Here is a 140,047-nt window from a genome sequence, read left to right on the forward strand (position 1 = left end):
TGATTTTTGCACCTCAATGCTCACCTAGGCATGAACTATGCTTGGTCCAGCCAAAGGAGTGACTCTCTCAGGAGATAGGCCACCTGCGGTCATGTGTCCACTTCCGACCAATGAGATTGTTAGGTAGAAAGCCCCATGTCAATCACTGGGATCTCATACTCACACTCTGGGGACTCAAACCAGAGAACCTCATGGCCTCACAGTTCTGGGGGTTGGAAGTTCAGGGTGAGGAGGCCAAGATGACTGGTGGGCTGTAGGGAAGAGTCTTGTTTATACACGTCTCCCTCCTGCTGGTCTTTCGTGGGGCTCAGTTGCAGGCATCCCAGTTCAGCATCTGCTCACCGCCCTTCCAGAGCCTGCCCTGTTTCCCTGCTTCAGTGAAAACTCATCTCACTACCTCATCCTGAGGTAAAGTCATGTCCTTGGGGACCTCGGCATGTGAAGTTCAGCCCAACACCTCTCCACCCTGGCCTGTCCTTCCAGGCTCTACACTCCTCTGGTTCTGGCTCTGACTCTGGCTCGGGCTCACCCTCCATCTCCCTTTTCTGCCCTAGAGGTGGGGGTGGAAAGGTCAGATGCTACCACCACACAACTACCCAGACAAAAGTGCAATGCTGTGGAAGAGAAGAGGTCTGGGGATGGAGAGACCCCACAGGGAGTCACTAGGGTTCCCTGGTTCTTTGTGTTTCACTTAGAAAAGTCAGTTCTTTGAGTCTTAGCTCCCCACCCCGACCCTACATCTACTAAATGTAAGAGGACAGAGGGTCGCCAGCAAGGGAAAGGATATGAGTCTGTGGGTTGTGGCCCTCATAGGGGACCTCACCAAGCCATGCCTTTGCAGGGAGGTGTCCCAGTTGTGCCAGACCTCTAATGGGTGTCCCTGCAGGTATGGTCACACACACTACTATAAGGCCAATTTGAGGAGAGGTCTCCCTGTTAAATGTGGGGGGGGGGGAGAAGAATGTGTAGGGCAAGCAGAGGTTCATGGTTCAACCCAGTACCTAAAGCTATTGCCCCCAACCTACCCTCAATTTCCTATTTCTAACAGAAACAAAGAGACCCTATGTGGGTGCTATCTATATATGGTGGGGTCTCAGTGTCAGGATCATTAGTACATTGAGGACCTAGGCTGCCTCAACCCAGGCCAGCAGGAGGAGGGTAGATGGGAATGGCTAACCACAGGTCCGCTGAAGAAAAGGACTTCCCGTGAGTGCTGAGGTCAAGGGGGCACTTCTCTGGACCCAGGCACTGCAGATGGATGTAGATGCGCTACACCCCTCCTCTGGCAGATGACTCTGGAGCCTTACCCTGACCATTGTCACATCCCCAAGCCTCATGCTTAAGCCCTCTCTTCGAAAAACCCTAGGGTGGAGACTGTGCCCACCTCTGTCTCTCTGCTTAGCTGCCAGCCAGGCAGTTGTGTTATGATCTGGGATGCCCAGACCAGCTCCCATCTAGCTGAAGACAGCCCAGTCTCTTGGTGAACTGCAGGCTAGGGCTCAGCCTAGACTGTGGGAGACAATGTGGCTTCCCCAGTGGTGTGGACAGTCTGCTATGACAACCTAGGTCACTGTGTAGGTGAGGATCACACAGCTGTGCCAATGCGGGTGAAAGGAGGCTGACGGACGGTGCACACGTCGGCAACCCATGCAATGCCAAGGCTGAGCAGGTGAGCACACAGAACCAGCCAGGCCCACCTCCAGCCTGCTCCTGTTGGCTCCCAGACCTCTCTTCCTGCCTGTATTGATTTTTCACTGTGCTGTTTATTAAATGCCTAAACTCCCTCCAACAAGAGCTGGCTCGGCATTCCATATTCCTGGGGGCTCACCAAGCCCAGATGTGGGGCCTGAAAGGGCAGCTAGGGAAACTGTTTGTAGAGGCCTTGAAGCCCACAGTCTCAGCTTTAGGAACCAGGGTGAAAGGTTGCCTAGAGTGGGCAAGATGCCAGGCCCAAAAATGATAAGCTGTATGACCGCAGTGGGTGCCTATCTTCAGGCTGTGACAACAGTGAGGACAAGGGATCCTGGACCAATAAATAACCTACATTTGGAGCTCAATAATAGGTGCCCAGATTTAGATATCAAGGTGACTATACACCCAGAGATCTGGGATCAGTACATACTCTGCACCGTCTTAATCAGTAGCGAGAAGTTAGGGATTAGTAGAAGATTGTGGATCAGCATGCATTCCAGAGTCAAGGCTCAGTTAATGAACATGAAGCAGAGTTTGGTCTATGGACAGGGATCGGTAAAGAACCAGAGATAAGTATGCGACCAGTGCCCAGACTCAGACAGTCACAAGGTCAGAACTTACTCTAGGAACCTGGAGACGTGGCTCATTGGTAGAGTACCCGTCCAGCATGCACAAAGCCCTGGGTTCCATCCTTAGCAACACACACACACACACACACACACGAAGCTAATTTCTAGGAAGAGGGTCAATGTTCTGAGCGGCTGCTGCATAGGCTGGGAACAGCTCTCTGAAGTGCCTCCTGCTCTCCCTGGAACATTTCTCCTCCTTCTCATTCTGCCCCAGCAGTCTTGAAGACCTCCTTCAAAGGACAAATACATGACTCAGAGTGCAAGCTCTGGAGTCTCTCCTAGACCCTGACTGTGTGACCTTGGTCAGTCATCATACCCCCTCCCTGGCTGCAGTTCTACCCACGTTGGAAGGGGGCCCTTCCCTGCCACCTCTCCTAGCTGTGTGAGGACAGAAGGAGGTGGTAAACAAGACAGACAGACTACTGAAGTTGCTGAGAAACCCTCCAGAACATATGTCTAGGCCTCACCATTTGCAGGGACCTTTATGGCCCCAGGCACCCCTCCCCGAGCACACTCCAGGAGGCCTAGGCGTTTGCCACCCCCACAGCTTGGCTGGTGCCACCTTGCCTCTCCCTGACCTGCATTCAATGTGCCTGGGCCCTGAGGGGTGTTGGGAAAACCCGCTGATCACACCTGGTTTGCACTCTGAGAGCTGTGACAGGGACTGGCTGGAAATAGCTCGAGTTCTTCGGGGCAGGTGGAGCAGGTCCTGAAGCATGGACAGGGGTCACTCGGGTTATACGCATACTGAGTCCCTCCAGGGAGGGCACAGCGACACCTGGTAGCCCTGACCCCTTGGAGAGGGTCTGTGCTCTGGGGACCCCCTAGTCTGGGTAGGGCCTGTTGCAAAGGCAGTTGGCCTCATAGAGCCTGCCAGTGGCCAAGGGAGAAATGACTCAAAGGTCTGCCCCCATCCCTCCAACAAGTGTCCATGCAATTTTTCCTTTTTTGTCTTCCTCCTTGCCAGAGTCCTGGTCAATAAGAACCCATTGTTGGTCCCACCCAGGACCTTCCCCTCCCTGACTTTTTTTCCAGTGTGCAAAAGTATGTCACCTCTTCAGCTGGACAAGGACAGCGGGCCAGCGAACAGACATGGATTGGGTAGAGCCCTGGTCAGGACTAGCCATGATCCCTAGAAGCCCAAACACAACCTTCTGGGCATTGAGTGCCCCAGCCAAGGCACCCTTGGAAGCACATATCCTGCCTAAATCTTTCCAGGCCCGGTACTCTGTAGAACCCTGAATCCTCTATCCACAAGGTCAAGAAGTTGTCCCAGGACTTGGGGCAGGAGCCCTGGCTTCTCTTGAGTCTTTCATAAAGGAGGTAAGAGCCATGAGGGTGTTATTCATGCAAGGCTAAAGTACGGCATTTGGGCCATGCAGGGTAAGCTCCTGAGGGCCAGGGCCTCCCAACTATAAATAAATAAATAAATGCTGGAGCCCTGGGGAATTCTTTGCCTACTTCCTTTTTTTCCCTGCAATGTTCAGACTCTACCAAGGGGATGGTCTATGGAGCTGGGCATTAACCAAGAGGGGAGTCACAGTTCCAAGGTCTGGAGGTGAGTAGAGGCAGGGAGTCTGGGTTAGGCTGGAAGAGAGAGTAGACTAAGGCCATTTGCTGCAGTTATGTCTGCTGCTCAGAGGACCTTTCTGAGTCGGGCAGACAGGAGGGCTTTGCGCCCTAATCAGAGACCTGCAGCTATCTGGAGCAGCCCCTCTCCTGGACTTACATGCTTGGGCCAGAGAACCCACGTGCTCAGTTGGTCCTGTCAAAGATCACACAGAGATGCATGCATCACTACTATCCTTGTTTGCAGATGGAGCCGATCAAGCGCAGAGAAAGTGAAAAACTTTTCCTGAACTCATAGGACTGGAAAAACAGAGGAGCCAGGACACAGCCCAGCTGGCTGTGAGACTCATTAAGATGTCACATCCTTACCTGGTGGTCCTGATGCAAGAGGGAAAATACCTAGGGGCTGCTCTTGCAGGAAGAAGATAGGGTAGAGATAGGATAAATGCCAGGTCTCTGCCCTGCAGCCCTGTGAGAATGGGGTCCGATAGGGTCAGTCTCAGCCGGAACACTAGTCCAGCAGGCACCAGCGATGTGACACACGTGGCTGTTTAAATTTAAATGAACTGAAAGTCAGGAAAATGAATTTCTATCCTCAGGCCACAGGCAACATTTCCATCTTGTAGCCTCTGTGGCACGTGGAGAATGCCAGACAGAGTGGACACCAGGAGCTGTCACCGTCACAGTGGGACCGTGTCCATCTAGTGGCAGATGCTTCCCTTGATGCTGGGATCCAAAGAACGGGTCTTCTTTGCCCTTTGTCACCCTGGGATCTGAGGTCGGGAACTTGGGAGTGAGGCAGTGGAGCTGGGAGGGAGGATGGGACCACAAAGGCCAGACTCCTGCCTCCGCACTTACTGCCCAGAACCCTGAGATGGTGGTTGCAAGGTGACCACCTCCTAGGAATTGCTCTTACCTGAGTAGGGATGGCCCCAGCAAGCACCCTTGTGGCCACAGTCTGCCTCTGCCCTGGGCTGGTGGTAGCAGAGATGAAGAAAGAATTCTAAGATGTATCATAGAAACAGAGAAGTTGGACAATTGTTCCTGGAGGCCCTTGGTGTGTCTTAGCTGCCATTAGCCCTGGCTGGCCTCAGGGTTCAGAGCCTTTTCTGAAGGGTCTGTCACCACTTTTCTCTGGGCCCAGGCATAATCTGAGGCCTTTGGGCAGAGGGACCAAGAAGGTTGCAGAATCTAAGGTGACTGGTGGCTGGGCAGAGACAAAGGTACCTGTGAAATGCCTGGAGCACACGAGGAAGCCAGGGAGGCTTCGTGGAGGAGAATCTCAGAGTTCAGAACCTTGTTGATGAGGGATCTAGGAAAACCCTGCTCTTAGCTTCGGTCCCTCTGATGTTTTCACATTATGGAGGTTTTAAGGCTGAGCTCAGTGTGTGTGTAGGGGGGACAGGGTATGGGGGGACAGAGCTGGCAGAGGGTAGGGGTTTACACCTGCTGAGTTGTTGAATGACAGCATCTTGTGACCTGACTGGAAAGGCATTATCATTGTTAGGTGCATAATGGCATCAACACTCAGTATGCTGCAGGATCACGACTCCGGCTGACTAGGGTCAGGGTTCAGTCCATGAACAGGGTAAGGGCTCTATGCAGCCTTTGAATCCTGCTCGGGTTTGGTGTGTGACCAGGGTTGGAGTTCAGGCTGTGAGGAGAGTTTCGGGTCAGTGAGTGTAGCGTCATGGTTGAGTCTAACTGTGGTTCAGAGTCTGTTTTCTGCCACAGATGTGGCTTAGAAATACCAAGAGTCTCATTCTCTCTGGCTGTATGAGGAGACTCCTGGTTGGGGTCCAGCTGCGTGGGGATTGCTTGGTAGGCCATCAGTTCTAAGCATTCAGGGCCTTTCAGCAAGGGCCTCACCCTTGGAAGAAAATAGATTTGGGCATGGACCAGCGCCTGGTGGGTCTAGGCTAGTGTAGGTATTGGGGGAAGAGCTACTGGTTGTAAACTGTTGGCAAATCCCCTGGAATAGAGTTGTAGGATCCTGGAGCAGTTTGGCTGGAGGAATTATTTAAAGTCTCTTGTGTTGGGGGACGAGGGTGACAAGGGGATGGGTGACCACTGAGACTGCAGCTGGGTTGGTTCACAGATGCTTCAGGGTGGCATTCCCTGCCTCTGACATTCCTCTCGTCTGCAGAGATGTAGGGCTGCCCAGCTGAGGTCTTACCTTGCACCATCTGTATTCTGGATCGGAAGCTTGGGTGAGGGGGAATTGCTGAAAGCAGCAGGTCAGTGGGGCAAGAATGGGTTCCCAGGGAAGGAAGGTTAGACGCCTTATCCCCCTACCCACCCCACCCAAAAGCCCCAATTTGGGAGGAAAGACCACTTTATCCTGATGGCACAGTTCAAGGGAGTCTCAGCCTTGCCCCAGGAGCCTCTAGGGCAGATGCCAAATCCCTGCCGGGGAGTTCTACTGCCCTCCCCCATCAGCAAGAAACAAGTGTAGAAAGCGCTTAGATCCTTTCTCACAGCCTCTCTGCTGCTTAGCTGCCTCTTGGCCTGATATCAGAGGCCCCCTGGTGACCACGGGCTGCTACTGCAGCGAGAAGACCAAAGCAGGACTAACCTACAGAGACTGGAAAGTAAAGAGACAAGAACAGATGATGGCTGTCAGAGGACACCAGGGACAGCACCTCCTTTTTGTGATTTCAAACGCCTTGGGAAGAAAGCCCTTTCCCAAGGAGGCTACATGGATATGGTCCTGATGAACAGGATGGACCGGAAAGGACCTGCTAGACTTTGATGTGGCCCTGCTATCAGTCCCTCAGGACACCTTACAAGTTGAGGCCTTACAGGAGTAACTGGTGTGTACAGAGTGACACGTGCAGTGTGCTTGGGATCCTAATTGGCCTGAGGTTCCCCGCACACACACACGCACGCAATGGCGTAGCAAGAATGATGACTATGACATTGATGGAGGACACTGATCAGAGGGTTTGGTGGGGGCTACGGGACAGCAGTGTGAGTGCTGACACCCAGGGTTGCGATTTTGTGTTGTTGTTCCCATTGGCCCTGGGGGAGAGGTCCAAACAGCTGGACCAGATGTGTTATTGAGTAGCAATGGTACCAGTGGTCTGCTCAGACGGAGAGTGTGGAAAGTAGTGGCTCCTGCACTCGTGGTTCAGGATGGACCACAAGTTGTGAAATAGGAGCAGGGGGCTCCATGTAGAAGCATCCTGATAGAGGTGGACACAAGGCTCTGGGACTCTTGCTGTCAGTTTAGACTCAGAGGTGTCCAACCTTTTGACAACCTTCTTTCTTTGTTTGTTTTTGTTTTGTTTTTCGAGACAGGGTTTCTCAGTAGCCTTAGAGTCCATCCTGGTACTAGCTCTTGTAGACCAGGCTGGCCTTGAACTCACAGAGATCCACCTGCCTCTGCTTCCGAGTGCTGGGATTAAAGTTGTGCACTGCCACTGCCCAGCTTCAACAGTCTTTTGACTGGAATGTGACATTGTAGTCCATCAATGTGTAGGGTCACACTCATCGTTGTCCTGGGATGCACGGAGCTGGCGGGCTGCAGGTTGAACATGTCTGCTAGAGGGATTCCTTTGGGCACCTAACAGAGGAAGACACGCAGCTGAAGAGGCCCATCTCCACCCATAGATGGAAACTGGCATGCACGATCAATTTAAAACCCACCTCCTTTTGGCTCTCTCCCTGGCTAGCTCCCCTCTCCTCAGCATCACAGGACACGAGGTCCTCTCCTAGGTAAGTCTAGACACATTAGACCCAACTGAAGCAGTTCAGCGCCCCACCCCTGTTCTTGGAAGGGCCCCAGTCCCTGCCTCTGACTCCATTTCTTTGCCCATCACTCATCCAACCCACCCACCCACTCATCCACCTATGCATGCATCATCCTTCCCATCTGCATGACCCACCCATCTATGTAAGCCTCCCCTAGTGCCACCAACCAAATCCACTTTTCCCACTCACCCTCACCCACCTCCACTATTCCACCGACCCTGACCCAGACCATTACCTGTCCATTCATCCACCCTCCCACCAGCCTCTACTTACACTCACCTGCCTCCACCCACACACCTACAGGTCTGTGCACAGCCCCTAACTCCTCTTCTCCATCCATTTGTTTGTTGGACCATCACCTGTCACCCAGATGGATGCAGTCACTCCCCTGCTGGAAGAGAGCACAGTCCCAACTCTTGGCTTTCCTGCTGCGTGGGGCAGGAGCCGGCTGTCCTAGGTGCGCACGCCTGTGCGTCGCACCCCTTCTCCGCGATCTCGTTCCCCTCCCCCAACCCGCCCCCCGCTCGCGCTCCCCCTCTAATGTGTGATCTGGAAGCTCTATAAAGCCTGATGTAATCCGTAATGCAGTCTCTGGCTCCCGATTCGGGATCCAGTTTCAGAGAGCGAGAGATTGGGGAGCGCCGGCAGCCGGGCGGGGGAGCAGCTTGCCTCTCTCCTCCTCCTTCCCCGCGTCCTCGGCCTCCTCCTCCTTCTGCCCGCGCCGCCCCGCCCCCGGCTCCGTTCGGCTCACCCCCCCCCCCCCAGGAAGGGGAAAAAAGGCGAGAAGAGCCCGGCAGGCGAGAGGACCGGAGCGGCGGCGCGGCCGGAGAGGGAGCGGCGGGCGCAGGCGGCGGCGGCGGCAGGCGCGGCGTTGGCGGTGGCTCCGGCAGAGGGAGCGGAGCGGGCGAGCCAACGGCACAGGCGTCCGCGCCGCGTCCTAACCCGGCTCCGGGCCCGCGCTCCCCGCATAGCCTGCAGCCCGGGCATCCAGACCCTCCCGGCGCCCGGGGGGCTCCGCCAGGCAGGGGGTGGGGAGGAGCCTGCGAGCGACCGCGGGGTGCGCTCTTGGGAACGTCTCGGCCGGGCCCGGAGCGGGTCGGGGGCGGCAGCGACAGTAGCCTCGGGTCGGGCGCGCTGCTCGGCCGCTGGCGACGCGGTGCGCTCCGGGAGCTTTACAAGTCGCTGGATCAAGTCCTAGCCCGCGGGGCCTCTACTGCTGGGGAAGGTAAGAAAGGCTTCGGCGGGGTTGGGGACGCGGCGAGAGGGGGCGTCTTGCGCTGGGAGGTGGTCGGGGGAGGGGTGGCCTCTAGGACTTCCCAACTTCGCCGTTTGGGGCTTCTCAGCACCCTGGTTTGGGCTTGGAGCTTGGGAGTTTGAACAAGCCCCCCCCCCCAGCCCCCTTCCTCCTCCAGCGGCGGCAACGGAATCTGGCAGGTCTCTGCGCGCCCGCATTGGGCTGGCTGAGGAGGGGGCGCCCTGGACGTGGGAGAGGCTTCTTGGTGCTCCTCACCTCCCCCTCATCCTCACCAGGCAGAGCCGGGCCAATCTGGCAGGCTGGGCCGAGAAAGGGAAAGGACCCCTGCTCTAACACCAGCATAGACCCGGGGCGCGCTGGGGAAGGCGTTCCCGCGGCGCCCCGACACACAGATGCTGACATGGGTATAAGGGAGCCCCGCCTGGCTCCCTATGATGGCCCAAGGAGGCTCGCGAGAGAAAACCCGATGTGTCCCCCATTCCCTGGTCTTGCCCAGAGCCCGTTACATTATTATAGGGCCCCGCTGCATCTCCCCCACGCCACGCACAGAGCTGGAGGCAGGCAGAGAAGCCCCCAGACTCTCCCTCACAGTTCTCATAGCCCCGACAATGGCTGAGAGAGGAGACCCCCGGAGGCCTATTTCCAAATTAGGAAAAAGGGCTATCCTCGTGCCCCCACCATCACAACTGACACACGCAAACGCCCCAGCTCGTCCCCTCCCGGTGTTCTGTCCTGTTCGGTTGGATAGGCGAAGCAGATAGGCTGCCTTGAACTTTAGGTCGGCCCGCTGCCCTCACCAACCGAAGCAGCGGGGCTGGGCTCCTAGCACTCCCGGTTGCGTTTCTCCAGTGGGCAGAGGCCACCAGCCTCCGCTGCCGCTGCGCTCTTTCGGAGCTGCGTGCCGCTGCCTCGAGGAATGAGCACGGCCCCCGCCCCCTCCTGAGAGGCCGAGGGCTGTGGATCCTACCGGGAGCCCTTTCCCCGGTCCTCTGTACAGCTTAAGCTGGGTAGAAAGCATCCCAGACATAGGGAGAGGGGCGACCTAGCGGATAATCGCTGCGAAGCGAGGTGGCTCGAGGGCTGGTCCGAGGCTGCGGCTCTGCTCCGGTCCCTCCGCCTGGCCGCGGTGGCTCCTGCTTGGTCACTCCCAGGCAACCCAGAGAGCTGCACCAGCCTAGCACCCTCTCGGGCCTGTTGGGCACCCTTACCCTTTCCACTTTTATTTTGGGTTTCCAAGTTTCTCTGAGCGCGCGGACCGGGCTAGGACTAGACCAACCTTAATACACTCCTTCAGCGCCCCTTCCCTCCCCGCAGTCCCCATCATGTTCCTCTCCCTTGGGTCTGGGGTGCAGATTCCTTAGCGGCAACTCCGAGGGAGTTGAAAGGCATGAAGGCGCGTGGGTGGGCACGGGGCGCGCACTCCCGCCCCAGAGGAGCCACTTGGAATACGTGTTGGGGAGGGGGTTGGGAGGTCTGCGTGTCTCCTGCACTCTGGGGACCCGAGGAGACCCTCTGCGCCCTGCTCTGTAGCCACAAACACACGACCCTCCTCGTGAGAGCTACTGCAGGGGCACAAACAGCAGGCGGAGGGGTGGGGAGAAAGGCTGGGGTCGTTTTCATTATCTGAGAGGCGGTATCCCGCATTTGGGATCCGAGAAAGCAAATGTAACATCTCCCGGAACCTTCAAGCCTTCCATTTCTCTGAGACCCTTCCAGCAGCCGCAGCAGCAAGGGAGGTCGAGAAGGTAGCTGTTCCCTTCCAGATCGCGGGTGGCCTCAAAACTCTGCGCTTGAATGCCACCGGGGTGCTGTAGGGTCTGGCTTTGAGTACCCAAGCAAGGTCAAGCAGTCAAAGGAGGGGGCAGAAGCTCCTGGGCGCGTCCCCGAGCGCGCAGATTTGGGGCCTTGGAAGGGGGAGTGGGCAGCTGCCGAGTCAGTCCCGTGAGCCTGCCGCCACCTCCCGGTCCCGAGAGGTGGACATAGCGCGAGTTCGGGGATCCCGGAGCGCCGAGTGCCCGGCGCGGGGCCCTGCACCCTCCCTCTCCCCTTGCTCGTAGCTGTTCAGCACTGCCTTCAGACTTGTTGCGCCTCGATCTGGGGACTGGAGACCTGCGGGGTAGCTCCAGAGCCCGGGAGGCCGGGGCAGAGCCCCAAGGCCAAGGGATGCGCCAGGGAGACGCGCGGACGCGCGACGCGCTGGGAGAACGAGCAGGGAGTTTGCTGCCTCGGAACCGAGAGAAGGACGCTTGTCCCCGCCTCGATCCCGAGCGGGGGCGGAGAGGAGGCGATTTCGTCGCCTTCGGCTTCATACCGCACTCCTATGAACCTTGAGCCGCGGAGGGGCTGCCGCCAAGTTGCAGAGCCCTCCAAGACCCTTCTTTTGCTCAGAGGCTCTTGGGCCTCGGTAGCTGAGACCGCGAAATGGGAACGCGCATTCTTTTCTTGGAACGCCCCGACCCCTCGCACCCATCCAGATATTCGACGTTCCGGGTCCGCAGTGTGCTGGGTCTGCAGCGTCCAGACCAGCCGGATTCCGAGGCGGCTCTGCGCCTGCGGACACAGCGATTAGGCCAGGGAGCAGCGGGCCCCAAGCAGGGCCCGGCGAGCGGCAGGGGCCTGGGCAGCCTCCTATGGAGTCCTGGTCGCCTGGCTGCCCGCCTGGCCCAGTTCTGCCTCCTCAGAGCGGGTCTGGGGACGCGAAGTCAGTCCCCAGGGGATGCCGCGGGCTCCAGGCCCAGGCGACCGGCGCCGGGCTGCGGTGGTGGAGGGCGGGAGGACCCGGCGCGCTGTCGCGAACGACCAAGAGAGGGCGCCCGCGCTGCGCTGCGCCGCGCCGCGCCGGCCCTGCCCGCCCCTTCCGTCTCCTCCGCCGCGGACCCAAGCTCCAGGCCCCATCTTGGGCAACCCCCAGCCGCCCTCTCTTGTCCCTTGGCTCCCGCAGCCAGAGCCATTGACGCATCTGGTGTTTCAGACTGAGCCTGCATCACCATCTCCCAAACTCGCCTGGCATGTGTGTGCAGTGCACAGGCGTGACTATGTTTGTGGGCACGTGTACATATGTGCCAACGGATGCACGTGCGTGTGGGACAGTCTGCAGGTTGCATGCTATGTATGCTTGCATGCAGCTTTCCACGTGTGTGCATGTACTCCCTCTACATGAAAGGGGCTCTAGCACCCTCCCTCCCCAAGCAAGTCTGGACCAGAAGGGTTCTGTGGACTCCACTATGCCTGAATGTCCACCCTTATGGCCCTTGTGCCACTTGGGGTACAGCTGCATCAAGGCTTAAACTGTGAATTCTGGGTAAACACTGGGCCTCTGGGGCCTTGTGCACAGCTCACAAACACACAGAGGTGCCTGCCCATCATACAAAGATGCTGGAAGTATAGGTGAGAGCAAAACCAGCTCCCCCTCAACACACACAACACAAGTGCTTGGCTTAGTGGAAATATAGGATAGGGGCCTGACAAAGTCCTAGGGCCTAAGATAACCCAGAGGTGTAGCTCCCCTAGGGGAGTCCTAGGAGTGCCCAAACTCAAAAGCCTCAGAACAGGAGAAAAGCAAAGATAAGATCAGAAAGATTTGAGAGGACCCTGGGAGTATGAGTGCAGGTGTGAGGGCTAGACAGAAACTGAGGGGGAAAGCAAAGAACAGAACCCAAGAACCCTAAGGGCTTTGCCCTGTATGCTGAAGCTAGGAGGCATCTGAGGGCCAAACATAGACACTTGGTCACTTGGGTTGATAGACATGTCAAAGAAATGGTGGCTATGCCTTTGGACATTGGGTCTCAGGGACACCAATCAAGAGAATGCATGCTCTATTGTATGGGGCTGCCACACTCCTGGTTGCCATGACACAGGAGGTATAGGTAAGTTTGTCACACAGGAGAGTGCCTAGGCTGATGTGACCTAAAGTAGTCCAAGTGCCAGTGTGCAACAGACACAAATATTCCACAAAGAGACGTGTGGCGGGGGTGGGAGAGGGGCTCACACATCACTGCCCAAACCACGTGCCCACTGTGGGATCACTGGGACTCATGTTGGCATAAGCAACACAGCAAGTGGAACTTACTTCACATGTGCCTGTGTGTAAGGGGGATTGCTACGAGGTTCCAGAGATACACTGATGGTTGGGAAGATCCATGTTACTTTTTCCCAGAATATCCAGGCTGGGGACGAGCATGCCTCTGGCTTCCTGCACCCTCTGTCAGACAGACTAACTGTTAGCATTATGCAACCCATACACACACTCACCCCTTGTCCCCTCCCCTCCCTCCTCACCTCTGGTCATCATCAGATGGCATCATATCGGTCTCTGGAGTTCTTCATCTCACCTCACGCAGCGCCCCTACCATCTCATGCCTTCACACAAGTGCCCACCACTGTCCCACACCATCGCCCCTCAATCCCTCAGTTCCCAACTTGCCTACCACCTAACTTCTCACTCCCAGGAGGTCTATGGGTCCGTGTTAGGTCAAGAGTGATGGAGAACCCCTCAGCCTGGCTACTATAGGGCCTGAAGCTGCTGTCAACCTGCAGGTGCTGATCTTCCGAGCCCATTGGTCCTTTCCAGGGACAAGTGACATTCTGACTTAGCCAGGACAGGTCTAGGAAGCTTAGAGGCAAGGTTAGACCTTAAGAAGAGCCCAGGCAAAGGATGGCAAAGCCCTCGTGCATGATTTTCAGCTGAGACATTGGATTGAAAGGCATGGGAGTGACAGAAAGTTAGAGGAAGGGTTCCAAGGTATGGCCCTTGGGATTCCTCAGGCCATGTGAGGGCAGCCTGGACCCTCATGGCTGACCTTGACAAGCTTGAATGTGAGGATACTGATGGAAGAGCCCCAAATCCCAGGCTTACCCACTGACATCCATGCACTGACTTTTCCATGCTCCTGTACCCATAGTAGGCCAAAAGTCACATAATGGGAACCTCACCAGGCTTGTTGGCACTGTGACTTTAGACCAGCCACTCTCCTGTCATGGTGGGTTGGCGAGGGGTAGGTCAGAGTGAGATTGGCAGAACATGGGCTTACAAGGTGCCCAAAGTGAAGGTGGAAGACCAGGCTTGGTGGCCTGGGCCTCTGGGAGCTCATTTAAGTGTTTCAGAATCCGAGTGGGAAAGAATATGGCTTCAGTACTGGGGAGACAGCTCCCTGGGTCTGTGCCCTGCCTGTCTCTTCCACATGCTCCTGCTACCCAGCCTGAGACCCCAACCGTCATGCAGCCCAGGTCACCATGCTGATGGCTTGGCAGCATCCTTCTATGACCATAGCACACTGACACCCATGATTACAACCTTGCCCCTACATGCCACGGACTTGTGCACACCTGTGCTTCTTGCTCCCACACACTTGGCCACTCATATGTACTGTTCGGTGTGCCCACTTGGACTTACACACAATGCCGTGTGCGTACCACACTAAACACTCACAAAGCCACATGCACACCGCATACGCAATACTCTCACATGAGCAGGCTCACAGATTTATCACTCAGGGAGCAAATCCTCACTGTCCACACATACATACAGACACACATTCTCGTATACGTAGGTGCACCCATACGCTGTGTGACTCATGCCCTACCTGCACACGTGTACTAATGTACACACGCCAAGCACACACATCTTGGTTCCTCGGTGCTTAGCTGCCCATCTGGAGAACACTTTTTCTCTTCCTCTGCCTTGTCCTCCCAAGAAAGCTGCTGCTAGTTGCCCTTGGAGGTGGCTGGGGTGGGTGGGGCCTTGCTCTCCAGGACATAGCCTAGTCTTACATTCCCCTTGAGCACTAGCTTAAGAAGGTGATGGGTCCCCTTGAGCACTAGCTTAAGAAACAGGGCATAGGGTACAGGGCATAGGGTCTTCTGCTCAATAAAATTTTTTGAAAAAGTATCAAAAATACAGCTGGCTTTCAAAAGAAATGATGGGGAAAAAGGGACAGCGTAGACAACAACAACAACAAAAAAAGGTGACTCCTGTTGCAGCTGGAGAGGAGTGGCCACTTAGGAAATTTGCCAAAGGTCCTGGCTCAAGACCTTCGTCCCCTCTTTCCCCTACCTAGCACCTGAGCTCTGCCAGTAGGAGCCCTGCTTGTGGGCCATAGCCTCAGACCTGCCCTGGGTTTCTTGGGCCTGAGCAGCAGGACCAAGGCATGGTATCGGCACAGGCCAAGGGAGTTTGGCATATGGAGTGCTTTCGGTGCCAGGTGGGTTGGGGTGATGGGTACTGGACAAGAAGGGGTGCAGTAAGGCAGGAGTCAAGCTGCAGTGAACAATGGGAACAGAGTCTCTTCCTTCCCAGGAAACCTAGGACTATTCATCTTCCCTGTGATGGAGGTGACTGTTGTATTGCTCTCTTTAGATAATCCAAGTCAAGGTGGATTGTACACTGGCCTGGAGAAGGGCTGGGCCCTGGCAGAGTCCCTCCAGACACTGTCAGAGAGGCCCCATGTTCTGTCTGATCTTTCCTCCTGGCAGTTCAGCCTGGTTTCCAGCCACATCCCCTGAATTACTCTGTGTCATGGAGAGGAGTGGCTTACTGGGGCTGATGAATTGGGTGACTCCTGCCTCTGTTTCAGGGTCTTCTGTCCATGTATCCCTTGTGGGACTGATGCATGGGCCACCCCACTTCTCTGCTGAGGGTAGAGCTTCAAGAGGCCTTGCTGGCCCGGGCTGCACCAGGCAAATGGGCCTGAGGCCATGGCTGGAGAGCAAGCCATACAGATACCCCCTCTTTATGTTTGTACCTCCGGGAAGGGGGAGGGTTTCCCAGATGTTTGGCCCTCTCTGGCCCTGAGTCCTGAGGACTTCACACAGGTTGCCTTGACCCCACATTAGAGGCCCTGTCAGGGCCAGGTGGCAAGGTCACCTCTGCAACTGGTGACTGAAGTCCAGGAGACCCATGGGAGTGGGGATATAGGGAACACCATGAGCAAGAAGGACTCCCACCCCCCGTCTCCTAGACAGTCCTCAGTGCCCAGGGCGCCTGCCCCTCCCCCATTGCAGCCTCGTCCAGTACACAGGAGGGCACTGTTTAGAGGCCCCAGGACTACAGAGTGGCTTTTGTAGCTGGTGTCTAGGATGCCATTGGCAGCCTGAGTGGGGAGGGGACACAAGGCGCAGGCCCCTGGTTGATCTGTTGATCTGGGACTAGGGCAGGGCCTTGAGAAAAGATGGACACACGGAGGCTGGAGAAGGGTCTTTGACAGCATCCTATCTATACTCCTGAAGCATGATGTGGAGACCAAGTTACTGGGCCTGATTGTTGTGAGTGTGTGTGTGTGTGTGTGTGTGTGTGTGTGTGTGTGTGTACGCGTGCGTGTGTTTTGATTGAGTTTAAACTGGAGTGGTAAACTCCAGTGGCGTTTACACTGGAATTTACACTAGGCTGGACTGGATCTAGGTGGGAATCTCTGGTCTTCCGGTATGGCTTGGATCAGTTAACTCCGCCCCCAGTGCTCCAAAGACTTGAATGGTCATGAGGGGCCATGCTTATTCTTGCCTGCAGGTGGCACTCAAGAAGCCAAGTTATGGATTCCTCTTTCTCTTCTGATTGCTGCTCTTCGCCCCACTTGCTAAGGCATCATTAATTCCACCAATGGGACCTCCCCACTGACACCTTGCTACTACTTCCTCCCCTCTGAGACTTCTCTGGGGGTCCTAGAAGATGCTTTGTCATTTCGAGGCGAGCCAACTTTCTCAGCAGAATCTAGTATCTAGACACTAGGAAGTAAACAACCGGGCCTTGAGAAGGGTGTTGGGAGAAAAGAGCCTGTGGAGGATTTGGTACAAATTTGACACTGTCTTTGAGAACCAGAGTGGATAGAAGGGTATATATACTTCCCAGTGTTACTCAGATCTGGAGATGGGACTCTACCAGAGAGGGGGCTAGTGGTTTGGCAGGGGCAGATGCAAGATAGTCACTCCCTTTTCTGGAGAGAGAGCCAGTGACAGCCTTATAATTAGTAGGGAACATTTAGCCTGAGGATCCCTCAACACTTGGGATGGGAAGCATGAACCATCTCTAGCTGATCTTGAAGCTTGTAGGCTCTAAAATTCTGTGGGCTGCCCATGACAGGCCAGGCTGCCTTCCTGGGTCCTGATGGATGCTTGGACCATCTCTGGGGGATGAGGCTGGCAGGCACCTGCAAGGTGTGCCGGGCATTCACTAGGGGAGGACAGAGCATGGCCTTGGAAAGTATGGAACTCAGAGTGCCTGCTCCAGTCCTGAGGAGACCAGGAACCCTCTCAAGGAGCAGTGTATGGACCGTGGCAGAAGGGAGGGACCCAGGCTAGGTAGAGCAGAGGACCTCTGTACACACTCCAGTGGCTTCAGGGCCACTTCCTGTGGGAGAGCATCTGACTCAACTGTCCTCCTCCCCTAGCTCCTGGCCATCATGGTTTTCTGAAACTTGCTACCTAGATGAGCCCATCTTTCCCAGCCTGACTGGTTCATCTTCCTCTGGACAGCCGAGTGGGTGTACCTCTGAGGCTGGGCTGTCCGGCACATTATATAAATACACCTTTCCTGTGCTCGTATAAATGAACGTATGTGTGTAGACAGGGGTTACACAGACACGTGTGAACGCCGTCACACAAGGGACACATGACCTCTCCACTTTCCCATCTCAGTGATGGCCACCAGATGCCCCTGCTTGCACATCAGTCCAGTCATTGTCCCCACTGATAAGGGTCTCCTTCCTCTCTCCGTGTTATTGTGTCCCCTGACATCACAGATGCCTCTCATGAAAATTAGATGAGGCCTGAACCACAACTCCCAGCAATCCACTTGGACTTGTTGGGGCTGAGAAGGAGGAGAGGGACCTTATGGGAGGAGCCGGGCAGGTGGCTGCAGGCTCCTGCTGAAGGGCCACTGGAGGCAGGCTCCAGTGTAGGCAGGGGACCAGTGCGTTGGCACCCAGACGCTCCTGTGACAGAGGACAGCCAGGCCCTGCTATGGCTCTCTCTTATGTTGGTTGTGATGCCTCTGGGACAGGTGTGCTTTTTCCCAAGCAGAGATGAGGCAAAGGTCAAGTCCAAGGTTCTCAACCTGTGGGTTGCAACCCCCATGGAGGGGGGGTGGGCTCTGCATATACTATATTTACATTACGATTCATAACAGGAGCAAAATTACAGTTATGAAGTAGTCACAAAATAATTTTATGGTTGTAGGAGTCACAACGTGAGCTGTGTTAAAGGGTCGCATCATTAGGAAGGTTGAGAACTGTGGTGTAAAGAATGCCAGACTACCTGGAAGAGACCTGAGCCTTACCGCCTCCCTCCCTTGGTGTCCCTCTACAGGCGTTTTAACAACCTGTTTGAGGAGTCCATAGGCGGTGTTTGTTGAAGACCTTGGGGGTTTCCAGGAGTATGGTTGCCTGACAAGACACTGGACAGTGCTCTCATCTGCCCGTTCTTCTGCCTCTCAATGAAACCTCCTACGTTCTTAATAACCAGTCCAGAAATGTTCCCTCTCGGTCTTCTATTAGTTGGCTCTGGCTCTATGCCCTTCTTCCTGCTTCTTCCTTGGTTTCTTTTGCCCCCGACCCCCAGTCCGCAAGTGAACATCTGCCTGTCTGGTGGGCTTCTTTAAGGGACAGCTCTGTGGCTATACTGCCACTGGCTTCCCTGGCTACCTTCTGCCTCTGGGATAGACATTTGGAACCTATGTCCACGTCCAATACTCAAGGAATAGTTGGCCACCCTGCAGGAGTTGACCAGTGACAAGAGTCTGGCCAGCAGGGACACTGGGCAGGCCCACACCCAACTAATGCCCTGGGTTCCCGGGATGGTGGCAAGCGAGGGCAAGGAAGGGATCCTCTGTGGACCTTGGCCATTTGTGAAGTGGATCCCAAAACAAGAGTCCTTAGGCTACTCACTGCAATGACAGTGTGGGTACAGGGCCGTGTGTACCATGTATGGTCCTTCCAAGAACTGGGATGAGCTTGCCTGTGTTTGTCACCAAACTGCCCCTTGGAAGCCAGTGCCACAGTCCATATGTCTTTAGGGACATACCACTGATACTGCCACACTGCCTGGCTAGGTTTCCAAAGGGATGCTAGAGGCCTGAGGGTGCTTGTATTTGTCCTCAGATCCGGAAGTGGGGCTTCAGAACCAGTGTTGTGGGGAGAGGGCCCAAGGAGCCAGTGGTCCTTACAAGCTATGCAGGCCCCTTGGTAAAAGGCGGTGATTTAGGGGATGGTCACAGCTGTGAGTTGTAGCTCCCGAGATGACCTAGGTTTCCCAAGTGCCACTCGGGCTGGCCCGGGTTTGTGTAGTGACAGCCTGGGTGACTGACCCAGGCTTGGGTGAGTGTTTCCTCAAGACCTTACCAACATTATCCTGGGCCTGGTGCTGATCCCTGCTTTTCATGGGGAGAGAGTATGCACCAGGGGTGGGCTCTGCTGAGGGACTGGTATCAGGAACAACAGAATGAGGGGCCGGCTGAGACCCTGTCCATAGCTTCTCTGGTTCTGTAATGGGGAGGATGGTCAGGGAGGCAGTGGGAGGCCATAGCAAAGGTCATCCCTAAGGATGTTTACCTTGAGCTGGTAGAGGTAGGAGACCTGGAAAGTGCTTTCCAGGGTGCCTGGAGGCACCAGGGTTAGAAGTTAGCAGAGCAGGTTTGGACTTTTTAAAGACCATGATGGGGCTGGAATGTGTGTGCTTTGACCCTCTTTCTGGGAGTAGTTGGGGTCCTGCCCATTCTACAGATGCATAAACAGAGACTGTGAGGAGTGTCCATCTTCAGCCATCCCGGCTTCCATCAGCTCAGAACCTCCACCCAGGCTGGGGCTGGGCCTGGAGGCTGCTGTCCAGGAGGCAGTCCAGGAAGGACGCCAGGATGAGATGCAGAGCTGTGACTGACCTTGAATCGCTGGTCAGTTTGGGCCCAGGCTGCATAGAGAGTCCCTGGGGTGGGGCCAGGCTGCTACACATGCAGGGTCAGCAGAGCCAATGAGTCTGCTCCCAGAGGCTGAGAGGACAAGGAAGGAGGGGCTTGGCTGTAACCTCCCTTCTTCCCTCAGCTGTGGAGGGACAATGGGGAAACTGATATCTCCAGCAGAGCAGATCTGGGCTGGCTGGCACAGTAAGCATGCTGAGCCCAGACTAGCTTTCCAGTCCTTGCCCTCAGGAGTGCACAGGGAAATACCCAGTGGTGCTGCTCCTGCGGATGGAAGTGTTCCCCAAGGCACTCGCTCATCATCAGTCCAGGGTTTGGGTTGTAGTCTATTACCCACTCCCTGTGACCTTGAAGAAGCCCCATATTCTCTATGCCTCAGCTTCCTCATTCTGAATTGTGGGGGTGACTGTGTGGCCATTCAGAGCTGTGGTTAAGAGGAGAGCCAATGAGGCAGGTAGTAGAGGGAGGAAGGGCATTCCCAGCATGGCATTCCCAGCCTGGCGTGCATGGTGCAGGGTCTGCCATGGATGGGAAGCAGGCTGTGGGTACTGTTGTAGCAGCACCATGTCTGAAGTTCTTCATCTCCAGGACTGCCTCGTACCCCCTGTTACGGTGGTCCATACCCATTCCAGGTCTATGGAAAAGTATGGAGTCTTTGGGGAGCCCTGGAGATGCCATGGTGACCTCTCTTCTCTTCCGTCCTGCCTGTCTGATTGTCAGATTCTCAGGAAGGAGGAAGACTGCTGAGAAGGGAGTGGAGGTCAAGAGAAGGTCTGAGGGAGCCAGGCCTCTTCTCCCGGGGCCATGATAAAGCAGGCATGGCAGAGAGGCCCGAGGAGCACGGCATGTCTTTACTTTGGAAGGGAGAGGACAAGGTACAGCGTGCCCTGAGTTGGACCACTGGTGGAGACCCAGAAGCAGGTGGACAGAGCAAGTGTCTGGGAGGACACCAGGGCCATATACTGCCCAAAGCCTCATGCCTCACTAGACTTACTAAGCTCCTGTGTCTTCAAGTCCTGAGCCCACGCCCCCAGAGGCTTACACTATCCCTTCTGCATTTTCTTCCAGCTACCATTGGAGGCCACAGGCAAACACCAGGAGCCTGGACTTTAGGAGTCATTGCTGCTCTCACTGTCTCCTGAGACCCTGCCCTGTCTCCACCTTGCCTTCACCCAGACCCTGCCTCCGGCCCACTGCTCTGGACGGCCCTGTTTGCTGCCGGACCCTGGCATGTCAAGGCCTGGCCTGCACTTGCCTGCCCAGCCCGCGGAACCCCAGCGGCCCCGCGAGCTAGGATGAGGGGCCAGGCTGCCGCCCCGGGCCCCATCTGGATCCTTGCTCCACTCCTGCTGCTACTACTGCTGCTGGGGCGCCGGGCGCGTGCTGCCTCTGGGGCAGACATAGGGCCTGGGGCGGAGCAGTGCACCACGCTGGTGCAGGGCAAGTTCTTTGGCTACTTCTCGGCAGCTGCTGTGTTCCCGGCCAACGCTTCACGCTGCTCTTGGACCCTTCGCAACCCGGACCCTCGTCGCTACACGCTCTACATGAAGGTTTCCAAGGCACCTGCACCCTGCAGCGGTCCTGGCCGCGTCCGTACCTACCAGTTCGACTCCTTCCTGGAGTCCACGCGGACCTACCTGGGTGTGGAGAGCTTTGACGAAGTTCTGCGGCTCTGCGATCCTTCTGCACCCCTTGCCTTCCTGCAGGCCAGCAAGCAGTTTCTACAAATGCAACGCCAACAGCCACCCCAAGATGGTGACCTTGGTCCCCGGGGAGGGTTTCCAAACTCTGGTGACGACTTCTCTGTGGAGTACCTGGTCGTGGGCAATCGCAACCCCAGCCATGCTGCCTGTCAGATGCTGTGCCGCTGGCTGGATGCCTGTCTAGCTGGCAGCCGCAGCTCGCACCCCTGTGGCATCATGCAGACTCCCTGTGCCTGCCTGGGTGGAGATGCTGGAGACCCTGCTTCCAGCCCTTTGGTCCCACGTGGGGATGTCTGCTTGAGGGACGGCGTAGCAGGTGGCCCTGAGAACTGCCTCACCAGCCTGACCCAGGATCGGGGTGGGCACGGCTCAGCAGGTGAGTGGTGGAAAGGGGACTCTGTACAGTGTGGCAGCAGAGGGAATGAGGGCATGGGGGAAAGTGCGGTCCCCAAGGCCAGAGTCTAGCCAGCATTACCTTTGTCATCTGGGTTGAGAGACCACGCATAGAGTTCAAGTTCACGGATGACTCCCTGTTCCCAGGGTAGGAAGCCTAGCTAGCCCACATAGGGTCGCAGGTGAATGAAGGAAGGAAGAAATGATCAGTAACCAGTTACTTCCTCAGTTTAAACCCTCCCACTGCAGGAGGACACTACTTAGCCTCAACGACATTTCCAACCATCCCAAGGCTCTGGGAGCTGGTGCCTGGGGACTGAAGTGGAGGTTGTTGCTCCCCCAGGGTAGAACATGGGAGCACTATAGGCAGTATTCATAGGGCTGTTTCCACTAGGTAAGGTTTTGGGGTTCAGTGTAGCATGTCCACAGCAGCTGCCGCTGAGGTGTGGTAATGAAGCAGGGGCAAAAGTGCTATCTTGGTCTTGTGACTACAGGAAAGAGGATGACATCCCACCCAACAGTATATAACCATCTTAGGCAGAGCCAGGGTGTCAAGGACACCCAGAAGCCATTGTTGAAGGAGCCACTATCCTAATTCAAAGCTAGAGAGGTCCCAAGGGCTGGAGACCCGAGGGCAGTGGTCCTTGGGGAAGATGACAGGACCTAGCCTGATGGGGATGGGTGGGGTTGACAAGTAGTCTTGGAGCTATCGTGTCTTTGTGAGTGTCCTGTCCACTACTGAGGTAGGGTGGGTCCTGTCTGCTGTGACCTGGGAGAAAGAGAGGTAGGGGCCTCCAAGATTTGAGCTGGAGACCGGCAAGGGGACTTTGAGGTGTGAGAAGCCAAGACTGTTTCCCACCTGGTGTGCAGGGTCAAGGCAAGGCCTAGCTGAGAGGACTTGATGCCAGGAGGGCCAGAGTGGGATGGTGATGCCCTTGGAGTATTTCTGAGACCATGAGGTCATGCAAGCTGCAAAGGAATTTTCCAACCCTGAGCACATTCTGGTCAAAGCCCTGTGGCAAGCCTCGGGTCAGGACCTCTGTGAAACTAAGACTGAGCTGACCTCTTCAGGGTCCGCAGAGGGCATTCTGCACGCCTCATGTATCGTGGGAAGGGGGTGGAGGACCAGCCTTCCTGCTGGGTAAGCTGGAGGTCATTGTGACCTTGACAAGGGCAGGTTTCATTGTGTGGCCGGAATGGGAGTGGGCCCAAAGGGAACCCTGGAAGAATGGAGTGCTCACTGGAGGACTAGAGAAACTGGGTGGGAGGATAGGGCCAGCTGTCACAAATGGAGCTGGCCACGTACCCTGCTTTACCATGCCCCATCATTTAACTGCCCTGGGCCTTGGTTCCTTCAGCTGCAAAATGCTTCTCGGGGTTGCACCATCTCTTTTGGTTCTATCTGTCTCTGGCTGGGGCCACAATCATACCCCTTGGGCAGGAGCCTGTCCTCTGTGGCATATTAGGGCAGCTACTATGCCAGGGAGCTTCTGAATGCTGCTCCAAGCACCTTGGCACAGCTGCCAGGAGCCAAGATCTTTGGGACTGGTGTGATAGATGTTGGAGGCACCAAAGGAGGTGCTTGTGTGCTGTGATGCTGAAGGAAGTGTTGACCTGCATTTATTTCCATTTCCTGAGGACCTACTATGTGAGGGCCTTGTTGTGGAGTGGCCGGGCCTCTCTGTGGAGTGTTTATATGACCTTGAGAACAGGAGGACTTTGGGACTTAGTGCAAAGGATTGATGTATCTGGGCTTCTCACGGGAGCTGGGATAGGAAGGTGGCTGATGTCGGCCTGGTCAGGGTGCAATGGGAAGGGGGGGAGAGGAGGGCCTTTGGTGCTGCAGATGGACTGTGGATGAAAGGGTGTGGGTGTGGAGGAAGGAAGAGCAAGTGTGGCTTCCAGGATCTTGTCAGGAATGAGGACATCTATATAGGACAAAGGGAGCAAGACTGCAAGACGCAGCTTGAGGGCGATTCTGGGGTCAGGGTAGGACTGGACGCTGAGATGCTTGTGACATAGGTCATGGAGTATATGAGCACAGCCTGGTGAAAGAGGACAGACCCAGACTGGAGCAGTGGCCTTGGAACCCCACTTTGGAGCCTTGGGCCTGACCCTGGACCACCTGTGTTGCTAGGCCAGCCCCTCAGCTCTCCTCCCTGGAGGACTGAGAATGCATCTTCTGTCTCTGTGAGAAGTGGGATGAAGCCGCCAATGATGAAGAATCGGTGTCCTTGTTTATAGCTCAGCAAACTCCTGGGGCCTAGGCATAGAGGCAGGCAGACAGGGGTGTATGCAAGTTGAGCTTGTGCAGTTTGGGCTATGAGTCCGGATTCCAACAATGTCGGCAAGTAGTACTCAGAGGCAGGCAAGAGGTGTATGTGCATGAGTGTACATGTTTGTATTATACACGTGTGTGTTCAGGTACAGTACACTGTGTACACACATGCACATGTATGCATATGTGATGGTGGCTGCACCCACGTATGTATAACATATGTGGTTCGTGTTGCACACATGAGCTCATGTGTGGACATGCATGACACGTGGAAACCTATTGGTATACTGATTGTGTTTGCAATTTTTTGCATATGTGTGTGCACTCTCTCACATGTATGTGTCGTCACTGTGTGAGCCCACACATGCCCTTCTTTATTGCAAGGCAGACCTCTGTGTATGAATGAGTGCATGTAAACATGTAACACATTGTATTCATGCTTCAACCCATGCAAAAAAAATTGTATGTGTACACTTATGAACACGAGTGTTCTTGCGGCACATTGTGGCTGTGGGTGTATGTATGTGTCCGCAGTATATATGGATTGTGCATTGAGCATGTATGTTTGTGTGTGTGTGTGGTGAATGTGTGCTTGTGTATCCAGGGTAACCTCCATCTGTTTGATTTGCAAAGCCTGCTGGTCTGTTGGAAGATGGTTTGGAGAGCACAGAGACCCGGCTCCAGCATATGAGGCAGGGAGCGTTCCTGTGTAGGGTAGACCATGGCCACCCATGATCAGATCCTGGCTGTGGGAGGGGAAGGAGGCCGGTAGTGACAGCAGCGGCTGCTTGGTCACTGAGTGCTGGGTATTCTGGAAGGGTCACATATGGATGCGTCCCCCATTCACATGGCCATGAGTCAGGCCCCAGCCGAGGCTGTCCCTGCCTTGCTCACACCTTCACAGCGTCTGTGCTTCCCTGGGATGCTCTCCCTAGACCCTCCTAAACAATGATCTTTCCTGGAGCCCTGCTTATGTGTGTCCAGTGAGGCACTTAACCCTTTCTTCCCTCTCAGACAAGTATCACTTCCAAACATGCCGTGTAACTCCCCCAGTGGGCCTCTTGCTCACTATCTGTTTGTGTTAAGATGTGAGCCCAACAGATGATGGGCATGTGCCACATTCGCTAACACTTCCTTCGTGTGGAGGACAGAACCAGGCTCCAAACAGGCACTCAGTACATGCTTGTGAAATCAGGCCCAGTGATATCAGGGTGGGTCAGGTCACACAGCAGACAAGTGGGTGGTGTCATGTGCACTGAGCTCTGCTTTGGGTGGTGGCAGTGGCTAAGGACGCACAAGAGATGGATAACTCTTTAGCAGAGAGGAAGCTGTGCCAGGATGTGCAGTGGATGTCCTGTTCTTACCTACTATGTGCACCAGGCCTTCACCCTCCTTGTCTTTGGGAGCAGGCAAGCCTGGACACCCATCCCCTCCTAAGACAGGCAGCGTGTAGCTGAACCGGGGAGCCAGCAGGCAGCCCACTGAGCGTGTGGCCCATTTTCAGTCCTGTCCTTCCACCAGGCCTGTCCAAATGCCACATGGCCGTGTCACGCGTTGGATTCTGTAAGCACTCCTCGGGCTAGGGCAACTGTCCCTGCTGCCCAGTCTCTCTGAGGCTGCCAGACTCTGGCACCCACCCTGATCTCGCACAATCTTCAGCTCCCTGTCTCTCTGTTTCCTCCCTCATCTCTCTCCCATCTCTGCCTCTGGTGAGATGGACCGTTTCTCTCAAGGGTTGCTTTAAATATTCATGTTTTAATTAAAGAATATTACAGAAGTGACGTGTAAGATAATGAAAAAAGCAACATTCTGGGTGTGGGAGCCTGTGCGTTCCTGTGAGAATGTGTACCTATGTGTCTCTTTGTGTCTCTCTGTGTCGTTGTGTGTGGTTCCCATATCCTGTGAACACCTAAGTATGACTCATAAACCCCTGTATGTCCCTGTGAGTGTCTTGTGTCTGAGTCCCTGTGGGTGTGTCTCCATGAGTCCCTTGTGCCCTGTGAGCCCTTGTGAGAGCGTCCCTATGAATGTGTCCATGTGAGCATGAGGCCCTGTCTCTGTGTGTGCCTGTGTGAGGCCCTATGAGTCTCTGTGAAGGTGTTCTCATGAGTCCCTGTGAATGTTTCCTGTGTGTCCCTGTGTGTCCCTGTGTGTCTTCAATCATCTTTGTATGTTCCTGTGTGAATATACCTATGAGTTCCCATGTGTTTTCATAAGTGTGTCCCTGCGTTTCCCTGTGAGTATCCTTGAGCATATGTCTCTATGAGTGTGTACCTGTGAGTGTATCTCTGTGTCCATGTGTGTATTGCTGTGTGTATTTGGGCATACATGTGTGGGGTAGAAGGCTGGATTGAATCTGCATATCAGGATGTGTACACATGCTAACTTGTCTGGGGGGCCTGGAGTGCTTGGGGGCTCATGTCTTTCCCATAGACTAGGGCTGGTCTCCTCATTGTGTGTGCAGCCCTGATCCTACTTGGCCAGTGATCCCCCAATCTCTGTGAGGCTCAATCCCCACAAGACACCCAAGAAGAGGGGAGGCAGCCGGGCGATGGTGGCGCACGCCTTTAATCCCAGCACTCGGGAGGCAGAGGCAGGTGGATCTCTGTGAGTTCGAGACCAGCCTGGTCTATAGAGCTAGTTCCAGGACAGGCTCCAAAGCCACAGAGAAACCCTGTCTTGAAAAAAAAAAAGAAGAAGAAGAAGAAGAAGAAGAGGGGAGGCATCATATGGAAGTAGGGGCTGGGCTTGGGGAGAACCCCTAGTTGTGGTTTGGGATGCAGTGGAGTTGTGGGGTGCTAGAGAGGCACCAGGGTCCACCATGGAGATTCTGGTGCCATCTTGGCAGTGTAAGTGGCTCTATTTGTGTGTGTGTGTGTGTGTGTGTGTGTGTGTTTATGTATAAATTTTAGAGAAATCCAGAAAACTGGCTTCAATGTGCATCACAGACAATACTTCTAGAAGTAAAGAACAAGACAAGGCCCTGTGGAAATGCTGGGTGTGTCACCATCACCCACGGGGAAATTCCCATGTGCCTTAGCTCTTACTGTGTCACCTGCCTCAGCTCAGTGCCAGATCTGCAAGAAGTCCTTGTGACCTAAATTGGGTCATGCTTCCCACACTGAAGGGAGGGTCAGCAGCCTCTCTGATAACTGAGGACAGAGGCCACTTGTCTAAAGTCTCCAGCATGGACTAAACATTTTGGGCCTTTATATAAGATACCTTCTCAGGACAGGAAACATCAAGAATTCCAGCAGCAAGAATTCCCTACAGATGTGGCTTGCTTGATCTTCAAGTGCCTTGGTTTCCCCGCTGAGAACTGGGGTTAGAACAGTACTCATTGGTAGAGCCTGCCTGAGGCCTAAAGGAGGCTGTGCAGCGATGGGATCAGGGAGGTCAGTGCTTCACAGAGGACAGTGAACTTGGCGACTCGGTCTGTCTTGGGATCCGACTGCCCTTTTGTGGCCTGATGGTTGCTGGCAGCCTGCAGATGGTGGCTGAGTCAGGACCTGCCGGGTGAAGGAAGGGCTGTGGAGGAACTATGTGGACAGGTTCCTCAGCATTCCCTGTTCTGTCCTTGGTGTCTCCCTTGTTCCTGGTCCAGGAGGTCTAGACCTAGCTGTTGGTACCAGTGCCTAAGCACTTCATGATAGTCTTGCTCCAGCTGGGTCCCTGGAGAGGCAGGGGTCTTGCTAGCTGCCTGGGCAGGGACTGTCCCTGGACCTGCCACGAGAATCTGGAAAGCTGAGTGGCATTGTAGATGAACCAATCTGCTGCTCAGCCTGCTGGAGTAGGGGTCCATCTGCTGGAAGAAGATGGAAGTGCATGCTTCCCTTCCTCCAAAGGAGATCCCTGGGACTCCGGAGAGACTGGCTGGGGGAAGGGATCTCCTTCCTTCCCCCATTTCAGACCACTTGGGGTGCAGGATCAGGGGAACCCACTACCCTCAAACCAGGACATTAGGGTGGAAAGGGTACCGGAGCCCCCTCACTGCACACCCTCCCTCCTGGGTGGCCAGCCTGCCTGGCCAATAATTGGCTCTATTCATGCCTGTAATGAGATGGAAATGAGGCCGCCAGACAGAGGGAGCATTGAGCAGGGGAGAATGACAGCTTCTTTCCGGGCCTGGAGGGGCAGCCCACCCCGGAGCCCTGCCTGCTCCTTCGCTGCCCCCTTGTGCCCACACAGCCCCGACGCACCTCTGTGTCCCCCGGTGCCCCTCACTTCGGCCCCAGGACTTCTTCCTTCATAATGCTCCCTCTGGCATGAATGCTTTCAGTCTGGGCAAACATTTATCGTGTCAGCTGTGTGTGAGGACACACATTAAAAATGAAAATGATAATAAAAACAGCAGTTACCATTTTCTGAACATTCATTAGTGGAAGGAGTGTGGCCAGCATTGGGGAATCAGTATGTGGCTGAGATCAGGGCCCAGTCTGTGATGGAGGATCGGGGATCCGATGCCTAGGATCCTAGGTCTGTGATAACAACCAGGGATGAGTGTCACCGAGGTCAGATATTGGCCTGTGACCAGGGCAAGGAATCAGTATATGTCTAGGATCAGGGATTAGTATACTACCAGAATGAGGACTCAATGTATGAATAGGGTTAGGAATCCACATGTGGCCTGGATCAGGGTTCGGTGGGACCAGAGTCAGGGCTGGGCCAGAGGAGGGCATCCATCCTCTCCCCCAGCTTCTGATATGCCCCACCTCTTCTCTCCCCTCCCCCTCCCACATCTTCACCACCTGGGTCACCAAGGTAACCAGCCCCGAAATAGTGGGTGTTTTGGCAGCTGAGGCCTAACCTGGGTCTATCCTGAAAGGCTGTGTGCTGCAGCAGTTGCCATGGGAACTGAGTGGCATCCTCCGATTAGCCCAGCTTGGACACCCTCTCTCCCACCCACTGCCAGTTTTCACATCACTCAGGCTTCCTTGTGGGGGCTGGGCTGGAGCAGTGAGGGGGCACAGGAAGGATCCAGAACCCTGACCCCACCCTGGGCCTGATCAAAGACTTCCCGGCTCCTTTGTCTGGAATCATGAGACAGGAATGGCTGAGGCAGGTGAGATTCCTGAGGCCAGAAAGCTGGGCCCTGGTTGGTCCTGGCAGGTGGCCTTCCTGGGGCTGGTGGGTGGGGCAGAGATCTGGAATCCTATTTGGTTCAAGACCTGGAGTCTGACCTGGTTGAGAGCTGCTCCTGCTTGTCCTGAGTTAGAGCATGTGACCAGCAGCCTCAGAGCGGCCACCTGGGCCCTGTCTGTGGACAGCTGCTGTCCTGCCCTACCTATGATGCACGTGAGGCTGTGCTGGAGACGCTCTGCCCTCTCGCTCTCAACTTTGTCTTGGTGAGGGTGTCACTTCTTACCTTTCCGTATCCTTGCTGTGCCCTTGCCCCCACCCTTGGAGCTCTGAAGCCAAGATGGCTTTGAGACAGGATCCACCGTGCTTAAAACCATTACTCAGATCTTGAAACCCTGACTCCCTAGGTCAACACCTGGGCAGACTGGGTTTTGGGGTCTCTATAACAGGCACAGGGGCATGGAAGATGGTCCTTCCCAACCTACCCATCTCAGAAGGGTGAGCCCCCACCAAAGAGCCGCTTACTCCCTGGGAACCCAGCGCCCCCTGCTGGTGCAGCCAAGCAGAGCCGAGGGGAGAGGCAGGCTCTGGCTGCGGTTCTTTCCAAACCCTGGAAGTTGACTGTCCTTGAGGATGATAATGCCGAGGTCCACGGAGCCATCAGGTGGGACTGCTCTGGGACCCTTCACCTCTGAGTTCTCACCTCACGAGATGGGGCCTCTTCCTTCCCATCACTACTTAAGCCTGATGTAGCCATGAGTGTCCTGGACTTATTTATCCTCACCTTGCTTAGTAGGTGGGCAGATCTAAGGAAGGTTTCTGGGCTACCAGTTATGGGAGTGGCTACTCTCTACCTCATGCTCTGGAGTGGAAATGTGGGGGACTTCGCAGGTTCTCACATAGACAGGAATGTGAGGAAATAATCTCAGGCGTTTGAGCGCCCTGGGGAGGCTGGATCTGTGTGTTTCTGAATGGCAGCCTACACTGGTCTCCAGGCCTCACACTGTAGGGAGCATGGGTGGGCAGGAGCTGACAGTCTACTCAGCAAGGCAGCCCTGAACATCAGTGTGTATTTGTCCCAGACCTACCAAGGACCCTCTGGCTCGGAGGTGACACAAGCTCTCTAGAAGGAGCCCTGACCTAGGGGCAAAGTTCCCCATGGCTTCGCCCTGCCTTGCCATCTTCCCATCCAGACCTGACCTCTGCTTACGCTTTCAAAACCCACAACCACCTCTTCTGGTCTCCGCTGGACCCCAAAGATGGCAGGACCCGAGTCTCACTCTTGTTCCCTCAGGTGGCTGGAAACTGTGGTCCTTGTGGGGTGAATGTACGCGGGACTGCGGTGGAGGTCTGCAAACTCGAACCCGTACCTGCTTGCCCACCCCTGGAGTGGAGGGCGGAGGCTGTGAGGGCGTTCTGGAAGAAGGGCGTCTGTGCAACCGCAAGGCCTGTGGCCGTGAGTGGGCAGGGCATGGGTGGGGCTGGCGTGGTGGGCGAGACCAAGCCTGGAAGGTTTAGGGTAGGGACCCTAGGCTAGGGCTTCAATGGGAAGAAGGTGGGCGGGGCTTTGAAGAGCTGACAGTGATTGGGGCCCTGGTTGCTTAGAGGCGGAGATTTGACCCAGGAGGAAGCAGGGTACCTGGAGCTACGTGGGACTAAATAAGGCTTCCTTATCAGATGGGGGTTGGGATTCTTGAGGCTGCCCCGCAAGCGCGCTGCAGCCAAGCCAGTCAGCTCCAGCAGGATAAGCCTCCGGGATGTATTTCTCTAATAAGGCTTTCTAATGACCTCATGCATTTTTTAGCTGCTTCCATAAAGTTAAATCAAGTTCTAATGAGACTGTCACTCTTCAGGTTTTGTTTTGGTTCGTTGGATGCACGTTCCTGAGGAGACAGTCTTCTCAGGAGCCTGGGGAGGCCCATGCGTATCTCATAGGGAGGAAGGGATGGGATGTTGGGTAGGAGGAGGCAGGAGACACTCTAAGGGGTTGTCCTTCCTGTGGTCCTGTAGGGACTTCACAAAGGGGCCCATAGTGAGCTGAAGAGTTGGTGCCATGGATGGGGTCCCCCACTTGTCCGTTGGGGTTAAATTGCTCTGATGATAGTAGCTGGCCTCCTGTGGCCAAGGGCAGAGGGAATCACACGGGGATGCTGACCTGAACCCATCCCACAGCCACTGGGCGCACCAGCTCACGGAGTCAGTCTCTGCGGTCCACTGATGCCCGGCGGCGTGAGGAGTTCGGAGATGAGCTGCAGCAGTTTGGGTTCCCATCCCCCCAGACTGGTGAGCTGGCAGGATGGGTAGGACTGGCCTACACACAGCCCTAGGCGGGGAGAGGGGGAGACAGCTGGCTTCTGGGGCCAGGTTAGTAATGGCTACTAGTTGCCAATAATAATTCTAATAGCTTATTGCTCATCTCTTCTAGTTGGTGCCAGACTCCTGCTCCATGCAGACTGGCTTAGGGAGCAGATAGGAGAATAGAAGCCTGCCCCAGCCAGACCCAGACCCTGGGGCTTCCAGCCATTGGGGAAAATAGGCTATCTTGAGACACGGGCCCCAGCCCGTGGTCTGTTACCCCACAGCAAGGTCCTGCCTCCCCAAGTGGGCCTCCAAATCTGGCGCCGCCTTATGGGAGGGGGCATGGCAGGCCCATGATGCTGCAGGGCTGGACCCACAGGTGACCCAGCAGCCGAGGAGTGGTCCCCATGGAGCGTGTGCTCCAGCACCTGCGGCGAGGGCTGGCAGACCCGCACCCGCTTCTGCGTGTCATCCTCCTACAGCACTCAGTGCAGTGGGCCTCTGAGGGAGCAGCGGCTCTGCAACAACTCGGCCGTGTGTCCAGGTGGGTGGAGCCGAGCACGGGGCGGGGCTTGGGGTGGCAGGGTGGGGCCTCTGGGCTGGGGAACAGCCCGATGGCTTCCCATCTCGCTCCACAGTGCACGGGGCCTGGGATGAGTGGTCACCGTGGAGCCTCTGCTCCAGTACCTGTGGCCGTGGCTTCCGTGACCGCACACGCACCTGCAGGCCCCCGCAGTTTGGAGGCAACCCCTGTGAGGGTCCCGAGAAGCAAACGAAGTTCTGCAATATTGCCTTGTGCCCTGGTAGGTGAGAGGGAGTGCGTGGCTGGGGGTTGGGGATGGGCCCAGCAGGCACTGGCCCATCCAGGGACCCAACTTGACCCATTTCAGGTTCACCTCAGGGTGCTGAGGGGTTAAAAATTCAGACTATGCTAGGTTGAAGTGGGACCTTGTGGCATTCCTTCCGCAATCCCAGGTGGGTGTTTTAGTGTGTCTCAGGCCAGGCCTTGGGGTGCTGGATATTCACACCAGCTTCCTGTTCCCTTCTTCCCCCGGGCCGGGCAGTGGACGGAAACTGGAATGAATGGTCTAGCTGGAGCACCTGCTCCGCCAGTTGCTCCCAAGGCCGCCAGCAGCGGACTCGAGAGTGCAATGGTCCTTCCTACGGAGGCGCTGAGTGCCAGGGCCACTGGGTGGAAACTCGAGACTGCTTCCTGCAGCAGTGCCCAGGTCAGGACGCCCTCGCGGGGCTCAGGGAAAGGGCAGTGGGTATAGGGTGGAAACGGGGGCATTAGGATGCGGGTTAGGGTATTAGCATGGAAGTACAGGGTGGTGGAGGTGGGCTTGGGGTACAGGGTAGTGTGGTGTTCAGGTCAGGGTGCTGGCTAGGGTGTCAGAGTCGAAGTACAGGATGGAAATGGTAGGGACAGTGCAGTTCAGAGTGGTGGGGTTGGCTGAAGGGTTAGTCAGGTGGAGCAGTGGAGTCGTGGTCAGGTGGCAGGGTTCAGCTGCATGTGCCACCTGACTTCTTTTTGAGTCAAGCTGGTTTCAGACCTCTCTCTCCTCCATTGATCTCAGTTTTCTGCCTCCTCATGGTCCTGCCCCAACACTCCTGGGGCTTTTTTCCTCGTCTCATCTGAGTACTGTTTCTTTATGTCCCCCTGGCCCTTGGCCCCACTTCCCTACTGATCCTGGGTCCCACCTCTGCTTCCTGTCACCTGTGTCCTATGTTTGGCCACCCTTGCAGTGGACGGCAAGTGGCAGGCCTGGGCGTCGTGGGGCAGCTGCAGCGTCACATGTGGGGGTGGCAGTCAGCGACGGGAGCGCGTCTGCTCCGGGCCTTTCTTCGGGGGAGCCGCCTGCCAGGGCCCCCAGGATGAGTACCGACAGTGTGGTGCCCAGCGATGTCCTGGTGAGAGCCTTCCCACTTGCATACAAGCTCAGAGGGACCGGGAACAACTGAATGTCAAGGCCCCTCATCCCAAACCCTGTTCGCCTCACTGTCTGGCCCCTCGCAGAGCCCCATGAAATTTGTGATGAAGACAACTTTGGGGCCGTGGTCTGGAAGGAGACCCCAGCTGGGGAGGTGGCTGCAGTCCGGTGTCCCCGCAATGCCACAGGTAAAAATGGTGGTCTGAGAGACCCTGCTCTGTCTCTATACAGCTGCCCTCACAGACTTGGTCTGAGACCTACAGCTCATGCAGCCCTTGGGTGTGCTCATGCCAGATGGCACCAGATGGGACATCATGGCAGCCATTGTGTCTTGAGTTCACAAGGGTCAGGGCACATGCCGTGGTCTCTTCTTGAGAGGTCCCTTTGAGCATAGACAGCTCTGTGAACCTGATGCCATTGCCCCTGTACTGGTGGGAAGCAGGCATAGGGCAATCAGCATACCTACCGTGGGCTTGCATTCTGTAGGAGAGAACACAGGTAGTAGTTATAGTCCCATGTCATCCCTCAAGACTGATGGGGTACTTTCAGAGGCTATGAAAAGCGGGTGGACTCCATAGAGAAGAGACCTTCCCACCCACAGGCATTGGTCTTCTTCACTTGGTTTGAAAGAGTGTGAGTAGTTTTCATAGCTGGGAGGTCACAGGGAAGGAGGTTGGGAAGCCAGTTCAAACCCCAGCTGTGCCCTTGTTTGCTATATTGCTTTGGGAAGTGACTTAGTTTTCTCTGAGCTTCAGTTTTCTCTTCCATGAAATGAGGACTTCAGGTGATCCTTTGCGTTGGGCTGCTGTGGGCAGTGGGTGAAGTGACCAAGTACGTGCAGGGGAGGTGATAGGCGCTGAATATTGCGAGCCATGCCTGCTCTCCCTATCCTTGGTTACACTGTCTTGCTGGCTTATTGCAAACCCCGAGAAACAGCGAAAGACAGCGCCCATCCCTCACAGTGTCCTTCCCTGGTCTTTCTCTACCTTCATAGTCACTGCCTTTCCCTTGTTGTTGCTCCTGTCTAAGTTCGTAGCCCAGACTTCTGTGTCAGGCACTCTATGGCTCCTATCTGGTGATAGGGCTGGAACCATTCCATGTAGCTGTCACCATGTATTTATTTACTCGGCTGTCCCTGCTCAGAAATCTTTCTGGGGGTCCTCTGAGAGCGAGCTTGTGTTTCAGGCTGTTGATTTTTGATACCAAGTAGCCCCAGGAGGCTGCATCAGTGTCCAGGGGCCAGTAAAGTCCCTGAAGACCTGTTCATGTGCCAGGACATGGTAAGGGGCTAGAGAACAGCTGTCCCTAAGTCTCTAGATTGCAAGACTCCAAGAGAGGTTCTGGCTGAACCCAGAAGCCACTGCTTAGCTGAGGATCCCACCTCCACCCAGCAAAGTTCCTGAAGTTCTGGTGCCTGCTGCTCTCCAGGTCTCCAGGGATCTAGAGTAGGACTGAAGTATGTAGCACATAGGCTTGCCTTGAGGTCGCTAGGGTCCCAAACAGAACACTCCTGCCTGAGAGTTGTGGGTGGGACCCCAGAGCTCCTTGGTGAGCAGTCATATGAGGAGTAGAGTTTCCCCAGGCCTCATCCTGCGCCGCTGTGAGCTGGACGAGGAAGGCATCGCCTACTGGGAGCCTCCTACCTACATCCGCTGCGTCTCTATCGACTACCGGAACATCCAAATGATGGTGAGGCCAGCCCCAGGGGCTCTGGGAAACGTCCCCACTCTTTGAATGTGAGGTTGGGGCTGTGGGGGCCTCCAGGCATCAAAGCCCCTGGCCCCCACCTGCCTGTGACCTGCAGCAGTGACAGCATCCAGCCCTCTCCATCTCCCTAGACCCGAGAGCATCTGGCCAAGGCTCAGCGTGGGTTGCCAGGGGAGGGAGTCTCGGAGGTCATCCAGACCCTGCTGGAGATCTCGCAGGACGGCACCAGCTACAGCGGCGACCTGCTCTCCACCATTGATGTCCTGAGGAACATGACAGAGATATTCCGCAGGGCCTACTACAGCCCCACACCCGGGGATGTGCAGGTGACTCCCAGGGGCAACCTCAAAGGAGAAAACTTGAGGAAATATCAGAGGAACCAACCCAGATTCCAGTCAGACTAAGTCCCAGTGTCGAGTGTGGGTGGGGCTGTGACCCCACCATGAGAGTGAGCTTTAAACATGATTGGTTACATGCTGAATCCTGACCTGGACATAGGATAATATCTGATCCAGATTATATACTGAGTCCCAATCCAGTTTGCATACTGAGTCCTGATCCTGGTCACAATGACCTCTGACCCTGATGATAGACTGAACCCTATCCGTGGTCAAAGACTGAGCCTTGATCCAGACCGTACTAGTTATGGATTAAGTCATCATCCTGGATCCTTTTCACACACTGAGCCCTGTCCCTGCTCACACACCAAGCCCTGGCCTTGGTCACATATAAGTCCAGACCCTGAGCACACACTGAGCCTTGATCTGATTCTGGCTATGCTTTGTGCTCTGACCCTGGTCCCACACAGCTTGGATCCTGGTCACAGACTGAGTCCTGATTTTGGTCATTTACTGAGCCCTGGTTCTAGTCTAAACTGAGCCCTCGTCCTAGGCCTAGGCTGAGCTGTGATCTCCATCACACACTGATGCCTGTTCCCTTTCCCTGGCCCTTCCTATTTCTAGAACTTTGTCCAGATCATCAGCAACCTGCTGGCGGAGGAGAACCGGGACAAGTGGGAGGAGGCGCAGTTGGTATGTGTGGAGGTCTGGAGCCCCCGTGTTAGCCACGGGATCAGGATAGGGGCAGGCAGCTCTAGGCCTCCTAATCCCAGGCCAGTCATGGTAGGGCCTGGCTTTGGTAGACTTTGTTTCTTCATCCATGAAAGGACAGTGGCTCTTCCCTGGGGCTGAATGAGGAGAACAGGAACTTTTGTTAACATCACTAAGCACGTCCAGAAGAGGGGGTGTGGTGACTCTCCCCAACCGCTCTCCTCCTTCCAGCTGACCTCAAACCTCTTATCACACTAACCCCAAGGCAGTAGCCCTCATGGTGGGTATTTGGAACACTTTTCCTTCCTACAGTGTAGGAGCCCCTGCCATGTGCCCAGCAGCAGCTCTGGGCCTCTGAGCTTGTGGGTAAAATGCAAATGGGCACTCAGAGGTCAGCAGCCTGCTACCCTGCTTTGCAAGGGAATGACCCATAGGGCCCAGAAATAAAAGAGACCTCAGAGGAGGGGAGGAGGCAGGAGGACAAGGGAGGGCACAGGCACCGCCCCCTCAGCTTGAGCTCCTCCACTTTTCCCTACCCCAGATGGGTCCCAATGCCAAGGAGCTCTTCCGGCTCGTGGAGGACTTTGTGGATGTCATCGGCTTCCGCATGAAGGATTTGAGGGATGCCTACCAGGTGACCGACAATCTGGGTAAGCTCCCCCCGTGGCCTGGTTCCATGCTTCTGGGTTTCTGCCTTATTTCTCTCATCTGTAAGGAAGCAATGATCCCACCCTTCTGCAGCCTCTGATTGGCATTACTCACTAGCCTGGGGCTTTGGTCAAGTTCAGAGGGTTCCTATCAGGAGTGCTTTGGGACCTGCTCTGCATCCCCCTGAGGATGTGATCCAGCCTCCCACTCTGAGTCTTCATCTTCACTAGTGCCCACTCTTCCAGCATGAGGCCCCTGTCCTCTAGCCTTGGAGTCCCCACTCTGCCCTAGACTGACACCTGTCTCCTCTCTAATTCTCTCCCCTACCTCCACCTCCACCAGGTCAGACTGGCCCTTTGCATTTCAGGCTGACTTTACCCTTCTTCGTCACTGGGCCTCTTCCTTACCTGACCCTCCAGCCTAGGCCCCAGGCTCCATCGGCCTTCAGTGCCATGCCTTCCCCCAAGCTCCCAAAAGCTTCAGTGTCCATGTGAGCCTGAAATCCCAGGTCTCTAAAAGCCCAGCTCACAGGACCTAGGAGTCACATGTTTCTGCCTCTCTACCTCCCTGCCTTTCGCCCACAGGGCCATCTTTCAGAGGGTTGTGGTCACACTCATCTCTCCCTTTGCTTTCTGCCACTTCTAGATTCTTCCCTCCGTGCCCTCTCCTCTCCTTGGGATATGTCCCTCTTTTTCTTGTCCTCTGCAGAAGGCTTGTCTGGCTACTCTGTATGGGAACATCACCCCACTTTATTGCCACTATTGACAGGCCATGTCCCCATTCCGTGAGCACCCCAGAGGGCTCTGCTGCCCACACAATCTCCTCAGCACCTGTAATGGCCCTGTGTGCAGTTGGGACCAAAAATATGTGTCAAATGAGGTGGTGTGCTCATTCCCTGGGAAACTCGGCACTGAGAGCCAGCTGGGTGCTGACATTCAGAGGGAGGCTTGTCTCTGTTCCCATGGCCTCTGGTAAGGCAGGGGCATGCCGTCATGGTCCCAGGAGGGCAGGGCCAGGTGGGGAGGCTGCTGAACCTGGCCAGGCAGAGTCTGTGGGACAGAGCAAGTGGACACAAGGACCGTGCCTGGGGTGAATGGCCTGGAGCTCAGCAGCTCCCTCTCTCCCTCATCATTACAAGTAACCCCAGGCTGTGGCAGAAGTTGAAGGGTGGAGTGTGTACCCAGAGAGCATGGATGGAACTGGAAAAGCTACCTCACTTACTGGGGCCCTCCCTTTGTCTCTCAGCCCTGTCCCCTGGGCCCTTGGATCACTGGGCCAGTGCACATGCGCTGGAGGGAAGTGGGGTGGCAGGCAGGGAAGTCCTCCAGGATGTTCCCTGAGGTGGAGAAGGGACCGTCCTGCTGAGGTTGGTGCTAGGCTGGAGCCTGGTCCTGAGTGAGCTGGGAGAGCCCCCAGGGACTGGTCCGCTGCCTGGTGGAGGCTTGCCAGGCTGGGGTACAGGACAGTGGCATCCTACCTGACTACACTACCCAGAATTCTCCCTCCACACCTGCTGCTCCTCCCCCACCAAGGCCTCCCACCCAAATAGAGAGGTCTCATGCCTGAAGCTCAGTCACCCACCCTCCTTTATAGAGAAGAGTAGGTCTCAGAGCTGACTCATGACCCCAGTGAGGTAGGGGGATGGTGGGAACCAAGATGGCTGTCTAGCGCCTGTAGATCCTTCTGTGCCCACACCTTTTCCTGACCACGGTGGCTGAGTCTGAGCCTCGGTACTAACCAGGCCGCACAGAGCCTGGTCGGATCTGAATCACCGAGAATAAGATTTCCTATAGGGATTCTGGCCTGATGTCTCATACAGTCCCCACCAGCCAGCCCTAGGCTCTGGGGTTTTCGCTCATCTAGAGTAGAGGCCTGTGGAGGATCTAGTGCGTGTGGGGTCTACAGGAGCTCGTGTGTAACAGCAGCCTGGCCGTGTGGACCTTGCCCGCCCCTCGCCTCAGGAAACTTGTACTATCCTCCTGCTCCAAGGCCTGCTGCCTGGGTCCCAGCTGACTGCCACTCCAGGCGAGTGATGCTCTGTTTGTGTTGCTCTCCCCCGCCTTAGTGCTCAGCATCCACAAGCTTCCGGCCAGTGGGGCCACCGACATCAGCTTCCCTATGAAGGGCTGGCGTGCCACAGGAGACTGGGCCAAGGTGCCAGAGGACAGAGTCACCGTGTCCAAAAGTGTGTTTTCCACAGGGTTGGCAGGTGAGGCTTCCGAGTGGGATTGGCCTGTTAAGAACCAGGGTCCCAGAATCTGAGAATCGTCAACCTGGGATGTATCTTGTAGGGTTTTGCGTGTTGTCTCCAGTGACAGGGAGCATCCCTGGTATACCTCGTTATTCCTGAGGTCATCTCCGTGCAGGAGCCTCTTCCTTTCCTCCATAGGAGAGTGCCTGGGACACTAAGCCAGAAGTATAAGCAGACTGGAAGGGACTGGGTAGATCACACAACAAAGACATTGGTTCCCAGGGAAAGAAATGTATCTTGCTTCCCCATATCTCTTGTGGGGCCCCTTGGGGAGACTATCTAGTTCTCTCTACCCATGTAGATCCAGACTAGTACCCCAGATCCCAGGTGCACCTCAACATCTGTGGTGGAATAGACTTTCTCTTGTTGGTACCTTGGATGTGACCCACTAGATGGGACTGGGGGGACCATTGGGATGAGGTCCAGGCTACTGGGCAGTAGCAGGATTGGGGTAACACATGCTTCCTTCCAGAGGCCGATGACTCATCCGTGTTCGTGGTTGGTACTGTGCTCTACCGAAATTTGGGCAGTTTCCTGGCCCTGCAAAGGTAGGTGTCATGGGAAGGGCATAGCTAGCCTGGGTTCCTATAGGAGGTCAGGAAGAAGCTGGTGGCTTGGGCATGGTGGTGACTGGTAGTGTGGGACAAAGCACTCCACTGGGACGGAGGGCTGGGGTACAGGGCTGGCTCAGTGCCATTCCACACCCCTGACAGCCTTTGATGCTTTGATGTCCCCAGGAACACTACCGTCCTCAACTCTAAGGTCATCTCCGTGACTGTGAAGCCCCCACCCCGATCTCTGCTCACGCCCTTGGAGATCGAGTTTGCCCACATGTACAACGTGAGTGCTGCCCATATGCGTAGGTACACGGGCACTTCCATCAGTTCTGAGTGCATCCCTGCACATCCTTCTCGGGCACAGTCCAAGTGTTCTCATCTAAATTCCAAGTGGGGAAACCAAGTCTTAGAGTTAGGGACTCACCCAAGGCCACACAACGGGTTCACGTAGATAGTAAAATTCAACCCCTTTCGGACCTGCCCCCTGACTCTAGCCCACTCCAGACCCTGATCCCTGAAAGGGATCCGCTCGCAATTCCCTGTGCCCACGGCTTAGGATCCTCAGGAGCTGTGTGACAGGCCATCCACCCCAAACTAAGTCTCCAGACTCCCTTCCCAGTCCACACTGCTGAGAGCATGTGAGAGCCACCTTCTGCCAGAGTCAGGGCTGACCAGCAGGCCATGTCATTCAGGACATCTGGGATGGCCGTGCCAAGAGCATCCTTCCCAGATTCCCAGGACTCCAGCCCACTACTGCTGAGCAACCCTGGCAGGTCCCCAGCTCCAAGAATTCTTTAATGGGCACAAGGAAACCGGGGGCAGGAAAATCAGTCCTCTCCTATGACTTTTCAGAGACTAGAGCGGAGGCCCCTGCAACCCTTTGTTTCTGCTTCCCGGTGGGTTGAGGAAGAACCCCAGAGGAGCAAGGCGACAGTATAGTATCACTCAGCCAGAACATGGCAGTGCCAGGCCCCAGGCCTCAGACCAGAGGTGTGGGAAGCCTCAGGAAGAAACCAAACCTGTCCTTTCCTCCTGTGTGGCCTTGGGGGAGCTGCTTACCTTCTCTACGTCTTGGCTTCTTTCCCTTACCAAACAAGAACAAGTAACGCTCATGAATGCTCAGGGCGTGGAGCTACTGTGAGCATAAACAAGCCCCACCGTGGCCGCTCCCATCTCTCCAGTGCTGAGCCCAGTCAGTAGCCCTCTCGGGGATGGTGCCCTGCGATGCTCTCACGGTACTGCTTCCAGGACCAAGGACAGCAACAGCGCCTCTTCTCCTTAGGAGCATCTAGCCCCTTCCCCTTCAGACAGGGCTTTGTCCTTCAGCCCAGCTCTGTCATGGGGTCTGAACCAGAGAAGGCACAGGAACTGTTTGAAGCCATGTGTTGGGCATTGGTGGCGGGGAGGGGTTGTCAAGCCAGGTCTAACTAACTTTGATCCAGTCTTCTCTGCTTGAATTTAGTTTTTTACGTCACACGATGCAGTCTTGGGGGATGGCGCCAGCAGCATAGGTAGTGCCCCCATGAGTGTATTCAGTGACCCAGGCTATGACTAAAGGCGGCAGTGGTCCTGACTCCTCTCTCTCTCTCTTAGGGAACCACCAACCAGACTTGTATCCTGTGGGATGAGACAGATGGGTAAGTTCTTTGGGGCTTGGTGGCCTAAGGGCCCCCGGGGTAGCGGGAGAACTTGCAGTGTGGTCGGTTTTAGGCAGTGGTGCCACTGTTCCCTGGTCCCTTGCCCACAGGTACACCTGCATGGCTCTCCCCTTCTTTCTGTCCAGGTCTATGGCCAGCCATCCTTATTATTCTAGGGAAGTCCATGGCTCAGGGGAGGAGGGGCAGCAAGGTGTGTCCTAGCTAGATGCTGAAGTGGGGGCAAGCTGTCCTGTCCTAGGTTGGGTTTGGAACAGGTATTAAGCATTAAAAATCAGAAATGTGTCTGTGTGGACTAAAACAGCATCGGGGTTGAGGATCCCGAGACTCCAAATAATCAGTCAGGGCAAGGATCCCAGGTGTCTCTAGCAACATCGTATGACCCTGGACCCTGAATTCAGACTCTTTTCAAGTGCATAGGGGCATAAGCCTGCTCCAGGGCACTGTCACAGACTATAGCCTCGTGACTGGAGTAAGATCCCACGTGAAGTGACAGGGAAGTGAGAAGAAGCCTCCTGAGGGGGAGGAAGTATGTAGAAGGCTGGAATAGTGTTCACGGAAGCCAGGAAGGTCGCTGTGCTTGCAGTGAAGGTTTACAAACTGGAGGCCTGGTGGTGGGCTGTGCCCGTGGGCCTTGATGTGTGCTTAAGATGGTTTGGTTGGAAGAAGGTACAGAGACCTTGTTGTCTTCCCTGGGCCGAGTGCCATGAAAGCTCAAGTGGGCCCAGACACTGTCAGGTGTGTACCAAGCCCCAGTGCTGCGGGCTGTGTGGTGATGGACGTGTCCCAGGCAACAGGGATGGTCCCCCGAGTGACTGGCCTGGGAAAGGAAGAAGGTTCCCAGAGAGGTGCAGTCAGGGCACCAGCAGGAAAGCTTGAAAGGCTCAAGGAGTCTGGGAAAGCATGGACCGAAGGCATCATGGAGAGGCAATGGTAGGAAGCAGTGAACTGTTGTGTGGGAATAGTTATCTACCAGCCATCAAGTGACCGTGACCACTGGTGACTGTCCTGTGAGGTCCCAACCCTCATTTCTTCCATGCTAGGGAAGAGAAACAGTGCATAGTTTTTAAAAAAAAAAACTGGTCCAAACCAATGTCAAGTCCTGTCCTACACCAACAGGGTTCAGAAGGCTTTGCAGTAGTGTGGTACCTTTTTGAACAGGGACATGGTGGTCTCTGTATGTACATGTTGTGATTTCAACACAGAGTTCCAGCAAGCTCTGTGTAGCGCGTGACAATACTTGTGGTGACAAGTATCTCAGCAGAAGGAATAGCCATTGCCAAGGTAATGTCATGAATGCAGAGCCAGGCCATGCTGCCTCACCTGCAGGACAGGGGCCTGTGTGCTGCGGATGTGACACCGGACTGAGATTCCTGTAGCCTGGAAGGCCAGCCTTAGGGTGTGTGTGTTCTTGCTGTCTATGGATTGCTGCAGGTGTTGTGAGTGACGTGTGCTCTTTGGATAGGAGATCAGAGACGGATGCAAAAATGAAAAGTGAGAACGGTTCTCAGTTCTTGGCTTGCAGCTTCACCCTGGGACTGCCATGGGCATGTTGGGGCTTTGCAATTCACAGCTGGAAGTGACCCCTTGTGGGGACAGCCAACCTGTTCACCTTCTTAGTCCATATTGGTGCCCTGCAAAGCCCTCCCTCTTGCTAGTAATAAAGACCAGCCTTCTAGTGGGGACAGCCCCATCCATGTTTCTGACTTTTCTGGTGAGTCAAGGACACTGTCCCCTACCAGGCCATAACCCATCAGACACCCCTTGAGTTGAGTCTCCCATTCTTGGAGCTGGCAGCTGCCTGATACAGGATGGGATCAGGGCTGTTAAACTACCATGGTGAGGCCTCAGATGTTACAAGTTAGAGTGGCCTCCACCAGTCCTGTCTCTGTGGGCAGTGACCTCAGTCACCCTAAGCATGCTCTACCCCAGCCATAGAGAAGTGGACCATGGAAGGTCAGGCCCCAGGACAGCAGAATAATACCTATATTTCAGTTGAGTGGCCCGTGCCTAAGTGGAGACACAAGTCCCACCCCCCCCCCACACACACACCCCATCGATTTATAGGTCGCAAGGCCTCCAAAGGCTGTAGCCAGACGAAAACCCAGTGGTGGCTGAGGAGACTGCTCGGAGCAGGCAGTTAGAACCCTTAAGCTGAGGCTGGAGGGAGGCTGGATGGTGGGTAGGCTGGCTTCTGTAACTTCCCCCGGCCCTGGTCACTCCTCTGCTCTCCGTTGAGTGGCTCTTCATGTCACAAATGGGGTGGTCGTTGCGTTTGCTGTGACTGTGGCTTGTGAACGTGAGTGCTCTCCCTTTCGTGAGTGCTCCCCCGTTGTCTAAAGTGGGATGAGTGACAGAGCGCTGGCCCACTTCCACCAGTGCCTGTCGGCCAGTGTGCCTGACCTGCCTGCTTTGCAGCCTGTGCTTGCCGGGGCTTGGCTGAGGAGAGGACTAGGGACCAAGGAATGGCCTGGCCACTAGGGGGAGAGGAGCACTTCCTGTGACTGTCACCAGATAAAGGGTAACCTTTTGGTACTTTGTGACACATAACCAAATCATCCTAAACTAGGGTAGAGCCCATCCCTAGCCGGAAGTGGACTGAGACCAGACACTAGTCATACTCTGAGTCCTGACTCTAACTGCGACATTGAGCTATAACTCTGGTCAAATGCTGCTTTGAGCTATAACTCTGGTCAAATGCTGCTCATGGTCACAGGTTAAGCTTGCTGGGACCCTGGTCACACACTGAACCTCAGTCCTGCTCTGACATTAAATGCTGACTCTCATCGCAAACTGAGCCCTGACCCTGGTCACATGCTTAGCACTAGTTCTGCACATGAACTGAGCCTTGATCCTGGCCATACACTGAGCATCGATCTGGCTCACACACTGAGTACTGACCCTCATCAGACTCTGAGTACTGATCCTGATCACTTGCTGAGACCTCACCCTGGGCGCACACTGAGTCCTGATCCTCATCACACACTGAGCTCTGACCACGGCCACACACTGGATGCTGACCCTCATATCACACACTGAACCCTGATCTTGGTCCTAGGCTGAGCCCTGTTCCTTGTCTCTGTTGAAACCACTGTATTTGTTGACATTCATTCCGTGTACGGCACATGCTTAGAGGATCACCCTGTCGTTTACATGTGATAGTGGGCAGTGTGGCATGTTCATGTGGAGGACAAGCCAGAGGCCTCCACCTACAATGTAGCTTCTTCTCCCACTTCCCTCCAGGAGGGAAGACGTCCACATTGGAGACATCTGTCTAGGCTCCTTAAACATTTGTTCAGAGCCTCTGACATGACCCTAGTCCTTCATACAGTATCTGTCACCCATGTCCCTGAATCTGGGTCTTGAACTGTAGGTTGGCAATAGGGTTCAAGAGTTCTGTCTCTTATCCCCTATAGAAGCCTGGCCAGTGGCTGTGAGAGCCTGGGGTAAGAAGTGGGGAGGAAGGGGGTGATCCTTGCTGTAATATACTACACATGCTGCATCCCCACAGGGCCCTAGCTTTGTGTGCCTCCACTGAGGGGGGCAGTGACAGTCACCTGTGTATTTCAAGAGTCTCCTGCCACCAGTTAGGATGAGGAATTATTCGCGAGCGGGTGTAGGCAGCAGGAAGCAAGGCTGGGCGGGTGAGTAGGTCATGGTAGGCATTGCTAGGCAAAGAGTGAGCAAAGTAAGCTGCTCAGGAGTGGGGCGGAGCGAGGTGTGGACTGTGGGGATACAGGGTGAATGACTGAATGGAGATGAGATTCAGAGGCCAATGTCATAGGAAGCGGGCAGAAAGAGCACAAGGGCCGGCTTCTTCTGGCTACTCTGGCAGGTGGGCAGAGCACCGCAGTGATGGATGGTCATAGCAACTGAACTGTGTCTCCTCCCCCCCCCACACACACACCCGTGCACGAAGGCCAGAGCTCCAACCTCAGGCATTGGCAGGGATGTCCCTGTCCACAGAGTGCTCCTTTCCAGATTCTAGATCCTTTCCTGAGTCGACTGCCAAGTCCCACTAGGTCCACCCATGTCTCTCAAAGAGCTTCCTACTGCACTGCCCTTTGTCAACCAGGTTCACCGCCAAAGAGCCTAACCAAAGGCTCGGAGGCGCCCACTGGGCCCAGTACTACCTCAGGCACCCTTTCTGGACACTGTCAAAAGCATATCTTTTAAAAATCTGCCCCCTATTTTTGTTTGTTTGTTTATTTGTTTGTTTGGTTGGTGGGGTTTTTTTTTGAGACACATTTTTTTCTGTGTAACCCTGGCTCAAAGAGGAAACCTGATGCCCAACTTACAGCTGCTACCCTTAAAACATGGCTGAGCAGGGGCTTCGGAGTGGGTGGAGGGTTTGAGTTGGGGCAGAACAGAGAGGCCTTTCCACCGTCCTTTGCTACTTCAGGGAGTCATTTACTCTGCAGATCCCCACCTTGCCCCAAGGTTCTGGACTTTTATCTGAAGTGTCCCCCCAAGGCTGACCAGTAGGGCTCATGGGCTCATAATGCCCACTTTAAGCAAACCTGGCCTGTACCTGCACAGAGGTCTTTGTCTGACCACCTGGTTACACGGGCAAGCTTCCATCATGTTGAGCCTTGGTTTCTCCATCTGTGAAATGGACTGTTGCCGTGGTTGACAATGTGATGGATGTCAGGATGGTCCCAGAGGACAACAGTAAGCCACGTGGACACAGTGCCACCTCACAGCTCTCCGTACTGACTGGAATGCACCTTGGCAGGAGGATGTGGAAACCCAAGGCCACAGTGGGAGGGCGGGCGTGTGGAGACCCAGCAGGGTGCAGCTGGAGTGGCAGCGAGTGGTCCAAGGAGAGGGAGGGAGGGAAGGAGGGAGGGAGGGAGGGAGGGAGGGAGATAGAGAACCTGTAGGGCAGGGTGGTGGCAATCCAGGCCATATGGTCCCTTTCTGTGATCCCAATACCTCTTTTTAGGTGTGGAGACCAGGCTCTCTGTCCTCAGAAATGACCTAGCAGAGGTAGAATTGGCGAGTATGGGTCCTGTTTTCATATTGCAGGGCATGTGGAAAGGCAGGCACGGGAGAAGGAGGTTTGAGTGATGTGGGAACCTGCTCCTGGCCCTTGCCTAGAAGTGGTGGGATGGCGGGTCAGCTGGGTCAGATGAGCAGCGCGGTGAGCAAGGAGGGTCGTAGGTGCAAAGGCAATAGAGCACTTCAACTGGCTGACTGCTCTTACCACCCCAGCCTGTCAGGGAGCACACTGAGGCTCCTGAGAAAGTGTCCACCAGGGTGTCAAGCTAAAGACTGCTGAATTCTGGGGACAGTGTCTATCCTGCAGACAGGCTGATGTTGCCGGCAAGGCAGCATGCCCGTGGCGAGCAGGTGCTCACTGGTTCCTGTGAAGGAGGACACGTTGGGTAAGGCGGTGCTGCCATGCTATGGAGCTTCGGCTGGGGCAGATGGTCTCAGCATCAGCGATACACACTGCTGACTGCCTTGGTAGGCATGGTGATGATGTTGGTGCTGGTGTGGGTGATGCTGGCGCTGGCCTGGGGATGTGGTGGTGAGGGAGGAGGATTGTGTAATGTCTACGGTGATAGGGAGTGGATTGGGTTGCTGGAGTCGGTGCACTGAGTGGGAACAGTGGGGGACAGAGCAGCGAGAGGGGCGCTGATGACAGGGTGGTGGTGGTCATGGCTCTGTGGTCTGTGATGCTGCTGGTGGTGAAACAGTGTTGCACCATCCTTCGTGATGGCGCTGTTGTGGATGGGAGTGAGGGTGGCATGGCGGGGCATGTTGATAGCATAGTGAGAGGTAACGGTGGCGGCAGTCCTTCTGTTGGTGATGTTGGGGTGATGATGATGGTGGTCATGGTGATGGCATTGACAACGTCAGACGCATGTGGAAGTCACAGAAGTGGTGTTGGCAATGATGATCACTACATGATGGCCACAGAGGAGTGTCAGCAACCTGGTAGTGGCCGTGGAAGTAGTATTGGTGATGCAGCAGGGGCTGTGGATATAGTGGCATGGTCTGGCTGTGGTTATGAATGTGGTGGTGGTGGTGGTGGTGGTGGTGGTGGTGGTGGTGGTGGTGGTGGTGGTGAGGTAGTGGGTACAGATGTGATATCAGAGATATGGTGATTATGCAGGGGGTATCCGTGGTGCAGTAGTGGTTGCGGAGGTGGCGGTGATGACACGGTGGCTGTGGTGGCCATCAGGCTCGTGGTGGTAATGATTTGGCAGAGGCTATATGGGTGGCAGGAATGGTGGCAATAGCCATGGAGGTAGTGATGGTGACATGGCAATGGTAATACAGTGGTAGCTGTGGAGCTGTTTTGGTAACATGGAAGCAGTGGCAGAGGTAGTGGGAGAATGCTGGGGTAGGGATGGCGGCTGGTGTGGGCATATGTTTGTGGGAGGAGGCTGCATCTGGAAAGATTGGCTGACTCCCTTCCCCTATGGCACAGGTCATGAGTCAGGCCACAGTAACCATATGCATATATGTGTCATACCATAGGTATGATAGGGCAAGTAGGAGAGGAAGGCTTACACATGGAAGTCTGAGATGTCTTGGAGATGAGGCTAGACCAGCTAGGGTGGGCATGAGGTGTGCATCATCTTGAACTGGGGGAATTCCATGAGGGCCCAGAGCTCGGCAAGGGTCTAGTTCAGCAGGCATCAGAATGCTAGCTCATGAGAGCTGTGGAGTCTTGGCAGTGCCTTCATGACTGGCGGTGGAGGCGTGGTGTCTGTCGGAGCCATAGACAGGAGCCTAAGAGAGAGGCAGGGGTTTAGGGCAGGTATCAAGTACCTTCCTGAGCCAGGCAGAGTCAGCTGGACCCTGTTCAACAGGCCAGGTCACTTTAGTCAGGCTGTGGAGCCAGTGTTCACTGTCCTCAGGTTCCTCTCTCTGTCCCACAAACAGCCATGACCTATGGTGTCCTGCCTGAGTAACCTGAGAGGAGCCCCTAGGCATAGAGGGGGACAGTTTGAGACCAGAAACCCCAGTGCAGAGTGTCTGGCGCCAGATGGGAGAGAAGAAGAGATTGGTGTCTGGGTGCTGGGAACAGGAGAAGACTCAAAGGCCCTGCACAGACTTGAGGTGCAAAGAGGGGCTCAGATGGTGCCAGCTTCATAGTTAAGGGCACCAGAGCACAGGATTTCGGTAGCCTAGGCCAGGACTAGAGTCTCAGAAACAGGTCAGGAGGGGTGCCAACCAAGCAGCAGGATGGAGTAGCCAGACAGAGGTCAGACACGGGAGTCCGGCCTTCACAGGAAGAGCAGACAGAGAACTTGGGCATTCGAGCAGGCCTTCCAGAGGTGGCAGCATCTGTCTCAGTGCAGAGTGAGGAGTCGGTAGGTGGGGCAGGGAAATGGGCAATCCTAATGGAGGAAGTGTGACTAAACAGGCGGGCTCTAGGGTGGCGATGGATCAGGGAGTTGATTTCTGGGGTGCAGGTTGACATTGGCTCGTGAAGGAGCTCCAAGGCACAGTTGAGATCGTCTTAGCTGCAGAGGCTTCAGACCCACCCCTGCCCAGAACCTAAGATCCCCCACTGGGGTGCGCTGTGCCCACTCCTGGCTGTTTTATACTGTGTGGGTGGATACCCTATGAGTCACTCATACTGGGGTGTGAATTAGCCCATCAGATCCAAGGGGACCCCGACAGGCACAGTCCTATAATAGCACCCGCTCGTGGGCTGGCGGGAGGCATCACGATCCAGTGAGGGCCCTGGCTCGGTATGTGGGAGGTGGGCTCCTTGCTCTCTCTGCATACTGTCCCCTCATGTTCCTCGAACACACAGGCCCTGCAGGCTTTATCAGTCTCCGAACAAGTACAGGTGAATGCATACCAGGAGAACAGGGCCAGAAGCTGAGTGTGTGGCCAGCTGCATGGTGCAGGGCTATCCTCTCGGGGGTCCACCTCTTTTGGGCACTGCTGGAGGTGCCTGGCAGGGGTTGCTGGGCAGTCAACTAGTAATGGCTTTCTTGGACCACCATCCCTGAGACCTGGGGATAGGGTTGTGACCCTGCTCTTGGAGCTGAGGGTAAAATCACTAGGAGTTGTGACTGCTTCCAAGTTTAGGGAGAACTAGACAGCCTAAGTATGGCTGAGATTGGTGCCCATCTCCAGTGGTCCTGTGTGACTGTGGGGAGCAGTATGGCCTTGGATTTGAGTGAGGGCAGAGCCTGGGGAAAGTTCTTTGGGCAGAGGATGAATGGTGTGGGGGCAGGTGGAGAGCTGAGCTGAGGCTGAGCTGGGAAGCAGGAGCCAGGTGGTGGTGGCTCCCAGCAGGTTCCCTTGGGGGCCAGGCCAACAGGAGACTGCTGGGGCAGGTGAGTTACAACAGGTGCAGGCAGGGGTGGGGAAGTGGACACAGTTCCCGCAGACGGAGTAAGTGAGTGGTAGCCACAGAGCCTTCATCCTCCCTGCCTGCCGTACTTGCCTAGGGTCTGTACTGGGTACCCTACCCTGCAGATACACCTACAAGGCAGGGGATGACTGGGGCCCGTCAGGACCTGTGCTTGGGGTTGTTGAATCAGGCCAGGGGGATCATCAGAAGTGGAGTGATGGGACAGAGACTTGTCTCCACATGTGTGCTGGCATGTGTATCGTTGGGCATCTGGGCAGGAGCTAAATATAATTTCCATGATAGGGAAAGGTCATTAGTAGCATGTAGAGAGATGGCCAGTGTCCAGACCCATCCTGGGGTGCTGGGACTGGAGGCCCTTCCCTCCGCCCTATCTGAGGGTTGCAGGCCTCCACTTTCAGGAAGGGGTTCCTTGTTAGTACCCCAGACCCTTGCTACTCTGTGTTCAGGAAGGTGCTATTGACCCAGACCCTTCCCTAGGCTTGGACCTGTTGCCAGGACATGGGGGCAGGTGTGACTAACCCAGATTCTTTAGCTCTGGTCCAGGATAGGGACCTGGCTGGGTGACCTAGATCACGTTTCTGAAGCTCAGAGGAGAGGTGGCAGTAGCCACTGTGGGAGCAGTAAGCAAGTAAGCAAGCAAGGAATGTCTGTGTGTGCTGCTGTTGAGAATAGACAGCCCTGCAGCAGGATGCCCTGCAGTCAGACTTGGAGAAGAACTTCCAAATCTTAGGCATTGGGAACTGGGTATGAGAAGATTGCTCACATTTTGTGAAAGGGAGGCTGAGGGTTCACCCACACACACACACCTTCAACATGTGGGGTGTCAAAGGTACAGGTGAGTGTCCACTCAGTTGGGCAGACACACTTGAGCTGAAATGGCTAAGGTTCAGGGCTTCAAGGATGGCTCCATGGCTTCTCAGACTTAGCTCTCCTCCTGGCTTGGGGTCAGTTAGGATTCCAGGTTGTTGAAAAAGCCTGATCAGATCTGCATTCAGTCAGGGTTCAGATGGGGACGGCTGGGGGTTAGCAGTAGAGAAGAACTGGAATCTAGGCCCCGCTGCCATCTTGCTGTGTGGTCAGCTGTACCCACAGCTCCTTTTTAGTGTCTACAAAGCTGACCTGAGGCTGTGGCAGAGAATGGAAGATGAAACACACAGACGCCTCAGAGCAGAGCAGAAGCTGGGGAGGGAGGTGAGGAGAGGACCTGTCCCTGGGCTGCACGTGGGGTGCCCACGATACTCCTAACACACGTGGCACTTGACTGGAGGGGTGGGCAGGCAGAGGCGGGCCCGTATGGTAGTCTGGGCAGCTTACAGAGGCCAGCTCTGCCCTGGCTGGCTGGCTGGCTGGTTCTCCCGGCTTTCTCTGCTCTCCACAGCCTGGGACTGGAGAGTCTGGTCCTGGTGACCCTCAGCTGGGTAAGGCAGCAGCCGCTCCTCCCCTGCCCCTGGGAGGCTAAGCTAATTGATGCCACAGCAGAGGTTCTGGGCAGCACTGGCTCTCAGGCTGGCGGTCTTCCAGGTGGTGACCAGCAGCTGTCAGCCTGGCGCCCTGTGGACCTGACTTGGGCTTCTGGGAAACTGCCAGGCTGCCAGCCCAACTCTCTTCACCCTGTCTCAGGGTGCTGTCCCCTGAAGCCTTCCCAGCAATCGTCAGGCAGGTAGGATAGCTGAGAGCTCTATGTCCTGCTTTAGAGAGAAGTCACATGGCCAACAACATGGCCAGGCCAGTGGTGGCACGCAGGCCCAGCACACAGGGCTTTCCTGGAATGTGTGTGCGCTGATGACATTTGTTAGTCTGTGTCTGATCTGTTGTTTGTGGCATGGGACTGCCCCTATTCCACCCCTAGCCTTGAGAGAGGGTACAGTCAGTCTGGACTCCATGGTTCCTCACCTGGAGTGGGCATGGAGGGAGATGGGCAGAGGCTTGTCTGGATCTTAGAAACCTCTGGGGATAGCACAGAATCTGGGGTACTGTTCAGAGCAGGGGTCTTTCTGAGAAACCCGTATTTCCTTCCCTGTCCCCTTTGTATCTCAGCTCTTTTCCTGTAGTCTTCCTCAGTGGGGAAAATGTGGTTTTGCCCTGGGCTATAATCGGGGGTGTGTAGTGTGAGGTATGCCAGGTGGCAGACTGGGGAAAGGCTGCCAGAACATTAGGTTCTTGGAGTTGGTACTGTGGCTGCCCTTTGGGGGAACCGCAAAGTTCTGATGGGACAGAGTCTCAGGGCTCAAAGGCTTTCCTGAGAGCAAAGATCGTGCAAGAAAGGGACCTTTCCTTGGCCAATTTGGGCTTCAAACCCTGGCATTCATGGGCCAGGGACCTGATAGCTCTGGTGACCTGCACCTCAGAGTGAGCTAACAAGCGTAGGGGATGGAGTGGGGGAGTCACACAGCTTAGAACAACACTGATGCTCCAGAGCTAGCCCCTGACCTAAGACAGGCTTCTCTGGAGTAATTCTTTCTGAGGGACAGAGGGACCCTGAGGGAGATGCAGATGCAGATGCTGAGGGTCCTGTCTCCGTGGACCTGACTCACTGGGTTGCTGAGGAGAAGGGAAAGGCAGTAAGGCATCATCAGGGATTAAAGGAGGGCTCAGGTTCCTGACATGCTGTGATTGCCAAGCATGCATTTCAGCCAGGCACTGAGTTGTGCAGAGACAGGGAAACTGAGGCAAGGGGATGAAAGCAACCGTGCTCCGGCAAGTAGGAAGCAGCTGATTCGGACCCAGGTATCTGGCTAGTCTTTCGGTTCTTAGCACGCATGTGTTGGTCATGGCTGTGCACAGGACGGCTCTCCAATACCACCAGGGAAAGAAGCCAGACAGAAAGAAAACCCACCTACAGTGTAGACAGTCAGGTCCATTCTCGTCTGTAAAGCCTCTGCTGGCACTGTGGAGGTGGCCTGCACGAGGCATCAGGCCATATCGTCCTGGCTGGGAACGGAAACTACAGCCTGAAGGCTTCCTGGGTGCAGAGAGGACCTCTGGCTCGCCTTCCAAAGCCTTGGACTGGGAAGGGTTCAAGAGACCACTCCCACCTGGCACTTTAGTAAGCTTGAATCCTGGGGTGCTTCTGGGACAGGAACAGAACTGAGTCACAGAAAGGTGCCTCCTGGCACTTCCTGCAGGGCAAGCTCAGCTCCAGGGCGACAGGGTGAAGGATGGAAACTGACAACTTTCTGAACAGGGAGTGTCTAGCTGGTAGGTCCCAGGGGAAGATGGCTCAGTGGCGGTAGAAATGGGAAGAGGGGGTATTTGCCGGAACCCTTCAGATCCTGATGTGCCCAGAACATAGCTAGCACTTTGCTTTACTGAAATGGGGCCAGTGGAGGCCTGGAGGCAGCAGGAGGGGCCAGGGTCAGCGCACAGAGGGAAGTTTCCAGCGGCGGGCAGGCTCCCTGCAGGGAGAGCTGCGCAAGTCCGGGACTGGAGCGGCAGACACCCTGGCGGCCTGGCCTGGAGGAGGCTGCCGCGCGGGATGGAGCCGTCCCAAGGTCACCAGCTCCGAAGAGCCCCGGGCTTTGGGGCTGGGGTGCTCCGGGGCGGCCCCTCGCGCGCCCCCGCGCCAGAGCCTCGGGCTCGCGCGGTCTCTCTGCCGGGCAGGCTGGCGGGCGGGGCGGGCGGGGCGGCCGGGCCCCGGGCCAGCTCCCGCCTCCCTCCCGCCGCTCCCGCGGCCCGCGCTCCCGCGGGCCGCGCTCCGCGTCTCCAGCGCGCGGCAGGCGGTGCAGAGCGCGGCCATGGGCGCCGGGGCGGCGGGTCCCGGCGGCGGGGCGGGCGCGCGGCGGGCGCAGGTGCGGGCCGGGCCGGGCCGGGAGGGCGCGGGGCCCGCGCGCCGCCGCTGACGCTGTCTCCCGTCCCGCCGCCCGCAGACCCTCCTCCTCCGCCCCCCCGCAGCTCGGGCCCTGGTCTTGGCGCGGCTGCCGCACGGTGCCCCTCGACGCCCTCCGGACGCGCTGCCTCTGTGACCGGCTCTCCACCTTCGCCATCTTAGCCCAGCTCAGCGCCGACGCGGTGAGACCCGGGCGGTGGGGGGCAAGGGGCGCGGGCGGGGACGTGCGGGCGGGCGGGCGGAAGGCGCAGGGCCCGGCCCCCCAAGGGGTCCCAGCGTAAGGCAGCCACGGTAGCCTGTTGAAGTCTTGGAGAGGGTGGTGGGCGGCAGTGTGGAGTTAGTGACCCCCAGGAAGTGACTGCCAAGTGGGTCCTGTCTCCACTCTCCTTGGAGGCCTGGGCCTTGGAGACCTCAGAACTGGGGCTAGGAGGCGGGCCTGTGGACCCCATCGCTTCCCTTGCCAGAGAACAAGGGGAAGAAGAGCTCCTCATACAGCGCTTCTGCCTTCCCCCGCCCCAGTGGAGCTCGGGCTGCGGAGGTGGCTGTGTCCCCAGGCAGGGTTCTGGGGGTGGCTGAGGCTGCTGGGCCTGGCCCAAGTCCCTAGACAGGCCCCATGGTCTCAGGGGCCTCCTTTTTTGTTCCTGTGATTCTTGTGGGGGCTGCTGGTTTCTATGGTGACAGCATCTCAGGCCAGCTTGCTGTTTGGGGCTCTGGGTGCTGGCCGAGCCCTCCAAATTGGTGGGCTTTGCTGTCTTACAGCTTCAAGAAGGCCAGGAGAGTGGGGAGTAGGGGCTGGAGCTGCGGAGTTCCTGAGCCAGACTGGCCCAGGAAAGGAAAGAGCCAGGGTCTGAGCTCTGGCCCCCAGCCCAGCCCTGTTGTGCAAGGGGCCTGGGGCTAGAATGGAGGACTCTGAAGAGAGGGCTTGGCTCTCCTGGATGTGGGCAGACAGATCTTGGCCCTCTCAGAGTCCAGTCTCCATGTAGACGAAGCTCAGGACCTCAGAATGCTTGGCCACCCACCCCCTTATTCTCTGGAAAGTAAGGAAGGCACACTGTCAGCTGGGGTCACAATGGGGAAGGTGTCAGAACCATAGGGAGGGACCTCAGTTCCTTACTACCAAACTCCTTTTGGGCAGTCATGGAATCTGAGGTCAAGAAGGGCCAGCTCCAGGTCCTAGGGTGAGTTTGGGATCTTAGTACTGGCCCTTTGTGCCCTCCTTCCGTGGGACTGCCTGCCTTGTGTTGGCAAGTCTGTGGGCAAGGTGAGGAGCCACCCTAGAAACTCCCTGCAAGAGGTGACTTCTGTATAGATGGCCAATGCATGACCATTCCAGGGTTCCTAGAGGCTGGCCTGGGCAGCATAGGTCCAGCCTAGTTTCCTATGCTGCGCACTTTAGGACATGGAGGCAGAACCAGGACAGAGGGAATGGCAGAGGCCATGTCCCCACTTCCTTTCTCCAAGCCCTGGCTTAGGCTGTGGGAGGTCAGCGTGGTAGACTGGAGAAAGGAGCTTGCTCCTTCCACACAACACAGCACGATCCTGGACTGGCCTTCTGTCTGTTCATCTCCATTTCCCTTAAAAACGAGGGGGCCCTTTGCCCTTAGGGAAGAGCACAGTTGTTGGGAGCTGAAACCCAAGAGCATCTGTAACCGGGCGTGATGCTCCTGACCCTGGGAGCGAGCAGAGTGTTTGGGTGTGGGGGCCTCGCAGGTTGAACTGACCATGACAGGTGACTGGGATAGGGAGAATGAGGCCACCCTGAGGGGGAGGAGTGGGTGGACTGCCCCAGCTCTGCTTTGTATAGCAGGCATCCATGGATGCCCTGGGGCTTCTAGTATCAGGTTAGTGGTCACAGAACAGTGTCTCTGCAGGGTGTTGTTTCAGAGCTCCGTCTCTGTAGTCCAGATAAGGCAGTAGACGCTGAGTTCAGAGCCAGGCAGTACCTCCTGGGGCCTTTTCCCTCTCTAGTATGATGAGATAGGATCTGACCTGCCTCACTGCAGGGCTCCACCAAAGGCAGCCTATCTTGGTTCAGTGTGGGGCTTGAGGAGGGGACTGGGAGGTGTGGCTTCTGCTTACCTCCTCCCCGAACCCCTCTTGGTCTTTCCCTCCTTCCCACCTGACCCATACTGGCTATCCTGGGGTTGAGACCCCACTTAAGATGCTGAGAGAAAGGGGACCAGAACTTGAGAGAGTACTCCTGTCAGGGTGATCCTGGTTTCTAGCTAGCTTGCTTGGCCTCTGCTGACATTTGAGTGCCCAGGGCTGGGGACTTGGGCAGACCTTGGTGGTGCCCTGCAGTGCTGGGTCCTTGCTCACATGGCAAAGTAAGCAAACAGGAGGCGAGGAGGCTGTGGAGGGGGGCAGAAGCAGCCAGCAGCCTCCTTTCCGAAGGCAGCATCTAGAAGGAGTATGTAAAGAGGGGGTTTAGAGTGAGTTCTGAGGGGTCCACAGGAGTTCACTAGCCTAACTTGGGGTAGGAGTCATAGCCATCCCATTTAGGTGAGAAAGGCATAGAGATGCCAGTGATATGGGGAGGTGAGAGAGGCATAGGGCCAAGGACAGGAGAGTTAAGGTAGGCAAGAGGGGCGTTGGGGGGTTGGGTGGCGCTCAGCTTCGTACCAACAGAAGGAAACCCAGGAAGGACAGGGAAGAGACTAGCAGTGGAGACATGAGACCCTGGAAGGGACAAGCAAAGGACAAAGCTGTCCAGCTTCAGAGAGGTGGCCAGGGCTGAGTTAAGTGGCTGCAGAGAGAATCAGGTGGTCCTCTCCCTGGCCGACAGGGCTGGACCAGCTAGTTGGAAGCATAGGTAGAGACAACATACCTGAGACATGGTGGCTCAGGGGACTCTTGTCTAAAGGACCCAAAGCGGAGGTAGAGTGTGTGGCACCCAAAGCTGGGGTCGCAAACTGGTCAAGGCATGATATGAGCGAGACAGACCTGAGAGCCAGGAGCTGGCCGGGAGCCAGGGTGTGGGCGCAGATGCTGCCGAGATGCGGCTGTGGGAGGTGAGTAACTGCTCTGAGTCACACCTGTGAGTGGGATGCACCACCTGCCTGAGCTTTGTGGATGGACTAGGCGGTGTGTTTATGGTGCCCGATACAGCCTGGCCGTAGTAAACAGAATGTGAAGCCAGTCGCTGGTTGGCGTTGCTTCTGGGACATGCCTCAGACTTAGCTGGTAGTGGACCAGGCCATAGTCTTGTGTGTAAGTAACCAGTATTGGTATCAGAGAGCCCCTAGCTCAGGACTTAGTATGTCACCAGGATCAGGGCTCAGCGTGTGACCAGGATGAGTAGGGTCAGGACCCAGGTACTGTGGGGTCAGATATCAGAGTGTAACCAGGATTTCACTCAGAGTATGGGCAGGGACAGGGTGCAGAGCCTGACCAGGGTCAGGGCTCAGAGTGTAACCAGGATTGGGGTTCAGTGTGAGTAGGTTCAGGATTTAGAGTGTAGCCAGGATTGAGGCTCAGTGTGTGTCTAGGATTGTGGCTCAGCCTGTGACTAGAATCAGGGCTTAGTGTATTCATGGTCAGAGCTCTACTTGTGACCAGGGTCTGGACTCGATATGTAACCATGGCCCAAGCTGAGCCTATGACAAGGATCAAGGCTCAGCGTTTAGCTGATATCTGTACTCAGAACGTGCCCTAGATCAAGAAGCAGAGTGGGACTATGCCTGGGACCAAGACTTAGTGTGTGTTAGCGGCAAGATGCGATTAAGTTTAGTCTCCCAGGTGGGGTTAGTTTGTGGGTACTCAGGAGCTGTAGGCAACAGTTCACAGAATAGGAGGAAGCCAGCATTGCAGGACAGAAGCGACTCTTGAGGTGTGTAGACCACATGGAGACTCAGAGTAGGGAATTCATGGGGTACAAATTGGCAGCAACTTTGGGAAGTGCAACCAAGGCAGGTCCTTGGTGAGGTGGGCAACCATTATCCAGAGTACCCAAGGGAAACTGATAGGCAGAGAACCAGAGGCCGGTTCAGATGGACTGTTCCGAGGATTTCTAGATGGTGACTTCTTAGCTAAAAGAAAAGCCAGTCGTATGAAGGTCAGAGGGACAGTGCTGGGTGATGGGAACAACCTGTGCAAAGGCCCTGAGGCATGCCGAGCTTGGCCTTGGAGCTGGCCTCCCACAGTGGGCCAGCTTGCTCCTGCCTCCTCTCTAGGATTTGGGGCCTGTTTCTTGTCCTTGGGATCTCCAGTCGGACCCTCCTAATAAGACCTGGCATTCTCTTGACACATCTGCTTCAGAGATTGCTGCTGCCCCCCACCCTCCTAATGTGCAGAGCTGTCATGAGTGACCCTGAGCCAATTGGGAGGAGCAAGCAGGCTAGGGGTGTCTGACAGCTGCCAGACCTAATGAGGGCAGACAAAGCAGATGGCCATAGAGGTCGAAAGTGGAGTCAGTCATGTCATGGGCGTGAGCCACTTGCTCAGTTAGCTGTGACCTTCCCAGAGCTCTGGAATATTTGTTAGCTACTCCCCCTCACCTGTCCCTGTCACCTGGCCCTCCTCTCAGTTTGGACCCAAGTTCTCACTGGTAAATAAATCCAAGTGCAAAAGGACCGTGATCCTAGAGGGCTCACGCCTGGAGGATGGTGCCCAGCAGTTCACTGTAGGGGTACAGTGCTGTCCACAATTGCTGTCCACTGTTATAGCTAGAAACTTTTGAGGTTGCACAGACACATGGCTGGTCACCCAGGTCTCCTGCAAGGCCCAGAGGCCTGGGGTAATTAGAGGGGCCTGCTACTTCATACGATAGGAGTTGAGCCTCTCTCCAGAGTAGGCTTGGCTGGAGCATAGGTACCTAGCATATACAAAGAGTGGGCTTGGTGTTAGGGTCAGGGCAACTCATGGTAGGCAGCACGAGTCTTCCTGCTTGTGCCAGGGGTATGTGGGTCTGTATATCTATCGGGTAGGTGGGTGTCTGTGGATGTGCCAAGCATGTGGCCTATGTCACCCTGTGGGTAGAGCCTAGTTTGGCCACCCCAGGCCTGTTTTCATTCTGGAAGAGGGAAAGGAAGATGGCAGGAGGAACTGGGGGTGGTACAGAGGTTCTGCTAATGCCCCTATGACCTATGACCTGAGGCGCTGCCTGGCTTATGATGTGAGCCATGCACTGCGTCATCATCTGTCCTGAACATTCCCTTGTGTGAGCATGGTGAGCCTGCCGCCTCTGGGTTGTGCTGGGCCTGTGGTAGAGAGTGGTGGTGTCTGTGGGCCCTGCCCTGTACTGGGATGAGTGAGATCAGAATAACTAAGGCCCCAGTCTTGTGAAGGTGGGAACTGAGTTTAGGGAACAGGGAATCCCAGATGCAAAGACTCTGAGGTAGAAAATAGGCATCTCAGTGACCTTTGCAACAGACTGGGGATACTGAGCCAAGCAGGGAGGGGGTAACCAAAATATGGAGGTGAATCAGGGTGCTTGCAAGAGCCTGGGCTGGGGGAAAAAAAGAGGAGCTTTGGTGGAGCAATGAAAAGTAAAGCTGTGGGAGGAATGTTGGGCTGGATGGCCATAGAGTTGGGGATGTTGGCTGGCTGCCCAGTTAGATATAGTGGGAGCTGGGCGTGGCACCAGTCTGTGCCTCCCTCACCATCCCTGTGATGTGGTATGAACCCTTCCAGAATTAAGGGACTGTGACATGAAGGAGGGAGGTGAGGGCTACTTTCAGGCATGGCCTATGACTGTCATTACATTGGGGAGGGTTTGTTCTCAGCGAGGGACAAGAACTGCTCTTAGGAACAGCCCAGCAGAGGAAGTCAGAGAACCAGGGTGGGAGGTCACAAGACCCTGGGGATACAGGGGGCCATGGTCAGACTTCTGTTCGCCAGTCATGGGTCCTGTCTCACTCCTTGTCTCCCCTGCTCCCCAGAACATGGATAAGGCGACCGTGCCATCCGTGACGCTCATCGTGGGCTGCGGCGTGTCCTCCCTCACCCTGCTCATGCTGGTCATCATCTACGTGTCTGTATGGAGGTGGGTGCCTGCTCCAGAGCCTGAAGATCCAGCCCTCCCTTGCTCCCTTGTACCATCCACTCTTGACCATGCTGCCCGCTTCAGCCCATGCTGTCTGTGTTCCCAGTGCAGGTTCCTGATTGCTGTGTCACTCAGGCCACAGAAAAGGGATGGGGTGGGGAGCATGTTGAACATACAGCTCCTTTTTCCTACTGTCACCTGACTATACCTTTTGGTAGATACTAACTCCGAGCCCAGGCCCCAGCTGGACACACATAACAGTTTTCCTTTGGTTACTGGGAGTCTTCTAGCTACCCACTATCCCCGTGTACCCTCATACCTGGACCTACAAACTCCCCGGGGTCAGAAATAACTTCCTGCACCAGGCTACCAGCAAGGACCCCCTGTGTCCACCTCAGGCCCTGTCAGACTACTTGTAGGCTATGGGGTGGCACAACCTGTTTAAATCTCAGGCAAACTATGGGTATAAGAGGATTGCATAGTTTGAATTCTCTTAATGTCTGAGCCATTAGGAGCCCACTCAGGTCACAGATGTGTCTAGGCAATACCCCACCAGTAGGTATATGTAACCATGGGTATGTGCCAATGGGGTGGCCCTCTTCCTGCTTACCAGCATCTAGCCCCTCCCAGCAATTTGCAGTGAGGTTTATTCAAGGTCATTGTACACAGAGTGTTCTCGGGCTCCCCATGTGATGGCTGGCCCCAGCGACTGGCTATTCCAATTCTCTACCCTGTGTAATGGTAGCCGATAATCGAAACTGATGTGCCAGTCTCTCCCTGCAGTCAGGCAGCAAGGGATCGATGTGACCAGTGGGAGAGGGGCCGTCTGTGCAACCTCCAGCACCAGCTGCCCTCTTCTCTCTTCCCAAAGACAGAGCATCCAGATCCTTTCTGTAAGACTCCCTCTTAGCAGGCCTTCAGGATCTGACAGCATCTCGAGCTTGGAGCTCAGAGGCCGAACTCAGCTCTGACCTGGAGAGGAGGCTATTTGGTGTTTAAAGCACCTCCCTCAGTGAGCACTGATGGCATCACTGTGCCCTGTGAGCTGCAGACAGGGACTGTTCTGATGGCTGGTTAGGGAGCAGGGGCCAGATCAAATAAGCACTGTGCCTACACCAAGCATGTCAAGCCCCAGGGCTTGCTGAGGTTGGGTCTCATTTCCCAATGGCTAGTGATGGTTCATGGTGCTGATGATTAATGATGGCGATGGCAGTGATGGTGATGAAGGCCATGGTTGTGGTTGTGATGGCCACAGTGATGGTGCTACTATTGATGACAGTAGTGGGGATGGTTATGATGGTGGTGGTAGTGCTATTGATGCTGATGGTGGTAATAATGGTGATCGTGGTAGTGATGGTGATGTAGGTTATTTGCCAGTGGCTGATGGTTATCGTAGTGGCAGTACTGGTGGTGATGATGGTGGTAGTGGTGGTGATAGTGATAGGGATAGCGATGATGATGATGGTGATGGCGGCAGAGGTGATGATAGAGGCAGTGATTTCAGGGAGGAATTGGAACACTGTTTCTTGGATAGGCCACATGACCTTGATCCCTGCTAGGTGCTGACCTCAGGCCCTGACCCCTCTCACAGGTACATTCGCTCAGAGCGGTCCGTCATCCTCATCAACTTCTGCCTGTCCATCATCTCTTCTAACGCTCTCATCCTCATTGGGCAGACCCAGACCCGCAACAAGGTAGGCAACCTCTTGTCCAGCCCTGCAGAGCCTTGTGTTTCCGGGTGTGATGAAGATGCCGCTCCCGCACCCTGGCCAGCTGTGAGCTGGGCAGCTTGGTGTGAGAGCCCTTTGTTGACCCTTCCTAGGACCCCTGCCTTGCTCCCACCCTGTGATCTCCGTACCCTGTCCTGCAAATGTGACCCAGAGGCTAGGCTTTGGGAGGGATCTTCATGGGCTACCCTAATGTATTGGAGACGGAAAGAAGGCCTGGCCCAGACACTGCTGTGCGCCATGGTAGAAACTCATAATCATAGTGGGCTCGCCTGTGATTCAATGTGGATCTGAGGGTGTGATTCCCCTGACCCTCGGGCCTCAGTTTCTTCCCTGCTGAGGGATAGGCCTGACTGGAGTTTCTCAGTGGGCCCCTGACCCCAGTTTGCTGGCAGCTGGGGAGGAGGATTAGCATCTAGTCCATGCTTTAAGTTTCAGTGGTCCATCTCAGGGGGGAGACCAGGTTGCTTCCTGCCCAGGATCTCAGCTGGTCTCAAAGTCACTTCTCCCAGCTGTACCACATGCTCATAGGGGATGGGTGAGAGCCAGCGAGCACCTGCCCAGTCCCCTTGGCCCCTGCCTGCCCAGGTTGTGTGCACGCTGGTGGCTGCCTTCCTGCACTTCTTCTTCCTGTCCTCCTTCTGCTGGGTGCTCACCGAGGCCTGGCAGTCATACATGGCCGTGACTGGCCGCCTACGGAGCCGGCTCGTCCGCAAGCGCTTTCTCTGCCTGGGCTGGGGTGAGCAGGGCAGCTGGGGTCGGGAGGTGAGGGTGGACTGTGGCTAGGACTGTTGGGGTATAGATCAGCAGCTGGGAATGAGGGCGGGTAGTGAGCCGGGCTTAGTGGCCAGGTGGGAGGGCAGACAGCTCGGGAGAGGGTGGGCAGTGGGCGGGCATTAGTGGCCAGTAGTGAGGGCAGACAGCTCGGGAGAGGGTGGGCAGTGGGCTGGGGTAAGCAAAGCGTCAGGGTATAGGCAGCTTGAGTAGGATGATGGGCTATCTCTGTTCTTGGCGTTCTTGTACTGGCCTTCTGCTTATTCCTACCGCTCCTAGAGTCTCCATTTGCCACACTGGCTTCTCCCTTTGGGCCTCCAATCCTTTATAAGATTGCCGGAAAATGCAGCCCAGCCATGCCCATTAGCATTCAGATGACAAATCACAGTGCACTGTAGCTTGTACTGGGGGCATATGCTCTGAAAATGGTACCCTTTTTCTATGAGACTGATCAGTAGCAGGCCGCATCTCGCCCTCAAAGTCTGCACTCCTGCAGCATTCTCCCAGCCCTCACCATCCGACCCTGTCCACCTATTTCCTGTAGCGATGCCCTCATTGCTTCCCTCTTGCTGCTTGCCCTATGTGGGCAAGGGATGGCAGGACTGACCACCCCTTCTTCTGGTCCTCTTCTAGGGCTCCCTGCACTGGTGGTGGCCATTTCCGTGGGATTCACCAAGGCCAAGGGGTACAGCACCATGAACTAGTGAGTTGGGCAGGCGGGCATGGCATAGCCTTCTGCAGACCCAGGAGATGCCCCACCTTGCTGGCCTAGGAGGATGGGTCCTTAGGCAGCTCCCTCACTCCTAGGCAGTTAGGTCCTGTGGGCAGGGAGATGAAAAGAATGCCTGGGGCCTCCTGCTTCCTCATTTGGTGATCTTGATGGCCATGAACTTCTGGAGTCCTCACCCCCTTGTGTGCAAGTGTTGAGAAGAATGCCAGAGGACAGCAGATGCACCCTTGCTGTGGGCATTATAGGGATAGGACCCCAGGCTCAGGATGGGGCTAGAAAGAGGGAAAAAACCCTAAGGGGTTAACTGGCTCACACTAGTCAGGCTCTGGGTGGGGATGGTGGCTGAAACCAGCAGAGTGTGGTGGTAAGAGCAAACCTAAATTATTCTGGAGCTCCAGGGAGGTAGGTGGTAGGGCTGTGGAACACCTGTATTTGAGCTATGTTGGAGACACTGATGCGGGATTCTGAAGAATGGAGAGGAGTGCATTGAGCAGCGTTGGCTAGAATGCCCAGTCCAGAGCTGGAGGCAAGCCTGCAGCATGCTGAGTATCCTCTATGGCAGTGATTCTCAACCTGTGGATCATAACCTGCACAGGGTCGCACACAGATATCCTGCATATCAGATATTTACATTTCAACTCATAACAGAAGCAAAATTACAGTTACCAAGTAGCAAGGAAAATAGTTTTATGGCTGGGGTCACCATAACATAAGGAACTATATTAAAGGGCTGTAGCATTAGGAGGGTTGAGAATCACTGCTCTATGTGTTTGATCTCCTGTGGGTACCATGGATGGTGCCCAGGGGCTGATGAAGAGCTAGGCAAGTGAGCCTAGAACCTAATGTCAAGGAGGGCCTGCTAGAGACTCTGAGAAAGAATCAGAAAGGACCCCACTCACATAGGGCAGAGGGGAGCCCCAGGGCTTCTAAGAAGGCGTGCCCTGGGTTATGCCTCCATTTATAAGTGGAGGTAAGGTGGCTGCATGGGGACTCCTGGGGATCCAAACCGAAAACTTGTGCAAGTTTCCCTATTTCTTCTATAGTCACCCTGTTCCTGTACTTCTTCCTGACACACTGGTTGCCTAGTGGGCATGGGGCTGGGTACTGACAACTTGTCTCTTCCCCAGCTGCTGGCTCTCCCTGGAGGGGGGACTTCTGTATGCCTTCGTGGGACCAGCTGCTGCAGTTGTGCTGGTACTGACACAGCCCCTCCCCTCCCCTATCTCCCAAACTGGATCCCTGGGTCTTTATCTGCCCCGTGGCTGGCCTATGGGGGATGCTCGCCAGCTCCATTCACCCCGCTCCCTTTGCTCAGTGTGCTGCACTGTCCTCCTCTTACCTCCATGAGCATGACTTGTCTGGATGTTGGGCATTGATTATGTACCTGCCAGGAGGCCCTTGCAGGTTTGGTGAGTAACAGGGAGGTGGGGGACAGATGGACAGATGGACAGCTGTAGCTGCAGGGATCGAGCAGACATGGCCCAGGTCATGCATGTCCGCCACAGCTGGCAGCACCCCGAGTGCCAAGAGCTAGAGCTGCTTGTTTCCTGGTGTCAGAGGGACCTTGCATTCCCTGGCCCTTCAGTTGACATGCCCATTTGGAGAAGAGTCCAAAACTACAGCTGTAGACTGGCCCAAAGCCAGGAATGGCTTGGCTCAGCATGGGAGTAGATGCTCTCTCTCTAGTCCTTGTCTCCCTGTCTCACCCTCTGTCGGGGAAGGGTGGTCAGGGAGCTTGGTGCAAGTCAGTCTAGCAGACAGGTGGCCCAGGAGCAACTGACCCTGCAGAGTGTGAGCAGTGGGTCTGAGGAGAGTGTGTAGGTGGTAGAGAGTTGGATGACTGCCAGAATCCTTGTTCCTTACTCCTCAGAGGCACCCAAATGGAAGGCCAGATGGGCATCATCACTGGTCAGTGCCTCGGGGGGTGGCTGCCAACCAGTTGGGCTTAGGTGTTGTTTCAGAGCGGGCTCCAGGGTCTGCATGAGGGACGGTCGAGAAAAAAGGCTCCTACCCCTACTTGTCCTCATGTATCCAGGATCCTCTGCCCGGGCCACTCTTCCTGTGACAGCCAATCAGAGCCTGTTGCAGAAGGGTAGCCTTGCCTAGAAGGATACCTGCAACCCAGCTGTATGGTCAGCAAGCTAGGAGGCAGGACTGCACCAGGAGACGGCCCTGTGTGTGGAATCCATAGAAACTGTCAGCCCCTGGGCCTCTGGGCATGATCCCTGGCACAAGAGTTTAGAGTGTCTCCCCACCTTGACCTTTACCCCTTAGGGCCAAGCCAAAGCCTTGGGGTCCTGGCAGCCTTTCTACAAAAAAGGAATTACCTAGGGGCTCTCAAGGATTCTCTTGGAGTGGGGATAAAAAGTAAGATTTGAGCAAGGCCTTGTCCCTTGTCCCACATCCTGGCAGAGAGAGCCAAGGAGAGCCAAGGTGACAGGGACCCCAGGGCATGGAGACTGACTATGGACTTAGGAATGACTCTTAATCTTGTATAGTAATTTGGCTAGTAGCTTAGAGATGCACCTGAGGCCCTAAGAAGCCCTCAGGAGGCACCCAGTGGAAATTGTTAGTGGGGTTGAGGGTTAGTGGGATTGGAGGAGATCAGGAACAAGGGGTGACCAAGATCAGCCCGTGAAACCTTGACCCTGGGCTAGGAGCTCACCATCATCAGGGATCAGGGGAGGGGTGTTGGTGGTGTAGGGTACATTGAAGACAGGGCTCTGTATGGATCCGACTGGCTAGCACTGGGGTCTGAATTGTGGGGGCACATGAGTCACCCTTGGAGATCTATGGACATTCTGGGCATGGCCGTTGCTGATCTGGGCACCCTTGGGCTCTGGCCCACTCCTGCCTCTGCCCGGCAGGTGAACATGGTGATCGGAATCCTGGTGTTCAACAAGCTCGTGTCCAAGGACGGCATCACGGACAAGAAGCTGAAGGAGCGGGCAGGGTAGGCCCTGTGGCCCTGGCACCTTGCCCTTCTTGGCTGGAAAGACCCAGAGCCCACCCACCATTAAGTCCCAAATCCAGTCTGAAAGTTCAGGTGTCCTGGAACAGATTGGGAAACTGGGGCACAGAATCTAAAGGCTTTTTCTAGCCGGTCAGTCTCTGTCTTGCTCTGTCCCTCAGTTTCTGTATCAGACCTGTAACAAGATGGGACCCTATAGTGTCTCCAGAAACATTTCCAAGCTCATTTCTCAAAGAGAGCCCCCTCTGCTGGGCTCAGGCTGGTGGGAGGGCACCCCAGGCCCAAGTCTGGGAGTGCTCTCCCTGTCCCCTGAATCCCATAAGAGGCCTTGCCTGTATGGTGCCTTCTTCACTGGAGGACAGCTAGGGACAGGTGGGACAATGCTCCTCCCACACTACTCAGGTACCTACTCTGTGAGTTGTCCTGGAAGTGAGGATGACATGAGCGTCACTGCTGCCTCAGCTTAGGGACATTGGAGGGTCCTGCCCAGAGTTCTCCCTCTCCCACCTTCTACATCCTGCAGCTGGTGTACTGGTGTCTTTGTGGGGGTCCTACCCCTCCCCCTCCCCTCTGTGCCTGTCTTGCTTGGTGTCTTTCTCTGTCTCTCACTGTCTCTCTTTTTCTGGTTCCTCCTTCTCTGCCCAGTGACTTCTCTGGGTGAATGGTTAGAGCCCTTACTTAAGTGGGCTGAGGGGACTCTGTCACTGTGCTGGGTGCTCTTCTGCCTCAGTCTTGCTGTCTACCCCAGAACAGTGGGCCCACATCAGAGTCTGAGCCTCACACACGTGGGCTGAGCTGTGGCTGGAGTTGTAGGTGTGAAGGTTTCCTTGGACTTTGCAGCACTGGCCTGCTTGATTGGCTCTTAGAATAGCCACAAGGAAGCTGCCAGGACTATATCCCCTCTCATCAGAGTAAACAGAAGTATAGGGAATGGGGAAAGTTGGGAGAGCTGGAATCAGACCCCAATTATGGGTGTCATGAACCAATGTCTAGATGGGAAGGTGTACATAGATGCTGTGTGTACATGCACACAAATCCCTCCCCGACACACACATGTGCACACACACACACACAAACACGCACACAGGGCTGCCATACAGCTCAGCCTATTTCTGCTGTCCTTGTGAGGCCTGCAGGTGGATCCTCCATGACCCAGCACACGTGGGAGGAGGAAGGATATCAAGGCCTCCGTCAGAGCTTGCTGCTCTCTACACTTAGTGACCAAGGCATGCCATCAGTCAGCAGATGCTGGCAGTCTGCTGCCCATCTCGTTCCTTGCCCTAGGCTTGGGTCCCTTAGATGACAGAGCCTCAGGCTACCGTTTCTGCTCCTCGCCTCGCGGTTTCGAGGGAACCTGTTTGCTTTTGTTTCAGCCTTTGATTTCACTTGCAGTCAGCTGCCCGTGCCCCCCCTCGGGCGTGCCCTCACGTGTGCCGAGTGCGGAGTCCTCTCTGCTGCCGAAGCCACCTCCGACGCCACCAGTAATGCCATGTTAGTGCCCTGCGGCCACCTTGGAGCAGCCCTGCATGGGCTCTGCTCTCTCCTGAGTCACATTTGTTTGTTTTATGTTTTTCTTTCATTTCTTTCATTTCTGCCATCCCCTCTGGATTTCCAAGGCAGCCATGCCCTCTACCTGCCCTCTGCCTGCAAGCTCGTCTCGCCCAACTCAAGGCCTGGTTGCTGCTATGCAGCATATAAGGCACTTGGGAGTCAAGGAGTGGGTCAGCTAAGGTATAGAGTGGGACTGAGTCCAAGGAGAGGTGGAGTGGGCCTGCACTGCTTCCTGCTGCTCCCTGACTTCCCCTAACAATTCTGACCCAGAGCCTGGCCTCAGTCCCCACCCCCACAAGACAAGTTGATAGGTGATAGAGTCACGTGAGTATGTATATATGAGTGTTTGGCAGGGAGGGGGTAGGTAATGAACACATTGCTCACATAGAGTCATGTGAGTGTGTATATATGAGTGTTTGACAGGGAGGGGGCAGGTAATGAACCTGTGCGCATTGCTCACATAGAAGAGTAGCTGGATGTGTATACAGTATGTGTGTGCCACTGTGCATAGGGATGGTGCGTGTGTGGGAGTGGGTGTGCTTATAGGTGTGCATAGAGGTTTCCATATGTGAGAGTTGCTGGGTGTGTGGACAGTGTGCTGCTTTGCATGGAGGTGCCCATGTGTAAGAGTGACTGGTATGTGTGCAGACAGGGGGAAGAAAGTGTGCAAGTGTGAACAGGTGAGTGGTGAGTAGTGTGAGTATGTGTGTGTGGATGATTGTTGTACCTGTAAGCATACAACTGTAAGAATGTACCTGGGCATAGACAAAGGTGTATGAATGTATGTTTAACTGAGATATGTTATCCCCAGTGGGTATGAATGTTGTGTGTCTGTGTGGGTACTCAGGAAGATACGGCCCTGGGAACAAGATACAAAGAACAAGGGATATTGATCTCTGACTTGGCTGTGACAACATAACTGTGTTCAGCATAGAAGGTCATCTTATTTAGGTCCCTGCCTCCTTCAGGTCATAGCAGTAGCAGAGACCCCAAACACTAACCCTCTCAGGTCCTCATGCTCAATCTCTGAGTAGGCACTGGAGCCCAGGACTCTTGGTGCCTCAGGCAGATATGAGGGCCAGGTTATGCTGGACGGGTAAGGGGATGTAAATGGTATAGGACCCAACCAAGAGAGTAGCCTGTTCCGATGCTGGGCCCACACTGCTGTGAGCCCCAATGACCACCTTTTGGATCAGCAGTCTTTCTGGGTGGAGTGCAGAAGACCTCGGGTCCAGCCTGAGCTAAACTGAGCCCTGGAATCTTAAAGGTCAGGCAGCAGCTGGAGATGGTGACACCAAGGTCTCCGGAACTCTTTTGGTGATCTGGGGTATCTGAGTCTCTAGGGAGCTTGTGACTCCTCTTCCTCTAGGTTCCTGGGGAAGTGATTTAGAAACTGATGGACTGGAGGAGACAGAAATGGCAGGGCTGACCTTGTGGGAAAACAAGGGATCTCTGCTGATGGGGAGCCCTGTTCCTGCACCAGACACAGGTGACATGAGGTGTCAGGGGTCTCTGCTCAAAGAACGTCTGCTTTGAAGGGAAGGGAAGGGGTTACTGGGCTCAGTGCTGTGGTGGAAACAAGGCTAGAGCTGAGAGTGGCCCCGCCAGTGACAGGAAGTCATTCACTAGAGGGCCAGCCTGCCATTGCTCTGTTCTAGCTTTAGGGACAGGACAGACTGGGGTTGGGAGGGGGAGATACTTCTGCAGCCATGAGGGAGGGAGGTGGAGTAGCTGGCAATTTGCAGGGAGACTCCACACCATCCTCAGCTCCAAAAGTATGGGTGGGGTTAGCAGGGAACAAGGAGTTGGGGCTTTGTGCCTCCTGTGGGATTCCCTCTAAGAAGGGGGTGATAGGTTGTATATTGACTGGAAATGGAGACTGAGGTACAGTTTAGGAGCCCACACTTCAGGGCATTGAGGAAAAGGTGGGTCATCAAGATGATTCCTGGTTTGGGCCTGAGCTGGGGAGGGTGAGCCAACAGAGATCTGGGCGGGGCTGAGAAAGCCAGTCCTGAGTGCCCTGGCTACAGGTGGCTGCTATGTTCGCCAAGTGATGACAGCTGTGGTTGGGGGCAGGAAGCTCCCTGGGGTCAGCATAGCATGGCTTCACGAGGACACAAAGGTAGGCCTGGAAGAGGCCGTGGTAAAGGGCTACTGTGGCCTGAGATGTGACTTCAGAGGCCAGAGAGGTGAGGGTGGCTGTGCCCTTACAAGGCCAGACCCCAGATAGGACCCCCGCCAGGTCTATACTCCGGTTTGGTAAGAGTTTGGGGGATCCTCTGCCCAACTGGTTTCTCCCATAAGGCCTGCTTTCCTAGATCCCACTCCGTGTTCAGTCCCCTTCTCCCATCTGCTCCTTTGTGGGGGACAGTATGATCCCAAGAGAGAAGGAACAAGTGACTCCTGGAAAGGATGGGATATAGACAAGTCACAGTGGCTCCTGGGAAGCACAACAGTGCTGAGGCTGGGACAAGGCACAGTTCTCAAGCAGTCACATGTCCCATGGCCTCAAAGCAGCAGCATGTCCCCACCTGAGCATGGGGGAAAGCTCGGTGGTTGCAGGCCAGATACTGATGGAGGAGATGGAAGGCTCAGGCTGCTAGGCTCCCTGTGCCAGCCAGGTGCTGAAGGTAGGGGTGGCTCAGGTTGGGGCCACAGGAGAGCACTGAGACTCAGGAGGTGAGCTGCAGCCCCGGAAGAGGAAGAACACCCTTTGTGTCTGTTCTGTCTGTCTTGGTCTCTTCTCTGACCCTCTGGCCTTGTCCAACTGTCCACTGTCTGTCCTGTCTCTCCCTCACAGTTTCTCTCTCTCCTTCTGTTAGTACTTCCCAAGACTCCTGTCTCCCACAGCCATCTTGTATTGCAGTTGGGGCCCTGAGTCTTAGGGTCCAGGGCTCAGGGCCTGGAAAATGGAATCAGGGGCTACCTTGCTCCGAGCATCTCTCCCGTCCCTCTGCCCTTCCTGTCTGTCACCCTTCTGTCACCTCCTGGACAGGGCCCACGTTCTTTCCCAAAGAGCTCCTCTACTTTGCTGGGTCCTTTGCAAGCCCTCAGGCCTGGGGATGGGGGAAAGGGGTGTCCTCAGGAGAGGTGGAGCGCCCACGGGGCCGCCCTGACACCCTCCATCCCCAGGGCCTCCCTGTGGAGCTCCTGCGTGGTGTTGCCGCTGCTGGCGCTGACCTGGATGTCCGCCGTGCTTGCTGTCACCGACCGCCGCTCCGCCCTCTTCCAGATCCTCTTTGCTGTCTTTGACTCACTGGAGGGTTTCGTCATCGTGATGGTCCACTGTATTCTGCGCAGAGAGGTGGGCGCCCTGGGCCTGGGATCTACCTGTGTCCTCTTGAGGTGAACCTGTGCCCAGCATGTAGCCAGGGTTGCTGGGAATGGCTCCCTTTAGGGGATAGTTTATTTTTAAGGATAGCTCATCAGCTATGGGAGGTCTGTGGCTGACAGGGCAGAGGTGGAGAGCCAGTACTCAGTGTTTGTAGCATTTTCTGAACCTTTTAGAAGGTGAGAACATGAGGTTCCTATCCAACTATGTCCGGGTGGCCACCAGCAGGAGACAGTAAAGAGACTGAGTGGCTGTCCTGATCCCAGAGAGGCTGCACAGTGGACGGAAGTGCGTCTTACCTCATCAGACCAACTTCTGCTCCAGATAGAGTCAGGACATGGCTGGGGGCTAGAAATAGCCTGCTGCCTCCATTCTTCCCAGAATGTTCTAGACTGCTACCAAGGGATCTGAACTGCAGCAGGTACAAGAGGAAAAAGCCCCCTGTAGCCGCAAGAACCAGGGACCTCAGTGGACAGAAGAGCCTGGGCTGGCAGGGCAGTGGTGAGGTCAGATGCTGCTGATCCTCTAGGGAGGCTCCTGAGGAGCACCCTGAGAAAGAGGGCTGCCTGAATATGCAAAGGTATTTGTGAGGATATCACAAAGCCTGTGCCCGCCTTCCTCCTTCCGGTGCTAGTCATGTGTCACTCAGTTGTGGGAAGCTACTTTGCAGCCCCATTGCAGCACACAGGGAAGAGTGGCTTCTGAGCCCTGCCCCTTGCCCTGGCTGCCTGAGCACTACATCCACACTCTCAGCTGCCCTGCCCTCCAGGTGCCCTGACTTGTAGCGCACGGGCAGGTGAAGTCTAGCCTCATATTATAAGGCCACTGATCTGCACTAAAGTCACACTCTTGCCCTCCGCTCCTCCCTCAGTGTTCTGGCTTCTTCAGCCAGCTGACACTCCAAGAAGTTAACAGGACAGCTGTCAGCAGCAGAGCATCCCACTAAGATGTGGCCCTAGGACTGGCATCCTCACAAAGCCTTGTCAGGAAGCTGAGATGTGACCTATAGCCAGAGGGCTCACAACTCCATGTTGGGTAGGGTGAGCACATGAAGCCCCCTCCAACCCTTGTGTATGGTTCCTGCTGCAGGTCTCAGCACCTCACTGCTGTCTCCAGAGCCTGGATTTCAGGATAGTGTTTGATCCTGCGTCCTTCCTCATGCTGATTCTATTATCCTGGGTGATGAGCCACCTTCTTCAACTTTTCTTGCTGAAATGTATGCTGGCCTTGTGGCTGGTCTTAGCCTTGTCCGTCCAGCCTGCAGTCAGGATGGGTTCTGGGGTACTGACTGGCCCTGAAGCCAGGTACCTGCGTTAGGCTAATGTTCTTACAGTGACCTCCAGCCAGTGGAGTCTGCAGCTCCTTCCCAGCATCAGAAACTCCAAATGTCTTCTACTTACATCCTCTCTCTGCACTGCCGTGCTACAAGGAGGCTTCTTGCAGAGAGAGCCGTGTAGGGTCTTGACTCTCTGCTGACACGCTTCCCCTCCTCCAGGTTCAGGATGCCGTGAAGTGCCGTGTGGTGGACCGCCAAGAGGAGGGCAACGGGGACTCAGGGGGCTCCTTCCAGAATGGCCACGCGCAGCTCATGGTAGGACTGATTGCCTGGGAATGTAAGCCTCTAGGTTCTCCCTGTGCCCAGAGTTCTTCTGGACCCTTGTAGCCCTATTAGGTGAACTCTGAGCCCAAGTTGAAATCCTTAATACAGGGTTTTGAGCTGGGAAAGGCTGTTGGTGAGTTGGGTGGGGGCTGGTGTGCTTCCTTGCCTTCTTCAAAGCTGGCCCATCCAGAACTGTGCACAAGCTAACTGTGAGTTTACCCATACTGACTGCTTCAACTATGGGATCTAGGCATAGTAACTTCTGAGCAGAGCCCTGGGCTCTGCTGGCCAGCTTCTCGCCCCTCTGGCATCACCTGTGTGTTGTCCCAGATGTCCTGTACCCCAGGGGTGAGGCACTGGGGAGTATCTCCAAGTGGTGTCTACACAGGGCCAACCCTCTGGGTCTCTGCCACCATCTAGAGGGAACAGGTGTCAGCTGGAAAGGTACTTTGTCGTTTGGGGACACAGCTTTCCCTCCTCTTGATGTTTCTCCTGGCCTGACCTCTGACCTCAGGGGAAGACTGCCACCTTCCCAGCATCCTGGCTCCTGCATTTCAGGGAAAGACCTCCAGTTTGAGATTAAAGGCCAGACTGACCCCCCTGGAGCCCTGTGGCCTCTGGATGGGTCTTCTAGACCCAAGCTCCTAAGGTGGTCCTGGGTCACCACTATGGCCTCCCCAGCTGCTGTCCTCAGAGATGCAGTGGGGACCATGTTTCTGCTCTAGGGGAGGCTGGTGCTGGCCCAGGTCTGTGTCTGTCCCATGCTGTCTGTCTTGGATGGAATGGCAGAGGCTCTGGAAGCCCTGGCAGCTGCATGGCTTTGGGGGAGCATGGCCAGAGGGGCAGAGGCCGGCTGCTCCGTGATGCCTTGGAGGGAGAGGACGCATGGTTGATTGCACGCACACACAGGCAGACACAAACACATGCATGGAGAAACGTGCATATGCTCCTTCACATAAATGCATAGGAGTGAACTCTGACTCATGTGTGAGTCATACACACAATAATCCTCTCAACATACATGTTCACGCTCACACAGTACAGTCCTCTGCCCTCACAAAGGCACATGTACCACGAGCACACAGAAACACAACCACACATGCATGTGAATGCTGACAGACACATCCATGCTTGCATAGACAAGCATACAGATGCATGGCCACTCCATGTGGCCCTTGGACTAATAATGTGGGCTGGGGTTCTTGGTGACAATATCAGCATACTTGTGACCTCTGAGGTGTGGGTATGGCTTTGGTGGCTCCCTTCCTACTACCCTGCAGGTTGCAACCCCACCAGCTACCAGCCTTACCCTCATCTTGCCCTTGGTCTCTGTCTTGCAGACTGACTTTGAGAAGGATGTGGATCTGGCCTGTAGATCAGGTGAGCGCCTGACAGGTGAGAGCCATGGTGGCCAGTCGGCCCATCTGCTTCTTTCTTATTCCCAGCATCTGTGTACCCTACCTGTCCCCATCCCACACCTGCTGCCACATGGCCCAGCCTGGGCTCCATCCCCCGCCCCCCGCCAAGTCTTCAGGAATCCTATGGGTGTGAGCCCCAGAAAGCTGCCGTGGAGCCCATGCTGGGCTGGGACCATCTTTGGTACCCCTTCACTTGTCTGTCTGTCCCTTTTCCCTCATAGGGCAGAGCAGGTAGGCCACTTCTGTGTGAAACCCTGCCCTGCTCCTGCCTCTGCCCATACACTCCATTGTCACCTGCCCCTACCTGCCCTCCCTTAAGCACCTGTGTTCTGTGTTGTCTTCATTTCTTCATTGTTAACTTGGGGTGGAGGAGGGGCAGGTTGCACTTTGAGAATGGGAGACTTCAGTAGGGGGAGGAAAGAAAGGGGTAGGACCTGATACTGGGACCCTAGGCTAATGCTGAGCTTCCAAGGTCAAGAAGGGACTCAGTGTCTCCCCATGTTGCCAGTGTCAGGTCATAGTATCTGAGGACCAGGGGCCAGGGCAATAGCAGACAGTCTCTGGCTATGGAGATGCCATCTGGCTTTACTCCATCTGGTTCCCAAGTGAGCATTGTCAGCTGCTGCCTGGGTGGGATTCTTTGAGGAGATAACCTTGGGATGGGGTAGAGAAGTCCTTCCCTGGTCTTCGGTGATCTAGCTCCACAGCCTAACCAAGATATGACCCCAGCAGTGGGGGTTGGGTGCTGGCCCACCCTGTTGGTATGTGCTGGGCTCCCTGTGCCCAGCGCTGTGCCTTATAGAGCACAAGGTGCTGTGGGCTCGATGTAGCTGATGGTACATGATAGTGTAGCGTGTATCATTACATGCTAGGTGTCCATGATAGGCAGAGTCCCTGCGGGAAGAGGTTGGGATGAGTTATGTGCAGGCTGAGGAGGTCCTTGCGATGGTGTTGACCTTTGGAGATGGGCATACAGATTGGTAGAAAAGATGGCTAGTCTACTGTTGGGGTGTTGGGGAAGGGCTGGAAGAGGACAGTGCTGGGTGTCTCAGTCACTGTTCTATTGCTGTGAAGAGACACCTTGGCCAAGGCAGCTCTTATGAAAGAAAGCTAGTTGGGTGTTACCTACAGTTTCAGAGTTTTAGTCCATTATCATGGTGGGGAGCATGGTGACATGCAAGCAGGCGCTGGAGCAGTAGCTGAGAGCTACGTCATGATCCATCGGCCAAGAGACTGGGCATGGGATGGCTTTTGGAACCTCAAAGTGCACCCCCAGTGACACACTTCCTCCAGCAAGGCCACACCTCCCAATCCTTTTCAAACTGTACCACTCCCTGGTGTCTAAGCATTCAAATATGACCTATGGGGGCCATTCTTATTTAAACTGCCATGCCGGCTGATAGTCTGGAAGAGCCAAAGGTTGTCATTGAAGGTGAGCTGGGAGTGGGGGACCTTTGGCCTGAGAAACTAGGATGTTGTGAATGACCATAATTGATGAGATGGCAAGACCTGCTGGTGGGCTCCAAGGCTGGGCTAGATGTGACCAGAACAGTGTGCAGACCTGGGCCGAGCTTCCTAAGAAGGGGGTGTGACCTTGCTCTAGAGAGTGCCCAGGAGGAACCAGCGTGCACGGCTGCCTTGGCTCAGAGCTAGTCTGGTACTCTACTGGCCAGTGGAGCTAAGCTGATGCACGAGTGACAGGTGGGGTGTATGATGAGCTGGAACCTACAGCAGATGTTCTACGTTAGGGATAACTATCCCAAGGGAGGTGGACGGGTGGGGACTTCAGGAAGGACCTTTTCAAGGCGGAGGGACGACCAAGGGCAGGAGAGCCCTTCATAGGGGTTGAGCTCATGTGCCAGGTCTCTTGGTCCTTGGGGCAAGCACAACCTCCCAGCAAGGACTTGTGTGCACTGAGTACTACAGGAGAGTCTGGACTCAATAGAGGAAGCTGTTCCTGTGCTTTCCAGCAGAGGGCACCCTTGCTTGCCTTTCAGAATTGCCTTGATGGGCTGTGTATGAGTGACTGTCTTTGGTTGTCGTGGGAGACAGGCAGACACTCTCATGGGCCAGCCTCATAGGAAAAAGCAAAGGAACTTTCTGGCTGTCCAAGTGCCAGCATGGGTGGGGTGGGTGTCAGGGCTGGTGTGGGTCAAGACCAGGGTGGCAGCAGTATTGGCCAGGCTGAGCCCCTGCTGCTGCAGACCAACCTCACGCTCTGACGCCCTCTTCCTATCTGCTGTCTTTTCGGATGCTCCCCATTAGTACTGAATAAAGACATCGCAGCCTGCCGCACAGCCACCATCACAGGCACCTTCAAGCGGCCATCACTGCCTGAAGAGGAGAAGCTCAAGCTGGCCAAGGGCCCACCCCCCACCTTCAACAGCCTGCCAGCTAATGTGTCCAAGCTGCACCTGCACGGTTCACCCCGCTACCCCGGTGGGCCACTGCCCGACTTCCCCAACCACTCCCTCACCCTCAAAAAGGACAAGGCCCCTAAGTCTTCCTTTATTGGAGATGGGGACATCTTCAAGAAACTGGACTCAGAGCTGAGCCGGGCTCAGGAGAAGGCTCTGGACACGAGCTACGTGATCCTGCCCACGGCCACGGCCACACTCCGGCCCAAACCTAAGGAGGAACCCAAGTACAGCATCAACATTGACCAGATGCCCCAAACCCGCCTCATCCACCTCAGCATGGCGCCTGACGCCAGCTTCCCCACCCGCAGCCCACCTGCCCGGGAGCCCCCAGGTGGTGCGCCCCCTGAGGTGCCCCCTGCCCAGCCCCCACCACCTCCACCTCCACCACCCCCTCCACCCCAGCAGCCCCTACCCCCACCACCCACCCTGGAGCCTGCACCCCCCAGCCTGGGGGATACAGGGGAGTCGGCGGCCCACCCAGGACCCAGTTCAGGTGCCGGGACCAAGAATGAGAACGTGGCCACCCTATCAGTGAGCTCCCTGGAGGTGAGGGTGGTTCGGAGTCTGCAGAGCAGAGATGGGGGAACCCCCAGACAAGGGCTGAGGGCATGTCAGAAGTGGGTAGGGCTAGCCCAGGGCCAGAATCTTTATGTACTCAAGCCCATTTCACAGAGCGACAGTCTCTGTGGTTAGCCTAGTGCTTGTGCCCTGGAGCCTTGTTCAGCCCTTAGGACATGGGCTTGAGGTCAGGATGGGACCCTCGGGAAGCCTTTGCCACGCCCCCCCCAGGATTTGTCACCATCTAGCTTTCAACCTCTTAGGTACAGCTAGCACCCTGAATTCACTTTTAGGGGTTCAGCCTTGTAGCCCCAAGATCAGCTCTCCTTAATCTGTGTAGCCTGGCTAAGCTGGACATTTCAGAGGGAGGACAAGGCCTGGAGCAGGGAGGGGAGACCTCACCGCACACAGAGAACTTGGGGTAGCATTGGAGTAAGGACTCTGAGACCCCACCCACATTTTATCATTGTCAGGGGTTTCCCAGAGCACGCCCTCTGGACCCAGAGCTGGACCTGTATCCCAAGGGAACAGGCCACCTTGGGTTCTTGATAGACCCTCAGCATGAACCCTGAAGGCAGGCTGGTGTTTCCCCAAATGTCAGGCAGGAGGGCCTGGACATGTGGTCTAGGCAATTTTAGGGAACTTAATGCCCATGCACACAATCCCTTTCTCCTGCAGCGGAGGAAATCACGGTATGCAGAACTGGACTTCGAGGTAAGTGCAGACGCCTCTCTCTGGACAGACAGGCTGGGTACTAGGGCCTTTTCAGCAAGTGGGAGCTGGGGAAGGGCTCGAGGTCAGAGCCCAGGGACCAACAGCAGGTGGGACAAGGGGGTGGCTGTGGATGCCCATCCTGGCTCAGGACTCGTGGCCCCAACCCACAGAAGATCATGCACACACGGAAGCGACACCAGGACATGTTCCAGGACCTGAACCGGAAGCTGCAGCATGCGGCTGAGAAGGAGAAGGAAGTACCAGGCGTAGATAGCAAGGTCAGGAGGGTGGGCTCTCCTCAAACCAATCTCACTTCCTTCTCACCCTCACTCCCTGGAGTCTTCCCTGTGATGGCTGTCCCTCTCAGATGTGCACCTGGCCCTGCCATGTAGGTTCCAGACTGTCCATTCCCACAGCACTGACCCTGACCCCATCATGGGAGCTGCAGCTCCTGCCAAAACTGGGGTGGTGGGATGCAGGGGTTGCTGCTCTTTGGGAATCCCTCCCTCAGAGCCCTCCTCTCTCTCTTCCCTTCTCTCCCATGGATTCTCTCCCATGGATTCACTCCCATTTGCTCCTGCCCTGCATGCACTGCTGGCATCGAGTAGCCAGAGAAACAGCAGACTCCCAACAAGAGGGCCTGGGAGAGCCTCCGCAAGCCCCATGGGACGCCCGCCTGGGTGAAGAAGGAGCTGGAGCCACTGCCCCCTTCTCCACTGGAGCTTCGGAGTGTGGAGTGGGAGAAGGCGGGTGCCACCATCCCACTGGTTGGCCAGGACATCATTGACCTCCAGACCGAGGTCTGAGCGGGCGGGCGGTGGCCCCGCACCGGGCCAGCAGGTGGGATGCTGCTCTGCCCGCTCCACCATAGGACGGGCACAGATGCGCTCGCGGTGGCGGGCCGGGTCCAGCCCTGGCCTCAGGGCGCTCAGAGGCGGCCAGACAGAGGGCCCGCGGTGCTGGGACCAGAGCCAGACACAGGACAGGAGGTGGCATGGCCCGCGGGCACAGGGCTCAAGAGGCCAGATGGTGCCTCAGACTCTGCCCTCCTTGGGCAAGCCCGGACAGGCAGGCGGGCGGCTGTGGACATGGACAGGCCTGGTGTGGCCAGCGTCCCCAGGATGCCCACCTCAGCCACCACCGCAGAGGACTGCCTGTGGCCCGCCAGCCTGGCTCCGTTTTTTAGACACCCCTACCCCTTGGGAAGCAGCCAGACCCCCCCACTCCCTTCCAGGACCCTGGGCCCCTCCCAGACCCAGGCAGAGAGCATGGTCCTGACCCAGAGCCCCGGGGGCAGGACTGAGACCACTCTGGAAAGGAGTGGCGTGGGGAATCTATTTTTTCTCTCCTTTTCTTTTCTTCAATAAAAAGAATTAAAAACCCAGTGCTTTGTGGTCTATTCCTTCTCAGCAGCAGCCTGGGCCCATTCAGTGGCAGTTGGGCTGTTCCTGCACTGCATGCCTACCGATGACCCTCCTTCCCCCACCCTGCCCTGCCTTGGGTGCCTGCCCTCTAAGGGGTCCCTTGAGGCTGACTTACCTCAGTTCTCCACCCCAGAAACATTGGACTCCCTGGCTTCTGAGTCACCTGGAAAGACAGAGTTAACAGGTAGCGATTTTAAAAACAACCTGAATGGTGAAAGGAGACACAATGTGTGGAGCTGGAGTCTAGGGTCCTCCTCTTACCTGCAGCCTGCCTGAGCCTGTCTTGGACAGGCCTGCACCACTGTTCTGTTCAGCCCAGTACTGACTGCCTCTGTCCATCACTAAATACTGCCAGTCCCCAGGCCATGGTGATGCTCTCCATCCACAGAGGGAATGTGGAAGGGAAATGTGTCATGGTCAGATCTCCAGAGACCTAACCACCAGTGAGCCACCTTCCCTGATGGTATCCCAACTTCAGCATTCTTGCAATTCCCAGAACTTCCAGCAGGGGGCAGCCTAAGCCACTCAAACGCAACTCTGGGACTGCACAAACCAGAACCTTTGCAGACAGAACCTTCAGGTCTCTCCTTCAGATGGCGGCTTGAGCTGGAACTCAGATACAGACCATTGGCCCTGGTGGGTATGTGGAGCTCCTAAGACCCCAAAATGCCAAGAGCTGGAACAGGAGTACAACCCACTATGGATTGTTTTCATAACCTCACCTGAACCTTATTGCTATGACTCTCACTGTGGTCATGTCTTTGACACACACCCCACACGAGCATCATCCTTTTCAGCAGGCAGAGACAGGGTAGGGATTGGAACTGTTGCTAACAGTGACCACAGTGAGCTCAGGTAATTGTGATGGCCATGCACACCTCTGGGTGCACAAACATGGGTGGGTGAATGGCAAGTGAGAAGTGACGTCCAAGGATGCTCAGAACAGGGCATGCAAAGTCCAGCACAAACCCTAGCTACAGACTACAAACAACAACAAAGCATCAACAAAACAAAAATTCATCAATGTTTTGGTGAGATTTGACAACAAAATACGATCCAGCCTTGACCCAGGCCGTGACTAGCGTGAACTATGCACACCTGTGCAAAAGTTCTGCAATGGAAGGCTTCTGAACCATATCACAGCAACTCCTGCAGGTTGCATGGAATATCACCATCACTACACTGCACAGTCTGCACAGAGGACCTGTCTTCCAGACCCAGAGGGCTTCCTGTGAGTTGGCTGGCCATGGTCTCCTCCTTGCCCCTGGGTATTAAGAAATAAAAGAAACTTGGAGGGCATGTGGGTGCAGGTAGGGAAGGCCCTGAGGTTCCAGCACCTTGCCTACACAGACGGCATGTGCATGTAGACCAGGTCTGGGGCTCAACTATGCTCAGACTTACCACTGTCCTCATGGAGTGACCAAGCATCCTTAGTCAGCTCCCTAACCTCCCTGTCCCTGCCCACTCAGCACCACCAAAGCACAAAGCCACAAGGAGTACCCCAGCTCTTCACACCCTCTACATGAAGGGAGAGACTCAGAATGCTGAGTGGAGACTGCGGGAGTCAACGTTCTGTCAAGATGCAGCATGTGTCCAGAGGCAGCTCTCTCCTCTGCAGGCCCTCCCTCTGGAGAGCTATTTGTGCTAAGAGATGCCCAGGATTCTATCACCTCATCAGAGAAATTGCTGTCTACTTCCGGCTATGGCATAGGAAGCTGGCCAGGGAAGGCTCTACTCCAGCGGGCCCCTCTTCAGCAGGCTCCATGTTCATTTCAATCATTTCAAGGGGAGCCCTGTACTGAGTGCTGCCTTGGCCCGGAACTCTCGTGGGGACAGGGACCTTTCCATGGGCCTCTTTCGGTTCCCTTTGTTCTTCCTCCAGCTCTTTGGAGTGCTATGTCCCTGACACCTGGCAAGCAGGGTCAGATCTTATCTCCAGGGAGTAACAAGACTCAGGGTGATTAGAGGATGCTGCTGGTATCTTCCAGGGCGGGAGGGATTGTGCCTGGAACTTGGCTCTCCTGGCACCATTGGCTCCCCCAATAGTTGTCTTTCCCGAGGGCACCGATACCATCCTCAGTTGCTGATACCACCACAAGGCTCCTGCGGTTGTGGTGGCTGGGACCACCACAAACTGGCTGGGCCTCTAGAGAGATCTTCCTGGGCCCTTCTTGCATGGCTTGGCTGATCTAGCCTCTCAGCACTAGTGCCACCCATTTTAACAACCTGTCACAATGAACCTGAGACACTGGGAGTAACAATGACTGAGCTCTTTGGGTGACCCATCAGCTGCCTCATACCCTCGTGGACATTCAGGAAGCCACGAGGAGCTGGCTCTGTCACCCTGTCCCTGCCACCATTAGTACTACCTGGCCTTAGGGGAATATGTGGGACTTGTGATTGTGGTCACTGTGATGGCTGGAACACCTTGGGGGCAAAGATAGTGGTGTGAGTTTGATTTATAAACATAGAACTGGAGGTTTTACTGATGATGAGGGTGGTGATGGAGATGAGGATGATGCTGATGTTGATAGTAAGGTTAACAATAATAGTAATGGTAATGGTGATGTCACGAAGATAGTGGCCATGATGAGGGTGAGGCTGGTGATGATATTGATGAGGATAGTGATAGAGATGTTGATGGTGAGGCTGGTGATCATGGTGAGGCTGCTGCTGGTGGTGATGGAAATGGTGGGGGACAGAATTATGGTGGTGATGAAGATGATGATAACAATAAGACTAATAACAATGGTCATGGAAGATCAACTGATAGTCGTGATGGTAACAGCAATGATGCCAGTGAGATAGGGGTAGCGGTGATGCTGGTCACGTGATGCTCACCGTGTGGCTGTGGTATTCGTCCTGGTGGTGCTGAAGACAGTCGGCTACTGTAATCTCTGCGGAGGACAATTGTGCTGATGAGATCAGGACCTGGGATCTTACAGTTTATTTGTTCCTGGCTCCTACGGACTGGAGAATGTGAAGGAGGGGTGTGTGAAAGGAAGGACACACGAGGACAGCAAGTCTCTGCGTCAACTGGGTGTGCAGCCAGTAGGAGCAGCTGCCAGCAGGAGCAGCTGCCAGCAGGTACTGAGCTCCTATCAACACCCACGCCCCTCAGATCCAGAGGATGCCCCTCCTTACCTGCTTTGGTTTGCTCATCCCTGCCTGTGACGGAAGTGAGCCCTGCTGGAAGGGGCCTGAGCAGTGCTTCTTGCTTTGCCTCTGCAATGACCTCTCTTCCGCTTCCTGGGCCCAATTTGGCAGAGACTTCACATCTAACCTACTTGCCTTGTGCTCCATTGTTGAAGCGTTCCTGTTACCCTGGAAAACTCTATCCTTCAGTGCCCACCCATCCCCCACTCTCCTCCCCAGGCTGGCCCCAGGTGGGAACAAACATACAAGGTGATACTACTGGTCTAGGACTTGTTCCAGAATCTTCTACTACATAGAATCTCCCTCCTTTACTCTACCCTAGGACTTGTTCCAGAATCTTCTACTACATAGATGTCCCTTCTTTACTCTACCCTAGGACTTGTTCCAGAATCTTCTACTACATAGAATCTCCCTCCCTTACTTCCTTCAGCTCCCTGTTACAGTCCCAGGAAGTGGAAGGCTGGGCTAGGAGGTGAGGACTGAGGAGCTGCCAGCTCCTCACTGCTTCCTGAATGCCCATGACTTACGAGGCAGCTGACGGGTCACCAAAGAGCCCAGTAACTATCACTCCCATCCAGGTTCAACCACCCCTTGGCTTTCTTTATGGATAGAGGTGGCCAGACAGTACTCTTAGATAGATATAAAGTCCTGTGGTCCTCATTGGCTCTGCCCTCAGATCCTTGCTAGTGCCTTGGTCCTAAAGAAGCAACCCCATGAGGACGATGCTAGGACCCTGGAGACATCTCAGACCTGGCCTTTGAGCACTGCCCATTAAGGGTCCTAGCTGGGGCTGTGGAGGGCAGCCCTGCTGAGGGCAGCGGCTTCTGCTGCCTCACTGGCTACTCAGGGCTGATCAGGGAAAGGGGTCAAGTCTGCTCTTCCCCATGTCGTATATGCCCACCCTGCTCTAAGGTTCCCTGCTGGGGCCATCAGTCCCTAGGGACCCCCAGGGCCCCAGATTTTTAACCCAAAGCTTCTTGAGCAGTCGAGAAGCTTCGGGCTCCCCTTTGTCAGGCCCTAAAAATAACCAGGCAGGAGGAACTCTGAGCAGCAAGCAAATGTGCCAGCCAGCACCCCACGCAGCGGAAGCACCTCCAAATAAGGCCTAGGCAGAGAGGAAGCCAGCCTCCAAGCTCATCACCACTGACGTGGATTCCAGAACCTTCCCCTCCCTGCACCTCAGAGTCTCCCCCAGAGCCTCCCCCAGAGCCTGTGTGACTGGGAGTCTGGGAGTCTGACTTGTTCGGGGTGCCCAGAGCTCACTAGACAATTCATTACAGTAGTCTGTTCTTGGGTCCTGGAACTTCTATGGCCAGTTTGGGGACCTTAGAAGTTGCTAGCTGGGGTTGTGAACTTAGAGGTATGGACTCTTAGGACAATCAGTCATGCCTTCCCAATCTCAGTGGTCATTGTGTGGCCTCACTCAAGTTACCATGGGGGCCCAAGGGCTTCCCTTCCCCACTCCTTTGGCCTCACTGGGAAATGAGACCAGATGGATATAAGGGGCCGACATGGGATGGGACAGTGACACACAGCTGTCCTCGCGCAGAGGAGGTGTTGCTGGGTTCCTTATGGCTTCCTGGGAACACCATATGGACCTCACTCAAGAATGGGGGAGGCTAGACGCAGCATCCCCATTAACTTCTTCCTGTCCTCTCTACCCGGGGTTCCTAGCAGGAGTGTGAAACTACAAGCCATGACTTCTGGGTTCTGAATGACCTCCTTGGCTGAACCTCACTGAGGTCACAGTAAACACGGGGCTGGGACCACTCCTCAACAGCCAGCACTGGCATGTACACCCACCTGTCCTCCATATCTGTGAGAGCACCCCAGGCCCTGCTGAAGTTCAAGGATTCTCTCAGAATCTCCTCTGCGAGTCCCTCCATAGGACAAAATCAACCCCTAATGAACCAAGGCCAGAATGGGAGAGAGGGAGGATGGACATGGGCTGAGGTGAGTAGCGGTGAGTGATTCAACCAAAGAGACACAACCCTTCCTTTATATACCAGGCTTTGCGCAATCTGCCTGAATCTGCAACAAGCACCCAGCCCTAGACTTTCCTAAGACCTCCCTCTGGGTGGCCTGGCATGACCTGGCCCCACCCCTGGTTCACCCCTGGTCTCTCTAAACTCATCATTGCCTTATATCAGCCTGGTTCTGGTCAGGACATGGTCCTTGAAGCAGGCACACGTGAAGATGTGCTCGGAGGAGGTTCTTGACAGCCCAGCCGCTGAAAGGGACCCTGGAGCACAGGACACACAGGTAGGTCCTAGTAGTGGCTCCCAGGGGAGAGTCTTCCTATGTCTGTCTGCTTGTGCTGAACCGAATGGCGGGATGGTGAGGACAGGTATTTGTAACAGCTTCCAGCATCCGGAGGGGCAGAACCACTACCATTGTCCCACTATATAGAAGTGGGCTGCTACTCCTCCCCCTCCCCCAGAGGGTCTTCTGTGCATATGCAAGGGAGCTAGGAAAGCTCACTGGTTCCCTTTCCAGATTGACACCAAAGCAAGAGCTAAGACGGAGTGCTGACAGGCGCTGGTCTGGGCCTTTCATGGACTGGCAAATGCGAAGTGCATCTGCGCCAAGGGGGCTTGGCACAGGGTCAGGTAGGACAACTTAGTCTCCCTCTATAGCCACACACATCCCAGCACTCGGGCTGCCATGCTTCCTGCTTCCGCTGGGTTCAGACCCTTCCCCACCACCCACCCTAGAGTCCCCTCTGGATTGTTCGCCCAAGGCTGTCCCCACCCCACACTCCTCCGCGCTCCCCTCAACTAAATCCTTCTCAGCGGTTAATTATAGCTCTGCGCAGGCTTTGGGACTTTTTTAAAAAGGCACTTTTAGTTCATTTGACTTCTTTGGGAATCTACCTCAGACACATCGCTTCGCAGTGCTCATAATAACCTCTGGCTACTCTCAGAAATGCTGGCACGTTGGGTCCCCCTTGCCATCCCCAACATGGGAACTGTGTTTTCTCTGGGTCACCTTGCTTAGGAAGCCGCTGTGTGCCTCTGTAGGGCCCCTTTGCTAATTCCTGCTTCTGCCCGTCACTTCCTTCTTTGTCTGAGTGCAGCAGTGAAAACCAACCACCAGCTCAAGTTGGATTCCTCCCACGTTAATTGTTAGCCTTTCTTGGTGTCTGATGTAAGCATTTTTAGGCCATCAGCTTTTCTCAACATGTCACTCGCATTCCATCCTACAGGTTCCCAAAGGCATTATTTTTGTCATTCAGTTGTAATTATTTTTCTAATTTTATCAGGAATACTTCCTTGGCTAGGCAAGTTAGTTTATACATGTTTTAAGGGCTTTAAGCTGTAGGATTTTGAAAAACAAATCTAGCAATTTATGATTTTTTTCCTGACAGGGTCTTTCTTCTTAGGTAGTCCAGGCTAGTCTGGAAGTCTCCATCACCCCGTCTCCCCTCACAAGTGTGAGGATCAGAGGCGTACACCCCTGCTTGTGATTCCTAGTTTGACTACCATGCCGGTAGACTGTAGCCTGTACAGCAAATGCTATGTTGCATAAGATGTGAGCATCATCATAAATATTCCATACGCATTTTCTCAGCCTAGAGCAGAGTCACACGCTCATTATGTCAAGACGATCAGTTGTATGGCTCAAATCTGAGATCTCATAAAATCTGCTTCCTGTCTGTTTTTTCACACACACACACACACACACACACACACACACACACACACACACACAACTCCTGGGACTTTCTCGGAGATGACAAGTGTCTTTGGGAAGCTACAGAGACGGCTGCTAGCTGGGAGCCCTCCACAGCTGGAGAAAGGGGCTGGTCACAGGGAAGCTGAAGGCAGGACTAGTGGGTGGAGATGACCAGTCTCCAGAAATATTCAGGAAAGGAAAAAGGACTAAAGGCAAAGGTTAAACCAGTCACCAGTGGTCAACCAATTATTTGGGATGGGTGTGTCCTCAGAGTTTTGAAGGTTGCAGTTCAAGACCAAGGTGTGGGTGGGTTGGTTTCTCCTGAGGCCTCTCTCCTCAGCTTATAGATGGCTGTGTTACTCCTGTGTCCTTGTGATCTTCCCTCTGCCCCAGTCGGTGATCTATTAAACATGCCTACATAATGACACCTCCACAAAAACCCCAAATGACAGAGTTAAGGAAGCTACCTAATGGCCAATCATAGAGTCCCCTAAATGCCCCTAAGGACCGGAGAGCCTGAGATGGGGCATGGGAGCCGAGCGCTCAGAAGTCCAAGAAGACTTTCTACAGCCTGGGGGTGAGGGGAGTGAGGGGTTGACACTTTGCCCAGGTGTGTGATGGAATTGAATTTGAAGGGCATCCAGCTATTAAGGACACAGCCTCTGTTCCTCTGGTGGCGGAAGTGACTAGTCAGCCGGGAGACTCTTTCCTGCTGTTTTTCTTATAACCTTTCGGTATTTTGTATCTGCTCAACCATTCAGTAACTGCAAAAGCCATATGGAAAATTCCCACTGTCATAGTGGAAAATTCCCCACAGTCCTGTCAAATGCTGCTTTGTGTGTTTGGAAGGACGCAGGGTGAGAACAGCTGGGTCTTCCTGGAGCATAGAGGTTCTGGGTCATTCTGAAGCAGTCATCCTTCGGACAGGGTTGTGACTTTTGACCTCGAGCCTACCCTGTCTGAGACTAACTTGAAGCCCCGCTGTACTTTGCTGTTTCTTCAGGGTATTCCCCAGGACAGCACACAACTGCACTTAGAATCCATTCGCACAGCTTTGAAATCTTTCCCTACATTTGCTGTGCTTACTGGCGTCTTTCGGTTGTCTCCTCCACCTCAGATCCCCAGGTCTTCTTTTGTGGTAGCTTTTAGAAGTCCCTCTTCTTTTCTGCAATAATTGCATCTCGTACACAGTTAGTTCAGATGCACTCTCGTCTTGTACTGGTGTGGGAAGCGCACGGGCTCTTTCTGCTCCCTCTTGGCATCTTCTGTGCCCTATTGGCCAGAAGATCTAAGATGTATCAAGGGGGCACCACATCCGATAGCACAAGGATCTCAGAACTTTGCTCTGGTCCCTGTCCTCACGCAGAGGCTCTAACTGCTGTTTCAGTCCTGTGTTTGAGAATTCTGCAAGTAGGGTGCTATTGCCCTGCTTTTGCAGATGGTGTAAGGTGCTACCTATGTGTGGGCTTCACCTGGGTGCACTGGCTGAGGTCCCAGGCTGACTGAGCTAACTAACATCTACCCAACGGCACCTTCTGCCACAGTCATCGAGAAGCCCCAGGCTTTGTGTCCCCATAACTCTACCCACGCCTGCAAGGGACTGCTCTAATTTAGTTGATGTGTGGTTCCTGTTTAAAGGCTTCTTTGAGATTTTTGTGACCATTCCCGGCACAGAAAGAGGTGCAAAGAGTGTGGGGAGCTTCGTGGCCTGTTCCCCAGCTTCCCCTCAGCTTCGCCTCCCACTAGCACCTTGCATAACTAGGGCCCACTGAGCAGAGTATGGCTCATTTCAATACTGCTCTATAGCTTAATCCATATCTTAAATTTTTCCACTAAGGACATTTTAAAAACCACCCATCTGGTTGTGACGTGTGCATTCGATCTGTTACTTTTTCCTCTTTCCTTTCTCAACATGGGTTATTTTAATTAAAAAAATAGATCTATAGCCAAGCATATAGCTCAAATTACACAAAACTATACTTAACAGCTTTCTCGGCACATGGAGACCAACGTGGTCTTAGGTTCTAGGATTTTACCATTTCATTCAAGTTTAGCAAGGCGCCATTTATATATGCACAGAAAAGTGAATGAGTATTGTCAAGTGTGTAGACATCGGCTCCACCGCTCTGTGAGTTGGGCTTGGGGAAGTGCAGCAAGGGGCGGGATGCAGAATAGTATCCCAGACCTCCAATCCTGTTTCTTGTCAAGCCCTCTCCTGACAACCAGGCCTGGGTTTTTTCTTAATTCTTTAACACTGTGGTTGAAACCAGGCCTCACACATTATAGGTGAACACCCTAGCACTGAGCCATACCCCTCTTGCTCTTTCAGCCTTGAGTCAGGGTCTCCAAAAGATGCCCAGCCTTCTAGTCTGTGGACTTGTGCGCTTGGCACTCTTTCCAGGCAGGTGTGTGTGCACATGTGCATGTGGGTACACGTACCTCTGTGTGTGTGTGTAGAAGCCAGAGGAGAACATCATCATCATCATCATCACCATCATCATTTTGTTGATGCCGTTAAGGATGCTGGATTTAAACTCAACTCCCCCTTGCTCTTACCCACTGCACCATCTCCCCGACTCTAGGCTGGTGTTTTTTCACTTAGGAATCTGCATGTAAAGCTCCTATCATGGCTTAGCTTGCTGCATGTTTTAATGGCCCATTGTTTGAACACGCTGTAGTTAACCCACTCTACTACTGAGAGCTATCTTGGTGGCTTCTAGGTTGAGGAAGTTATGAGTGAAGTTGCTGTCAGTTTCCAGCTCCTTTCAGTAAATGCCTTGGACTGCTATGTCTGGACCAGAAGGTCAAAGCTGTATCTTGTCTTCCTTTGTGGCCATTTCACCTGCCTGCCCTCATCGGCACTGGCTGGTGTCATGCTCTGTCTTGTGTTTTAGTAGTTTTCAGCCATCTTACTACACACGTGGTGCCCACGGCCGCCATGACTTGCTGTTTCCTCCACTGTTTATGAGCCCAGGGCCAACCTCTTCATTCTAAAAGCAACTGTCTTTTGTGGAGCAGAATGTCTGTGAAGAGCTTGAACATGTGGGCGGGGGCATCAAGTGCTGAATGTACTTTTTGTGTTGACCTAAGGACTCATTGCTAAATTCAAGGTCATTCTGTTTTGGTGTTTTTTTCCTACTGTCTTCTAGGAGTTTTCAGTTTTTTGTACTCTAATGTTCATTCTGGTGGTTTTGGTTTTGAAACCGCATCTAATTATTTAGTCTAGGTTAGCCTGGAACACAGCATGTAGCCCAGGCTGGCCTCAGGCTCAAGGCACACCTCCCAGCTCAGTTGCCCTATTGCTAGAACTGCAGATGTTAGCCACAACCCCTACACAGTCAATCTGATAACTTTATTTTTAAATTTAAAAAAAATGAAACTTTACTATTAGTTTATGGTGTGGATGCTTCCTTTGCACGTATGTGTATTACTGAGCATGTGCAGGGCCTGCAAAGTTCAGAAGGGGGTGTTGGATCCCCTAGAACTAAAGTTGCAGATGATCCTGAGACACCATGTGGGTGTTTGATCATTTTCATGTGAGACGGGAGATGAGAGCATCCTAGCCACACTGTGTTGTCTTTGCCACTTCGTCCAGGCTCAGGCGACTGCACGAGGCTCCTCCAGGGCTCCAGACGGCTCTGCCCAATAGTTTGTCTCTGATCAACTCTGCTGCCTTCGGCTTTGTTTATTTCTGTTCTGTTTCTTTGTTTGATTCTTCTGTTTCCTCTCTGCCTTGTCTATTTGATTCTTTTCTCTCTGTCCTGTCTGATTCCCTCCCCCTTTTCTGTCTTGTTTTCCTGCTTCGTTCTTGTCCTCTTGGTGCCCGATTCTCCCGTCTTTTGCTGCTCTGTTGTGACGTCGCATTGCTTCTCAGAACATGGCAACAGCGGTGGCTCAAAGTCTTTGGAAAGTCACCCTCAGGACCCCGTCTTGCCTGTGTCCGTTGTGTGTTCTTTCCCCTGCAGTCATTGAGGGTTTTCAGATTCTTTACAGAGCATTTAATTTTGGATCGCAAAACTGGGTTTTCAAATGGGGGCTTTAGATTCTTGGCTCTATGAGGCATCTGTGCGCCTGGCCCTCTCCAAGGTCAGGCACCAAGGGAACAAGGAGAAAACAGAAAAGCAAGAGCATCCCCTACCCTCTAAGTCCCCATTCCTGCCTCTGAGGTCTGTGTCTTCTGTGCTCACTTAAGATTTCCCAAGACTGGAGTATCAGACAGAAGCACACAGAAGGCAGAGCTGTTCTCCAACTGTCCCCCGAGGTGTTCCACCACCTCGCCCACACCAAGCGTCAGCTGACTGTCTGACTTGCCAAAGAAGCCTGGAAGGATCTGGAACCTTGCTCCAGGAACATCTCCCTCTCTCTTCCCAAACTTCTGCTTCTCTCCCTGTATTCGTAGGCCCCGAGTCTTCCATCCCAGACTGAGAGCTGCGCACTGTGTTCTTCACCCATTTGTCTGTGAAGCTGCTGCTTGTCCTGGCGTGTCCGTATGTTCTGCAGCCCACCTGCATCAGTGACTTCTCTCCTTGCCGTGACAGAAACATGACAGAAGCAGCTTGAGGAAGGAAGGGATTAGTGTGTCTCACAGTCCAAGGGACACAGTTCACCGTAGCCGGAAAGGAGGGGTGGCAGGAGTGCGATGCAGCTAGCCAGTCACATTGTAGCCACAGCCAGCAAGCAGTCCTGGTACTCCGTGTGCAGTGTGCAGTCTCCTTTCTATTTGGTCTGGAACTCCAGGCCACACAACGGTGCCAGCGCTGTTCAGGGTGGGGCTTCCCTCCTCCATTGAACTTTTCTGAATTCATCCTCATAGACACACCCAGATGTGTGTTTCCATGGTAATTCCAAGTCAAGTGGGCTGTAGAAAACCATCGCAGCATCACAGTTATTGCTAATGTCTCCTCACTTCATCCATGTGTGTCAGTAGACACATGCCCAGTTGTGGTGATGCTTCCCAGGATGTTGGGTTGCTATGAGCTGCCTTCTTTGTCTGTTTTGCCATAGATTTTCATTTTAATTTAATTTTAATGAAGTCTGTTGAATATATACCCAGAAGACAATCATACCACGAGGACATGTGCTCATATGTTCATAGCAGCATTATTTGTAATAGGCCAGAACCTGGAAACAACCTAGATACTCCTCAACTGAAGAATGGATAAAGAAAGTGTGGTATATTTACATGATGGAGTATTATACAGCGGTAAAAAAAATTAGTGACATCTTGAAATTTGCAGGCAAATGGATGGATCTAGAAAAAATATTGAGGTGACCCAGACCCCAAAACACAAATATAATATGTATTAAAGTGGCTTTTAGACATAAAGCAAAGAAAAACCAGCCTACAGGCCTCAACCCCAGAGAAACTAGAGAATCATGAGGACCCTAAGAGAGACATATGTGTACCTACATTGGAAATAGAAAAAGACAAGATCTCCTGAGTAAATTGGGAGCATGGGGATCACAGGAGAGGGTAGAAGGGGAGAGAGGAGAAAGGGAGAGGAATGGAGAAAAATATATAATTCAATAATTTAAAAAGATTATGGATTTGTGTGTTTCTTCTGTTTTGGAGAATTTCTCAGAATTTCATCTCATTCTCTTTAGCCCTTCCTGCTGTGCTAATTTTTGTCCTAATCTAGTGTTTCATGCATGGGAGTTTTGTCTGCTGTACTGTTCAGTGTGGTATCTGAAGTTCCTGGTGCTAAAAATCTGTGGAAACCCCTCTTTCATCTTCCATAACGAGGCTTCTGACATCTTGTCTCTAAGCATCCGACAGGGGTCCATTTGTGGTTTAACGCAGTCACCTGTATGAAGAGGGCTTTATGGTGGGAGCATTCACAGGAGCGAGGCTCTGATCCTGCTCTTGGCATGGGTGGACACTATTGTCCTGTGGACCCTTTGGAGCCCTGACCTAGTGTGGGCTGGGTTCAACTCCCTTCCCTGTAGGAGCCAGGGCCTGTCTTCTAACCCCACCCCCATGTCCTCATCAGTCCCCAGGGCCTTCCCTCATCACTCTTGTGTCAGCCCACTGTTTGGGGGTCTTGACTGTTTTTAAGCCTTTAGAATTATCTGGTGACACATAAAACTAATTATTTTAATGTGCCCAAGATGGAGGCATGTTGGTTTTAGTGGGAGCATCTATCACACACACTATAAAAGCTAGGGACCCCCCATCACATACCCCTAGTACTCTGGAGAGACATTCCCTTCCCCTTCCTCAGCCCAGCCTCTCACGGGCATCCCGGACAGAGGACCGCCCTTCTCATGTTGTCTCTGCTCTCAGTTCTCATGACCCACCCAGCCTCTGGCTTATTCTTCTTGCTCTGGCTGCTTATTCTGAGTGTTGTCTGTGGGGCCATGCTGCTCCAGCCACACCGAGATCTGTAATTTTGATGTCCCCTGTTGTAGATAGAGCTGTGATCCTGGACTTTATCTGCTAACAAGGGTTAGGAGCTGGATGGACTGACTTGGAAGTTCTGCTCCTAGAGGGCATCCGGAACCTCTTCAGCTCCTTCCTGCTTCCGATTCCTCCTCAATCCTGCTGCCTCCCCTTTGGGGATGTGGCTGGCAGGTGGGGGTGTTTAGTAATTTCTGGGTATCTGATATGACCCAGCATCTCCACCCTGAAATGGCACAGTACATCTGAGCATCTCTTAGGAGTCTATGTGCCTCCTATACAGCCACACCCGAGGCACTGGCTGTATTTATATCTGTTTTCCACACCCTGAGTCTACCCTGGTGTCCTCCATGGTATCCTAATGCCACTGTGGTAGGCATAGGTACTGTGATGGAGGAAGGTCATTGGTTAAAATAAAAGAAGCTGCTTGTCTCTCATTGGTTAGGAGATAGGTGGGAGGAGTAAACAGAACAGAATGCCGGGAGGAAGAGGAAGTGAGGTCAGACTCCACAGCTCTGCTCTCCGGAGCAGATGCCTCAGGAGAGACGCCATGCTACCTGCTCCAGGGAAGACGCCATGCTACCTGCTCCAGGGAAGACGCACGCTATGAAGCTCCGACCCAGGATGGACTTAGGCTAGAATCTTCCCGGTAAGCGCACCTAGGGGCGCTACACAGATGATTAGAAATGGGCTAAATTAATATGTGAGAATTAGCCTAGAAGAGGCTAGATAGAAATGGGCCAGAGCAGTGTTTAAAAGAATACAGTGTCCGTGTAATTATTTGGGGCATAAGGTAGCCGAGCCGGGCGGCTGGAGTATTGGGGACGCAGCCCTGCCGCCGCTCATATTACTACAGTACTGTGCATGACTGAAGGGCCTGAATGGGCTTTGGGAAGGTGTCTTTGCTGGAGAGAATGGGTATCCGCAGGAGAACCACGCAACAGCAGAGAAGTAGCCAAGCTGATTGTGAGAATGGTGTTCCCAGAAAGCTGGAAGTCCCACCAAGTCCTGGGTGTCAGCTAAGCAAAGGTTGTGGGCAAGCAAGTAGGAGAGGTTCTGTGCCCACAGGAGAGAGGCAGGTATTAAACAGGTTCATGGAAGACCTATCTGCGGACAGGCAGATGAACTGGGTAGGCAAGGGGTCAAGTGGGCATGTGGGACAGCCTGGGCCTGGCTGAGGACAAACTAGGGCTGGAGAAGAGGCTCAGGATTGTGCTTGAACATGGCAACACCTATTCTGAAGACTCCAGCTCTTGCTGCCTAGGGGAGCATTATGGTAACTTCTAGAGTTCTGAGTCATGCACCCTTCCCACCCCCACAGCCTATGGAGTTGAGATTAAAAGGGAGAGTTGGCCTGACCTGTTGCACACATGTCTGGGAGGAAGCCAGAGATGCTCTGTGGCATTTAATAAAGATAGGACTCGACAAAGACAAAAATAAGGACAAAGCAGCCTCATCTTCTCACGTAGTGGGACAGCTCTATGACATCATCCCAATGGTTCAGGTAGAACTTTCTGGTCCTGGAATCTGTGTCATGGCTGAGGGCCTCCAAATCTGCAGGAGAGACCGCAGGTCCAATCAGGAGCTTGCTGTGGAACTAAGTGGCCCAGTGGACCCACAGTCTGGATGGGGAAAGTGAGCTCCCCCCAGGGGCATCTCCCACTAGAAAGTTCCCTCGGGTGTCGGGAAGGCAGGCCTCAGCCACCCAGGGGTGCAAAGGCTCCACTCACTCACAGTTCTTCAGGATGATCACATCGTCCTTTGTCAAGTAGAAGCAGAGTTCATTGAAGTAGTCCTGAAGCAATCCCCCTGGGACAGTCAAGGAGGTGGTTAGCAATGGCCACCCTTGCCCACTGAGAGCACTGGCCAACAGGGACGCCCCACCCTCTCACTGTCATAGAGCTACTGCTCCTGCAGTTGACCTGGGACATGTGAACCTGACCACCAACTGTGGTAACGCAGGCCATGGGACATGAGGTAGGGTTTGCGGCTGCTGAGTCAACACGTACCGATGAACCTCATGGCTGCCAGCTTCAGGTTCTTGTGGGGGCTGTCCAGATACAACAAGGCCTGACTGAGAAACTGCTGGAAGCTGCCAAAGTTGCTTTCTATCTGAAGAGAGAAGAGAGGGCCTGTGACCATATTGAGGGTCTGTGTGGTACCTCACTTCAGGGACATGGCTTTCCTGAGGTACCCCCAAGCACTGAACTCCACTTCCAGTACTTAGGGCCTGGAAGAGAGGAGGGTGGGACCAGAGAGTCCCATGGGAGATCTGGAGGGGTGGTGGGTAGTGCTGGCCCAGTTCCTTCATTTGGTCCAATGAGGAGAGCCCATGCTGAGTTCTGGGAGCACTCGTATTTGCGGTCCTTGCCAGCATCACTCTGGAGACCACCCAGCATGCCTCTGCCTATCCCTGACTAGTTGTTGTCTCCTCACAGACCAGCAGCATATGTCCCACAGCCCCAAGCTACCAAGGTCCCCTGCAAGGCCCATGTCATGAAGAGGGGGAGGCAGGCTCATCCTTGGCAGCTTCAGTACCCCTGCTACTTCTCTGCTCTCCTGGGTTTTCTCTGGGCACTTACCTTGAAGCGTGGCCATCATGCCTTGCAGACATGACACAAGTGCCCACGTCATACACAGGCTCTGCCGCTCTGTGTCCTTCAAAGGCCTCTCCTTTACTAAGTGCCCAGTTCCATGTCCTCTCTGCTGTGCTTTTACTCTTTAAACTTTGGGTCCTGGTGGCACCTGGACCACGGTGAAAGAGCTGGAGGTCGCAGTCCGGGCTCCCCCTCAAGGACCATGCTTCTATTGTCACTGCTGTCGAGGGGCATGTGGTGCCACTGCATGTGATGGGTAAGCAGGCCAGGAGCTCCGTGGACCCACCCTGTCCAAAGACCACCTTGAGATATTTGCAGCCACACTTCTAGGCCTTTCCCTTGTGGCCGAACTAGATCCAGTGAGGCCTGTAGACTGAAGACAAGCCTGTCCTGCCTTGAGCGTGTGACCTCAGTCCTGTTCAAGAGGCTGGGATTGTGACCCTGACAGCCCAGACCCAGGAAGGCAGAAGAACTTGGGGCCAGAGATTAAAGTGGTTGCTAGGTGACAGGAGGTGGCATTTACTACTGGTCTCTCACACGTGGGCCCTGCAATGTCTGGACTCTGAGGCTCAGCTGTGTCTGCCTTAAAACTGCACTGGAACATCATGGGGCACTCTGTCCTCAGAGGCCCCACTAAGGAGGCCTTGGACACACTAGAAACATCATGGAGACTCTGCCAACCTTCCTGGGCAGCTCACTTCAGAGAACCCAAACTCCATTATGAAGGGAAAACGCTCCCCCACAGAACCTCAATACTTAATCACCGTTAGGACTGCCTCTCCCATCCCCATACCCCACTCTCAGAGCAGTTTGAGGTGACTAAAGAGCCATAATTCTCCAACTCCAAGCTCTCCCCTGGAAAGGGGCCCACACCTTACCATGTAGACAAAAATGTCATTCTCAGCGCCCGGCCCTTGGCCCCATGCCAGCTTGCCAAACAGCTCCTTCTGGAACTCCCACTTTAAGAAGATGGCGCAGCGCAGGAAGGTGTACTTGGCCTTCTGTAAGTGGAGAACAGACTGCCTCTGCTTCCACCCGTCATCACCCCCTTCATCCCAGACAGACCCTGAGAAGAGGTTTCTGTAGCAGCACCATCTCTGGACTCCTAGGGTCCTGGGCACTAGTCGGTCCTGGCACAGTTGGTGGGGGCACTAGAAGGGAGTGCATCACCACAGGATGGGATGACCCACTCCCCAAGCCCAGGGTGCCCTGCTCTGACTCTCACAGAGCTTCCAGAAAGGCTGCCCAGGCTTCCTTCTGAAGAACCAGCTTGGTGTACGAGTCTCAGAGGGGTGGGGGCTTATTCTAAGTTTAGGAAGGGACCTGACTTCCCACAATGAATACTGGCCTGGGCTAGGTTTGTTAAACATGAGGCCTTACTCCCAGAAGCATGGAACAGCTTGTTCCCAGAGCCAGCAGGGGCCAGTAGAGGCCAAGCTTGATCTGTGAGTGTAGATACAAAGAGAAGTACAAAGAGTGTAGAGAAGAAAAGCTAGAGGCTTACAACACCCAAGGCCCTCACGGCATGGCTAAGTGTTTCAGGGCCACTCCAGGGAGGTGGGGTGTCCCTGAAACACAAGGTTTCTCTGGAGGGCGGGTCATGGCATTAGGCAGGCAAGGTACAAGTAGGTGCTCCAGTGCAAACATGGGCACAGCAGGGCTGGAGAGGAGAAGGTAGAAGTTGGAAGATCCTGAATGCCAGATTCTTGCAGCTGATTTTAGATGGAAGAGTGGAGGTCTACAGCCAAAAGAGGCTGCACAAGGGCCTGGAGGGATGGATGAATGGATGGAAGGTTAGATGAATGGATGGATGAATGGATGGATGGATGGATCGATGGATAATGGATGGAAGGATAGATGAATGGATGGAAGAATGGATGGATGGATGGATAGATGCATGGATGATGGATGGATGATGGATGGATGGATGATGGATGGATGGATGGATGGATGGATGGATGGATGGATGGATGGGGTGAGGAATCTGAAGCAGGTGGCTGAGGAAATACCACCAGGATGGAGCCCACTCCTTTTCTCTGGCTGCCGGGTTGCCCTACAAACCCAGCCCCCTCTGTTCCCCAGGTGGACTCTCCAAAACACTAGCCTCACTCTGGTCTCCACTCAGAGAGCTGAGTCCACCACCTGGACCTCCTTTGGCCTTGCTCTCCTGACTGCCCCAGCTGAGCTAGAACACACTCACCACGGCTACTTCTGGGCAGGGGTCAGCCATGTGGAAGAGCAGGGGCACTATAGCTCGGAAAGCCAGGATCTTGAGGCTCTGTCGAAACTTCTTGCCACTATAGTGGATGACATCTCCAAACAGGAAGATGGCATGTTCTCGTATCTTTGCTCTTTCCTGGGGGAAATAGAATTCTCAGGCAAGTGACAAGTCAGCCTTATCTCATGACTTCTAGTTGCCTCACTTTGGCCCTGATTAGCTCAGGGACAACCTACATTGTCCCTAATCCCACAGACCAGTGTCCCCTTAGTCCCTGACTCCTGTCAACTTCTCTCCCATGGTGTGGTGGTTTGAAAGAAAATGGCTCCCAAAGGGAGTGCACTATTAGGTGGAATGGCCTTGTTGGAGGAAGCGTGTCACTGTGGAGGCGGGCTTTGGGGGTCTCAAGGTTCTCTCAGTGTGACAGTCCGTCAACTTCCTGCTGCCCACAAGATGCAGAACTTTCAGCTACTCCTCCAGCACCACATCTGCCCGCATGCCACCATGTTCCCTGCCATGATGACAATGGACTGAACCTCTGAAACTGTAAGTGAGGCCCCTCAATTAAAATGTTTTCTTTACAAGAGTTTCTGTGGTCATGGTGTCTCTTCACAGTAATAAAAACCCTAACTAAGACATATGACCTTCTCATGTCCCCCATTTCCTCAGCTCCACTCACGATCCCCTTCCAGCCTTCTCTGACTTACTCCTTCTTCCTGATTTCTCACCTCTGGGTTTCTCTGCATGTCCCTGGGGTGACAGCAATCATACCTCCACTCCTAGGAGACCTGACTATGGAATCTGTGACATTTTAGCTCCGTGACCCTGGACGAGGTTCCTTCCCTGCAGCTGGCAACCGTGCCTTTGTCCTTGAATTGAGGTGGATGCAGAACCCAACACCTAAGGGAGTGCCTGCCAATGCCAGCATTGCTCCTTCTACAAACCCCGTCATGGCTCAGCCTCTTGTCCATGAAAGGCAGAGATATCTTCTGCCCCAAACTGCCTCCACTGCCACCTCCTTGATTTCAGATGTACAGTAGCCACTGACTGCCTACCTACCCCAACTGGGGCTTATCCTAGCTCTAATCTTCCTGATTCTAATCTATCACAGGGGCACATCATGGTGGTTTTCCTGGGACTGTCCATGCCAAGAGCAAGCCTTTCTCATTCCTAATCTCAACCCCCTGAAGTCACTTGACTCATGCTGTTTTCAAATAGAATCACTGGTTCTGATGGCCTGAGAACAAGACTCAGCACTGACACAAACTTCAACCAGCCCCCGTCTACAGAATCTGTATTCTTAGGTGGGCTCTGGGGATGGTGCAGAAACCGGATGCTGAGTGGTACTGGTTTCTGATTGCTGTCTACAGCCCAGCCCTGCCCTGTTCTGCCTCCCCACTCCACCCACTTCCCAGCTCACATCTGTGAACAGGCTGAGGAGATGCTGAGCAATCTTGAAGCTGGCAATTCCAATGCCATGGACACCTAGACGGTGTAGAAGGTGGCCCATGATCTCCATCAGGCCCAAAAGGTCCTCGAACTCAGGCTGCAGGAAGTTGTCCAAAAGCTCTGTCAACTTACTTCTTAGCAGAGTTACCTGCAAGGAGACCACCACCCTCCAGTGGGACCTTTGACCAGTTTCTGCCAGATGCCCCATTGAGGCAGCCAGTCATAGCTCTGGGAAGATACTGGGGCTCCTGGCCTTCTCATAAGGTTAGGTATCTGCCCATCTCTGAGTCAGTACAGATGTGGAGGAGGTCTGAGTGCTGAAGCTGGCTGTTCCCAGGTCCACTCCCTATTTCCCCTCATATTGGACAGAAAAACAGACAAAACCGCACCATTTTTTTGGCATAGGCCAGCTCTGCAGCCGCATCCCAGCCCTGTTATGAGAGATATGTCAGAACAGCCCTGCTCTGGGAGGCTGACAAGGGTAATGTGTTGGGTATGTGACAGGTTATCATATGAGGGACTCCTAGCTAGGAGGAGATAAAGAGCCAGTTAGGAGCCCCATCTGAGGCAATTTAGCAGGGCCAACTGGGCTTGATCGGCTCTCTCTCTACCACCCCTTGCAAACACCACACACTTCCTCTGTGCCCAGTCCTCTCTATAACCTTCTGGAATGGCAGAGGGCACCTCTCTCAAACTCCTGCCCCTCACCTTGCAAGGATGCATCAGGGTGCTGCCTAGCCCCTTCAAGCTCAGAACTCGCACTGTGTGGTTGCGGCTGGAAAGGCCCAGGTTCAGGGAGTGGTCCATGGCCTTCCGAGACACGTTCTGGCAGACATCTGAGCTGTTGAGAAACTGGGCAGGGATTGGCTCCATCAGTCCACTTGTTAACCACAACTGCCAAGGAATCAGTCGACCCCACACCACGACAAAGAGACCCCCAACAGCAAGCACACCTGAAACATGAGACAGATGTACACATTTCTATCAGAGACCTGGAAGGAATGTTCACTGGGGTGGCTGGGGAAAGGCTGACCTCGGTGATGATGCAGATGGCCACGATGTTGTCGCGCTCCTCAGTGCTCTTCAGGGAGATGAGAGCCTGCCCCAAGACAGCCTTGACCTCGCAGTTATAGTGAACCATGGCCCTGTCACACGCAAGAGGGACACATACAGTCCCAGAGGGCTCCATTCTCCAGTCAGAACTCAGAGCTGGCGGCCAGACTGCTGAGTCTGGAGTGCAGGGTCCAGAGCAGGGAGCATGGGCTGCGCTGGTGACCACTCTGCCCCTCCCAGGCAAAGGGTGCCCAAGCTGAGGGGCTCACCTGGCCAAAAGGGTCACTCCCTTTGGGAAGGTTTCCAAATGTGCAAAAAGCTCCCAGCCCTGGATCAGCTTGACATCAGCAAACACTTCCCAGTACTCGTTGGTCCAAAAGAGGCCCTTGAGGGCTTCCAGGCAGGTCCTGGGCAGGGAGGAACAAGACAGTGCCTGAACCCTGTCAGCTGCATCTACCTGGCTCCCTTTGCTCAGGAGTCTCCCCCCTGGCCAGGTTGGGTCCTCTGACCCACCCCTACCCTACCTCCACCCAAAATCCTGTCCTGCTTGGGTGCCCCAGAATCAGCATAGCTCAGTGGGTTCAAGGAGGGGACAGTAGCCATCTTGGCTCACCTGCAGGGCCCCAGGGGCTTAGAGGCTAGATTGTCTTCCTTGTAGTCAAAGATACCCTCCACCAGGCCCACCTCCAGCAGGTAGTAGAGTTCTGTGAGGAGGCCCAGAAGGATCCCTGCGAAAGCCCAGCGGACCGTGTCCCTGTACTCCGGGGTGTAGAGAAGCTCATAAATGGTGCCCAGTGCCTGCAGTGGATGACAGCAAAGCCCGGAGGGGGACCCCTGAGTGGAAGAGTGGGGACAGCAGCTACAAAGTCACTCTAGTCCAGGCCTCACTGCCTTCATCTGGCCCCCTGGGGCTCATCATGAAGCTCCTCTGGATAAAGCCCCGAAGGTCCTTGTGGTAGTCCTGAGACTGAATCAGGCCCCATTTCAGTCTCTGTGGCTGGGCCCTGACCTCCTGGCTGTGCTGAGACCCCAAGAATGTCTGACTTCTACACTGCTGATCATGCTGTTCTTGGCTTGGCTCCACCTTCTGGTGAGCCAGATCTCTCCAAGTGCCCACCCTGCTGGGAGATCCTTCTCAGACCCTCCTTGACTCTCAGACTCTCCTGTCCCGTTGTCTTTTTGTTCCTAACCCTGAGTTTCTTGTGGCTGGATCCTTCCAACCCTATTTCTTTGGGGTTGGGTTTGTGGAGAGGAGGGGCTTTCGGGTTGACCATCGAGTCCCCTGGCTCGTTCCCTAAACCATCTTCTAGTCAGTCCTATGGTAGCATGTCCACTACCCCACTTGGTCTTCCCTTGAACTGAAAGGTCTCTTTTCAGGGGCCAGAGATGAAGTGGGTCACTGCTAAGTCATGCCCTCACAAAGCCTGGGGGAGTTCAGGTGCTAGCTTAGGCCCCCAATCAGTGCCGGCAATCTTCACCTCCCACCCCGGCTGTGCTGTCTGCTCAGGGATCCCTCTGCCTTCCCTGGATCCTCTTCTTCCATCTTCCTTCACTATTCTTGCTCTCGCAGCCAATCATGGCCCAGTGCATGGTCACTGTATCTCTGGGTCTTGCCAGGATAACCAAGACTTTCTCTCCTACTTTCCAATGTGTCTAGGAACCACTTGCTGAGAGCTCATGGGATTTTTAGTTCTGTTATGGTCTATGATGGGGCATCCCCATGGAGAAACAAGTGCTGATAGTAGCAGGTGTCTGCAGCCAGGCGGCTAGTCCATCAGTGGATACCCCAGACACTTAGCAGGGCCATGCATGCAGGGTGGGAGGTTCATGAGCAGGTGCAATGCATTGTCTAACTTCACAAATGACCACAAACCATGGTAAAGGCTTGATGGTGGGGCTCTTGGAGGAAGTCCAGTGTCCTCGTGGGATCCCTCTGAGGCCCTGGATACCACTACTGAACCTGAGGGGACCATGCTGGTGGCAAAGCAAAGGGTTCTGCTCACCATCAGGGAGACCAGACGGTCCTGATATGTGGAGTGGAGGAACCTCCTGGGTGGCCGCAGTTTCAACTTTACATAGAGCAGGGTTATAACATCACGAGCTAAGTAGTAGTTGGTAGCCAGAGCCTTCCACAGCAGTAGAATCCACCTGCTTGAGACGAGGTCTAGGCCACTACTGGGAACAGCACCACAGAGAGGCCTCCCACAAGTGCTGACCATTAGCAGGATGTGAAAAAGTGAGCCCCTTAGGAGCAGCAGGTGAGGGACCCCGAGATCCGCCATCTGTGATGCTTCGTTAGACATCTGCATGAGCCCCAGCCTTGCAGTCCCTCCCTCCAGGACCCCGAAGCAAATGGCTGCTCTCCAGTCTGTCTTTTCTCTTGGGAAGTAGGGGCAAGCCCCTCAGACAGTTTAAAGAGAAGAGGGGAGCAGCAGAGCCAGAAACCACTTCAGGCAAAGCTCATGAGTCCTCAGTGGCACTTGCCTCTGTCAAGGGCTGTGTGCTCTGAGATGGATTGGCCACTGTCCCTGCCACCTCCCACATTGCCAACTATATACATATATTCATGAGGTGCTTAGTACATGGTCAGCCACCTAAAGACTGACTGGCTATGGCTATGCTGCTGCCATGAGCCCACAGCCAGGTTCCAAATTAGTAAGGCTTTGTTATCAAGAGACTGCCACTGGTATCTAGTGTGGCAGCTGGAATCAGGACTCACTGGGACTCTGTGGTCACAGGGCACCCGTGGATGCGTGGAGCAGTGTAACTGTATTTTCACAGCCTCTGACTGGTCTGTGGCTCTGCTTGTAGACTAACCTCTGGTGACTGTGAGTCTGAAATGGTGTCTATGCCAATGGCCCTCCTGGGACCGCTGGAGCCCTGTTTAATACCCAGACACTTTCAGAGCCCCTATGGCCACAGTCCGGAGTCAGGAAGAAGACAGAACTGTTAAGAGCCTTTCCCTGCCTAGTGTGTTCAGTAAACAACTGTGAACTGGGTAGGAGGGTTACCACAGGCTTGGGTGATGCCTACACTGTAGTGCCCTGGGCCAAGGGAAGACCTACCTATCTGAGGGGTGACATAGGGACAAGACCACCTCCACCACCTCCTGAATATGCTGGGTCCCCAGAGTCATGGTGACCTTACTTATGGTCTGCTGAACACTCTGAGAGCTGATGTTTGGCAGTTCCTGGAACAGGCCTTGCAAGATCTCAGCCACCTGCAGGGCAGAACACAGATTCAGACAAGGCAAGGCCCTCTGAGTTCCTGAGAGGACTTGGCTTTATGGCTCATCTCCCAGGCTGCATCTCTTTCTTAAGGGAGGTAGGGTGAACAAGCCAAGAGGAGCGCTGCTGTTAACCAGTAAGAGCACCCAAGTGGAGGGGGCCTGGCAGTCCCCAAGGGTGAATCTTCAGTTTAGTTGGCCAAGCCGAACTGGAGGAGAGTTAAATGTGCCCTCTCCCACAGGCCATCTATGAGGCAGCAGAAGGGGGGCCAGGAATCTTCTGGACAAAGGTAACTGGCCAGGAGTACATTGGAATCCCACTCATAGGCTGCTAGGCTGATTGCGCATTGTCTCTGTGACTACGTGTGGATGAATGTAAATGGCACATGCTCACATGGGCAGGTACACATAGTCTGAAAGGAGCCACGTCCACCCTGCCTCACCTGTTCCTGCTGTAAACCGGGTTCCTCACAGATCATCAGTAGGAGCTGGGCAGCAAGGTCGCAGCGGAGGTAGTTCCAGCTGCCCAGACTGTGCACCAGGGTAAGAATCAGCTGTGTGTGCTGTGCCACTGTCAAGTTCTTGAAGGTCTGTGTAGAGCCAAGGTCAGGAGTGGGGGTGCATGGAATCTCTGGCCAGCACTGGCTCAGGTCAGGCAGCGAGCTAGGCTCTTACGAGAGAGGGAATGAAGGTTGTGTGTCCAGTCATGTAAGTGTTATGAACACAGGCTTGCAGAGTCCCAAAGTGTCCATTCAGCCCCTGCCCCAGGCTGCTATGACCTGTAGTTCCCCCAAATTGGGGCCAAGGCTGGGTGACTGTAAGAGTTGCAGCCATAAGTACCCAGCTGCCTCTTCTCTGAAGACTTTCCCTAAGGTAGGAAACAGTCTTGCAAAGAGTCACTGCACCAAGGTCCTGCTGGGTCAGAACAACACTAACTCCCGCCCAACTCTAGCCCCAATCTATTTTTTAAAATCTTTTTTTAAAAGATTTATTTATCACATATGTAATGTTCTGCTTGTATGTCTGCCTGCAGGCCAGAGGAGGGGGCCAGATCTCATGACAGATGGTGTGAGTCACCATGTGGCTGCTGGAAATCAAATTCAGGACCTTTGGAAGAAGAGCCAGTGCCCTTAACCACTGAGCCATCTCTCCAGCCCCTCTAATCCCTACCTTATTTTCTTCTCCTACTTCCCCTGAATGGTGGGACCTGAATTGCCATCCACTGTCTTTTAGGAGGGGCCACTAGGACAATAGACTTTGCCTAATCCATGGCCCAGGAGATATGAGATGCTTCTGACCCAGCCTGCCTCAGAAGCTGGACCCTCACTTGGAAGGTAAGAAAACAGAGGCTCGGGAAGATGGGATGACCTACCCAGGGCCTCCTAACTAGTCCTGGAGCTTGAAAACAAACCCTGCCTCCTCTTCCCCATCTGATGTAACAGGCAGGCCAAGCTTAAGAAGAACACAGCAAGGGTCAGAGGGAGAAGTGTCCCTCAAGCTTACCTAGGATGAAGGGGTAGTGCTAACAACAGAGTGTCCCCCGAAGAGCAAGATTGCTGGCTGCCCTTGACCCCAGAGGGAGGTACACAAGTGAGAACCTCTGGCCCGTGGGTTCAAAGGCCCTATCCGAGCTGAGGCTGGAAGATGAGGTACAAAGACGGACAGTTTTCCTAGAAAGAGCAGAAGTCCATCCCATTCTGGTTCTGCCCAACCTGCATGCTTGGCTGCTCAGGTCCCTGGGACCCTTTGGCCCCATCTGTTCAGGACAGGAATGGAGAGGCCCAGGCCCAGTCTGACAACCTCACCTTCACCACGTGGTAGAGCTTCACCTCCCACTCTCTAGACTCGCTGATTTCAAATTGCTTCATCTTGCTCCACTGTGCGAATTCCACCAACTTCCCTGTGTATGGTTGGGTTCGGGAGGGCTGCTGGGCCTGGAGGCAGCCTCTTTTCTCCTTCCCCACTTTCCCAGCTCACAATGAGGCCAAAGGAAAGCCTACCCAGAGCCCCTCAGAGTCTCCCCTTCCCCAACCCTGCTCAGCTCACCTTTCTGCTGGAACACGAGCTGCATGAGGAGGAAGACACAGCGGTAGGAATGCTGTTGTGTGATCTCGTCTTTATCCCGCCACAGCAGAGTCAGGAGACCTAGCTGGTGGCCCAGCGTGGACGGCACGGCCTCTTTCTGGGGAGAGTGGGGCAGTGAGCAAAGCCAGGCCTAGCTTCCTTATGTCACTTTGTCCTTCCTTTTCTGCTCTCAGCATCTGTGGGAGATGCACTGGCTGGGCTTTGAGAGAGACTCCTGTCCCACCCATGAGAACCTCTCTGACCTGTCTGCTCACTGGAAAACGAAATTTCTGTTTTTTAACAATAAGAAGCTGGGCATGCCTATTACTTCCTTCAAGCATGTTTGTACAGGTGTGCCTGTTGATAGGAATATGTGACTGCATGCTTGTATGCATGCGTGTATGTATGCGTGTAGGCATGCCAGTGGGTGTTCATATGTAACTGCATGATGGTATGGTCATGTATGTGTGCCTGTGTGTACATGCATGCATAACTCTTTAAATGTGTGTATGCCTATGTGTGCAGACATGCTTGTGCGTTTATGTGTGCATGTGTGTGTCCATGTATACCCACATAGGCTGGTATGTGTGCATCGTTTGTCTCTCTTGGATGTTTTAGGAGTTTCCTGTCTTTCCCTGGTCTTCAATAATTTGGACCGTGGTGTGTTCCCGTGTGTTTTCCTTTGTGCCTGTCCTGCTTGGGATTCCTTAGTATTCTTATCTGAAGGTACATATTTTTTTCAGCCAATTTGAGCAGTTTCCAGGGTGGTGGTGCCACCCACTCTGCCCTGATCGTCTCACTTCTCCTGGGATTCTACTTCCACTCCACAATTGTTCTAACCCACCGGGCTTCCCTCTTTTCCCTTTGGTCTCGGCAGGTTCCTTTGTCCTGGTTCCGATTCTTATTTCTTCTGTGGTGGCTGAGCTGCTGGTTAATGGACCCAGTGCCTTTTCATTTCAGATCTGTTTTGCTTGCAGTTCTAAATGTTCTTCCAACTCTTTCTTGTGGTTACCACATATCTTTTAGCATTATATTTTCCCCTTTAGCAGTCGTTCCTCTAAAGTCCTGAACACAGGTGCACACTGTGTCTCATTTCCTCAGTTCCTTTTACCAGATGCAAAGCAGTACAGAGAGGAATGGCAGACGCCTCCTGAAATCCTCACAGAGATGACAGGGAGGGTGTTCGCAGGCTCCTCTGAATTTCTGGCCTCTGAGATCTGGAGGGTCACATGGTTGGAGTCTCCTGTGCCCAAGTAGGTTGGACCTGAACAAAAGCCACCCCCAAGCTGAGCCGTTCTCCAGTGGGTCTGTGGGGTTGGAAAGTGACCTGATGAGGAATGAAGGATGGGGACAGGGGCTTGGGGTGGGGACAGCCCTGATCTGCAGAGGCTCTTTCTTCCTGTGTGGGCGACACTGCTGCCCTCTCAGAGTGCAGCAGCCGGGAGCACCCTGCTCATTCTCTGTCGGCTTAGGACATTTTGCATCATTCATGAATCTGTCGCTCTGTGAAGCCCATGGCGGATGCTGTTTCTGAAGTCTCCAGGATGAGCCTCTTAGCTCCCTGCCAGATCCCGACACCCAGACCAGCATGGTGGCCGGAGTGTGTGGTGGCCATCACACACCTGGCCAGCCCACCCTACCTGGAAGGACATATCCCGTTGCAGACTCAGCAGCCACTTCATTTGGTAACAGGTGTCACCTCACTGCCCCTCCAGCCCCAGCCTGGATCCCCAAAGCCAGCTTTGCAAGGCCCAACGCACACAGTTTCCCATGAAGCCCTTGCCCATGTTAAACCTTGGTTGCATCTAACTGCTCTGTGAGGACCTTCACGGCCCTTTCATTTCAGCATTGTAGCATTAGCATTGATTCTACTTCAAACATAGGGAAGAACAGCTCAGAAGTCCTGCGTCCTCTAGCCACTGCCTCCCCTTAGCTACACTGTTCTGCTCAGTCCCTTCCGGTCTCCTCCCTTCTTCTGACAGGAAACACTGGCATTTGACCTCAAACACTCCATTGTGTGTTTCATTAGGAGGACAAATGTGACAAATGCACAGTGTGACAGCCACAACCACCAAAATCCTATCCAACGTCAGTGTCATTGTCTCCTCCATATCCAGACTTCACCAGTTGTCCCAGTACAGTCATACTTAACACATGACACTCCTCATCCACACGACACTCCTCGTCCACATGACACTCTCTACACAGAACACTCCTCCCATATCTATAAATACATAGAGCACTCCTCGCAGAGAGAGCACTCCTCACAGAGAGAGCTTTCCTCACAGAGAGAGCTCTCCTCACACACACAGACACACACACCCACAGCTCTCCTCACACACACAGACACACACACACCCACAGCTCTCCTCACACACACAGACACACAGACACACACAGCTCTCCTCACAGACACACACACACAGCTCTCCTCACACACACAGACACACACACAGACACACACACAGCTCTCCTCACACATCCAACACTCCTCACATTCAACAATCTTCACACACACATTTTTCGCATACATAACCCTACTCACACACACACACCACTCACACATCTAACATACAATCACACTAATATGTGCACACCTCTCATGCATACACCCCAAGACACATACCTTACATGCACACCACACAGAGCTCGAGGAATGCCGAAATAGATACATATCTAAATCCACGCGGATTCAGAGAATCAAGTGTCCAGCACTCCCGCTCTAGAACAGGGCCACCTGCTGTTACTCTACAATGGAGGTCCTCATCCCTTCACGGGAGACCCCCAGCTCCCAGGACCTCCATACCTTCTGGCATTTGTAAATTTCTGAAAAAAATTTCAGGATATTCTGTGCAGTAGCACAGAATAAAATTTCAAACCAATATTACTGCAAAAACCAAACTACAGAACTCTTACCAGTTTTATGGTCATTTTTATTTACAATTACAGTTACAGAGAGGTCACAAACATTAAGTACAAAATGCGATAGCTTCGGAAATTTCAATAGATTGTTGTATCTGCATCCTCTTTCGGCTGCTGTGCCTGAGGCTGGGTGACTGAGAAAGAAGTTTATTTAGCTTGCAGTTTTGGATGCCAGGAAGTCCAGCATCAGGCAGTGGCTTCTGGTCAGGGCCTCTCACTGCTTCGCTGTGTGGATGACACACAGCAGGTGTGCGTGAATGACAAAGGAGACATCCAGTTTCTCAAGCTCTGACTGATTCCGGAGAGAATCCAGTATCAAGATAAAAACATAATTCCCTCCGGCAGGCCTCACGTGCCAACATCTCTGTTGATTTCCACATCCCAACACACCACCCAGCACCCTCCCTAGTCCCTGTGCATCTGTGAGAAACTTCTCATCATGTTTCCTGGAGAAGCCTCACAGCCGGTCCTGCCTGCCAATCCTCACTCTTCTCATGGGTCCTCTTCTCTGCTGAATCCTGGTGGCCCACCCCTGTGGTCAATATCGCCACACATTGCTTGCCTATTCTTATTGCTGGGCATCTGCAGGACTTCCAGCTTGACTCCAGTATGAACAAAAGCATATAAGTATTCTTGCATAAATCTTTTCATATATAAATGTTCACTCCTCTTGGGTAAATTCCTAGGATCAGACCTGTGTGCTTAGGGGATAAGTATGTGTTTAACTTTCAAAGAAACTGCCGGAAGTTCTGCCAGGCAGTTTTAACATCCTACGCTCCCACGGGCTCTGTGAGACATTTCCGGGGCTCCACACCTTGGCCAACACTTGCTGTTCCCAGCCTTTAATTTTGCGCTTCCAGTGGTGGGTGGTGGCACCTCCCCGTGGCTTATTTGCATGTCCTTTATGACCAGTTATGTGAGGACACACTTGTTCTCATGGCTTCTGCAATGTCTCTCCTGTTGCCCATTTCAAGGGCCGGTTGCCTTTTCACTGAGTTACAGCTGTCACATTTTCCGGACCCATTTCTTGTCCATCTGTGTCCTGTGTCAGGGTGCACAAAAGTGCCTCATTTTGATGAGGTCCGTTTGTCAATTTTTGTTTTTCAGGTGGGGTCTCCTATGGCCCAGGCTGGCCTCAAGCTCATTAGAGTCAGAGTATGTGGCCAAGGATGACCTTGAAGCTCTGATCTTCCTGCCTCCACCTCCCAAATTCTGGGATTACAGCATGCACCGTCACACCTGTTTGATGTAGTGCTGGGGATCCAACCTAGGACTTGGTGCACACTAGGCAAGTGGTCTACATACAGACCCAGCCCATGGGATCCATGTTGTATTTGTAGCTACTGCCTTCTGAATGCTGGCCAGGCCATCTGCCTGCCCTTCCTTTAGGAAGAGGGTCTGTCTTCTTCTAGAGACCAGGAAGTTCTCAGCTTGTATTTCCCCCCTCCCTTCCTCTTCCTCTCCCCTCTCCTTCCTGACAGGGTCTCACAATGTAGCTTATGCCGACCCCAGACAATCCTCCTACTTCTTTTCTGAGGGTTAGGGTGATCACACCTGGCCTGTGGGAAGCCTGCTTACATTGTTCCTGAGCTGTGGGGTGGTGGCCCAGGCTCACTACCTAAGGAATTTGGTTTCTCTCAGTCCTTCCCATCCAAGCCTGATGCCTCCATGTGAAGTAGCTGGAGCTCGAGAACACAGAAATGGGGTGACTCTCTTTCTCTCAGCTGCTCCATTCCCAGCCCTCAGATCAGCTGATTCTAGGCTTGTCTGAGGCATGGGTCCTCCACACTGCAGCTTCCCTGTCCAGATCCAGGCTATTCCCCTCCCCCTCCCTACTCCTTCAGTCTCTGCCCTCTCTTGGTTGTAGTCTTGGCTTGGGGATTTCCTCGGGCAAACCTGCTAAACTGTACCACATCGCCCAGCCTGAGGGCTCAGAGAGTGCCTATGGCAAGACTCCACCTGGATGCTAATCTCCATTCCCACCATCAGGAGCTCCCCAAGACTTTGGAGTGTAGGGAACTCACGGCGAGCTTCAAAGAGTCTACCACATACTGCAGAAGCAGGAGGATGGACTGGACAGCCCGGCTGCGCTCATGGCTCTTGTCAGATATCAACCAGTACTCTGTGTGCTGGGAAGAATAGGGGAGCGCGTGAGAACCTGCACCACCGAGCCCATCACATCCAGCTCAACATCAGCCCAGAGTTGGGCCACTGAGAAGGGCGACAGCCACCCAGCCAGGCCATTAGCCTCATTGCCTGTCCATCAATCTACTTCTTCATTCCTGGGGTGCCTTATAGGTTTGGACCATCTGAGACATATGGAAAACCCAAGCGACAGTCTTATTCTTACACAGCCAGGACAATTGTTCTAAGACTAACCCAACAATCCGATGGTAGACACCAGCAGGGCATCCTTCAACTCAGCTCAACTCCAATGCTGTCAAGGTTAAGGGCTCTGTCCTCGAGAGTTTTCTGATTCTGGAGCCCCAACTGTGGCTCATGTTTCAGTCCAGCCCACTGTAGATTATGTTCACCCACTTTTCATTCTATAAAAAGCACCCAAAGCAGACTACTTTACAAAGAGGTCTACAGTGGTGCATGACTCTGGAGGTCTAGAAAGCTGATGGTCTTCTTGGTGACAGTCCTAGGGTGGTGAGGGGCACCACATTGTAGAGACAGGAAACACATATATGCCCATTTCTTCCAATTTCCCTCCACTTCTCATAAAGCCTGTCACAGGGTTGGGGATAAGGCTCAGTGTAGAACACTTATCTAAGCCTGTCACAGGGTTGGGGGTAAGGCTCAGTGTAGAACACTTATCTAGAATGTTGAATGTCTGTGTATAAATAAGGGCCTGGGTTCAATCTTTACCTAGTTATTACATGTGTGGGCATGAATGTGCACACACACACATCCACCTCCACACTCTCTCTAGCAGCTCAGGCTGGAGCTAGGGCTGGGGCTGGAATCCCTACTTTGCTGGTTTACAGGCCTCACCTCAAGGAGGAAGCAGACCTCATCCATGCTCGGGTTCTCAGAGATGAAGTTCTGGAGGAGCAGGTCCAGGGCACGCATTGTCTTCTTGTACAGCACCTGGCAAGGGCAAGGGACAGGGACAGCTGGCATCACATAGCCAGGTCACCTCATGGTCTCCCCAGCTCCTCCATGAGGGCTGCAAGGTATCTGCTTCCTTGGGCCCAACTCTGGCATGTGAGGCCGATCATGCCATTGGCAGCAGCTGGGATAGTGCATTCTGCCTCCAGACTTTCCCTAGAGGAGCTGTGGTGTGAGAAAACAGGTTCCTCTAGCTGCTCAAGTATGTCTTTTCCAGCTCTGCCCACCCCTCTCCTGCAGCCACTGAGGTAGTCTGCCGCTCTGACGTCTTTCCTGCTGACCTGCTGTTTCCCCAAAGAAGGACTTTTGGGTAATGTCTCAGCCACTGACAACTTAGCAGTTACAAATTAAACACTTGTTTGTTTGTTGGTTGGTTGGTTGTTTTTTCAAAATGGGGTTTTTCTGTGTAGCCCTGGAACTTGATTTATAGACCAGGCTGGCCTCAGACTCGAGATCTGCCTGCCTCTGCCTCCTGAGTGCTGGGATTAAGGAAGTGAGACATCGCTACCTGACTTTTTTCCCCACATATTTATAAAGACTAAAGGAGAGAGGAAATGGTTCTAGATGAAAAGAATCTTGAGATGATAATCTCGTCTCCAAGTGAAGGATGGTTTCAAATGGAAATAAGACCAGAAAGTGTAAATGCAAACACACCAGAAGACCCAAGCAAGGAGTCAAGAATTCCTCCCAGTTCACACCATCCACTGAGAGAGCTTCTGACGCAGAGGTGATACTCTTATGTGGAGATATTTCAAATAAGACTGCTAAAATGGCAATGAACACTTAAGGCTGAGCTGACCTGAGGATGGCCTTCCTCCTTTCCCAAATACAAACTTACACTTATCTAGGAATCTCAGAAGCAAGAAAAGAGACTCCATTTCCAGTGAAGGATACAGTTTGGTCACCTTGTGTGGCCCTAGCAACCTATGATCTCACCCTAACAGGCTGCTGTCCTAACCACTTCAGGAAGCACCTTAGAATCTTATTTACTAAAAGGAGGGCATGGAGGAAGGGCTCTTAGCAACCCTGTGGGTGGAGCTTGTGTGTCCAGGGCTAAGATATTTAATCCTGACTTCTTCACACGTGGGTGTGTCTTATCCTTTCTTTGGGTGCCTCTACTTCTATCAACCCCATGCTGAGTCTATGTTAAACTGCCTTCCCAATAAAATCCAACTCTGCTCCAAACTGGACCATCCTAAAATTCTTTTCCGCACAAAGCCTTGAATCTTGGCTTTCCCTGAGTACATGTCCCTGCAAGGAATTCTTCAGGTCTCTGAGGGCAGCAGCATAGAGCTGGGTCTCTCCCAGGCCCCACTTCCACTGATGAGCCCCAGCATCACTTACTGTGTTGTGGTACCCAAACACTCAACAGGAGCAACTTCAAGGTTTGTGTTGGCTCACAGCTCAGCCCATACAGTGCATCACAGTGGCAAGGCATCTTGGGAAAGCATGGTGACCATGCCTGCTTGGGCTATGGTGGCAGGAGCTTGCTGCACACTTCTCGTATGACTCAGAGCAAAGAGAACACTCAGGCTCGAAGCAGGGCCAGGCTCACCACAGTGACCCACTTTCTCCATCTAGGCCCCAGACTCCAATATCACCAGCTGGAGAATAAGTATTCAGACACATGGGTTTGTGGGGGACGTCTGACATTCAAACCTTGTTCTTGCAGCCTCCAGAGCTGTGGGTAGCAGCATACTGTTCTTCACAGCTATGGTACTTCTTTTCAACTGCCCCCACAAGATACAACGCTGAACCCTCAAAATGCAGAACTTCCAGCAGAAAACTTAAGCAATCTTTGTGGTCCCTGGTCAAGCAAACTCCCTAGACATCCTACCCATAGCACAAGCCAAAAACAAAACAAAACAAAACAGCTGGGTGGTGGTGGTGCACACCTTTAATCCCAGCACTCGGGAGACAGAGGCAAGCGGATCTCTGTGAGTTCGAGGTCACCCTGGACTACAAGAGATAGTTCCAAGACATACTCCAAATCTACAGAGAAACCCTGTCTCAAAAAACCAAAAAATAAATAAAAAAAAAAAACAGTAGGAATTTTCTAAGCAGTAACAACTGTCTTCAGAAGTCAACAACAAAGATTTTGAGAAAGTCCCAACCGAGAGAACAGATTTTCAAATGCAGACTATAAATTCACATCCCAAGTATAAGAGGAGCTTTAACACTGCCTAGTAAGGCTGGCAAGATGGCTCAGGGGCATAGAGGCCCTTGCCATGCCCTTGCTGTCAAACCTGGGCATTTGAGTTAGATTCCTAGGACCCACGTGGTGGAAAGAGAGAAACAATTTCCACAAGTTCCCCTCTGATCTCCACATGTGCACCACAGCACACAGACAGACACACACAGGCTCACATGCACACACATACAGACACACATAGACACATATATACACTTACTCACATATACACACACAGGTTCACATACACACACATAGACATATACATACATGTACTCACATAGACACACATACACACACAGGCTCACGCAGACACACACACAGAAACATACACAGAGACACAGACAGACATATAGACAGAAACACACACACACAGACACATATAGGCTCACACAGGCACACACACATAGAGAGACACACACTGAAACACAGACATAGACAGACACATACACAAATAAAAAGTAGTTTTAAAAACCTACATAGTGGCCCATTTCAAAGGTAGCTGTGAGAGCTGAACAGATGTTTCACCAAAGTTAAGCACATGCCAAATTCCTCATCCCGGTGACCTCATGAAGGTGACAATGGATCAAAACTATGGCCAACTGCGGGAAGTCAGTTGGTGCAGTGGCAGATGGTCCCAGTTGAACCCCACACAGGAATGGCTGCTGCCTCCCTTGTGACCACGTGGAGGTCAGTTTCCCTTGGGACTCATCTGTCTTCCCCAGCTCCCTGGGCTCTCCTGGCATGGTTCTGACCATCCACAAGGCAGTGCCTCATATGTGCCCTGGGAGCCTAGCGCAGACCACAGGTCAGCTCCCTGTGCCTGCCTGGCCTTGCTGGCTAACCTGGATCCAGGGCCAGGAAACAAAGCGTGGAAGGCTTTGTTTCTTGCCTTGCTCTTTCTGCTGAACAGAACGTAGCTACCCTCAGAGCCATGCCAGCCAGATGACCTCTTCCCGGAGCAGGCAACCCCAGCAACACTGTATCCTCCCTTCACTTCTGGTGGATGGAACTGGCCTTTCCTGCTTTGGATATGGCCTTGGTACTCACTTAGGTCCTGGAATGGGGCAGGACCTAGTTGTGTGCTGAGTGCCAGCATGAGTGATCAGAGGCATGTGAGTGACAGCCAGCCTTGTCCCCGCCTCAACTCCCCTGGAGCCTGGGTCTGCGGCAAGATAGCCTGAGATAGCTGGGTAGCCGCACAGCCAAGGGCCAGGATGTGTCCAGCGCTTTGAGGCATCTGTCAGCTTCCTCGAAGTCAATGAGTACAAGGTACAGGAAGGCTCGCTTCAGAGAATGCCGCCAGAGCAGCACTGAGACCAGGGTCTCGTTTGCGCAGAAAACCTTCAAGGTCCCGGCCATTCTAAGGTTGAAGTGAGCCTGTGCTCTAGGCAAGATGGTTCTAAGCCCAGACAGAGCTCCTCTTTCTGCCAATTACCAGACAAAACTAACCCCTGGCCTAACACCAGGAACCCACACCCCTGGGAGAGAGACACGCCAATCCTAGAGCATCACCATGACATCTGGAGCTTGTTTCGATGAAGGCGAATCACTCTGTAGGTGCTCAGTAGCGGGAAGCCTGTACACACTGTGCAGGCAAGTCTGCAGGATCTGGGACTTGAGCAGGGGTTTGAGTCCGGGTCGCAGGTTACTGCAAGAAAACAAAGTGTTGGGTTGGGGTGTGAGACTGGCCCAAGGGACTCCCAGCAGGGGCATACCAGCACAACTAGAATATGAAAGTAGACAATGTCTTGGCTCAGTGGAATAAGAAAGGTCAACACAATAGGGGCTATGGTGAGCTGTTCTAACTCACTGGCTTGGGGGAAATCTAGACATTTTCAGGGTCAGAGTCAAAGCTATGGATATGTCAGGTCAGATCATAGAGTAAGATCCGGGTCCAAGGGTGAAAAGCTAGGCTTCATGTATGACCTGGGCTAGGGCCCAGTCTGTGCTCAGGACTGTGGTTCAGTGTGTGGCTGTGGGCAGGGTTTAGATTTTGCCAGTATTAGCAATCTATCCTGGTCATGAAAGAAAGCAAACTTAGAACAGGCAGAGAGCCTTTTAGGCAGAACAGGAAGAGCCTCAACACAGCCAATATTCTGGTGGTGCCTTGGGCCCCAGCCCCACACGTTCTGATGCCACCAGACTCAGGACCTTGCCTGTCTTCCAGTGCCCTAGGAGAGCTACCTTAGGCCTATGACAACCAGGATGACCTTCTGCCTGAAGAAGGTGGTCAGGAAGTTGGGCTCATCTTTGAGGATGTCCTGGAGGGCAGAGGAGGGGCAAGTGTGGCAGCAGCCTTTAGCTGGCCACCCTGGTCCTTAGGAGGACCCACGGTGACCCCAGGGTCTCTTACCAGGAGGCACTGGATGAGCTCTGGAATCTGCGTGAACTTGTACCTCTGGGAGCCATACTCTTCGCGAAGCGATCTAGTGAGCAGGATGGCCGCAGACAGGAAGCTTGACTTCAGAATCTCATCCTGTCCCCCCCAGATGGGCCAAAGGTCAGGTCAGGGGACACTTCCCTAAAATCCTGTCACATAACCCAAGCAGCCACCTTGACCAGGGGGACCAGCAGTGTGTGCGTCACACACACAACACACAAAGCACACTTCATGCACACAGAACACAGCAACCTTACTCACAAAGACAACCCCTCTGCCAGTCAAGGAAGCTAAGTACAGGGCTCCCTTCTCTCTAGGCCAGCCTCACTACCCTGGACAGACAGCCTTATCCCAGCCACCTGTACCAGAGCCCTGGACCCAGGAGTGCAGAGAGCAGACCCTGAGTGGGATCTGTTCCCAAGACCCTAGGGCTGTCCTGCGAGTACTCCCTCAGTGACTGGCAAGTTAACCCAGGTGGCTCTGTCCAGCCTGCCCTTCAATGGAGGGGTGGGGAGGGCCTCACGCAAGGACCACAGGAGAAGTAGTACACCATCCTCGAGGCGATGTTGTCCACCCAGGGCAGGATCTGCTCCTTGATATGTTTGGCTATCTGCCCATAGCACAGCAGGGAGGTGCTGCTGACCCATTTCCATCGAAGGTTGTTGTCTGACAGCTGTGGGTGAGTGAGAGCTAGGCTGAGGGGATCCAGGCTCTAAGCCCTCCCACCCCCCACCCCCCTCCTGCCAATGAGAAAGCTGTAGCCTCTATACTGACTTCGGGTAGAGGCCCCGAGTATGCCTCCTCCAAAGGACCGTGCCTAGAGTTGCCACTAGCCCTCCTGTCTAGGAAGCCCCACTAGCTGGTTCCCCAGGCAAGCTTTCTTCTTTGAGCTACTGGGGTTGGAATTGGCCAGGAAAGTAGAGCTGCTCAGTGTATCTACTGGGCCCAAGGCAAGCGACAACTTGAGGCCCAGACCTGGCATAGCTCTCAAAGTACTGGAGGTCCCCTGGCCCAAAATCCTTAGCTTAATTGTCTCCATGCTGAGGCCCTGAGGAAGGGTCTCCTATGAAGCATGGGCACAGAGCAGGTACTTCAACTATCCTGTGTCCCCGACACCAGCTCTAAGGGGTCAGGCAGGAACCCTGGTGTAGTGTCATCAATGGGCACATGGAGGTTGGCACCCTCTTGTCCACTGCTGCTGTGTTCAACATGCTGTAGCACTCAGGGCCTCCCTACCTGGCTGTCTGGGGACACAGCGGCTGAACGCAGGAACTTGGTGCGGCCCAGGTGCTCCAGCAGGGCCCATACCTCCTGCAAGTGTTTGGTGGAGGCCAGGCCCACAGCCAGCGCAATTCCCTGTGTACCAGAGGACCCTGTGAGGGAGCTGACAAGTGACAGGACAGGTCCTTGTCCAGCTCTCTGGGGCCTGTCCTTCTATCAAGGCTGCCTCCCGGGGGGCTGGACTGGTGGCAAGCTGGCAAAGTGTGCCACGCAGTGAGAGCCGTGCAAGGCCCTAGTGATGGTGAATGGGGCACGAGGGAGGCACAGGCAATAACCCGAGGACTCTGACCCACCTCTCGGTAGCTGGAGTGCTGGTGGGACAGCTCCAGGAGGCTGGCCAGGTGGCACTGAACCTGCTCCATGCTGGGGCACTCACGCAGGATCAGCCCATAGAGATGGAAGAGCAAGGCCTGGAGTAGGACAGGGTGGAGAGTCTGCTAATGCTGCTAAGAAATCCACCCATTTGAGCATGGCAGGGCTGTGTGGTCAGAACTACTCCTTCCCCAAGAGGGAGCCCTTTCTCCTCCTGCTGTGTGGGACAAAGCAGGGGAGGAACACCTTCCTGAAGCATTTCCAGGGGGCTAAAAGAGCCTAGAGCTTCTCATGGGGCACTGACCTTATCAGCAGTTTGCTTGGGGTCCAGGCTGAGAAATTCTAGGAGCTTCTGCATAGAGGAATCCCTGGGTGGCGTCTTCTGCTTTTCCCAGAGCTGTGGGCAGACTGTCACTCAGACCCTTCCCAACCACCAGGGCAAGACAGATTCTAGAGCCCACAAGACAGCTGTAGCCTTCCCAAGACCCTGAGTGGGGGGAGGGCAGCTTGCTTTCAGATGGGTGAGAGAAAAGGAAATGGGAAATCCCTCCAGGTATGAGAGTTTTAATCCTGAGTAAATCTGCCCATGACCACCTCTGCAGTAGTTCCCTGAGACCCTTAGGACAGAGGCTGATGTTTCTAGCAGACACAGACAGTCCCATGGGCATCTGGGCATGCTCCTTGCTGACTATGCCTCAATGTTGACCCCTGGGCCTTTGCCCATCCTGTTCTGACCAAATGCTTTTCCCTCTCCATGTTTAAGTTCCCAGTCATGACCAGCTGTGAGTGCTTAGGTTGCCTCCCTCTGTAAACAATGGCCATCCCTGGTAGAGGAGGAGACCCTGGGTGGACCCTGCCTTCCCACCAGTGTGTGGGAAGTAAAACATCCACTCTGACTCTCTGAAATCCTCCAGCACATTCCCATAGAATGTTAGGAGCTTCAGGGATGGCCAAGACCGTGGGAGTCCTAAGGTGGTTGATGAGTTCAATGTGATGGCTGGGGAAAGATCCTGGACGGTGCCTTCACTTCCTCCCAGGCCCCGTGAATCTCCCGCCCAGTGGGAAGCATCAGTCTCTCTGATCTTACCTGGCTGTGCTCCTCTAGGAAATGGCAGATGGTGTCCAGTGCCAGGCCCTGCTCTGTGACCATCATGTTCTTGATCTTACTGACTGCCACATTCTCCCAGGATGGGTGGAAATTCGAGTACTCTCCCAAGATCCCCAAATCCAAATAATCTGTGGAGATCCCAGAAGCAGGGGATCAGTACCAGCCCCACCCACCAGTCCCCCAACATCTAAGACCCAATAACGTTCCTGAGCTGGGTGAGGAGAGGGAATCTGGTAGAGAGCCCAGGCCCACCCAGCACCTGCCCTGCCAGGTTCCTGCTTGGCACACTGGAAAGACAGACCATGGAGGCACACTTGCCTCTACCAACACAGACACATCAAGGAGGCTTGGTGGCTAGCTCAGAGCAGAATCAGTGTTCAGCCAGTTGACTAGGGAACAGAGACCATACTGGGGTCAGGACTATGATCACAACTGCTGATCATTTGAAGCAATATATTGATGCGGCTCCTGCCTAGTCTCAGTATCACAACAGCTGGTATTCCTCTTATTTAAACCACAAGGCTATAGGTAAGCACCCATAGGCCACTAAGGGGTTTGTCATCTACAAGCCTAAGCAGAACTCCACAGAGCAGAAACTTCCACGGCGAGCAGGCACAGACTTCCTGGGGCCTGGCCATCCACCACACTGAGAAGAGCTGGAAAGGAGATGGCTGAATCTGTGGCAGGAGCCATGTGGACCCTAGGAAGCTTCTTCCTAGCCAGCCAGTCAGGGCTCCCACTGCCATAAACACATCCAAAGGAGCCACACTCACTATCAGTGGAGAGGAAAGGCGTTCCCAGGGACTGGACTTTGCTGTCTTCTCGTGAGACAGAGACAAGAATATGTGAAGGAAGACAGTGCATCCTACAGACATGTGGCTGGGGAGTGAGTCTTCTCTGAAAAACCAAGAGCAAATAGGAAGGCCTGTCTAGAGCCACATTGTTAGGGTTTCTATGTGTTTCCCCCAAAAGGCTCATGGGCTAAAGTCTTGGTCCACAGAGATGGCAAAGTCATGAGAGCTCTGACCCACTCACTGGCTTCATCTACCATTGATGTGGTCATAAGTTAAAAATGTTATTGGGGTTTGAGGCCAATATAGAGCACGTATGTCCCTGGGAAGCCCCTGGAGGGGGTCTTCTTTATCCCCTCCTGTTTCCCGGCCTCTGCCTCACACCATCTGGTGAGAAGCTCTGCCTATCTGGCCCTTTCCCCATGCTGTTAGGACGCAGAAGCAGCCCACTATGCACCAGATACTCTCAGACAGCCCCAAAGCATCTTTCCTTCTCGGCGTATACCAGGTATTCTGTCATTGCCATGAGAAACTAGCATACACACGTGTAGAGAGTCCCTTCCTCGCCATCAGGGAAACCCCAGAGGTTTTATGATGATTGTATGTAATTTCTCCATTGTCTAATGTTTTTACAACCATGCTATACAGACAAAGTTCTAAATGGCTGCAAAACCAGAAGTCCAACTGAGTCTCACACATGGGCTGCTTCACAGGGTTCTTGTCACTCAACCTTTGCAAACCATGCCTGATAGATCTGGTACCAGTATTGGTGTACAGGGTCCTCACATGAGCTTCAGCCTTGGCCCATAACAGTTCCCACGGAAAGGAGCCTGCTGTTGGTGTCTGAGGGCATCACTCACCAATCCTGAGCTGGTAGCCAAGACACTGCACAACCCTCTGAAAGCCATCGTTCATGTTTGCACACATTTGGTCATGCAGTAAAAGCTATCTACCTGCCAGGCACTGACCCCGAGTAAGCCCAGACGTTTCTTAGCAGTCTGGATGATCCAGGCTATCCCTCATGTTCTCAGAGCACCAAGGATGACACAAGAGAAGCTGTGAGGTCCCTGCTCAGCTGGGTGGCAATGGTACATAGTCTGCCCCACCTGACTTCTTGGATATAGGAATAGTGGTTACATTCCAGCTGTCCTTCCTGGGGGATGGTGATATAGGGATGAGTGGGCTCTGTCCAAGGTCCTGTCGGCTCAGTGCCCTACTCTAGGAAGTCAGAGTCTGAGTGAACCCCAATCCATACACTGTATAGATGTGAGCACCTTTTCTCGGTTCCCCGATCATCCCAAGGGCTCTTGGAAGCTCTCAGCAGTGTGCCCACTCTGTAAACCCCACTTGCTGTGCACCCACTCACTAAGCTCCAGCTCTTGCTCCTGCTTGGGCAATGAGCGGTTGGGCTTTCTGTAGGCTGAGGGGGTGGATCTCTGTGGGGACTGAGAGGAGTCATCACCAACCATAGCCAAAATGGGTCCAGAGGTTCTTTGGAGGACAGCACCTGGCAAAAACAGAATATAGATGTTTTTTACCTACCTGGTGACAGAGCATGGCCACAGGGTCTCTCAACCACCCCAAGCCTTCTCATCCCCTCCCCTTTCACTCCAGAGACACCACAGTTGGTCCTGTAGGCTGTGTGACATCCAAAGGGCCTTGGCCCAGTCTTTCTTGTTCATCTGCGGTGGCAGTTTGAATAAAAATGTTCCCCACAGGTTCATATATTTGAGTGCTTTGTCATCAGGGCGGGACACTATTTGAAAAGGATTAGGAGATGTGGCCTTGTTGGAGGAAGTGTGACACAGGCAGTGTTCACACCAGGCCCAGTGCCTTCCTCTCTTTCTGTCTACAGACCAGGATGAAGCTCTTAGTTGTTGCTCCAGAGTGAACCTGCCTGGTGGCACCACGCTCGCCTACCATGCTTCTTGCCATGATGATGTGAAACTGTAAGCTCGTCCCCAATCAAATGCTTTCTTTTATAAGAATTGCCTTGGTCGTGGTATCTCTTCACACCAATAGAACAGTGACTAATACAGCTACTTAACATGGGGTGTGGTGGTGACTCCAAAGCTACCCTGCCACCTTCACCCTGAAAATCCTTTTTTCTGGCATCTTCTGAACTTGGTTTCAGCCCCTTGTCCATGGGTGAGCCATGCTACCCACACATAGGTTTCAGAGGTTCTCCTTGGACATATTAAAATGGTGCAGGAATCTGGGGACCCTATGTATCACCAAGGCCACCTGGAGGCCTACAGTTCAGAGCACCTGATCTTGGATGTTGGCTACAGATTCACCCATACTCGGGATATCTCCTAAGATCCCTGAGCAAATTTCCCATCTGCTCAGTCTTGCCAAGTTGGGGAATACACCAGACTCCTTAGTGACAGTTTCCCAATTATTTCATCTCTTACCCTGCCAGGTATGGGATCCTCACAAGTGTCCTGAGGTCCACTCTCCATCACTTTCCCCTGTCTTGCAACTCTAATAGAAAACTTTCACCTCAGGCTGCCTGCCCTACCTTCATTGTCAGCTTAAATGGATTTAGAAGAACCTAGGAGATTAGCCAATCACACCTCTGGGTAAATCTGTGAGGTTGCTTTCAGAAGGGATCACTGGAGAGAAGACCTGGCCCACATGTTGGATGGCACCATTGCATAGGCTGGAGCCCCGGGTGGAACAAGAGGAGGAAAGGAGACCGTGAGTGGAATGGAGTGCCAGCATTCTGTGGTGTCCTGGCCTGCCATGACCTGAGCTGTTCCTCTCTGCCATGCCTTCCTCTCCATGGTAGACTGAGACCCCAAAGATGTGAATCAAAATTAACTTTTCTTCTTTGCTTCTGTCAGTATTTGCCATGCAATTAATACACAGCCTGTTTCCTCCCACACCAAGGCTCCTTGTTCTGGGTGCTCCTACCCACCTAGCTGCAACCCTTTGTAAGCCCTGCTGGCTCAGGCCTGCCTGAAGTTTCTTTATACCTCTGTCCTAAGTCTTCACATGGCCTCTCCCACTAACTCTATGGTACTGGGGACCTCTGAGCACCTGCCTTTCCTGAAAAGAAAGCTCTGTTTGCCTTCAGACCTACGCTCAACAACCTGGCAGTGAGAGTGCCCACTGTACCAGGGAAGAATGGATATTATGGGATAAGCAATGAGTGACTATCAGTGAGGGAGAGAGAGAGAATGAGGAGTAAGAGATTGAGTGAATGGCTGGGCATGCAAGACTGTGAGTGGGGAGAGCATGAGGGGTCCGCCTCCTAGTCGAGGGGAACACCTCTACTGGGGCATATTTGCCATTGTTGTGCCCTGTCCTGCCCAGTGCCATGGGCTGAGTCAAGCCTAGGCAGTGTGGGTGGCCTTAACAGTGCTCCATTTTGAGAAGCCTATTGCCCACCTGGGTTCTCAAGGTCCTATCTGGTCACCTAGTGCCTGACCCTACCACGACCCTGGCTAGGGCCCCTCCCATCTGCTTTTCGCTATTGCCAGCCCCAGCTAAAGGTTCTGAGTTTCCAAGCCACAGTGGCCATGCCACTGCCTGGAGGTCACAGCTGGTCTTGCTTCCTTCAGGCTGTCGCATCCTGAACTCCGCCCACCACTTTGCACTCTTAGTAGCCCTGCTCACCAAGCTCGAATGAGGCTTTCACAAACCTCAAAGGGACTCTAGAAAAGCCGAACCTCTCCTTTGCAAATTGGCCCCCTTACAATCTTTTTATGGAAGCCACCAAAGTCATTCTCAAGTGACTATCCCCAAGCCTGGGGTAGAAGTGAAGGGGAAACAGAGTCTGGAAGGTTGCATGGAGGATCATACAGGAAAAGCAGAGGAAGACTCAAGATGAGGGGGGTCACTGAGTCCAAAGGGGTCTTGCCAAGAATAGAGGAGATATCATTGTTCCACCCACTCTTCCCCTCCTATCCCTTGTTTGCTGGCCTCTCCCATGCAAGCTGTACTTCCTCTTGGAGCTAATCCAGCCAGCTTGCACCCAGCCTGACTACCCAAGGAACCTGGGTATCAGCTTTTCCACTGTCCTCATCCCCCTCATTCTCTCGATCCCACAATTGCCCCGAAGCGCCTGCCCAGCTCCAGCAACCTGGTTCTCTCAGCTACAGTTCCCTGCCAAGCCTCTTGTGGTCAGCCACAGCCCTGTCTCCATGAAGCCACAGTCCTCTTCAGTTCTTTGAGAGGAGGCACAAGGGACCCATCACCAGCTCTGTGTAAACTGTCGTATTACCTGGACCGGTCTCCACTGCCTTTTCGTCCCTCACTTCTTCTTTGTGTCACCTGTCCATCCCTCTGCTGTGGTCTCTCCCTGAGACCTGAGCTCTCCAGCTGTATCCTTATCCCCTGGTTGGTGTTGCTGGACTCCTATCGACGGTGAGCTTCTGGGGGTCACTAGGAGGTCAGCGGTCAGCCTGTGCACACTGAGGCTGCATCAGTGAACACTGACTTCTGTAGATGAAGAATGCTCCTTCCTCGTGCTGTAAGGCAGCTCAAGAGATGGCCTCCAGGCTAATCAAAGAAGCACATGAAAAAGGCCCGTTACCCACGTGTACACGTGGCTTGAGTGATCATACAGAGGTCAGCCAACACCAAGAGCTCCTGAGAACCCTGCTGGTCATCTGCACCTGTATGGGTCATTTGCTGTCAAAGATTCCCTTATCCAGGGACATGGCTTGCTTGTCCCCGAACCCCACTTTCAGGAATTTAATCCATGGGGTAAGATTAGAGTACGAAAATTCACTATTTAAGGACTTTCCCCAAGGCTTAAATAGCCACGGGGGTCAAAAGGAGATGCCCAGCGGGCAGTTCTGGAAACCTGATCTTAATGCTAACTGACCACTTGGATATGGTCTGGCTCAGGGATAAAGTCCCAGAATTCTAATTTAAGATCCATTTTTCTCCAGACATTGTGATTCTAGACTTTCTTTTCTGAATCCTCTTTTAAAATTTCCGGGAGGGGGTGGGGGGTGCAAAGGAGGATGCTTTACTGTTATCAGTTCAACAAAGCAAAGTGACAACCAAAACGCTACTTAAAATACAAAAAGCTATGGGTGTCTTTTTTTCTTTTGATTGGTTTTTGTTTGTTTTGAAAGGCAAGTAGAAGACACGCTGTAAAAATCATACCTCTGGCTTTGGGGAGGGAAACTATGAGGCAGGAACTGGCCCAGGGCTCTGCCAACTCCTGGAAGTCCTGAGCTTGGTGGCCTTGGGCAGCCTGAGGAGAAGAAGGGACACTGTATGATCATGGACCTGCTTGCAGCTAGCCAGGGGTAAACTCGTTGAAGACTTTTGGCTCTGCCTGTGCCAAGGTTCAAAAAAGAGTGAAACGAGGCCAAGCTCAGCCAAGGGTAGAGGAACTGTCTGGGACTCCCAACAGCTTCCTGAAGGGAGGGAGCTTTACAAAGGACAGTGACCAGCTGCCACCAGGTACGCTGCCCCCTCCCCATGCCTGAGGAGAAGTTTGTTGAGATTCCCTGATGTCACCAGGCAGGACCATGGGCTAGGGAGAAACAGCAGGAGAATGTCAAGTAGGGAAGGTGTGCAGAACTTGCTAACAGCAGCGGGGAGCAGGGATAAAGAGGGAGAGGGTCTTCCTCATAGTTCAGGATGTGGGAATCTGCACTCAAGAGGCCCCTCTACCATTGCCTATTGAAACTTCCAAAGGAAGTCCCAAGGGACATTGTGGGATTTGGTCCTTGTGGACAGGGGACAGACTTCAAAGGTACTGACATGACAAAACTAGACTAGGCCCCAGTTGGGTCAACCATGGGACTTAATTAAGGGGGAAATCGCCTCCCCAAAGGCAGACCTGTCTTTGGGTTACTATCCCCCAAGCCTCAGTAGGGATTGTGCTCTGAGAAATCCAACCAGAAGCCCTGGGATGGGGTGGGGAGGGGGGCTTGAGTGGCAATTTCCCAACAGCCACTGCCTGGAGGTCAGGAGGGATCCTCACCCCTGAGGATTCCATCCTAACTGACACTGAGGGCAGTTGAGAAGCACTGGGCCTGGAGCCACCTACAGAGGAGTCAGTCAGTCATTACTCAAGCCATGGAAGTCAGGCTCTGCGTCATGTGAAAAGCCAGAAGGGCTGCGGGGAAGAGTCCCACCAAGGCTCTAAGGAGCCCATCTGACAGTTCCAGGAGGCTTGAACACCATGTACAGAGTCCGATTCATGGTCTGAACAGCCAGGCCAACTGCTTGGCATCCTCCCTAGAGCCGGGCACTTTGGCTTCTAGCCTGGGAAGCCCCCACTAAGCTCCAAGTCTGACTGATGACCTGATGGTCAGAGAATGAGCATTGTCCAGATGACCTCAGGACATAGTCAGTTCTGCAGACTCACCTAGCCTATCCCCAGGGCATTTGGACTATTTTGGGCTTAGATTTGCAACGCCCCTCAAAACGACAGTTGAAGGGGTGTGGCTAAGTTAACTGTCTCCTATGACTCTGAAAGATCACCAGTAACCCCCAACCAAGAGTAACATACAAGGCAACAGCTGTGCAGGCTGATGATAGAAAGGTTAGCAAGAGAAAGCCCCATGAGTCCCTTACACTGCCCTCCTTGGACCTCAGGAATGACCCCCGGTCTAGAATTCAGCTGACTTCAGTACAGGGCTCAGACCCTAAAGCCTTGTTTAAATAGGTATGGTAACCCATCAGTGACAAGATGGGTTCTATTGCTCATTTTTAGTTTCTTTTCCTCAATGAGGGATACTGAGTCCCTGAGTGAGGTTCTGGAAGTCAGGGCCTGTTGAGGGAACTCTAATGAACAGTGTGAGTTGAAGGCAGAGAAAGGCCAACAGGTGAAAGCTTTGTGGGCAGAAAGGGTGTGTGTGTGCCCCTGATGCCAAGCTACTCCTGGAAGGACAAAAGCTGGGCCCTGCTCAGCTAAGGTGGATCAGGCTGGCACCGGGGGGGGGGAGGCTGCCAAGAAAAGCTACCACCATGAATGACAGAGGGACATTCAAATATTGTTCAGACAAAAATATTTGAGAAGACCTAGGAGAACAACTGAGGTCTAGGGCTTGGGATCAATCTCACGTCCCCAGAAAATTCCCAAATGAGAAACCCCAGGGCAGCTGCTGTGTCTGCCTAGGCCCTCTCAAGAGGCCTCCTTCCTCTTCAGAAAAATCTCCTGAAGTTGTCACCGCACTGCTTACTGCCCCCTCCCTGTGACATTTTGGCCTCTCATTCCTGAGGAACATTCCTTTGGGATGTAGACCTGTTTCTGAGCCCACTTCCTGTGAAATAAGGGAATTGCCCAAGGGTCACTATTAAACATGTTAAGCAGTTAACTTGAGATGAGTTTGGATCCTTAGCAGACATGTCTGTCTGTCTGTACCCTGAGAAATGATGGTTTGGGACTTTATGGGTTCTCATCTACAACTACAAAAGGCGTTAGGCTGTCAAAAACACAAGATCTCTAGCAGAAGTGTTGTGATGGCCACTGTAGCCCTGGTAGAATTGGGGGAGATTTTTTTTAACTGTTCCAAACCTGTGTGAGAGACACAGGTTTCTAAATCATCAATCCAAGTGGCCTCCTATAGCATTTTGATGGTTCAAGTCGGGATTCGACCTGACATGCCAGCACAAAAACTTTGTATTTTCTGGCACACCACTCTCCGGTACTCTGCCAAAGACAGTGGGGCAAGCCAGAGACCCTGACCTCGGCTGGAGAGGACCCAGGATTTGGGGAACAGTTTGAAACAGAATCTAATTTTATCTGTGAGACAGTGACAGCAGCTGCTACCTTTTGTGTAATGACTGTGTTTACATGATTCCTGTCAGGACCAAAGTCTCGCCAAGCCCCACTACTAATTCAGCTACCTTCCTTGTTCTGCTTTTGAAGACTTAACATTGATTAGAACCATGGTAGTATTGGGCAGCCATGTGGCTTGGGGATCTGGATGGATTCCTCCCACACACCCACAGCCCACAGATTCCTTTGAACTTAAACCCTTATTTGTCTACCACAGAGGGTCCCCCATACTGTTTTAAGGGTCCCCTAAGAACATGGAGACTCACCTAGGCTCAGGCCTGTGGAGGCTCTGTTTGAGGTCAGGGCCCCTGGACATCGATTTTTTTATTTTAATTTTTTGAGCAACCAGAAATGGCTACATGCTGTGTGTGTTTGTTAGGAAGGATTCCCCATTAACCCCTCCTGCCATAGCCTTTTCTTTTTGTGCCTTCTCAAACTGGGGCCCATGTCAGCCTATTGCTGTTCTAACCTCTGACAGAATGTGCTGGCAACCTGGGACAGCTATGGTTCTGCACAGAAAATTATTGAGGCTGTTAAAGCATCCACTACCAAACCCTAAGTCCACAGACCACTATGGAAATAGGAACACATCTGTTTGTTCTTCAGAGGCCGGGAACCAACAGAGCCAGCTGAGCTAAACTTCCTAGTTAGATCTTTGGCCAGGGGTTGGGGAGTGGATCTCACCATACCCTGTGTATATGCCCCAAGGTTGTGCAGGAGAAATTGCCGTGGGGACAAAACCAAGGGGACTCTCTTTTTTTTTTTTAACCACTAGGCCCCAACACTGTGACTTCTCATTCCTAGAACATGTCTTTTTTTTTCCTCTTTCAAAACGGAAGTAAAAGATTAGCTTTGAATCTGACCAATCAGATGCTCATATAGGCCATACGGGAAAAGGAAGCAGGCTTGTGAGCTGGGAGAAGAAGGGTTCCAGGTAACAGAGACAGGCTGCCTCCAATTGAGTACTCCTAACAGACAAATAGTTTGAACCAGACCAGCTCCTAGACACAGGCACAGCTGCTGGCCAGGTTCCAGCCATTTTCATTTGGCCAAACCAGAAAACATTGCCCAGCTTCTGCAGCAGAGTCCTGTAACTCCCCGCACTGTGCCCTAAAAGCAGCATACTCCATTTGACAAATAGAATCTATACCCAAACTCTTTTCAAGGACCTTGCACCACTTCTTGCCTCATGGGGAATCCCCGAGCAAAGCTCAGTCTGGTCTCTGTCCTTCTCTGACCACAGCTCCCAGACAGGGAAGGGCCTATGAGCTCAGACAGAAGATCCCATCTGGGCCACCGTTGCTTTGTAACAGGGATTCACTGTTTCTTGATGGGGAGTAAGAACAGAACAGTGAGGGCAGATGTCATGCAAAGAATGTTGACAGAAAAGGAGAACTCTAAACCTGGCTCTGAAATCAGGGTGAGCTGCAGAGGGGAAGGGAGAAGGGCCAGCACCTCCAAGGGGTGGGATGGTCCATCACGGGTGCCACCTAACCATCTGATCCTCTGTACTTGTCGTGTTCCGGAAGTGAGGACCAGCCCCTTTGTGGCTGGAAGTTTCACTGTTAGACTGAGGTTGGCCCTTGGGTGGCCGGAGTGTGTGCCTTAGGGTGGCTCATGGACCATCACTGCTGACAGCTCAAAAAAACAATGTGTTAGAAAAATGAGCCCCCTGGATTTCACACTAAAGAGGACATAGTCTGCACCGTGCTTTCACAGACTGCCCCTCGGCTAAGAGGCCAGGGTGGGGGTTCTCAGAAGGTCTCGTGCTGGCTGTCATTTCCCTTTGTCACCCCTTTGGGTGGAGTTTGAAGAATCTATTAGAAGGGCACTGGTGCAGTGTGGTAGGTGTTTGGTCACTGCGACAAGTACTTGGCCAGACAAGGGAGGAAAGCTTATTTGGGCTTGTAGTTTCAATTATTTTATCCCATGGACGACTGAATCCATTGCTTAGCTATGGGGCAAGGTAAACCACTTACTCCCTAAGGACCAGGATGCAGAACAACAAACAATGTCCTTCAGTAATATTCTCCTAATGAATGACTTTGAGCAAGACCCCACCTCCTAAATGTCACCAAATTATGGCTCCAGCAATGGGTTAATCCACTGATGAGACCAGAGTCCAGTCACCTCTCAATGACTGGATCCACCAGCTGGGCACAAAGACTTCAACACTTCAGCTAATTGGGGACACTTCACATCCAAACCACACGGGGTCACCCTCACCCTAGCGGGGACCTGAATAAAGAAACCTTGTTCCAAAGAAGGCCTGGATCTATAAACTGTGGGACACTTGAGACTGTTTTCTTTCTTTAAGGGCACAGAACCCCAGCGCGGAGCTTGCCTTACCAGGGGCTTTAGATTGTACTATGTTTTGTTGACTTGCATTTGTCTCCATTACCTATAGTCGTGGGGGAGGAAGGAAGTGGGGCACCAGCATACAGGACAGGGCAGTGTTGGCCAGTGTTGGCAGGTGGCTCCCATATTTGCAGAGAAAGATGCAGGGTTGTGGGGGTCTTCTTGGCTTCCAGTCCATGGTGGCCATGGCTGCCTACCAGCCCACCTCTACAGCTCCTTACTGCATAGAGCACCCAGGATATCCTGTCCTGTCACGTGGGAAAGAGGGGAGGCAAAGCCTAGAAGCCAGTAGGAAAGACAGACTTTGACAGCATAGTCACGCAGGAGGGCGAGTGAGCAGAGGAAGGAACATCTCTGCTTGGAGAATGGGTGCAGGCCTCACCGAGGAAGGGGGATGCCAGCTGAGGCTTGAAACACACAGAGACATGAGCTGGGTGGTTGGGAGGGGAAGGGCCTCATAGCAGCAGAAAGCGATCACAGAGACCCACAGCAAGGAGGATTTGGCCGGCTGGAGGCTGAGGATACTGGGTGGAGGTTTGTCCTCGTGATGGCCAACCTGGCCAACATAGCAGAAGGAGGAAGTGGGCTGGGTACCCATTGCAAAGCCATTTTAAAGTGCACGGTGTCTTATAGGATTTTTGAAGGGTGTGAAGGGGAGGCAGCTGACAACTCTGGGCCCTTTCAAGAGGAAAGGCCCATATAGGAGGAGACAAAAGAGGTGGCCACCCTACTTCCCTCTACCCAACTGAGCTGTCACTCAGCAGGGATTGGTCAATGTCAAGTGGCTCAAGATAGATGCCAGGTGACCCAGGCACAGGAAGACAGTCTGACTTGTCAGGGCTTTCCTTCCATCTCTGGGCTATAGCAGAAACATTTCCTTAATTGCCACCTCAGTTGTCCCAAGAGAGTGTTCTTCACCTTTGAATCTGAGTCCCAGATGGGGACTGGAGTTCATGAAGGAACCCTAGGATTGGGAGTCCTCGGGGTGGTCTGAGGGTGAGGTGAGAATTCAGAAGGACCCTGATTAGACTCTCTGGGACACAACGCAGCCTTCACACTCCCAGCAATCCTCTCTCCTACTCCCATAGAGCCAGGCCAGAGGCAGATGCCTGCTCTGTGCTCCTGTGGAAGCCCCACACCTCCACTATTGCTGTGTGGTCTTGTTACCGAACCTGCAGGTCCTCTTTTCCCTTTTGTATCCATTGGCAGATCCTCCAGCAATTCTGAGAACCCTCAGGAAACTGCATCAGGGAAGGGACACATTTAGAAGCAGCTTCTCTGACAGGCCTGAAACCTTAAGGTGTTTTTCTAGTAGAGAGTTGTGAGGGTGTGGTGTGCACTCTGTTTGACATTGTCAAAGCTCTTCTGGGAAAGGGAGCCTTTATGGACCAGGCCCTACCTCCTTCTTCCTACCCTAATTTGGCTGGATCTGTTATGGAGATGGTGGGTGTCTTTTAGAATGAGATGATAATGAGCCCAAAAGAGTCTGGAGGGTTAGTGGCCTGGGAGATACCTAGGTGGTCCAGTAGCATGTGGTCATTGGCATCTAGTTGTTACTCCAGAAAGTGAGCAGCATCTGGGAGAGATCACCAGTCCCTGGGATTTGAGGGTTAACCCTGGAAAAATCCCTAAGCTATTTTGCCTTTGCAGTGCCTACTGCATGAGGCTGTGATGAAGGCTGAATGGGTACTTACCAGGCTTGGGCAAAGCCGGTCCCCACAATGGTGTGCTGTAGGCGCTGTGCTGTTGGGAGACATTGCATCATGAGGGTTGGATTACAACTGGGTGGGAAGGGCTGTGAGGGTGGTAGGCACATCCCTCAGGGGACGGGGGAAATAGAAGTGGCATAGAGAATGGGTCAGAGGCCTGGGAGGGTAGCATCTGTGTCTAAGGAAGAACCAGGAGTGTTGGGGGGGGGGGTTAAGGCCACTCTGTAGAAGGTTCTACCCCTCACTTCTGCCTTCTGTCCATTTGACATATGGCAGGCTGGACACTGGGTTGGAAAAGTACAGTGGACAATAGGGTAAGCGAAACACAAGCCTTTTTCTACTGTAAGCCTCAAGGAGCAGAGAGTTGGTTAAGATAAAGGCCGTGTCACACACGGTGGTGCTCAGTGGGCTGCAGCTCGATGGGCCGAGGAGGTAGCCTAGCCTCTTAAGACCTCTTTCAGCAGAGGATGCTTTCCCATATTCCATGAAGAGAAGCTGGGAAGGAGTCCTGAGGTGCCGAGACCCCACTCATCCCCAGAAATATGTTCTCACATTAGCCGTCATCCCCCAAGGGTCAAGTTGGACGTTAGGAAGAATGGAGTGTGAAATGTGTCTGGCTCATTGTCAGTTACTGCTGTATCCTCAAGTTTTCCCCTCTCAGAGGCCCTCTCTGCCCACACAAATTCAGTCTTCCTAACCGACCGCAGCAGAAGAGGTAAGCTCTGGGCCCCACAGGCCCTCAGCTCCTGTCTGTTGAAGGAATAATGTGTACAGAAAGTTCCTGTGAAGCCTGGTCAAGGCAAGGTTTCCAGAACCAAAGAATGAGCGAAAGGCAGATGATCTGGCTCCCTTTCCCTGACATCTCTTGCAGAAGCCCAGGAAATGAGACCTCTGCTTTTTCTGCTCAGGAACTGCAGGCTCTTGTCTGGCATCAGCCTGTGACTCAAGAAGTCTTAGACCCCTGAGTTAAAATGATCCTGTCTGACTTCTCTGGCCTGCTGCTCTATGCTGAATGAGTGAGTGAAGGGAGGTGATATGGGCAGAAGAGGCACAGGGCTCATTGGAGCCAAGGACACAGCAGCTGATAGACATCCCTGGGACGAACGCTTCAACTGCAGTGTATTTAGCTGGGAGCAGACAGGTGGAGAAGGAAGGCTTCCCCAGACATTCCCTAAGAGGAGCTGGGGTAGGCCCTGGCAGCCTCATGAGTCTCGGGGAAGAAGGGACCTGAGTATGCAGAGGAGGCCAAGATGGCCAGTGTTATTCAGGCTTCGCTGTAGAGGGTGGGACTGACTGCTCAGAGAGGAGAGCAACAGCAAAGAGTAAACCCTACAGCTTCAACACCTCTGGCCATTCAGAGGCCCTCATGAATGGGCTGTCTAACCCTTGCCCTCCTCCAGGGCACACAGTCTAGGTCATGAGGGCTGCAATGGAGTCCCGGGGTGGCCTTGACTCAGCAGGTGTCCTTGGCTATGCGGGCAGAACTGGGCGTGAATTTCTGTGTTTTCTGTTTCATTCTCTGTGTGCCTCTGAGCCCTGCACCAAGCCAACCAGCCTCTTGTCACTGCAGCTGTCCAGCATGGGTCTTCAAATCCCTTCCCAGGCAAGTTTTAGGGGGACCTTGTCTTTCATGCTGTCTCTGATTGGAGTGTTAGGTAAAACCCACTTCACAAAGGGAGTGCGGTATCATATCCTGCTTCTGGAGAAGAATACAAAGTTGGTGTCATCCTCTAGACATGGGGGAGGGGTATCTCTAGCAAAGAGAGTTCTTTCCGGGGGGTGGGGATCTCTAACATTGAGAAGCAGTTCCATCCCATTGGCCCCCTCATTCATTCATGAATGAAATAAAAGCCCTGATCACATTCACGGGATCTTGAATGAATCAATTCTAATTTTGAAACCTTTTTTCTTCAATTATCTCATCAGCCAGTGAGGCCAGAGATGAGTGATTCTGGCCTGGGTGATTCGAAAGACTCTAGGAAGGCAGGAATGTCGGTCTGAGGGTCTGAGGCCGTGGAGTAGTAATGAGAGCCAATGGGGCTGGCCTAGATGCTTCCCCTTCCCAGGACAGAGGGGCTTCTCCGCTTTGACCAGCACCCTCATCTGCTGTCTCTGGTACCCAGATGGAAATCCACTCCTCCTCCCAGCTGCAGAAGCCACAGGACATCCTGGGTGGCCGGAGTGTTGGGAGCTGTGACAGATTGTGTCCAAAAATGCAAAGCAGAAGTCTTGAAGAGTGAGTCAGTCTGACTAGGTAGGGGGACAAGAGTGAGATCTTGTTTCCCCTTCCCCCTCCAGGGATCCTTTACTTAGGATCCCATGTACAGAGAGAGCCCTGTGGATCTGGGATCTACTTCCTGGAAAGTTCTCCCCCAATGCCTCCCTAAGGCCTGTTGGATGAGAGCTAGGCTGAGGGATAGCAGCCAGGGCCCTCTCCCCTACTGAGAGCACCTGAGTGTGTACCTCCCTGGCCTGGAAACTGGGAAGCTGCTCTGGAATAGTGGCTACTTATGTCCCTCAGAGAGGAAGCTTTGAGATACTGCTGCACCTCTGGGGCCAAGAGGCCACCAAGCCGTTTGTCTCGCTCATGTGACTTTCCAGGCAGGTACCAAAAGAGAGCAGAGAATTAAAAGGTTCTGGCCTTGTGCTACTATAGGGTTTTGGCATGTCCTTTCCAGAGCAGTCTCTGTCCTGTGGGGCTCCGAGATGCCTGGGATATGGGGTTTGGCCATGTATCATTTGTTATCTCTTAAAGGGACAGGGTACCCAGGTGACAGACCAGGCCAGCAGATTATAACAGTTCTTTTTCTTATAATAAAAAGGTGGGAAGATAGGCCTAGCAGGTTGAGGGAATTGTGACGGTGGACTATCAAGACAGTTTCAAGTTTATTTGTGGGCCTCATCTTGGGGGGGTGCTGAGAAAGCTGGGTGCTGATCACATCTTGAGGTAGCTGGTCACTTTACTCCTGACCAGGGTTTGTGGTATGGAAATGTCTGGTGTTGGCAGAGCAGAGGACAGAGTTAAGTCTAAGAAGAAAAAAAAATTCAGGACCAGTGAATTGAGAGCGGTGTATCTGGCCCGCGAAAGGTGGACCCTTCATTTCGGCTTCCTGAAATTCACAAAACATAAGTTTAAACAGCAGCATATTTATGTCAGAATGACTGTGACAGATGTTTTTGCACAATGAAAAGTATTTGTAAGACTATGAAAGGCAGCATGAAAGATAAATTTGATAACTTACATTTGTCCTCACACCTTTGTAACTTACAGGTACACATTTTAGTAATTTGCATTTGTATATTTTAAAATATCTTTTATTTAGAACATATTAGAAGTCATACTAAAAGTTGTTTATAAAGATGTTGTCCTTTTAAATTGACAGAACTTCTCAGTTGTCAAACTGCATCAAAGATCTTTGAGAAGGATAAAATTTTACTTGAGGAGTCATTGATTTAAAAAAATTACAAGAAACTTACTTGGTTGTCTACCTAGAGCCTCTCCTCAGGGTCCTCCATGGTCGTTGGGGGTCAGATTTGCCTTTTGTTGTTAAAAGCAGGGCTTGCCAGACTCCAAAAGATCCTGTGTCTTAGAAAACCTGTAGGAGGACAAGCCTGCCTTGACCTGAGCAGCTAGGCTGTTAATTCCAGTGATTCTGTCCACTGTCTGGAGATATTCAGTTTAGCGGAAAGGCAATTTTGCCCATTAGCGCTTTCACTTGAAGCGAATTGCAGATGGACGTTGTTCTGTACCCATCTGTCTTCTGTCTTCTTTGGAGAAAATAGGGTGCTGCTGCTAGGAGCCAACCTGTCTCTCTGTTATGAAAAGTCCTTTAATAATTAAACAATTAAATGGGGAGAAGGGGGCTAGGGGGGAGAAGAGAGAAAGGCAGAGAGAGAAAAGAGGGAGAGAGAGAGAGAGAGAGAGAGAGAGAGAGAGAGAGAGAGAGAGAGAGAGAGAGAGAGAAGCTACTTCTTCAGAAGAGGGATAGAAAGAGAGAAAGCAGGCTGGAGAGGAGGCTGGAGATCTGCTTGCCTCGGTGGAAGGAGGGGTTGGTAGGGGCTTGTCGTGTGTGTGTGTGTGTGTGTGTGTGTGTGTGTGTGTGTGTGTGTGTTTGTATTGGTTGTTTTTATTGAATATGCACAATAAAAAAGCATGAAAAAATCATTGATTTACAAAGGGACTCTCTCTAAAATTCAGTTAATGCTTTCTCCTTATGACAGCATAATTTGAAATTATCTCCTCATACTAGTATAGTATCGGGAGGCAAGGAATCTGACTGTAAAGTAGTTCCGAGTCGTCTGTGTAGTGCTTTGATTTGGGTGATGTAATCAGTCAGATTTCCGCCAGGGTTCTACTGCTGGAGCTGAGGATTGCACAGTCCAGGGTTGAAATCAAGTGGAGGTCCTGGGTACCTATCGAATGGCAAGGGACACCTCTGATCTTGAGCTATCATATGTATTTTGTCTTCGATTTGGATATAGTTCCAGTCCCCTGGTGAAATGACAAGAGTGGCTCTATTCTTTCAACACCTGGACTCATTCCAAAGCCATCCTTATTAACATCGTCGGGGCCGGAAGCTTGGACTCTGTGCCACAGCTGAACCAAGTATTTCATTCTTGTAATTGAGGTAGACACTCTGATGGCTTTATGGAACATGGCCAATCCCTTTGGGCAGCTGGGGCCAGTTTCAGCATTGTTGAAGCCTGGGAATCCTAGAGGCGCCCCCACAGCAGCATCTTCGCACTTCTGGAATCTCCTCAGGCGCAGTAGCATGTATTTCATGTATTTCTTTTGAAATACAAGGTCTTTTTGAAAACACTCAGCTTGCAAGTGTTCACCATAAATTCTTTCTAAATTTCCATCAGCGCTTTTCTGTTGATGAAATGACAATGTTCTCTAAGATATTATTTTCCTCTGTTATTTCCGACTTTTGCCTTATGATCATCTCTGTACAAGAGGGACGGGAGGATCCTAAGCTGTGCTCATTAATATTCTGATCATTGAGTGGTTTGTCTCTGGTAGAGCCTCCCAGTCTAGCTCCCAATTTGGGTATTCCTGTGGAATTGCTTGTAGTTTTCCCTCGACTTCAAGCTTGTGTACCCGGTGTCTTTTGTCTTGCAGATAGAGCTGAAGCTCCTCCACTTTGCCCTGAAGCTCCTCCTTTTTTACTCTGGGTCAGGGAGTGGGACTTGTCTCTTAAAGGGACAGGGTACCGAGGTGACAGACCAGGCCATCCCTACTTCTATCCTTGGCATCTTGTCTAGGCCTTGGTTGGTATGCCAGGGAGGGGTAATGCTGTCCTGAGATATCTTTCCAGTAAAGGGAAGACCACATTTGTCCTTGTGTAGAAGTGGATTCAGAGAGCTGAAGGCAAGCTCTGGGAAGCAAGCAGCACCATGCTCTTCTAGGATGGAGCCACTAACTCAGACACACCAGTTAAGAATTGTGGAGCTAATAGCAGCAGCATCTCCTCTGACATCTTGGACATCTCAGGTCTCAGGAGGCTATGCTGTTCTCTAAGTCACTTCACGTTGTGTGAACAGTGCCTTCTGGGCTGAGCCTTGCCCTGGAGCCCTTTTGCAGCTTAGAAGGACTCTGCACCACCTGCCCAGAACCACCTGTGTGATGCAGACTGACAAATACCTTAGTTCCAAAGTAAAAAGTTACAAGATATAGACACACCAAACAATATGGGAACATGGGTATAATACAAGGGCATATTGAAACTGGAGCAGAAAAATAGGACCTGAGACTATACTTGTCATGGAAGTCTGGGGTGAGGGGTAGTTGTGAGGGGGTGCTACCAAGTTTATTCTGTGGGATAGACCAAGAGCTGTACATTCTGGAAGGGAGGCCTGCATAGTGAAAGTGACTGTGGGCATCGACTGTGCTCACTCTAATCAGAGGCCCCCTCTGTCATGATTTCTAATCAGTCACAATGATATTTGGTGCAGGTCTTCAAATCCTTGGGGTTGAGGGGTAGATTTTAAATCCCGAACAAACCCCTACTACAACTGTTCCAGGGATCTGGGTGTGAGACCACCATATAGGGGTAACACCAAGTTCATTCTATAGGATAGACAAAGAACTCTGAACCCTGGAAGGAAGACCAATGGAGAGACAGCATAAGTGATAGCTCCAGCAGATGTGACAATTGAAAGGGGAGGAACAAGAAGAAGCCCCTCTTAAAGGGACCCATCTGCTTTCTCAAGGCTAAGCTGCCCTGGCTCTGCTTCATTCTCCTTTCTCAGATACTGGTGCTGATTGCCATCGGGAATGGGGGCAATGACTGTTCTGACTGGTTCCTGCAGAGGGAGGTGGTATCTTTGTGGTGCTGAGCAAAGAAAGAAGTCACTTGGGATGCATCTGAGGTCTTCAACAGAAGTAGTCAGCCACATAGATTCAGAGTGAAGGATGATAGTGTCTGTCCTTACATGGCGCAAGTGAGGCAAGGAGATAAAACTGTTAAAATATCTCTAACCACTATTGGAAATGTGATCTTAAACATCAGCTTTGCCCTTTGTAGGGGAGGAGAACAGGCAAGAAACCATCTCAAAAGCTCTCTATAAGCTTTGCCATGAACATCAATGAGGCTGATGGTTTCCTGATGCTCACTGTGAGGTGTGCACCAAGGAGGAGGCCACGGACTTGACTTGAACTCCAGAAGCTTCTCATCAGCCGCCTCAAGTTCAGAAATTGGCCGTCGTATCTCTCCTGTCCACATCTCATGAGGAGCACAGGGAGGCAAGCCTAAGGAAAAGGACTCTTTCACATCATAGTTAATATGTCTTGTTCAATGGGATGAACTGCAACCAAGCTACAGGCTGAACCACACACCAGAGCCCTGACCAGAGAAGGTCAGAGAAACGATCCTCTAGTTTTGGCAGATCTAAGTGTAGCTGTGCAATCAGCTTGTACGTCAGACCCCTGCAGAGTGGAGTAAAACTCCTGGAAACTTTACAGATGTAGTCAGTAAAAGTAATGTCTCCATTGCCAGTGTCCTCCCAACACCTGATACCCTGATCCATGTACCAGATGTTGAAGCCATGAACCTAACGTGAATGAAATCTGGATTCTATTCTGGTTGAAAGCACAACCAGACATCTAATTGATAATCCAAGAGAGAATATAAACCTATTAGATCTTCTAAGATTGCCTTGTGATTCACTATCCTGGTATCCTGAACAATTTATCCTAAATCTGTGAGGTTGTCACCAAGGTATCTGATGGTCTTCTTTAATGAGGGAACGTGGGTACTTAGGGCACAGGAAGACATGTTACAAGCATGAGAGTTTGTTGTCTCTCAGAGTGTCCTGTAGTTGGTAAATACATTTTTAAATTCATCATTTGAGAAGATGGCCATGGGCCTGTTTTTTTCAGCTTCAGGTAGATACAGAAGGATTGAATTGAGCCAAGGTAATGAGGTCCCATGTTTGGGTAGCATTTTCCTTATCATGAAGAAAATCATTAGTGTGAAATAAGTATCTAAATAACATCTCATATGGTTAGGCCTACTGTCCAGGGGCTTTAACAGTCCCTTTGGTTATTAAAAAAAGATGTGGCACCATTCATTTGGTTATACTTTGCATTTGGGTATTTAAGAACCTGTCGTTGGCAGAGCTGTCTCCTTGACTCTTCCTTTTGCCACTTTTTCCTTATATGTGAGAACAAGTCAAAAGTCTTGCTCGACCACGACTTTTTTAAAAAAAAAAATATATGGAGGGAATTTTCCATCTGTTTCAATCCTCCTCTTTGTAGATGGGACACTGATTAGAAGTCTCCCCACAAGTGGAGTCTCTGTAGCCTCTCTGAGCAGGAGAACAGATGACTCCCCACACTTACAGAACATTTTGAGAGATGTTCTATGGTCCCCTGGGACCTAGTTGACCTTGGAGGGCAGAGGGCAAACTCCTGTGCCTTTTAACGCTTTGGCTGCCTTAGTGCAGCCTCCAGGGATGTTATTGAAAACCCAGAAGACCAGGTGCACCAGTCTGGCACTTTTAACTACCATGTGATATTTGGAGAGGGTTATTTAAAAACAAGCAAGCAAACACTTAAACTTTGATCAAACATCCATTTATTAAGTCAGTTCCTATCATGGTTAGGTGGAGCAGACCAATAACTCCACTGATGTAAGCAGAAGTTTGCCATTAAAATATGGGACTTTCTCAACAGTGAGACATGTCTGCTTCTGAAAGCACCAATTACTTCAGAGAGGTTGATGGGCATTGAGAGAACTCATGATGGATTTGCCTTCAATGAGACAAGGTTAGCCATGTGGGCAAGAAACTGCTATTCCCTGGACTGCTTAACTGAACACTCAGAGCCCACAGAGAAATGACTGCTGAACTTGCCTAAAGGTGAGATGATCCTTCGGGGTTTCTGCTTCATGAAAATGTCTTCCAGACATTCTACAGGACACAGAAGAAAGTGACTGACAAACTGTCAAAATAGGCGGGCCTGTCTTTGAAATTTCCAAGTCTGCTGGATACTATGGGCCTGTAGGCTGAATATGGATGCCCCCACGGAAGAGAAGAACTTTGGGTGATTATCCAGGCAGCGAGACGTCTCTGTCGATTCTAGAGTTTTGGAAGTTCTTACAATGTACTTCCTGTTTACTTAGGTAATATCATATGCTTCTGGAGTCTTTGATGGAGTTGAAGAGTTTATATAGTTTTCCTCAGTTTTGATTAAAAGATAAGGTAGATATAAATATTGTAACTACAATTCTTGCTTGATAACTGTTTTGTTCTATGCAATTTTACTATGTTAAAGTTAAAGCCTTTTTTTATTTAAACAGAAAAGGGGAAATGGTGTGGGAGGTCCTTCTGTCTATGTGTTGCTTTTATTGGTTAATGAATAAAGAACTGCTTTGAGCCTATGGCAGGGAAGACCAGAACTAGGCAGGGGAAGCTAGGCTGTATGCTGGGAAGAAGAAGGGCAGAGTCAGAGAGAAGCCATGGAGCCACTCGAGCTAGATGCTGGGAACTTTACCCAGTAAGCTACAGCCACATGGTGATACACAAATTAATAGAAATACATTAAATTAATATGTAAGAGTTAGCCAATAAGAAGCTAGAGCTAATGGGTCAAGCAGTGATTTAATTCATACAGTCTCTATGTGAATATTTCGGAGCTGAGCAAGCGGCCCCCCTCCAATAGCAGCTCTCTTTGGGAGACATTTCACAGGTCTGGCAGTCTCTAAAGTAATTCATGCTTCAGTTTCTGCTCTCCGGGCCTCCATGTGTGGCCTCCCCTGTCACATGCCCTATGTCAGTGACTTTTTTTTTTAATCCACAGAAGAAGATTTCACAACTCATGTATCCTTCTTGACTCTAAAGGCACAACTACTTGGCTAAGGCTCTTTGTTGGCTGCCTGATTGGGTTGGAACTTGGCCTCCTCTGTTGTAGGATGTTAGTTGAAGGTGTGCTACATTTGTTTATGCTGTGGAACACTTGTTTAATGATGCAAAGATGTGTTGAATTCTTTTATGTTTCATCTCTGTGAAGCTGTGTTACTTTGCCTGTTTAAAATAGCTGATTGGTGGGGCTGGAGAGATGGCTCAGTGGT

At 53.4% G+C, this 140,047-nt stretch overlaps 3 protein-coding genes across 11 annotated transcripts; 2 read left to right on the forward strand and 1 right to left on the reverse strand.

Annotated features, from left to right (window-relative positions):
- The first annotated feature begins 8,225 nt into the window (after nucleotides 1-8,225).
- On the forward strand, nucleotides 8,226-20,999 carry LOC142845239 (uncharacterized). Its single transcript, XM_075963979.1, has 2 exons — nucleotides 8,226-8,868; nucleotides 20,864-20,999. Exons 1-2 carry the CDS (start codon nucleotides 8,226-8,228, stop codon nucleotides 20,935-20,937), a joined length of 717 nt encoding a protein of 238 aa, XP_075820094.1. The 3' UTR covers nucleotides 20,938-20,999.
- A 69-nt stretch (nucleotides 21,000-21,068) lies between these two features.
- Nucleotides 21,069-78,678, forward strand: Adgrb1 (adhesion G protein-coupled receptor B1). Of its 9 annotated transcripts, none has more exons than XM_075959503.1 (30): nucleotides 21,069-21,874; nucleotides 30,543-30,704; nucleotides 31,421-31,531; nucleotides 31,926-32,090; nucleotides 32,185-32,349; nucleotides 32,611-32,775; nucleotides 33,293-33,457; nucleotides 33,564-33,665; nucleotides 35,060-35,166; nucleotides 35,316-35,510; nucleotides 36,147-36,215; nucleotides 36,775-36,883; nucleotides 38,947-39,090; nucleotides 39,605-39,680; nucleotides 39,870-39,972; nucleotides 41,283-41,326; nucleotides 53,558-53,699; nucleotides 59,397-59,500; nucleotides 61,092-61,194; nucleotides 61,816-61,966; nucleotides 62,635-62,704; nucleotides 63,859-63,925; nucleotides 65,599-65,684; nucleotides 70,386-70,557; nucleotides 72,080-72,175; nucleotides 73,525-73,579; nucleotides 75,868-76,568; nucleotides 77,259-77,294; nucleotides 77,465-77,572; nucleotides 77,903-78,678. In XM_075959503.1, exons 1-30 carry the CDS (start codon nucleotides 21,091-21,093, stop codon nucleotides 78,098-78,100), a joined length of 4,755 nt encoding a protein of 1,584 aa, XP_075815618.1. In that variant the 5' UTR covers nucleotides 21,069-21,090; the 3' UTR covers nucleotides 78,101-78,678. The 9 variants fall into 9 exon arrangements, with proteins under 9 accessions (XP_075815618.1, XP_075815621.1, XP_075815619.1 ...); XM_075959506.1 differs by having other exon boundaries at nucleotides 32,185-32,348; nucleotides 32,601-32,775; XM_075959504.1 differs by having other exon boundaries at nucleotides 32,185-32,348; nucleotides 32,601-32,775; nucleotides 73,525-73,564.
- Nucleotides 78,679-86,740: 8,062 nt separating this feature from the next.
- Nucleotides 86,741-119,570, reverse strand: LOC142845240 (maestro heat-like repeat family member 5). Its single transcript, XM_075963980.1, has 26 exons — nucleotides 119,516-119,570; nucleotides 117,844-117,992; nucleotides 117,061-117,153; nucleotides 116,738-116,854; nucleotides 116,400-116,519; nucleotides 115,137-115,259; nucleotides 114,968-115,044; nucleotides 114,296-114,431; nucleotides 110,473-110,568; nucleotides 109,500-109,604; nucleotides 104,536-104,671; nucleotides 104,295-104,389; nucleotides 102,933-103,079; nucleotides 102,329-102,483; nucleotides 101,267-101,411; nucleotides 99,877-100,061; nucleotides 99,533-99,670; nucleotides 99,244-99,355; nucleotides 98,919-99,062; nucleotides 98,182-98,358; nucleotides 96,744-96,899; nucleotides 95,422-95,544; nucleotides 93,956-94,058; nucleotides 93,681-93,755; nucleotides 93,412-93,500; nucleotides 86,741-86,821 (listed from the first exon to the last, which is right to left on the reverse strand). Exons 1-26 carry the CDS (start codon nucleotides 119,568-119,570, stop codon nucleotides 86,741-86,743), a joined length of 3,132 nt encoding a protein of 1,043 aa, XP_075820095.1.
- Between the last annotated feature and the right edge of the window lie 20,477 nt (nucleotides 119,571-140,047).

This window comes from Microtus pennsylvanicus, chromosome 2, assembly GCF_037038515.1.
Source record: "Microtus pennsylvanicus isolate mMicPen1 chromosome 2, mMicPen1.hap1, whole genome shotgun sequence".
In the NCBI taxonomy this organism is placed as follows: domain Eukaryota; kingdom Metazoa; phylum Chordata; class Mammalia; order Rodentia; family Cricetidae; genus Microtus; species Microtus pennsylvanicus.

Excerpts from the sequence above, each read along its gene's own strand:
- LOC142845239 (XM_075963979.1), top strand. The coding sequence starts at position 8,226 with ATGCAGTCTCTGGCTCCCGATTCGGGATCCAGTTTCAGAGAGCGAGAG. Across the intron at positions 8,869-20,863 it reads GGCCTCTACTGCTGGGGAAG|CTACCATTGGAGGCCACAGG; the intron begins GTAAGAAAGGCT and ends ATTTTCTTCCAG.
- Adgrb1 (XM_075959506.1), top strand. The coding sequence starts at position 21,091 with ATGAGGGGCCAGGCTGCCGCCCCGGGCCCCATCTGGATCCTTGCTCCA. Across the intron at positions 32,349-32,600 it reads GCAATATTGCCTTGTGCCCT|GGCCGGGCAGTGGACGGAAA; the intron begins GGTAGGTGAGAG and ends CTTCTTCCCCCG. Across the intron at positions 77,295-77,464 it reads ATGCAGAACTGGACTTCGAG|AAGATCATGCACACACGGAA; the intron begins GTAAGTGCAGAC and ends CCCAACCCACAG.
- LOC142845240 (XM_075963980.1), bottom strand. The coding sequence starts at position 119,570 with ATGAACGATGGCTTTCAGAGGGTTGTGCAGTGTCTTGGCTACCAGCTC. Across the intron at positions 95,545-96,743 it reads CCTGCCCAGAAGTAGCCGTG|AAGGCCAAGTACACCTTCCT; the intron begins GTGAGTGTGTTC and ends CTCCACTTACAG. Across the intron at positions 93,501-93,680 it reads TGTGATCATCCTGAAGAACT|ATTTGGAGGCCCTCAGCCAT; the intron begins GTGAGTGAGTGG and ends TCTCTCCTGCAG.